This window comes from Xenopus laevis, chromosome 8S (genome assembly GCF_017654675.1).
Source record: "Xenopus laevis strain J_2021 chromosome 8S, Xenopus_laevis_v10.1, whole genome shotgun sequence".
NCBI classification, from domain to species: domain Eukaryota; kingdom Metazoa; phylum Chordata; class Amphibia; order Anura; family Pipidae; genus Xenopus; species Xenopus laevis.
Genome location: NC_054386.1, coordinates 86,360,693 through 86,478,913, shown reverse-complemented (window position 1 = coordinate 86,478,913; position 118,221 = coordinate 86,360,693). Strand labels below are relative to the sequence as shown.

The following is a 118,221-nucleotide window of genomic DNA, read 5'->3' as shown; positions in this document are numbered from 1 at the left end:
TCAAATTACTTTTGCAGCCTCGAAGAGACTGTGAACAGCTGGTGTAAGGAAACATACCTGTGTAGAGAGAGTTTGGAATGTTTGTACCCATTTTTGCACATTGCTCCTGCATTTGTAAATCAGCCTTCTGGTAGTAGATAATTAAAACTTTCAGCTAATGACAGAGGTAACCATGTCTGATGAACATGGCCAATGCTCTCTTAAAATTTTAAGAACATATACTTGAGGGCATCTTAATGTATAAAGTGAATTGCAGTAGATAATACAGTTCTGGAAAGCTTATCATCCAATTCCAATCTTGTAGCACTATCTGCCTTGGTCTATCCCCTTACTGTAATTGCCCTGCATTGGTTACTCTCCTTGGAAAAGACAGAAATGTATTGTAAGCACTGGGGTGTGCGCTGAATAAAGCTGTTAGACAAAGACTCTGTTGTTTCATATGACCTAGTTCTCCGTGTACAGAAATCTGCAGCACTGGAAAATGTTCTTCTTAGTAATTTTTATTAAAAAAAACTTGGGCATTTTACAAAAGTATATATATATATATTTTAAAAAACTATAAAATGGTTTCCAGTCTCTTGGGGGAGGGGGATAGAAAAGGGAATGGAGAAAGTGTTTTGGAGTGTTTTGGAGAAGATGAACAGTGAGGAGGGGGGCTCAACATGTTTATGTGAGAGTCACGCAGCAAGGAAAAGAGGGGATCAGAAACCTCAGCCGTCCGATTTCCATGGTAACCAGCCTGCGACAGCAATCAGACTACCGATGAGAGGGTCAGAAAACAGCCGTGCTCCATCTCACCCGATGAATCAGCAATTAACTGTCAGATAGCCGTCAGGATTTCCTGAGACCTGTCTACTTAGTTCTTCATCCTTTCAGAAACAAACACAAAGAAATATATTAGGGATCTACCTGTGAACGATTCATTCTGTCTTCATACAAGTGGTCGGAATTGTGGATAAAAGTATTCTGATAAATGCTGAATAGATCAGCTCTAATAAATAATGTAGCACAAACATTAATAATACAGCGCACCTTCTAATATCAAGGTACCACAGAACTAGGGGGCAGATTTACTAAAGGATGAATTGTCACCATCGAGCGCTTCGCACACTTTGCCAGGCGCAAATTCTCTAATTCACTAAAATGCAAAGTTGCATCCTGGGCGCCAAATGCTGCCGTTCATTTATGCCTAGCGAAAAGTCGCTAGTGATCTTACGCTTAGGTCAATTTGAATAGGGTGGGTACATTAAAGTTGTATGGACGTCTTTATTAAAGATGTTGGTGTGGCCACTTTTTATTACAAATGTCCAAGAAACATTAACAAAGACAAAAGAGATCAGATAATGCCCTCAATCGTCTGGGTAAATGTTAACCCAAAAAAAGTTTAAGCTAGGACTTTTGAGGGCAATTCCGCTTAAAAAAAGGAAAAGTCGCCAGTGTTTTTTCAACTTTAATACATTTTCGGCAGACAGGATATGATGTAAGTGACATAAGATTGAGGAAGATGTAACTTCATTTTAGCAGTTCGCCTGGTTTGAGGTGGAGAAGTCAACTCTGGAGAAAGAGGTAACGTTCAGTAAAATCCGCACTTTAGTGAATTTGTGGAGCAACGACCATTTGCCTGAGTGAAAAGTCGCCTGGTGATAAAGTGCGAACAAACGCTAGCGACAGTCTCTTTTGATATCAAATTATCGTCTGCACCTGCACCAGCGATGTCCCTACAGATGTGATTTCTACAGAGTTCAAAGCCAGCATATTGCTTCACTATTTATGCAGCCTCACGCATCAACTGCTCCACACAGATTCAATTCTACCCACTTAACTTTGTGTATCAAGGCAACAATATATTTTACTGTAGTATGGCTGAATTAACCTTTTAAAGGAACCCACCCCCTTTACACAATCGTGTAGATTTGGAGATAAACACTTAGAATAAACTGGAGGTCCATCTTGCAGATGGACACATTAAAGGAAAACTATACCCCCCAAACAATGTAGGTCTCTATTAAAAGATACTGAGTAAAACAGCTCATGTGTAAAACCCTGCTTCATGTAAATGAACCATTATCATAATAATATACTTTTTTAGTAGTATGTGCCATTGGGTAATCATAAATAGAAAATTGCCATTTTAAAAAATAAGGGCCGCCCCCCTGAGATCGTAAAATTCACTGTGCACACATACAAACCACATGTAAGGTCACATGAGCCAATTAACAGACAGAGTTCTGCCTTTTGCTTCCTCCCTTCTTCCTGTTACAGTTAGTGTTGTAGTATTTCTGGTCAGGTGATCTCTGAGGCAGCACAGATAGAGTCACAAAATGGTGGTTCAAGGCAAGAGATGTAAAAGGGCAATATTTATGTAAATATATATTCCAGTTTGGTAAGATTCTTTAATATGTCATTCAATTTGATATAATCTATCTGTTGCTTAAGTATTCATTTTGGGGGTATAGTTTTCCTTTAACAGCTTCAAAATCACTAGCATATTTTTCTAGTACACATAATTCCAGTTAATGATAATATTAAACAGTATAAGGACTTTAAGGCCACTTGGCTGGTTCTCTTTTTGAAGGCCAGGTGCTCTATCAACTAGCAGGTTACTGGGACAGGATGAAGCACTAACATTAGGGGTGTCCTCTCTGTTGCACATGATGTTTCTAGCCCTTATTTTCTGGATCTTTGACTGGAAAGTCCAACAGTGAGTACTGATCCCTTTCCTCCTCCTTGTTGAAGCCTCAGTTGGAGCTAAACTATCTTGTCTACCTCTATCCATTATTACCTACAATGTGTGCCACAGAGCTGGCCTACCACTATCTTATCTATCCATCCAGCAAACATTGGTACGTCATGGAGGTAGCTGACTATACTGCTCTTTAGCATCTTCCATTCTTAATTTCTCTACATCAGACAAACCTCCTCGAGTGAATTTCCTGCCTAAAAGCACCATCTAGTATTCAAGTAATAATCAGTAACAAATATTTTAAAAAAAATATCAAATTATATTTACTCATCAGATAAGTCCATAGATCAGATTTGTTTGGTAATTTCAGTATTTATGAATTTTCTCAGTTGCTAAAAAAAAAAGGCATCCAACCCCCTTTCAGAAATACATACCGTATATACTCGAGTATAAGCCGTCCCGAGTATAAGCCGAGGTACCTAATTTTACCTCCAAAAACTGGGAAAGCTTATTGACTCGAGTATAAGCCTAGGGTGAGAAATGCAGCAGCTTCTGGTAAGTTTCAATCAAAAAGTTGAGGGTTTCTGCTCCCATTGGAGGTGCTGGCGTCTCGTTTTTGGATGCCGGCGACCATTCTTGGACGCCGGCGAATATTCTTGGAGACTATTCTTGGACGCCGGCGACTATTCTTGGACGCCAGCGACTATTCTTAGGTGCCGGCGACAGTTTTTGCGCTTGACCCGAGTATAAACCGATGTAGAGTTTTTCAGCATATTTTGGGGGCTGAAAAACTCGGCTTATACTCGAGTATATACGGTAATGTATCTGCCAAGCCAACCTCTTCAGGGAGGGAATTCCAAAACTTATAGCTCTCTCAAGCACTATCAAAGACATTAAAATAAGCATTACATGGTTAGAGTTGGACAGCAGAAAAAAAACTGTATCTGTATTGCAGTATTGCAAGAATTAAATTTTTTTGTGTTACCTTTTAGCAGAGATGATACATTCTTATGCCTGATATAGAATTGCCTGGCTGCCCACATGGGAGTACATGAAACTATAGAGAATCAACCTTTTTCCTGTATCCTGGGAGAGATTTGGCTTCCATGAAAAATGATACACCTGAGGCAAAGGTTTGCACAGCCATATTGCAGAAATGTATGTGTTCTACATGCTCACAATTGCCTTCTGTCTCTTTCATGCATTACTTTCCAGTATTGGTCCTAGGCACAGCTGTTTGGGAATCTGTTTTTATTTTGTAGTAATGCTGTAGCTTTGGATTATTTACCTGGTTCAAGTTTTATTACGAATAATATTTAGCTGCTGAATTTAAGATTTCTGTTATATCTCCTGAATCCCTTCTCTTTTAATGGGGTATACACAAAAGCTAAATTCAGGTCATCTGACCAATCAATCCACAGACCAAGTGGTCAGATCTGGCAATACACATTGTCTACAACATACAACATACAAAATGGCATCAGCCTGTCAGGGCACACAGCAGCTATAAAAGCAGATTTAGATATAATGGGGACACCACACAGCTAGATAACTGTGATGGAAGAGAATATACTGTATAACCCATCAATCTTCAATTAATACTTGATTTATTTTAAAGAACAGGGTTGCACAACTACAGATCCCCATCTAGCCTGCAGACTCATTCTCTAGCATATCCAGTATAATTTCTAGTGGTACCAGATTAAATATGTGTTTTGGCTTGACATTCACATTTAGTACCCACACAAGGCCTATGCTGGGATGAGCAGCAGCAGCACATCTGCAGGATACTTGTAATCTAAGACTAGGTAGAAGGTGTGGTAGTTGTTGTCACATCCGTCACACAGTAACTAGCGGTCAAAAATTGATTGGTGCTGGTGTTCCTTCATAGCCTCACGGTCATCTTTGTTCATGGTTCTGGGCTGAGGGAGTGCTCTGGTTTCACATTCAAATGAACTTCCCTGTCACAATCTGTTTCTAAATTCATACATTTCAAGTTCATGCGCTCCTGCTACAATCAAGCTCTATCAATAGCTAAACAACCGTCCTTCTCTTCTTTTATCTCCTCTTTATCCTCTAAACCACAAGAACTGTTTGCCATACAGTTGCCCATCTATTTAACCTTTCACTTTAGACAAACAAGTACTAATCACTCCTATCCTTCTCTTGATCCCAGCTCTCCCACCAACTATCATCCAGTTTCCCTTCTTCGTTTGCATCTAAATTGCTGGAAAGGATTGTTTACAAATACCTGGCCCAGCATCTCACTCACAACTCCCTTCTTGGCCTCATGCAATTTGGTTTCCGGCCAACACATTCAACTGAAACTGCACTCACCAAAGTAACCAATGATCTTCTACTAGCAAAGTCTAAAGGTCCATATTTCATACTAATCCTTCTTGATCCCTCTGAAGCCTTTGATACACCCACTCCCCCTAGACAATATATGCTCAGTTGGCATCGACTACACAGGAACACTGCCAAGGAATTATCTTAGACTCTCATCTGTCTTTTTCACCATATATCCAAACACTTTCCAAATACAACTGCATCTCAGCTAAGATACAACCAAAACACTTATCCAGTCTCTTATTATCTCCTACCTTGACTACTGCAATTTGCTCCTCATATTCCAACAAGTCATCTTTCACGATTTCAATCAGTTCTAAATACTGCAGCTGCTAGACTCATTCATCTATCTCACCGCTCAACATCAACTGCTCCCATATGCATGTCCCTTCACTGGCTCCCAATCTCCTCTACAAACATATTCAAAATACTATCATTAATATTCAAGGCAATTAACAATGAAGCCCCTCCCTATATTTCAGCTCGTTTAGGGTAAGGTCACACTGGGCGTTTTGGGGAGATTTGGTTGCCCGGCGACCAATCTCCCCAAACGCCTTCCCGCTTGCTAAAATGAAAAATTGTCGGAGCTAATCCGAAGTCGCCCAAAGTCGCCTCACAAGGAAACTTCTGGTGACTTTGGAAAATGAATCACCGTGTGTGATTAGCGCCAGCGATTTTTCATTTTAGCCGGTGCAGGCATTTGGGGAGATTGGTCGCAGCTAAGACTAGGCGATTAGTCACCAGGCGACCAAATCTCCCCAAAACGCCCAGTGTGACCTTACCCTAACACAACTTTCGCTGTGCTTCTGACCTTCGCCTTGCTTCTCCTCTCATCACTTCAGCCCATTTCCTCTACAAGACTTCTCTCAGGCTTCTGCTTTTCTCTGAACTTCTCTGCCTCAAACTGTCAGATATTTTTCTTCCTTCTAAACTTTCAAATGTTCCTTAAAGACCCACCTGCTTATGGAAGATTATACAAGATATATTAATGAACCAGACATAAATCACAAATTTGTTTTTATAACCCTTATGTCTCAATTGTACCATAACCCTTTAGCTTGTAAACTTTTGCGAGTAGGGCCCTCTAATCCTATCGTAATCTGTTGTTATATGTTGTCTGTTCCCTGTTAGTTATAAGATAATGTAAAGCACTGTGTAATTTGTTGGCACTATATAAATAAATGATGATGATGATCAAAGCAGTTCCTCAAAATCTAGTCCTTTTCTTCCACAGTGAAAAATCTTGCACTGACAATGTAAAGGTGTTTTTTTCCAATTTCATAAAGCCTTAGATCCACAGAGAGAAAGCCTTTCACCTATATTCTGTCATGTGTATTCTCACACTGATGGGAACTTTGTAGCAGATCAACATCTCCTTGCCCTCTCTTTAACCATAATCTTATTTCCTACAGCCTCGCATTCCCCATCCCACACAGCTCATGTTGCAGAAGTATAGAGAAAATAGATGTGTGATTTCAATAGAATGCATTTGAATGACTCTCTTTATCTCCGCCTGGTTAGCCACTGTTCCCTGTTATATGACACATAGCTGAATGGAACAATGAGTATATATATATATATATAAAATGGATCTTGAGGTTAAACAATGCCCATATGAAAAATTAATTTGAAAACCAGATATCAAACAAGGTACAGACAAATTGAACATGAAGTGAAAATAGTGAACAATGCACTGATAAATAATACACAATACAAACTCAATATTAAGACCATATTATGTACAAAGCACATATAGATGAAATATAGATCATGAAAAATATACTGTATTGAATTCTGAATTCTATTGTATAACAGGGCTGCCTGATGATTGACATTAAAATAATTATAAGAAACCTCAATAATAAAAGAATAAACATTAACAAGAAAAGAAATAACATTAAAACATCATTTTTATGAAATTTGTATATTGAGAATACACAGGCAGCCACAACTTCCTTGCATTTTAGTGTTTAAGTCATAGTTACAGTGGGATGGAGATACCGTCTGTCCAATATCCCCTCTTGGTTTATCGGTGGCACATATTGAACTAAATGCAGTGGGGACAGAAGCTTTCATAATAGCACAAAAAACTCAACAACTCTCATATTTGCTTGATCTGTTCATTATCCATGATTCAATGATATTTAGAGCTTGTACATGAAATCATCTGCAAGTATGGACTTTAAGACAAATGCAGAGGCAGGGAATTGTGTTAGCTGTGGAAACTCAACTGGATGATTATTAAAGGATAAGTAAACCTTTAAAATAAGTGAGTGTACAATTGATGAGGGTGCTATTCTAAGCACTTTTGCAATGAACATTCATTATTTATTGTTTTCATTCAAAGATATTAAGGGATACATATACTGTTAATATGAATGAATTGTGTTACAACAGCGCCACCTGCTGGTCAGTTTCCGACCATTCTGACCACCAAGTAGTCAAGGAAGTTGTCAGGAGAAAGAAAGAGGCTGCTCTGATGTTCTTCTGCTTAAGAAAAAAATAGAAACCTTTCTCAAATCTTTCTTAAGCAGAATAACATCAGAGCAGCCTCTTTCTTTCTCCTCACAACTACTTGGTGGTCAGACTGGTGGGAAACTGACAAACAGGTGGTGCTGTTGTAACAAAATTCATTCATATTAACAGTACGGGGCCCATTTACTTAGCTCGAGTGAAGGAATAGAGGAAAAAAACTTCGAATTTCGAATGGTTTTTTTTGGCTACTTCGACCATCGAATGGGCTACTTCGACCTTCGGCTTCGAATCGAACGATTCGAACTAAAAATTGTTAGAATATTCGACCATTCGGTAGTCGAAGTACTGTCTCTTTAAGAAAAAACTTTGACCCCCTAGTTCGCCACCTAAAAGCTACCGAAGTCAATGTTTGCTAGCTTTTTCTGGTCGAACAAAAATTGTTCGATCGATGGATTAAAATCCTTCGAATCGAACGATTCGAAGGATTTAATCGTTCGATCAAACGGTTTTTCCTTCGATCATTCGAACTAACGAATAGCGCTAAATCCTTCGACTTTGATATTCGAAGTTGAAGGATTTAACTTCGACAGTCGAATATCGAGGGTTAATTAACCCTCGATATTCGACCCTATGTAAATCTGCCCCTAGATGTCACTGCTCTCCCCACAAATTCCCCGTCGAATTCGACAGTCGAATATTGACGGTTAATTGACCCTCGATATTCGACCTTAAGCAAATTTGCCCCTACATGTATTCCGTAATATCTTGGAATGAAAAAAGAATAAATAATGAATGTTTACTGCAAAAGTGCTAAAAAATAGCACCCTTATCGATTTTTCATTCGCTTATTTTAAAATCGTACTTATCCTTTAAAAGCTGTTTGAGGGGTTAAGTAATTAAAATCTTTAAAAGACATACAATATAACCACTGAATTTTGGGGGGAAAAAAACACTAATCCCTTCACATAAGTATTTTCTCCTATCGCAAAAATAGAATATCCACTTGTTTAGTCACCTCTACTTTAATGTAATGATCATAACAACGAATATTTTTGTTTGCTAGAAAGGCATCCAACTCTAATCCCAACAATCATTTCCTTGTCACCATCCGTCTAGAAAGTTAGTTCCATGTTTGAATTAAAGAACCCTCCCTATGCGGACTACTTCTTTGCTCTAAGGTCCTGTCCAATCAATAAAATACTCATGGTGGTCTCCAATGCTATCAAAGCTTGCCCATTAGAGTATGCTGAAAAGTGCAAAATAAACGGCAGTGGGCAAAAGCATTTACCTTTATATACTGCCTCGACAGTCACTACTTTGTCATAGGAATTCCAACTGTGTAAGTGGAAAAGATGTGGGAAGAACAATGCCACATTAAACACTAGAACTCCATCTAATAGCTATGGGTTTTTGTTTATATTGTTTATATATATCAATTACACAGAACATTTCTCCACTCTCTCTGCTTTTGCCAAGTGCCAACTTTCCATGCCAAAAACAGGCAGTTTAAGGCAATTTTTGTTTGATTAAAAGGTTTAAGAACAAAATAATTCCCCATAATCTTCCATCTTAACTTACTAGAAGGTTCATTTAGACCACTGAAGCTGACCTGCCTGGTTATTTGAGTTAGTGCCATTTAGAGTGACAGAATAACAGAGTGACATGCAGAATTATAGGGTTTTTTAATAGCAACAGCGGGGAGTTCTTGACATGGTGACACACATAAAAACTACCAGCTTTCACTCAAAGGGGAAAGTGACGAAAAGCTTTTGTGCTTTGTGAGTCACCTTTATCTGCCTTTCTCCATATAGTAGATTATTTAAGAACACTACTAATTATTTATATGTAGAGTTTAATTTAATAACCTTAGACAGCAAAATAAAGGCAACATTCACGTATCATGCATTTTACACATAATTGCATTTATACATAGGTTGACACTATACTGAATTGTAGTGCCACCAGTATTAGATTAGTATTAGTTAGTACAGTGCCATCAGTTAGTATTAGATGAGTATTAGTTATTACAGTGCCACCAATAAGTATTAGGTTATGTCCACACCCCTTAAAGGGTTGCATTAGAAAAAAAGGCTGATCTTGGCAAGGAAAATGTCACAGGTTTTTGCAGTGTTATAAATATGGTTTAAGAAAGATAGAGAAAAGTAAAACAAATTAGCACCATCTTGAACCATACTCTGTTAAAGAGTGATGGGCGAATTTGTCCCGTTGAAAAATTTGTGCGGTGAAAAATTTGCGCAAAGGCATTGGGAGTCAAAATAATTTTGACGCGCGTCAATTTCAACGCCCGCGACAATTTGTATATGCGCGCCTATTTTATCCAAATACATTAAAGTCAATGGGCGTATAATTTTACCAGTAGGTCTTTCCAGCTCACAAGAGGTCACCCATTCCATTTAGAAGAAAAGAGGTTCCGCCTAAATATTCGGAAGGGGTTTTTTTACAGTGAGAGCTGTGAAGTTGTGGAATTCTCTCCCTGAATCAGTGGTACAGGCTGATACATTAGATAGCTTTAAGAAGGGGTTGGATGGTGTTTAGCAAGTGAGGGAATACAGGGTTATGGGAAATAGCTCATAGTACAAGTTCATCCAGGGACTAGTCCGATTGCCATTTTGGAGTCAGTAAGAAGTTTTTTCCCCCTCTGAAGCTATGGATGGGGGTTTTTTTTGCCTTCCTCTGGATCAACTGGCAGTTAGGCAGGTTAAAAGAAGTTAAAAGGTTGAACTTGATGGATGTGTGTTTTTTCAACCTAACTTGCTATGTTACTATGAGAGAACAAGGGGACAGTTAGATATCTGGGTCTGATTCCTTTGTAAACTGGAGTGTAAACTGTATATGTATATCATCTGCATGCAAGTGATGTTTAAAGTGAACTAAATGGATGACGTTTCCCAGGGAAAAGAGTGTACAGGGAACAGAGGGACAAGTACAAAACACTGAGGCACCCTCACACATAGCTGAAATAGAGGATCTGTTACAGAAAGAGTTATTCAGCTAGAAAGGTAAAAGGAGAGCCAAGATGCAGCATGATTACTGATTATGAAGAGCATGATTAATTTGCATAAAAACAGAATGGAAACAGTATGAAAATAGTAAATAAATCCAGAAGCATAAGAATAAAGTAGTATCCAGATTGCACTAAATCCTGCAGATTGTGGGTAGTATTGTGAGAGGAGGAAAGACAGTCCAGGAATTTATGATAATCACTATTATTTCTTGCCAGCCTGGACAGTATTAGCCTGTTAGGCTAATACTAGGGCACTGATGCATAAGAATACACACAATCGGATAACTGAGCTGTCAGTAGTCTTCCTGCCGCTGCCAAACTTGCAGTTTTGGCAGAGGTCGGGTTAGGGGGAAGATGTGGAGCGCAGATCTGCAGAGTGAGTCGCCCTATCGCTGTTTTTCAGTAGATAGGAAGCAGTGTTTTCAAACAACATTGATAATAATACACTTTATGCAGGGAAGTTCTATTATTAGTGTGGGTAGAATTGATTTTTTAATAAAAAAATGTTTTAGTGTTACAGTTCCTTTAACCTATAACTGTATTATTTGGGGATATGGACATGATGCACAGCCTGGTATTTCTTTTTCCTACAAAGACAGCAACCATTTAGCAGAGCTGTACCTCCCAGCTGCACAGAGTTTTAAGGCCAAATCCAAAACTGCTGGGAAATAAAAAAAAAAAGAAAAAGATAGTGAAACAAATATGGCAAGCCTTTGGTTAAGAGAGTTGCTCCCGAAACGCATGGTGAGATCTGTGACCTGTTGTAATAAACCACCTTTTTCTTTTTAACTGGAGTTCCGCCTTTCCATTCTTTTGCATAGTTAAACAAATAGCCTATTTCTTCACTTATGAAAGGCCTTTGGGGCTTTTGGCACGCCTGTCCCTGACTGTTGCAAGACATGGGGGTATATTTATATTAAAAAGTGAAGTTAGAGATCGCCACAGTCCTGTAGAGTGAAATTCTCTCCACTCTCCATTCATTTATTTTTAAAGAATTTCTTTTTAAAAAATTCCACCACTCTCCATTAATTTCTTTTAAAAAATCCCATAGAAATGAATGGGGAGTGGCGGAATTTCACTCTAGTGGACTGTGGCGATCTCTAACTTCACTCTTTGATAAATATACCACTCTCCATTAATTTCTATGGGTTTTTTGAACGAAATGAATGAAGAGTGGTGGAATTTTACTCTAGAGGACTGTGGCGATCTCTAACTTCACTTTTTGATATATATATAGAGTGCATTTAAGAGCTGCAAACCTATGGGGTATATTTATCAAAAAGTGAAGTTAGAGATCGCCACAGTCCTCTAGATTAAAATTCCGCCACTCTCCATTCATTTCTATGGGATTTTAAAAATAGTTTTTATCAATGGGCGAAAGTGACCCCTTGATAAACACGCCTTAAAAATTTTATAAAAATGAATGGAGAGTGGTGGAATTTCACTCTAGAGGACTGTGGTGATCTCTAACTTCACTCTTTGATAAATATACCCCTATGTGACATAGAGATGTGAGATCAGAGATGTGAATCTGATTATCTGTCAGTTGTATTAGGCATAGTCCGCTGACTGGTAATTTTGGTTGATTCCATTAATTAGCAACAATATTTTTATTCTCATTTATTTCTATAGCACTGACTATTTAACCATTACTTCAGAGTGATCATCATTCAGTCCTTGCCCTAGTGGAGCTTACAATGTAAGAAAGCTGTAATGCTTGTGCACTAGATTCAGTTTCCTCAGAAGTCACATAACCTGTGAGTGTGGAAGAAAACCCGAGCACTAGGAAAACAAACAGAATGCTTGCAGATGTGCATCGTCAATATATATTCACAAACAAGATGCGTTTTGCGTGAGCATAGCCACCGTGCATGGTTGTTGTGCATGAATATAGTGCTGGCCGTAATTTTGCGACTATAAATTTGTGCAAACTGTTTTGCGCATATTTTTCTCAAAGTTGTGGCGTAACTCAGTTGCAGAGTGTGTGCATAAATAATCACAATTTGCAATTATGCTATATTTAAAAAGCTCTTAAGGACAATTGTCATGCAAATAAAAATTCACAATCTTGTTTGCTCATTAAATGCACCAAGCTTGTCCAGCTTCTATAGCCATCTGTGATGCTGATGATCTGTAACATATTCTGCCTTATAACAGCTGGATTGTATTTCTCTGTTGAAGGCTGCAATTATAGTACCAATTTCTATCACCTCCTGACAGTGTGATGACGTGTGATGATTTCTGTATGTGTGAGATGATACTTCATGCACTAAAACACTTTAATACCCACAGTATGCGTGAGACAAAAATAGATACAACTCATATATTAATACTGTTTCCTGAATCCATAGCATTCTGAGCTCTCTCTCTCTCTCTCTCTCTCTCTCTCTCTCTCTCTCTCTCTCCAAAGTATCCACACTCCAATGCAAAACATATAAATTGGGGTCACATCCAATATATAGAAAAATTATCTTAAGACCAGCACATCCTTTGAAAAAATGTTTTTAAAACTTTTATTGTCTATACATTGTACCAGAGTCCAATGTTTCGGTCCTCATTAGGACCTTTCTCAATAGGTCTTGATAAAGGTCTTAGAAGGAGACCGAAACTTTGGCCTGTTTTAAATGAGATAAATATGTATTGTTAACCTTTTTCAAAAAATAGCAGTGTGCAACAAATTGTATATATATATATATATATATATATATATATATATATATATATATATATATGTGTGTTTGTGTGTGTGTGTGTGTGTGTGTGTGTGTGTGTGTGTGTGTGTGTGTGTGTGTGTGTGTATATATATATCCTTGAGAAAGGATTGGATCAATAAACCTTTTTCTTCATTTTTGACTTTTTGGTGTCATTGTGCAAATCCTGTAAGTGCTATCATTTTGGACTGTTTATTCTTTATTTGTTGCATAAGCACCCAGGACTCTACTATTTTAAGGTGTGCAGTCTTTACATTATATATATATATACCCTCAAAGTGCTCTATCAATAGGAGCAGCATACTTGCACCTTAAATTAACCAATGTTATATTAATGCTTAGCACTGGAAATTACAAACTCCCTACTCTGACAATCTCTGGATGTATCCCATCTGGCAAATGTTTATCCATAATTGAGTCTGTTTGATGTGTTGGAGGCAATTGCAGTGAATGCAAAGCTGTGCTTGACTGCAGTGCTACTGAAATTAAGGATAAAAATCCTGCATTGTAGGTAAAAATTGCATCCGAAGTAGGGATGCACCAAATCCAGGATTCGGTTTGGGATTCGGCCTTTTTCAGCAGGATTCGGCCGAATCCTTCTGCCAGGCCGAACCGAATCTGAATCCTAATTTGCATATGCAAATTAGGGGAGGGAAATTGCGTCACTTTTTTGTCACAAAAGAAGGAAGTAAAAATGTTTTCCCCTTCCCACCCCTAATTTGCATATGCAAATATGCATATGCAAATTAGGATTCGGATTCGGTTCGCTATTCGGCCGATTCTTTCGCGAAGGATTCAGGGGTTCGGCCGAATCCAAAATAGTGGATTCGGTGCATCCTTAATCCGAAGTTGCATGTGGCACACTGCACTTGCAATCGTAAATGACCCTTTTTAGACACATACTATTCAGAATAAATAGAGACAGGTTTGCAAAGAATCCAAATTTTTTTTCTTTTATCAATTGGCAAATATTGTTACCTATAGGTGAACTAATATTGCATCTTTTCTGCCCTGAAAAAAAAACCACTGCAGTATGGACAAGAGTTATCCAAATCATTTATTCCCATTTTTTGCATCAGCCAGTTGAACACATTTTGAAAAACGGACTCATTGATATTAATTAATGAATGTGTCGATCTTTCGAACACTGTTCTAACTGTGAGGACATTTTTCAGGAAAGAGCTGTTAACTTATTATCACACTGATAGTGAAGTCATAATTCTACCCTTTTTTCCTCATGAGGCAACTTAGGGCTAGGGATGTAGCGAATGGCGGAAAAAATGTTCGCGAACATATTCGCGAACTTGCGTCAAAAATGCGAACGGTTCGCGAACGTCGCGAACCCCATAGACTTCAATGGGAAGGCGAATTTTAAAAGCTAGAAAAGACATTTCTGGCCAGAAAAATGATTTTAAAGTTGTTTAAAGGGTGCAACGACCTGGACAGTGGCATGCCAGAGGGGGATCAAGGGCAAAAATGTATCTGAAAAATACATTGTTGACACAGCGCTGCATTTTGTGCTGTAAAGGGCAGAAATCACACTACGTCACTCAGGTGATGTTTCTGGACACGGAATGTGAAAAAGCTCACACAGCTAGGTGGCACTTGGTTAAAGACTGGGCAAACAATGCCTGCAAGGGCAATGTATACAGTAGTGGATACGGAATATATTATTGCTGCTGTAAAAACATCACTCAGGTGATGTTTACGGACACGGAATTATTATTGTTATTTAGACAGAATGTGAAAAAGCTCACACAGCTAGGTGGCACTTGCATACCTCCCAACTGTCCCTCTTTTGACCACTCAACCCCCTGTCCCTCTTTTGTACTGGAAAGTCCCTCTTTTCTCTGCACTGAACAGCCAGAAAAAAAACAGTTTCTAACTTAATTAGCTTTTGGCAGAGAGCTCAGAACAGCTAACAGGTGCAAATAAGATACTTTGTAACAATTTTGACTCTGGTTGGTGCTGGTGGTGGTGAACTACTAGGAGGAGCAGCACACCAGTCCCTCTTTTCTCTGAACTGAACAGCCAGAAAAAAAACAGTTTCTAACTTAATTAGCTTTTGGCAGAGAGCTCAGAACAGCTAACAGGTGCAAATAAGATACTTTGTAACAATTTTGACTCTGGTTGGTGCTGGTGGTGGTGAACTACTAGGAGGAGCAGCACACCAGTCCCTCTTTTCTCTGAACTGAACAGCCAGAAAAAAAACAGTTTCTAACTTAATTAGCTTTTGGCAGAGAGCTCAGAACAGCTAACAGGTGCAAATAAGATACGTTGTAACAATTTTGACTCTGGTTGGTGCTGGTGGTGGTGAACTACTAGGAGGAGCAGCACACCAGTCCCTCTTTTCTCTGAACTGAACAGCCAGAAAAAAACAGTTTCTAACTTAATTAGCTTTTGGCAGAGAGCTCAGAACAGCTAACAGGTGCAAATAAGATACTTTGTAACAATTTTGACTCTGGTTGGTGCTGGTGGTGGTGAACTACTAGGAGGAGCAGCACACCAGTCCCTCTTTTCTCTGAACTGAACAGCCAGAAAAAAAAACAGTTTCTAACTTAATTAGCTTTTGACAGAGAGCTCAGAACAGCTAACAGGTGCAAATAAGATACGTTGTAACAATTTTGACTCTGGTTGGTGCTGGTGGTGGTGAACTACTAGGAGGAGCAGCACACAAGTCCCTCTTTTCTCTGAACTGAACAGCCAGAAAAAAAACAGTTTCTAACTTAATTAGCTTTTGGCAGAGAGCTCAGAACAGCTAACAGGTGCAAATAAGATACTTTGTAACAATTTTGACTCTGTTTGGTGCTGGTGGTGGTGAACTACTAGGAGGAGCAGCACACCAGTCCTTCTTTTCTCTGAACTGAACAGCCAGAAAAAAAACAGTTTCTAACTTAATTAGCTTTTGGCAGAGAGCTCAGAACAGCTAACAGGTGCAAATAAGATACTTTGTAACAATTTTGACTCTGGTTGGTGCTGGTGGTGGTGAACTACTAGGAGGAGCAGCACACCAGTCCCACTCCCCAACACAGCTAGACTAATAGCACTGGGCTCTTACAGTAGCAAAGTAAAAAAAACAAAAAAGAAAATAAAAGCAGTCCTTACAAGGACTATTGGGTTACAGGCAGCAGTCAGCAGATGAGAGATCAGCAGCAGGACAGCTGCCCACAGCAGCTACATACAGAGCACTGCAGTAGAAGGTAGATTACTAGCCAGCAAAGCTACCTAACCTAAAATGTCCCTCAAATCCTGCAGAGTTCTGTCCCTACAATACAGAGCAGTATCAAGTAGATTACTAGCCAGCAAAGTTACTATCAACTGTCCCTCAAATCACTCAACAGCTCTCTCCCTACACTAGCTCTTCCAAGCACACACAGGCAGAATGAAAAAACGCTGCAGGGCTTCAGTTTATATATGGAAGGGGAGTGGTCCAGGGGTGTGGGGTGGTCCAGGAGGGAGAGCTTCCTGATTGGCTGCCATGTATCTGCTGGTCTGGGGTGAGAGGTCAAAAATAAGCGCCAGCTAAGGCGAACCCAAATTGGCGAACGTCGCGCGACGTTCGCGAACATTCGGCGGACGCGAACAGCCGATGTTCGCGCGAATTAGTTCTCGGGCGAACAGTCCGCGACATCCCTACTTAGGGCAACTTCAGAAAACGAACCGCTGCGTGTGATTATCGCTGGCGTTTTTTCATTTTAGCCGGCACAGGAACAGGAAAGGCATTTGGGGAGATTGGTCGCTGCAAAAACAAGGCGATTAGTCGACAGGCAACCAAATCTCCCAAAAACGCCCTGTGTGGACTTGAATCCTACTTAACGTAAGGTCATTGACAAAGAACTCTTATTCACTGACATACCTTGAACAATGCTCATTGGGGACATCCGTTAGATGTTAATATCAGTCCACTCACTGGAATTTCTCTTCTCCTCGAATGATTTGCTTCCTGGTAAAGAATGAAGCAAATGAGTAGAAAGTACTAAAACCTCAAAATATTTCCTCTACTTTTTGCCTTTTCTCAACTCACCCTGCTCTGGAGCATTGCTGCTTGTTTCACACATATGTTTGGTTGTTTTGTTGGTTGGCACCTCTTCTGCTGTAGCAAACTCTATATTAAGGGGTAACTCCTCAGCACCTCCACTCAGCTTGGCACAAGAGTGGGCACACGCCATAGCTTGTTGTCCATTGGTCTGAGAATACACATTGCTGACTCTGGTTTTCCCCACCTCCTCTTGGCCATTATATACCTTGTACCTGATCATCAGGATGATGATAAACACTAGCACAGATGCCACAATAATTCCTCCAATAATGATAATCATTGTACCTCCCAGGAACTGGGAATGGGGCGGCTGGCACTGCCCACTCTCCTCCTTTGTGCTGAATTGGACACAGCCTACTAATCGTGTTGCAGTCAGTGAAGTCATTCCATCATCATACACAGCTAGGACACAGAGGTCATACTCACGTCCTGGAGCCAGGTCATTGACAAGGAAGCTCCTATTACTGGGGTTGATCATCCTGCAGAAGAGATGACATGGGTCAGTGAGAGTGAGCACAGGTAAAGTAATCAAAGTTAAATGTGAATCATTAAAAAAAAAACACATATAAATTATTATTTATTATGTGGAGGGCAGGATGCAAAGTGCTAATAATTGGTGTAATCCTCAATTTTTTGTACTTTGTGTACATAGAAGAATTAGCACAGATCTCAGCACTCCAATATAGAGCACAGAGACCTCAATCCCATCAGGATAAAAACAATGTAGGTCTATGGCGGGGGTAAGCACAAGGCTGCCTTGTACCCACCAAGGTTGCACTTTCACCTATCACTGAGTTTACAATTCAGTGCTAGATACAGAGCGGAGCTAGACCTCAAGCACTAAGGCTAACGCTGAAATCAACCTGCTGACTACTCAGGCCAAAAATAAGCCCTCACACATAAGACTCCTTTCCACCCAGAACCAGCTCGAGTGCAAGCACACGTGAATGATTTCAACAGAAGAATGTCCCTGTGTGGCATTAGCATAAAGGGAAATGCTTTGCACCTTTTAGTGCTGAACATGGCATATCTTCTCCCTATAGAAAAAAAAGGTCATACCCCCATCTCTTTTTAGACTGTAAGGGGCACATTTACCTAGGGTCGAAGTAAAATCCTTCGATTTCGAATATCGAAGTCGAAGGATTTTGCGCTATTCCTAAGATCGAACGATCGAAGGAATAATCGTTCAAATCGAACGATTTGAAGGATTTTAATCCATTGATCGAAGGATATTCCTTCGATCAGAAAATTGTTAGGAAGCCTATGGGGACCTTCCCCATAGGCTAACATTGGCCTTGGTAGGTTTTAGGTGGCGAACTAGGGGGTCGAAGAATTTTTTAAAGAGACAGTACTTCGACTATCGAATAGTCGAACGATTTTTAGTTTGAATCATTTGATTCGAAGTCGAAGGCCGTAGTCGAAGGTTGGAGTAGCCCATTCGATGGTCGAAGTAGCCAAAAAAAACATTCAAAATTCAAACTATTTTTCCTCTATTGCTTCACTCGAACTAAGTAAATGGGCCCCTTTAAGTCTTTTTTCACACTCATATTGGTTATCAGTTGCAATTTTGTATGTAGTCTGTATGTTTGATGTATGCACCCTCCTACTGTAGATGCAGAATACGTCGAAGCTTTATAAATAGGGATGTAGCGAACTGTTCTGCGGCGAACTTGTTCGCGCGAACATCGGCTGTTCGCGTCCGCCGCAAGTTCGCGAACGTCGCGCGACGTTCGCCAATAGGCGTTCGCGTCAAAATCGTTCGACCATTCGACCATTCGATCGCTAAAATCGAACGATTTTCGTTCGATTCGAACGAAAATCGTTCGATCGAACGATTAAAAATCCTACGATCGTTCGAATCGAACGATTTTCAGATGTTCGAAGTTCGCGAACAGTTCGCGAACTGTTCGCATTTTTTGCCGGTGTTCGCGAACGGCGTTCGCGAACACATACTCGGCGGTTCGCTACATCCCTATTTATAAATATGTATAATAATAATAAGAATAATTCTAACACTAATATCTTACTTTTCACATGCTCTCTCATAATGGATTGTCTCCCTTGTCAGTCATCCAGCTCTCCATGACAGAATGTGATGTATTATATGTGCTAATAGGAGTATACCTGTAATATTGTAGCTAAGTAACCTGTGACAGATACAGTGTACAGACCAGTATTAAATCAGACACTATAAGAGGCAGATTTATCAAGGTGTGAATTAGAGGGAATTTTCGAAGTAAAAAAATTCGAAGTAATTTTTTGGATACTTCAACCATCGAATAGGATACTACGACTTCGAATTTACGAATTCGATTCAAAGTAAAATAGTTTGAATATTCGAATATTCGATAATCAAAGTACTTTCTCTTTAAAAAAAACTTCGACTTCAATACTTCGCCAAATTAAACCTGCCGAAGTGCTATGTTAGCCTATGGGGACCTTCTACAGCATTTTTTAAAGTCTTCACACATCGAAGTAAAATTGTTCGATCGTACGCTAAAATCGTTTGAATCCTTTGTCTGTGTGGGCCCCTGTTTTAACCTGCCTTCCTTTGGATCCATTCAGTATTAATGCTGAGACAGAATAATTGTTTAATAACGTGCCTTAAAGTGGCATGGGAAAAACAGTAACAAGTATCTGACCTATATGTAAATGTTTGTATTTTTCCCATGGACAAGATGTCCATCCGACTGTTATCCCCAAACCTCTACATCGCTATGGCAAGACAAAGAATAGGGGCAGATTTATTCCTCACTATGGGATTTTTAGAGGTGTATTTATCAATGAAATGAATAGAGAGTAGCACAGAATTCTTCTGTGGAAAGCTCTAATCCGAACCATAGAATAATGAAGGAGACAAAGTGCAATATACAGTATATGAAGGACCAAAAAGTAATATAGTCAAGACTGAGAAATTATATACTCGAGTATAAGCCGAGTTTTTCAGCATCCAAAATGTGCTGAAAAAGTCTACTTCAGCTTATACTGGAGTCAGTGGGCAGTAGCTGAGATGTCAGTCACTTTTAATCATTCCTATACCAACAGTTCGCTTGGGGAGAGACTACAATATCACACAGCGCCCTCTGTTGGTTATATGAAAGAATAACAGTGCGCCCTCTGTTGGTTATATGAAAGAATAACAGTGACTGCAATATCACACAGCGCCCTCTGTTGGTTATACGAAAGATTAACAGTGATGTCAATATCACACAGCGCCATCTGCACATGGTAGTGGGACAGTGGGACAATGCACACAGTAATCCGTTTGGCAATTCTCTGTCACCATCAACTTTGCAAAGAAGTCCGGTTGATCGCTGGGGGGTCGCTTTGGCGGAATGTGCACTGCTGTGAGACAGGGCTGTAGTTGTGTCTAGGCTTATACTCGAGTCAATACGTTTTCCCAGTATTCATAGATAAAATTAGGTACCTCGGCTTATACTCGGGTCGGCTTATACTCGAGTATATACGGTAATCAATGCAAAAAATATAATATATATACCATTTCATAATCAAGCCATAAATCAACAGTGGCAGGGCCGGATTTCCCTTTTTGCAGCCCCTAGGCCGCCTGGGTTCTAGCGCCAGCCCACCCCCTTGCGAGCGCATATGCCGGCCACCCTAAATTTACACTGTCCACTTTATTCTGTGTCCTGCTGATCCTACCAAGTGCCCTGTGTTGCTGGTGAGTAGCTGACAAGCTGAATATATAATTTAACATTTAGTTTTCAAACCGTACTATAAGACAAATCCACAATGCACCAAAATTGTTAAAACAAAGGCCTTAAAGTCATCATAGACCAGTCTACAAATATTGCAGAATGAAGAAAGTCTAACAGAGCTCCCTGCTTATAATGCAAATAGAAAATACTAATCCTTTTGAAGATCCATAATTTAAAAAACATTCATGTGGATTGCAGTGCCTCTTATAGAGCGGTTCAAAAACTAAATATAAAATTCTATATTCAGCGCCAAACCAATTAAAGGAGTTGTTCACCTTCCAAGCAATTTTTTTAGTTCAGGTGTTTTCAGATTGTTTTCCATAAACAAAGAATTTTTCAATTGCTTTCCATCTTTAATTTTTTACCATTCTCCAAAAATTGAATGAAACTCAGGGATTCTGAGTTTCATTCAGGGACAAAGATAACAAATGTATCAACTAAATGTATCAATTTAGAACAGTGAAAGAGTCGGCGACCCCCACCCCAGAGCTGCTTTAGAAGGTGAAAAATGACACTTTATACTTCAATATTAGAAAAACGGTCACAAATAGAAAATGGAAAGTAATTGGAAAAAGTCTTTATTTTTGGTGAACTGTCTGAAACCAACTGACTGGTGGGAAGAGGAAAACTTTTTTTACTTCCTTGTTTTGGGACAAAAAGTCCCGCGATTTCCCTCCCCACCCCTAATTTGCATATGCAAATTAGGATTCCGATTCAGATCTGCCGAATCCTGCTGACAAAGACCAAATCCTGGACGAATCCCGAACCAAATCCTGGATTCGGTGCATCCTTAGAAACAATACATGGACTAAGCCACATACAGTATATCATTTACACATAAGGGAAGTCACACAGTTAATACTATAGGACTAGGAATGGGCGAATCTGAGCCGTTTCGTTTCACCAAAAATTCGCCCCCGGCGAATTGTCGATGACACCCATTAAAGTCTATGGGCGTCATTTCCACGGTGAAACAAGGCGAAAAAATTCACCCATCTCTATATAGGACTTATAATGTAAGATAATGACCAACAATTCAACTGCTCTACTAATTACTCCGTCTCTTTTTTCCTTCTCTTTTGTATTTCGTTGTACCATGTAACGTTATAGAGCAAGACTGTAAGCTCTCTTCCCTTTTGTCTTTTCCAGACTTAGCTCAAAATCTTTTATCTAGTTGTACGTTGTATTTATTATTGCAATGTCCCCTGTTTCTTTCATTAAGGACTTGTTCTATACTGTGTACATAAGTAGTGCGGTATAAAAACAAATAAACATACATGCATACAAAAAGAAAAACTTTTAAAAATATACAGGCACTCCAGAGTTTGTAACTCATAAGGCTAACTGATGTCTCTCACCCGCTGTCATTTGGCTCTCCCATCAAGCCACCTCTCTCACTGCCATTTGGCTCAAATGCTCAGACATATGGTTTCAGTCATTCCCATCTTCAAGATCCAGAATGTCACAATACTGTATGATCCAAGTGTATACACAGGCCAACCCACATAACACACACTACATTATTGGCTTTTTCCAGGGAGCAAGGCTGCAATGGCATAACCTCCCATAACAATATTTTTAATACCCTTCAAGTGTTGGTGAATTAATGCAACAGTAACAGAAAGAGAAACAACTTTTTTCTCCAAAAACCTCTGTTTCATTTGGAAAGCATATTTCAATATTCAGTCTCCATGAATCAACTCCTGATTCCTGAGGAACTGTCCCACAGATATACCTTAAAATACATGTTGCTGTTTCCTTGCGGAACAAAGTTCTTAATAAAACACCTATGGGGAATGGCTCATCAAATGGGTCACCCATCCTCAAAATGATTGGACTTCCACAGGACTGGAACAAGGGGCGGCAGAAGAGAATAACAGTTTTTTTGGGCAGGCCTTTCTCCAGCCAAGTCTTGATTTTCATTTATACAAAAAGCAAAACGATTGCTCAAGTGTTTAGCTGTAAAATTCAATTGATACTTGGCTTCTTTAAAGCAGACCTGTCACCCAGATACAGGCATAGAGGCGGGGCAGACAATTACTTCACTTTCCATTCAGCACTTACTAGGGGGCCCATTTACTTAGCTCGAGTGAAGGAATAGAGGAAAAAAAGTTTAATTTCGAAAAAATTTTTGGCTACTTCAACCATCGAATGGGCTACTTTGACCTTCGACTTCGAATTGAACGATTGAACTAAAAATCGTTCGACTATTCGACCATTCGATAGTCGAAGTACTGTCTCTTTAAGAAAAAACTTCGACCCCCTAGTTCGCCACCTAAAAGCTATCGAAGTCAATGTTAGCCGATGGGGAAGGTCCACATAGGCTTTCTTAGTATTTTTTGGTCGAAGAAAAATCGTTCGATCGATGGATTAAAATCCTTCGAATCGAACGATGGAACGAATAATGCTAAATCCTACGACTTCGATATTCGAAGTCGAAGGATTTAACTTTGACAGTCGAATGTCGAACCCTCGATATTCGACCCTATGTAAATCTGCCCCTAGATGTCACTGCTCTCCTCACAAATTCCCTGTTCTCTTCTCACTGTTTAATTGTGTAGCCAGGGCATGGGGATGGATATCAGTTCCCCTATTCTGGTGCACAAACAGGAGTAGTGATGGGTGAATTTGTCCCGTTTCGCCGAAAAATTCATGAACTTCCCGCGAAATTTGTGAAACAGCAAAAAATTCACGAATTGCATTGGTTAATGGGCGTCAAAAATTATTATTTTGGGCAAATGCATTATAGTTAATGGGCGTCCGAATAATTGTGACTCGCGACAATGTTTATGTGCGCGACAATGTTTATGCGTGCAACTATTCTGGTGCGTACCCAGATTTGTCCGACGCGCCAGATTTTTCACCAGCAAATTTTCACAGCAGTTTCACAAATGTATTAGCTGGTGGTGAAACACAGAAATTTGCGAGAATTCGCGCCTACCGAATTTATTCGCCCATCACTAATTCTGAGATGATGCAAGGCTTGCCAAATAATTTATACAGTATAATTCAAGCAATGTGATAAAATAGTATTCTGAATAATTTTATTTGGGTGACTGGTCCTCTTTAACACAGTTCTTCTCTGACCCTAACATATTTCTCTTCTAACAGAGGGTGTAAACCCCCACACTAGAAGGTTTTAAAACAATGCAATGTCCAGTTTCTTATTTAAACATGTGCAACTCTTTTGGTGACATTATGCTCAAGTGGTTTGTTCTAGATATAAGGCGTTATGGGCATTTCAACCTACTTCACAAAATATCACTGTCACTTCAGACAAGGAATACATATCTACTGTCAACTGACTAAAGAAAATCAAGGTGGTGCCTTCACACACTTCAGATTCCCTTTCGTAAGTCTAACATTCGCGCTTCAACAACCTCAAAATGAGACAATTGCACCTTCTGAAAAGCAACTCTGCCTGTAATTCCGTCAATAATGGCCCTTTCCAATGTGAGGATGGTAATTTCTTCTTCAGTATAATCATATCCTTATATTTGATGGATGCTGACTCACCATGTCATCTAAATGAAAAAGATGATCCATTCGATAATCATTATTATGCATAATGGATACTTAAAAGGATTACTGTTTTCTATTCCCATTATAAGGATGGAACCACTGTTGGCCATTCTGCAGTCTTTAAGTAGTATTTTATGACGACTTGTTTTAACAATTTTTTTATAATGTATTGTGTATTCAATGTAACATTAAATTTCTGTTGTTCTATGGCATGTGTAAGTAAGTCATTTTGGTCTATATCTTTTAGTGCAATTGTTTGTGTATTGGGGACAACTTGCACCTGTTCCCAATTTGAGTTTGCTCCCTGCTAACTGTTTTTTTCTTACTTGCACCCATCACTTATTTCTCAATATATATATTATATTTGGTTCTTATTTTGATGAAGTTTATTGAAACTAAAGAATCAGTAGATTTTCTTCTAGCAAGAAGAATAAGCTGCTATTATGTAGTAAAAAGACCTTGCGCTGATTGTGCTGTGACATCACAAAATTGTCACTCATTTCTCCATGATTCCTTGCTCCAAATTAGGTTTCACGTTGAATAGTCCAAGTAATTCGTTCTGCAAGTGATATAAAAATCAGGTCCTAATGATCAACTTAAGTTGGTATTCCAAAAAGTTTTTTTGCGCAATGGAAAAGAATGTCATTGTAAGCAACTTGGCTACTTTAGATGCTATGGAGTCTATTATTACAAAATAAGAGCGTATACACCAAATATATATATTACGGTGCATATAAAAATACAATCAATTACAGATACATGAAGCAAAGAAGACATTGCTCGACAGAGCTTAATTATCCCTATGTATATGTTATTAAAGGGATTTTGTCATGATTTTTATGATGTAGTTTTTATTTCTAAATTACACTGTTTATACCGCAAATAATTTACTTTACCATATAAAATGTAATTCCTGAATCAGCAAATGTATTTTTTTAGTTGTAATATTGGCGTGTAGGCGCCATCTCGGGTCATTTTGCCTGGTCATGTGCTTTCAGAAAGAGCCAGCACTTTAGAATGGAACTGCTTTCTGGCAGGCTGTTTCTCCTACTCAATGAAACTGAAGGTGTCGCAGTGGGACCTGGATTTTACTATTGAGTGCTGTTCTTAGATCTACCAGGGAACTGTTATCTTGTGTTAGGGAGCTGTTATCTGGTTACCTTCCCATTGTTCTGTTGTTAGGCTGCTGGGGGGGGGAAGGGGGGGATTTCACTCCAACTTGCAGTACAGCAGTAAAGAGTGACTGAAGTTTATTACAGCACAAGTCACATGACTGGGGGCAGCTGGGAAACTGAATGTCTAGCCCCATGTCAGATTTCAAAATTAAATATTAAAAAAATCTGTTTGCTCTTTTGAGTAACTGATTTCAGTGTAGAATTCTGCTGGAGCAGCGCTATTAACTGATGCGTTTGCAAAAAACATTTTTTCCCATGACAGTATCCCTTTAAGCTGACCAACAGAGCCGGACCAAGAGGTACTGGCTCCCCCTTAAGCCTAGTACCTGTGGTCTCCACACTTGTCCTTTACAGCTGTGTTGTGCCCTGCCACCACCAGCACTCCCTTCCACTCACAATCCCAACCCTCACCCACTCACCTTTTCAAGAAGCCAGGGCAGGAGAGCGTATTTAGTAGTAATTTTTTACTACATAACAGGGTCGGACTGGAGTAATGGGGGCCAACCGATACTGCCCCATGAAGGCCCCTCCAGGCGGTCACCGGGGGCCCCCTCCTGGCTTACCTCTGCAAGCCTCCCTCTCGGGCCTCTCAGTCTCCCTCTGTGCCCCCCTGTGCGAATGCTAGTGCGGCGTGCACCTGCACGAATGCCTGCGCAGTGTGCGCCTGCGCGAACACCATCACACTAGTGCCTGCACTGCGCCGAAGAGACTTTTTTTAAGGGCCCGATTGGGGAAACATGGTTGGGCTGGTTGGGGCCCATCAGGGTTTTTCCCGGTGTCCCGCCGGCCCAGTCCGACACTGCTACACAATACTAGTTACGCCCTAGGCAGCTGCCTCGTCTGTCTAACTCTAGATTCAGCAATACATGCAAAAGAGCAGATTTTTACCTGACTGGCCACCAACATATCAGGCTAGATCAGGCTGACCCGAATATATGACATAATGCAATTTAGTAGATCACCATTAAGACTGATGAAATGCCAATGCAAGACGACCACATACACAGACCAATACAGCTGGTTGAATTTGCATTCTTACTGCTAAACAACAAATGAACATATAATGATGGGGCAGGCAATTGTTTTGATCCCATGTGGCCAGTGGCTTTGCATCTTAGTTAAGAATGACTACATTAGGTATATATTTAAACCATGGAGCATGTTGTGGCGTCTACTGTGTGATGTTCATATTTCTCAGCATCGACAAAGTGGTGACTCTTGTTGCCCACTACGCTCCACCTCTGGCTTTACCTTATATTGTTATAGATCCAGGAAAGTGAATGATGCAATATGATGGATTTATCTGGAGCAAAACAAGACTTGTCTCCGCCCAGTGCTTTATTCTCTCTCATCAGGGGTGCCGGGGCTGGACATCACGCAAACTCGATACTGTTCGTTGAAAGCTAATTGCAGTTGTGTTGATTTTTGGTTTGAGTTTCGGAAGAGAATTGAACAAAGAGCAGGCAGATGGGAATGGATCTTTGGCATGATATGTTCTTAATGGCATTCAGATTAAATTAAAGCAGAATGGTGTAATCCCCAGGGCAAGGAATACAGAACCTATTATGTATAGTAATAACTTTATTCTATGGAACGCTTCAAAGCATCATTTCCCATCTTTGACTGCTTAGACCAGTGATCCCCAACCAGTAGCTCGTGAGCAACATGTTGCTCTCCAACCCCTTGGATGTTGCTCCCAGTGGCCTCAAAGTAGGTGCTTATTTAGAATTCCAGGCTTGGAGGCAAGTTTTGGCTGCATAAAAACCAGGTGTACTGCCAAACAGAGCCTCAATCTAGGTTGAAAATCCACATTGGGGCTGCTAAATTGCCAATCACAGCACTTTTTTGGCAGCCTAAGAACATTTTTCATGCATGTGTTGCTCCCCAGCTCCTTTTACTTCTGAATGTTGCCCACGGGTTCAAAAGGTTGGGGATCCCTGGCTTAGACTATAACACGCACAGTTATGTCTCATTCTACCTATATAGCCGTCTCTTATTCTGCCCTTCTCCCTGTAATAAACTCCTCTCTCTATAACATAAACATTTTTATCTTATTCTGTGCTTCTCTCTCTGTAACATACAGTTTACAATTATCTTTCACTCTGACCTCTCTCTATATAATATATACAGCTTGTTCTTATTCTGTCCTTCCCTCTATTACATATAAAGCATACGCCTCTTCCTCTCCTACAAGGGTCCCCAACCTTTTTACCCGTGAGCTACATTTAAATGTAAAAAGAGTTTGGGGGGAATACAAGGATGAAATTTGTTTCTGGGTGGTGCACAGTAGGTGCTATGATTGGCTATTTGGTAGCCCCTGTGTGGATTGGAAGCCTACTGTTTGGCAGTACAGTTTTTATAAAACCAAAACTTGCCTCCAAACCTGAAATGAACAATAAGCACCTGCTCTGAGACCATCGGGAGCAACATCCAAGGGGTTGGTGAGCAACATGTTCCCTCTGCTCTACAACATTCCCAGCTCTCACTCGCTCATGCTAATTGACCAACAATTAGTCTCTCTATCACACAGTAAAGTCTTAAAGTAGTTGCCCCAATTCATCACAGTGCGCCACTAAAAAAAGTTCCAATATTCATGTAGCACCAACAGTTGTGAAAATAACAGTTTGAGTTCTCAGCTGTCACACAATTAGTTTATTGACACATACCACGTTGTGTTGCAAATGTGAACTTTGGTGGTGTGTGCTATTTCCACCACTATCGTTGCTACATCCCTCATGTTCTTAATGATATACAGTGATGGGCGAATTTGTCCCATTTCGTCTTGCCGAAAAATTTGCGAATTTCCCCCGAAATTCCCGAAACGGCGAAAAATTAGCAAAACGCGAATTTTGACGCCGGTGTTAAAGTCAATGGGCATCTCAATAATGTTGATGTTAATGTTTTTTAGTGGAAATTCGCGATCATTAATGATATATTAGTGTGGTTTACAGATAATCAGTATTACCCTCCACATTGTGGCCATTTAGCCCCCCATGCTGGCAATGCTGGATTCATAACAATATTATTCAATAATCAACAATACTCACGTTTTACAAAGCACTTATAGTGTAATAGTAATTGATATTTATAAGATATATTTTAACTATTATGAGTGGGACTCCCTAAGTTACAGTATGTCAGGTTTACATAGGTGCACCATAACTGAGCATAGTAATCAATATATGTTCCTGTAGTACCTGTCTGTCCTAATCATGAACTTACCTGTATATGAGGCTTTCATCAGAAGAACTGTTGTATTGAATCTGGTACATACGTATCCCTGGTATATTTCGATCCAAAAACCACTGAATTAAAGCTGATTTGTGACTGTGATGCACCATTACCACCTTCCTATCTGAATGGCCATTGGATTCATTTTGTGCAGCTCCAGGTTTTGCTGGGGTGAGAATATCAGAAGGTCCTTTGTCTAGTCTCTGGTGCCTTTGACTAGCATTGGCTGGCTGAGGAAGGGGACTGACAACCAACTCAACGGATGCTGTGGCATCGCCTGCTGTATTAGAGGCAATGCAAGTAAAGGATCCAGTGTCTCTTACAGTCGTGATGGTGATTTCCAGTGTTCCATTTTCATATGAGACAGCCCTAGTTGAGTTTGACACCACTTTACCCTCAGGTGACACCCAATGAATTGAGGGCTCTGGATCTCCTACAGCCTTACATTTAAGCACAACTGCTTCTCCTTCCATAACTGAAGTACGCATTGAATGATGAGTTACTACTGGTGGGTCACACATGAACTCTTCCTCAGAAATACTCCAAAAATATTTTCCCAGAAGGTTAGATGGGGATGCACATGTCTCCAGATCATCCTCTCTGGTAAAGCGTCGAAGCCACAGCAGCTCACAATTGCAGTGCAATGGGTTTCCACCAAAGCCAAGTACAAGTGATGACAAAGGTGATCCTTTTGACTTAGCATAAACTGGAATTCGTAGGAACAAAGGGTCAGGGGGAATGGTCTTCAACTTATTGGAGGTCATATCTAGTCGAGCTAGTTTATGCAAGTTGGTGAAGACTCCCCCTGGAACATATTCAATTAGGTTGTGATCAAGGCTCAGAGAGTTAACATTCATCAACTTAGAGATGATCTCCCAAGGGACCTTCATTAGATTGTTGTATGAAAGGTCTAGATCTTCCAGCGTGCCAACAAAATCCTGGAAAGAGCCTGGAGAAATAACACTGAGCTGGTTGTTGCTAAGAATGAGATGTCTCAAATTCAGAAGACCTTTGAGCTGTTCATCTCCCATGGAGAGGATACGGTTATTGTCCAGATGTAGAGCTCTTAACCCCCGGAGATCAGCGAATGTGTATGGGGTGATATGACTGATAGTATTCCTGGAGAGAGTGAGGTGAAGCAGCCTAGTCATGTTTATGAAGTCTCTCCTTCGGATAACGGTAATGAAATTGTCAGTAAGTCTGAGTTCCACTGTCCGAGGGTCTATGACTGATGGCACAAAGAGCAGCCCAGTCTTGGCACACAGGATAGCTAGGGATGGAGCCAGATTTTGGCACAGGCATCTTTTTGGACAAATTTGTGCAACAGTAACTACCGCAGTAAGGGTGATCATCAAAAGGACAAAAGCCCCCATGGTGCACGGGCTGTAGAGAAAAGGGCACAACAAACATGCACATTAGTTTGGAACAACATGGAAATTTCAATACCTGAAATTACATGGAAATAAAGAGCAGTCCTTAAAAATCTGTACACTTGTCAATGGGTCTGTCATGATTTCAAAATCTGATTATGCACAAAAAAGAAAAATATATGCCAGTTTTCCACATTATAAAATAATTATATACCACAAATTACAGTCAAGTTGCGATTCAATTATCCCTCCTATTGAATGTAACCCAGTAGCGTTAATAAAGAAATGTCAAATATCACTTTCCATATAAAATGCCCATAGAGCAATGCAGCCATTACATACTGTATATATGCATTGTGCAGCATTAGTAGCCTTAATAATCAAGCCATTGCTTGAATTTAGCAAATATTTTAAATGCAAAGTTCAAGTCCCAAATGCTGACACTCAGCTAAAACCTGTAATAAGAGGCTAACAAGCAAATTATCTGTGAGCTCAATGAAGAGTTTATTGTAATGGCTGCAATTTTTTCTGAAGCTGGTTAATGGGAGTAGAAAGGAGGAGAAGAGAAAAGGTGGATGTACTCAGAGAGAGATGTGAACAGACAAAAAGAGCATCTGGGGTAATGTTGTTCTAGTTTGCAGAATACCATGACGTGGAACAAAGAGAGATAAAAGGAAACTGCAAGTCTGAGAAACACAAGGGAAGAGGCACACTGTCATTGAACGTGTGTGTGGGGTGGAGGAAGGATTAAAGACTGGAGAGAAGAGAGTAAAAGATGAAGAAGAGATTAAAAGATGAGGAAGAGAATAAAAGATGCAATAGATAATATCAATTGGTTGTACATGTAGTATCAAGTAGGGAATTTACACTCTTGAATTAAGTCTGGCACAGAACTACCGTATATACTCGAGTATAAGCCGACCCAAGTATAAGCCGAGGTACCTAATTTTACCTACGAAAACTGGGAAAACTTATTGACTCGAGTATAAGCCTTGACACAACTACAGCCCTGTCTCCCAGCAGCGCACATTCCGCCAAAGCGACCCCCCCAGCGATCAACCGGACTTCTTTGCAAAGTTGATGGTGACAGAGAATTGCCAAACGGATTACTGTGTGCATTGTCCCACTGTCCCACTACCATGTGCAGAGGGTGCTGTGTGATATTGCCATCACTGTTAATCTTTCATATAACCAACAGCTACTCCCCGCTGACTCGAGTATAAGCCGAGGTAGACCTTTTTCAGCACATTTTGGATGCTGAAAACTCAGCTTATACTCGAGTATATACAGTACTATACTATATAAATAATTACATGTGTGTGTGTGTATGTAGGAAGGTACAAACTAAAAAGACAAAAAAAAAGATATCACTAAAGAAATATGTACAAACTGAAACAATTTCCTCCAGTGCTGATTTTATAGAGTGAGAGAAAAAAAACTCTACACCCATAGACTGTAATAGGCAACAAGGGGGTTTTAAAGAAACACAGTGGGTTGAAGTATAGGTAGGGTTGCCACCTTTTCATAAAATTTCCACCGACTGGTGGTGGGGGCGGGAACAGAAGGGGGGCCGTGATGTAAAAGGGGTGGACCATGACATAAAAGTGGGTGGAGCCATGGTGCGCAATGCCAGAAGGTGGAGAAAAGGTACGTTTTGAGCGGATTGGAGACGGGCCAAGGGCTTTTGTTAGTGGTACCAGCAGCTATATTGCCAGTAAAATTGTATTACCGGCCCCGGCCTTGACAGGTGTTTTACCGGCTAGGCCGGTAAAATACTGGCCAGGTGGCAACCCTAAGTGTAGGCTGATATAGGCAAGGTAGGAGTTTTTAAGGACTTTGTGTCTCAGATCTTTTGAATGCAGGGTTATTATATAAAAGAAAAATTACAAATTGGGTTTCTTGGTTTTTCTGCACCTTCTAACCACCCATCTGATTCAAATCAATGGAGCAGGGGCACTGAGCTGATCTGCTTCTCTCAGTCTGCAAAAATACTCAGTCAAGCTGGCCATAGACGCAAAGATCCGATCGTACGAATCAACGTACGATCGGATTTTCCCATCTCCCGACCCTCCACTAACCATTCAGATCAAAGTCTTTACCATTCCGATCAAATAAGAACAGATCACCCAATGTCCTGCCCCTGACAGCAATCGTACGATACTTATGTCTGACAACACTAGTGACAGTCTCCCTCTGAAAATCGTACGATCAGCAATACACGCAGAGATATTATCGGCAGGCGACAGAAATTTTCTAACCTGTCCGATCGACCAAACATGTCGGGACTCTCCACACATGGTCCGAAAATCATACGAATCCACGATTCGTACGATCGGATCTTTGCGTCTATGGCCATCTTAAAAACAGTGGGGCCAATGGCCCTACAGGTTTTCCTAATTGTTACTGAAAGCAGTGTGTATCTGATTTGTTATATTCTTTCAACTCCTGGTTCTGACTCCTGAAACAACTAATTAACATAACCAGACGATAACTGACTGGCTACATTGGGGATAAAGGGATAAACAAACACTCCTTTCACATTTATTTCACTTGATTAAATATAAATGTAAAATTATTGATATATATATATATATATGTGTGTATAATTGCATTTCTGATTTCTATTGAATTTAGCATGGATTATATACATGATATACAGTAGATGATAGTAAAACGGAGTTTTCTAAAAATGCAGAAAATGGTAAGAAATTGCCATCTAAAAAAGCTCTGATACAATGGTTTCCATCCAGCCTTGTGTATTTAGTTGTCTTACTAATAGTATCAGCTCTGCAGTGTGTGGAATCTATAAAAGCTCTAACTGGGGTTACAGAGATCTTATATCAAGCGTCAATGGGTTATTTTCTGGATCAGTGATTATTAGTGGCCTTGAGCTCTGCAGCTTCTGCAAAGTGGCACAGATACACGGCATGCTGAGTAGTAACAAATGCATACTGTATCTGTGGGTAGAAAACATATGAATTGTGTGCCAAATAAAACTCACAGTGTCATCCTGGTTACAAGTAGAATATGCTTGATGAATAACAGACACTGGCAAATTGACTATGTCAAACTTGCCGATAAAAGCTGCCGGCAGCTGTCAGCAGCTTATTGGCCCGTGTGTGTGGGGGGGCCTCCAATGGGCTTCCCCGATTGATATCTGGCCAAAAGTCAGCCAGATGTCGATCGGGGCAGCGTAAAAAATACCGTCGGATCATGGCAGCATCTTTTCGTTGATGCGGTCCCACGATCGGACCGCCCGCATGTCCTTCATTCTGATCCAATTGGGCCCTAGGGCTTACGATCGGATCGCCCACCTCAATGTGGGTGGCCACCTTAAGAGTCTGCAGCATTAAGACTTGACCTAATTCAGGTAGGTATCGACATGCTTCAGTTTTACATATGCCACAAATAAATAGATAGTTGTAGCTGGTATTTTTCCACCCACAAACCTGCAACTAAGTGCATGGTCATTAATCAGTGTGCATTGGGTTGGCCAACAGGCCTTTATTAAAGGTCATCGTTGAGTGCAGAAAAAAGAGGGCCGACTATCTGATCAAGAGCAGATATAGAATTCAAAGCCCATTTCCCACTCACAAGCTCAAGCTATAAGTACAGTCATAGCTGTATGGAGTTCACCTGGGGTTTTCCCTATGTGCACTGGTTCCTATAGACACTATAACACCATAAACTCTGGTTCTGACTTTTGAAACAATGTAGTAGTAAACGACTTGTACCCCCTTATGTGTATCTAGCTATTACTGGCAATGGATAAGCTAATGATTCTCTCATTTTACTAAAGAACAAAACATACATTGAAATTGTGTTGTTTGGGACATTTTTACTTCAAACAGTAGAACCTGTGGCATTCTATGTTGGATAGGAATCTTATGGATAAGTAAACCTTTAAAATAAGTCAGTGTAAAATTGATGAGGGGGCTATTCTAAGCACTTTGCAATGTATATTCATATGTTTTTTTTCATTCCAAGATATTAAGGAAATCTGTACTGTTAATGTGAATGATTTTTTTTTCCAACAGCGCCACCTACTGGTCAGTTTCCCACCATTCTGACCACCAAGTAGTCAAGGAGATTATCAGGAATAAGAACGAGGCTGCTCTGATGTTCTTCTACTTAAGAAAGATTTGAGAAAGGTTTCTATTTTTTTCCTAAGTAGAAGAACATCAGAGCAGCCTCTTTCTTTCTCCTGACAACTTCCTTGACTACTTGGTGGTCAGACTGGTGGGAAACTGACCAGTAGGTGGCGCTGTTGGAAAAAAATTCATTCACATTAACAGTACAGATTTCCTTAATATCTTGGAATGAAAAAAAAAAAAAAGTTCATTGCAAAAGTGCTAAGAATAGGTTGAACCTACAATGAAGTATGTTAGCCGTGGCATCATGACGTGGGCTTCTTTTGTTTAGCAGGAGCTGGGCATCTTTTTAAAATGGAAAAAAAACAATGAATGATGTCAAATACAAGGAAATACTGAAAGAGAAGCACTAAACTAAAAACCATCCAAGTTCGCGCTAAATACCATCATGGAGTAGGATAATGATTCCAAACACAAGGCGAAATAATCAAAGGAGATGTTCTAGAACAAAAAGATCAGTGTGCTACAATTGTCCAGTTGAGAATATTCTTCATATTTGGAGAGTTGAGGTTCAAATAACCTGAGCAGCAATAACTGGACTAATAAATCATTACCCAACGGTCTGCAAAGCTGCTACGTATTTACCCTTAAATTGTTATAGCTGCAAAATTATTTCAAGTTTTAGTGCTTTGAAATAAAAATATCACAGAAAACAAAATATCAGTGTAGGGTTTTTTTATTCAGTGAAGTGAAAGCATTGGTAAGCTGTCTGAATCATTTTGCAAGGTGCTTTATATAGCTTAAAGCAAAGCACTTGCTTAGTGGCTTTTTTTTTTTTAAAAAACTTTTTAACTTCCAGCCTTTGTGAATGATTTGAAAGAACAGGTGTACTAGTCATCCAGTTACAAGAATATCTATACTGCAAATTATTACAAGTGATGCTGCCCATAGTCACCAATCAGCAATTAGATTTGAACCGACACCTATAAGTTAGAAAACAAAAGCAAAGATCTGATTGGTTGCTATTAGCGATGGGCGAATTTGTCCTGTTTCACAGGAAAATTCTCGAATTTGCCACAAAATTTGCAAACAGCGAAAAATTTGCGAAATGCATTGAGGTCAATGGGCATCAATCTATGTGCATCTATGTGTAGTGCTGGCAAATGCTAGGGAATTCAGTGATTCTGGGAGATTAGTCGCCCGGCGACAAGTTGCCGGGCGACGGGCGACTAATCTCCCCAAACTGCCTCCCCACCGGCTAGAATCTAAATCGATGGAGGGATGGTACTTGGATCGCTTTGTTTGCTGAAGTCGCCCAAGTTTCTTTGTGATGCAATTTCAGGTGACTTCGGAAAACGAAGTGCTCTGAGTCCCATACCACCGGTGATTTACATTCTAGCCGGCAGGGAGGCAGTCCAGGGAGATAAGTCGCCAAAGAAGAGGCAATTTGTAGCCGGGTGACTATATCCCCCTGAATCTTCTTGTCTGTCTCTGCCCTAAGACATCCTCCTTACTCCATAGCAGTGTTTCATGACTCTTTCATCCCCTTCTATTTGTGTTACACTTTTTTGTTCTCTTTATGATAAGCAATGATAGACAATTTTAGGTAAAATGCATCATGTGACCACAGTTTATTTTTCTATTGATACAACTCGGATTCAGTAGATTAAAGGGATACTGTCATCAGTTAATAGTGCTGCTCCAGCAGAATTCTGCACTGAAATCCATTTCTCAAAAGAGCAAACAGATTTTTTATATATCCAATTTTGAAATCTGACATGGGGCTAGACATTTTGTCAGTTTCCCAGCTGCCCCAGTCATGTGACTTGTGCCTGCACTTTAGGATGGAACTACTTTCTGGCAGGCTGTTTTCTCTCCTACTTAAAGGGATACTGTCATGGGAAAAAAAATTTTTTTCAAAATGAATCAGTTAATAGTGCTGCTCCAGCAGAATTCTGCACTGAAATCCATTTCTCAAAAGAGCAAACAGATTTTTTTATATTCAATTTTGAAATCTGACATGGGGCTAGACATTTTGTCAATTTCCCAGCTGCCCCAAGTCATGTGACTTGTGCTCTGATAAACTTCAATCACTCTTTACTGCTGTACTGCAAGTCGGAGTGATATCACCCCCTCCCTTTTCCCCCCCAGCAGCCAAACAAAAGAACAATGGGAAGGTAACCAGATAGCAGCTCCCTAACACAAGATAACAGCTGCCTGGTAGATCTAAGAACAACACTCAATAGTAAAATCCCATGTCCCACTGGGACACATTCAGTTACATTGAGAAGGAAAAACAGCAGCCTGCCAGAAAGCATTTCTCTCCTGAAGTGCAGGCACAAGTCACATGACATGGGGCAGCTGGGAAATTGACAACATGTCTAGCCCCATGTCAGATTTCAAAATTGAATATAAAAAAATCTGTTTGCTCTTTTGAGAAATGGATTTCAGTGCAGAATTCTGCTGGAGCAGCACTTTTAACTGATTCATTTTGAAAAAATTTTTTTTTCCCATGACAGTATCCCTTTAATGTAACTGAATCAGTCTTAGTGGGACTTGGCTTTTACTATTAAGTGCTGTTCTTAGATCTACCAGGGAGCTGCTATCTGGTTATCTTCCCATTGTTCTGTTGTTAGGCTGCTTGGGGGAGGGGGAAGGGAGGGGTGATATCACTCCAATTTGCAGTACAACGGTAAAGAGTGATTGAAGTTTATCAGAGCACAAGTCACATGACTGGGGACAGCTGGGAAATTGACAATATGTCTAGCCCAATGTCAGATTTCAAAATTGAATATAACAATCTGTTTGCTCTTTTAGAAATGGATTTCAGTGCAGAATTCTGCTGGAGCAGCACTATTAACTGATGCATTTTGAAAAAAACATGTTTTCCCATGACAGTATGCCTTTAATATATTTCAATAAAGGTAAAAAAAAAAAAAGGAGAATGCCAATTCTGTTTAAACAGTTTTAGTCAAAGGGGTCCTCCATCCATAAGGAAAGACAATTTAATTATAAGCAATGTACACATTGTCAGTAGTAATGCATTTATTTGTTCATGTAATTGCAATGGAAAGCAGAATGCATTTATCCCTTTCTTTTCTTAAGCTCTGGCTCTTGAAACAATGCAAAGTAGCAAAAGTCAGCTCTTTACCAGGTGTGTTAATTAGCTGGCTACCGCTAAATAGTTTCAGGTGTCACCAGCTGCTCAGGGCTGGACGAGCGTTTTTCATCGGATCAGCGCCCAGCGGCAAGTCAGACGGAGTTGCAGGCATCAAGATTTAATTGGACTGAATGAAAAGTCGCAGGTAAAAACTACATTACATCAGATGTTAAAGCAGCGTCTTCATCCAACAGTCCGACCATGTTGTTTTTACCTGCGACTTTTTCGTGGAGTCCAGCCCCGAGCTCAAACCTGAACTTCCCTGTGTTGTTGCTCGTCTGTACGAGCTCTAATAGTAAATATGTTTACAAATAACCACAGAACGTGTTTTATTAATCTATATTTGGAAGTTTTTTAGAATGACATTTTAGTCAGCAATTTAGTAGCAATTATGTTTTAAAGTTATGCTGATATTTTACTAGGCTTTGATGCAGCCTGACTTTAAATCTAAATTTGATTTTCGGTAAAAAAAAAAAAGTTCTTGTTTGATCTAGCTCCTATATTTCTGCTTCCGTAATCTGCCTTTTGTTTGTACAATATCTTACTCAGTACTGATCTCTTTGCAAACAAGTAACGTTGTGTTCTGATTTTATCACCCTGCATATCTTCACATTATCAGCAGACACAGAGTTATATATAGCAGCCGAAAGCAGCTTCAGCACAATGAATTCAGAATGAACTGAAACATATAAACCCAGAGAAATACTACATTTAACTCTTGTCTATTATGAATATGTTATGTTTCTGCCATCCATTAACTGATAATTCTGTTTTCCCATTATATAGAGATGGAGTATTGGAGATCAGAAGACAATTTTCTGCCAGTCACTCAAACTGGGTAATATTGAAGCCCTAGTAAATATGGTGATATAGATAGATAGAGAGAGAGAGAGAGAGAGAGAGAGAGAGAGAGAGAGCGAGAGAGAGAGAGAGAGATGGATAGATAGATAGATGATAGCCGATAGAGACAGTGTTGGACTGGCCCACGGGATACCAGGAAAACTCCCGGTGGGCCCAGGTGTCAGTGGACCCTCTTGTCTCTAAACATTTGGCCTATTTCACGGTCTTTCCCTATTTCTTTATGGGGAAAAATGCTTAATAATGGGAGAATATTGTAAGTATATACAGGGCCGCCATCAGGGGGGGAAGGGGGGACAAGTGTCCCGGGCCTGAAGGGAGGCCCGGCAGTGCTGCATTTTTGAAAGAGCCGGGCCCCCCTTACGAGCGCCCGAGCCGTGAGGCCATTTCGCAGGCTGCTGAATGCAGAAGTGCCGTAAAGCCGAACAGCCGAAGTCCCGAAGCAGAGAAAAGACCCGAAGTCACGAAAACAGCCGAAGTCCCGAAGCGGCGAAAAGACCCGAAGTCACGAAAACAGCCTAAATTGAAGTCCTGAAGCAGAACAGCCGAAGTCCCGAAGCAGAGAAAAGACCCGAAGTCACGAAAACAGCCGAAGTCCCGAAGCGGCGAAAAGACCCGAAGTCACAAAAACAGCCTAAATTGAAGTCCTGAAGCAGAACAGCTGAAGTCCCGAAGCGGCGAAAAGACCCGAAGTCACGAAAACAGCCTAAATTGAAGTCCTGAAGCAGCAAAAAGACCCAAAGTCACAAAGGAGGTGAAGTTGAAGTACTGAAACCTTGAGTTCAATTCTACAGATAGAAAGATAGATAGACAGACAGACAGACAGACGATAGATAGATAGATAGATAGATAGATAGATAGATAGATAGATAGATAGATAGATAGATAGATAGATAGATAGATAATGTGTATATAAAATGTTCTGCATCAAAGGAAACAATTGAAAAAAGTTATTGTTTTGTGGTTTGCCATTTGGAAATCACATGTTTTGTGAAGCTGAACTACCCCTTTCAAATAAAGGTGTCTGTGGTTTTTAGTTGAATAATACATTTTAAACCTTTAAATGTGAATATTTATAATGGAAATACATGCTTGTAAAAATAAATATCAGCCGTTGGAAACTGTATTTTTAGCCGGCAGGGCTATTGTGCATAATATAGGGAAAGCTGTTTATAATTAGTGATAAGCAGAAACTTTCTTGTCAATATGTAGAGTTGCTTTGTTAAATGGGCGATTCAACCTAATGTTAAAACATTATGTTCAGGGATGCTTTGCCAATGAGGCGAGTTGAGGCTGTCGCCTGAGGCGGCAGCGCCCCACTAGGTACCAGGGGCAGCAAAAATGCTGCTCCTGGTACTTTAAGAGCGAATTTCCGGGGGAGGGGGGGGCAGCAGCAACTGCTGCTGCCTCAGGCGGCGGAGGGGCCAGGATCGCCCCTGATTATGTTATAGAATGTCCTGTTCAATTTTTCTTTCTAATTGTTTGCCTTACCCTTCTGCATCTATTAACCCTGCAAAGTCAAATGCAAAGGCTTTTGGGGATCACTGACCCCAACAGGCAAAACAAAATGATTATTCTGTATGAAACAGTGTTCCTGTTATTTTATTCCAGCCCTCTACTATTCATCTCCAAGTCTGCCTAACAACATAGCTGCTGAGATTTCAAACTAAAGAGCTGCTTAACACAAAGGTAACTAAAAAGAAAAAACACATAAATTGAAGACCATTTGCAAATTGTCTCAAGATATCACTGTCTACATCCAGGGCCAGAACTAGGGGTAGGCAGAAGATGCACGTGCCTAGGGCACAATGCTGTAAGGACGTAGGGCATATACCTCCTCAATCTGCCTACCACTAGTCCTTGTCCCTCCACTCCAAGGAGTCACTGGCACTCACATCCAATCCCCTTCCCCCATGGTGTTGTCCACACACACATGGGGTTGAGGGGTGAGGGGGGCTTGACCCAGCTCTGTCTACATCATAGTAAAAGATAATACAAATACACAAAAGCCATGAATATCTTGTCAATTATATTCTTATAAATGGAGTATTGATGTCATCAGTTATAAACGGTGAGTATTGATGTCATCAGTTATAAACGGTGAGTAGTGATGTCATTAATGCCACATGACTCACTAAAACTTGTGTATTATAATAAATAAAGTACCCCTTGTTGGAAAGTATGAGGATATTTGAAGTAACTTTGGAGTTCCATGACCTATATGTTCATGGAACTCCTTAATGACTTATAATATCCTTATATTTTACAATAGGGGGTACTTTATTCACTATATAATATCAATGAATAGTTTGGGGGGGTTATAAAACATTCATTAAAGGTACCTACAGCCAAACACACTCTTTGCACTTCTGTGTCCATCCATCCCAACTACTGTTCCGATTCACAGACGCTGTGTTTAAATTGTTGTAGTGCAACACTGGAGCCAATGCCACCTCGAATATGATGGTAGCTCCAAGTTTCCCACATTGAACCGCAGCTATACACGCAATGCACGTGTGCCTAGAGCAGTGATCCCCAACCAGTAGCTCGTGAGCAACGTGTTGCTCTCCAACCTCTTGGATGTTGCTCCCAGTGGCATCAAAGAAGGTGCTTATTCGTGAATTTTTTGCTTGGAGGCAAGTTTTGGTTGTATAAAAACCAGGTGTACTGCCAAACAGTCTCCTGTATGCTGCCAGTACACATAGGGGCTACCAAATGGCCAATTACAGACCTTATTTAGCACCACCAGGACCATTATTCATTCATGTGTTGCTCCCGAACTCCTTTTACATCTGCATGTTGCTCATGGGTTAAAAAAGGTTGGGGATCCCTGGCCTAGAGAATCATGCACAGACATCATTTTGACAACAACTGTCCATTTTCTTTTTTCCAAAATTGTTTCAGATTCTTCAAGGTGCAAACATGCAATTGAGCACATTTTACAGCATGGGCATCAATTGCATCATCACACCCAGCTCTCCCTTGTGGCTGCAAGTACACTGGAATTATGGGAGAAACACTGCATTCTGGGTAAAATAAAACATGGCAAATTGAATCTGAAACTGTATCTTTGCACACTACATTTGTGTAAGTAAATGACCCTTAAGGTGGCCATACATGGGCTGATAAAAGCTGCCGACAGACAGAGTCGGCAACTTATTCGCCCGTGAGGGTTCCTCCGACGGGCTTCCTTGATTGACATCTGGCCGAAAGTAAACGAGATGTTGATAAGGCAGGATTAAAAAATCCCGTCCGATCGCATCTGTTCGTTGATCCGAATGCCCGTATTGCCTTCATTATGATCTGATCATTGGGCCCTTGGACCAACAATCGGATCAGCCCAATTTCTCCCACCTAGGGTTGCCACCTGGCCGGTATGTTTTGTTTTACCCAGAATGCAGCGTTTCCCCCATAATTCCAGTGTACTTGCAGTCACAAGGGAGAGCTGGGTATGATGATGCAATTGATGCAAATGCTGGAAAATTTGATCGATTGCACCCTAGGGCCAACAATCGGATCAGCCCAATATCACCCACCTAGGGTTGCCACCTGGCCTGTATTTTAACAGCCTGGCCGGTAGAAATGATGCTTGATGCCAATGTTAAAAAATGGCAAGACTATAGGAAGGCCGGTATTTTTTTCCAGAAAAGGTGGCAACCCTACTCCCACCTCAAGGTGGGCATATCTGGGAAAGATCCAATCATGTGCGAAATTGCCAAACCAGTGGATGTCTGCGAGTATGGGCAGCTTTAGGATATATCTCATTCAGGTTCAGCTCCCCATAGACTCAACGATTCTTCTTGCCGAACGACCGATTTTAGTGAAGTCCGACCAATCCTTCGAAATTATCGTGTGGTTAGTGGGATTCGAACAATCGTACATCTTATGATTTTTCGTCCGACATCTGTCAGGAAAGGCCAGGTCAAAAAATCTTTGTTGGTCCCAGTGCAATCTATCTATGTTTGCAGGGCCAAGCAGGCAGCTCCCCTTTGTTTTCCTGGCAAATTGGTCTTTTTAGTTGATGGTCAATTAGTACGATCGTTCCAAGAAATTCGTGGTCTCACGTCTATAGCCAGCATTAGGTGTAAGGCCCTTCAGATGCTTCAGTATGAACTAGGCAGTTACAACATCTAATCCATCCTGATGTGAATGCACCATGTTTTAGTTTCCCAAACAATGTCACCGTTCCACTGCTTTGGTTACAAGTCAGTAATAGTATTGTGTTTAGAAGGCAATAATAAATAATGATTATTAAACATAAAAAGGGCCCACTAATTGCTCTGGATATTTACATACAAGCCCTTGAATCTGTGTATTGAAATAAAAGTAGGTGCATTGTTGTTGGGAGAATGTAAAGCACACTTATCAACAGCCCTTTATCTCCCTGATACTCATCTAATTAACTGTGTGTTATTCCTGTTTTTCACTTTGTACAACTGTTTCTATTCCATTCTTTCAGAGAACATAGCAAATCTCAGCTGAGAAGAGATTCAGTTAAATTCATTAAAGCAGATAATCTTTCTACCCAGTGGGTGGGATCCAGGGCTTACAGATACTGTATAAAGAAAGGAATTCATTTAGCCCTCCACTCTCTATGGGAATGGGAATGATCCCTGTCTTGGGATTGTGGGGGCAGCTAAAACCTCCTGCATGCAAAAAGTGGACACCAGCTTCATTAAAAGAAACCCTACTGCTTTATATGGTTCCTGGGCTTGTTCCACTGAACCTTTGCCTTTTCTGTGATGATTTGGACAAAATTATGCATAATACCTGGTATCTCACTGTTAATTCTCAAAGCAGATTGACAACAAAAAAATAGTAGAAGTGGCAGCCTGCTAATTACCTGTACATCATAAAATAATCCAACAGAGCAGAATTTTTAAAGCATGTGCAAAACAATGGGGGTCTTATAGAGGGTTTGCATGCAGAAGGTTACAAACTGAGCATATAATCATTACCTGCTGCGGGGGATCCTCAAATTTCTGATGTTTGTCTCTCACATTGTTTGCATGGGTATTTGCCCACATGGGATTGTATGTGAGTCACTGCTCCATTGCTGCACAGGACTCGGCTGCAGTCCTGTCCTGAATGTCAGCTCATGTTTTTAGGGACATAACATGCACCATATGCAAGAGGCACTTGGGCTGAAGTAGATGAATCGCTTATAAACTGGCTATTGAGCTGATTGTGTCGTTCAGAGTCAATTTCTCCATCAAAGCTCCAGAGACTGGATGAGATGCTTCAGGCTATCAGTGCCAATCTGGTCTAAATCCATCATGTGGCCAAGTCTTGAATCTCAGCGTTGCCAGGCGATTCCTGCACTTAAGAGTACAGATAGGTCTCCAGAACTGCACCACGAGCCAGTCTGGCTCCTGCTTGGAATTCACACACAGACGTGTGCACAACACAGGGTGGCGTAAGGGAGGGTGATTGGTACCAGACAAGGTAACTGCAAACTGTAACAGAGAAGGTGAACTGAGGCTCTTCAGGCAGACTATCAAGTCTCTTCATCTGTGGATTACACCCTAATGCCTACTTTTTGAAATAGATCTGAGAATCTTGATCTTCTTTTTCTTTATCATTCATTTTGATGGTTCCAGGCAAGCTGGATGTATGCCCCTGGCACAGGTAGGGTGGCTACAGAAAAATGTACCCTGTCCCCTTGCAGTGTCTCAGAATCTCAGACACATCCTTGGTGTCTTCTTCTGCCTCCTGGAGAAATTCTCAAGTGTGTTGTGCAGATGCCTTAAGTCCCTGAAATCTCAGCTGTGGTTATCATCCTTGCTGTACATCCAGATTCCGGAGCACAGATTTCTAGTTCTGCGGTGCCTCCTCTGCGGCTGCTGAACAGTCCTCCTCTGAGCCTGTGTCTGGCAAACTGGATGTGGGGGAGTATTTTCAGCTTCATACATATGTAATTCAGCCAGCACACTCCCACTTGCTTAAAGCTGCAAGTGACTGAAAAATCTCAGCTCTGTAAAAAGAGGATTCCTATGGATCAGGAACATCAATTATTTAGCTCTTGGAATGAACTGAATAATTCAGCACATTGCTTCTGTAAACGGCAGAAACTTGCCTCTGTAACAACAGGGCCAGGAAGGTGGTGGTACTGTAGGCTCCAGGTCATGTGGGGTTGAGCAACTTTGGTTTAAGACTTGTTTAAGTTTGGCTAGTGATGGGCAAATTTGTCCCGTTTCGCAAAAAAATGCGCAAAACGCATTGAAGTCAATGGGTGTCCTGAATAATTTTTTTTTGGAACGTGGAATTTTCGCCGGTGAATTTTCTCAACAGTTTCACTAATTTATTTGGTGGCAAAACGCTGAAATTTGCTGCGACTTTGCACCTGGCAAATTTATTCGCCCATCACTAAGTCTGGCTTCTAGATTGTCTCCTGAAATCACACAGTGCGCGATACTATCCTTATTTCTGGATTAATTATGACTGAATTATGACTTTTCCTTTTTGCGTCTTATAGTACACAGTCTTCTTCATTAGTGTTACTGTCAAAGTGTAGTTGTTCTGCACCTTAACCCCCCATCAATATTTCCCTTACACTTAATAACAATACCTAGCATGTTTTACTAACTTAAAGGGTTACTGTCATGGGGAAAAAATTTTGGTTTTTTTTCATACCGCATCAGTTAATAGTGCTGCTCCAGCAGACTTCTGCACTGTAATCCATTTCTCAAAAGAGCAAACAGATTTAATTTTGAAATCTGACATGGGGCTAAACATATTATCAGATTCCCAGCTGCCCCCAGTCATGTGACTTGTGCTCTGATAAACTTCAGTCACTCTTTACTGCTGTACTGCACATTGGAGTGATATCACCTCCCTTCCTCCCCCAGCAGCCTAACAACAGAACAATGGGAAGGTAACCAGATAGCAGCTCACTAACAAGATAACAGCTGCCTGGTAGATCTAAGAACAACACTCAATAGTAAAATCCAGGTCCCACTGAGACACATTCAGTTACATTGAGTAGGAGAAACAACAGCCTGCCAGAAAGCAGTTCCATCCTAAAGTGCTGGCTCTTTCTGAAAGCACATGACCAGGCAAAATGACCTGAGATGCACCTACACACCAATATTACAACTAAAAAAAATACACTTGCTGGTTAAGGACTGAAATTTTATATTGTAGAGTGAATTATTTGCAGTGTAAACAGTGTCATTTAAAAATAAAAAAAATAAATTTTAAAAATTATGACAGAATCCCTTTAAGTGCAAATGAGCATCAATCCTTAAATCCATAGTAACAGACATTTACTTTATTACCCTTACTACCCTACACATTTACACACACATATGAGAGATTGTCAATTTAATTTACGAACAGCTTGTTTTCTGTCTCAGCCTTATTTCAATCTTTCTACCATTCCGTGACAATTGTAGTAATCGTAAAATATTTATAAAACTAAAATAATGTTTGAACAAGCAACAGCTCTTCAAATAATCCCTATTTATAAGGTATAACCAACATTCTAATCTTAAAGTACACCAATCACACGTTACCAAAATAAAACAGGAATTATCATTAATATATTAAACCCCTCTTTTTGTATGGGGATCTCTGTGATTTGTGGAACAATCAGTTGACAATACCTTAAAGGGATCCTGTCATCGGAAAACATGTTTTTTTTCAAAACACATCAGTTAATAGCGCTACTCCAGCAGAATTCTGCACTGAAATCCATTTTTCAAAAGAGCAAACAGATTTTTTTTATATTCAGTTTTGAAATCTGACATGGGGCTAGACATTTTGTCAATTTCCCAGCTGCCCCCAGTCTTGTGACTTGTGCCTGCACTTTTGGAGAGAAATGCTTTCTGGCAGGCTGCTGTTTTTCCTTCTCAATGTAACTGAATGTGTCTCAGTGGGACATGGGTTCTTACTATTGAGTGTTGTTCTTAGATGTACCAGGGAGCTGCTATCTGGTTACCTTCCCATTGTTCTTTTGTTTGGCTGCTGGGGGGAAAAGGGAGGGGGGTGATATCACTCCAACTTGCAGTACAGCAGTAAAGAGTGATTGAAGTTTATTCAGAGCACATGTCACATGACTTGGGGCAGCTGGGAAATTGACAATATGTCTAGCCCCATGTCAGATTTCAAAATTGAATATAAAAAAATCTGTTTGCTCTTTTGAGAAATGGATGTCAGTGCAGAATTCTGCTGGAGCCCCACTATTAACTGATTCATTTTGAAAAAAAAAAATGTTTTTTCTCATGACAGTATCCCTTTAAGACTTCTTTGGCTGACCTGTGTATATCCATACAAAAGTCATTACACATTCCTCCCACTCATGCAGCACACACGCAGCTCCTTTGGGGAATGCTGGCCCAGATAAGGACAGTTCTATCAGTTTTAGTGACAAATACGTTTAACTCTTCATTGCTGAGAGAAGCTGTGCAACGCAACATAAACACATGCAATCACTGCCTAAATCACTGCATGTTCCATTAAAGAAAAGTGCTTGTTATATTTAGTAAAAGGGAATGAGATTTCAGCACTAGAGACAGTGCAGTGCTTTGATGTCTGGGTATCTGTATGCTGTATGGCAAAAAAAATGTCATGCTCCTCTTGCATCAAGAATGTGATCCTGTACCTTGCTTACACACGAGCGCACCCCTTAGTGATCATTTCCTAATCTTATTGGGCCCTGGCCTAGCTCTGTGGGGTTGTACTCATGCAATCCTATCCTTTCTGTTGGTCACCAGATCCTGAAGAAGGGATTTTTGCCCTAATATCTGAATTGGACATTTTAATGGGCAGATTCACTAAACGGCGAAGTGGCTAACGATAGCGACTTTTCGTCAGAAATCCAATCTGCAGGAACAATTCACTAACAGGTGCAGACGACAATTCGCTAGCGAACAGGACCGTCGCTAGCGTTCATTCGCACATTTTCGCTCAGGCAAATGGTGGTTGATCCACAAATTCAGTGGAGATTTTACTGAACGTTACCTCTTTCGCCAGAGTCGGCTTTGCCACCTCAGACCAGATGAACTGCTAAAATGAAACTACATCTTCCTCAATCTGATGTGACATCATATCCTGTCTGCCGAAAATGCATTAAAGTTTAAAAACCGCTGACAACTTTTCCTTTTTTAAGTGAGATTGCCTGCAAAAGTCCTAACTTAAACTTTTTTTAGCTTAGCATTTTTCCCCAGACATTTGAGAACATTAATTTTACAGTGGGCTCATGTGTAAGGCATCATTTTAACTCTTTTGTCTTTGTTAAGGTTCCGTGGACATTTGGACTAAAAAGTGGTACATTTTTCTGATAATAAGACGTCCATACAACTTTAATGCACCCGCCCTATTCAAATTGACCTAAGTGTAAGATCACTAGCAAATTTTCGCTAGGCACAAACGAACACTAGCGCATCTTCACTTTAAAAAATGCTAGCGAAAAGTCGTCATAGTTCGGCGCTCAGGACGCAACTTCGCATATTATTGAATTAGCATAGTGGCAGCGAATTTGCGCCTGGCGAAGTGTTGCGAGGTATGCAAAGAGGTCACTGTCTGAAATTCGCCCGTTAGTGAATGTGCCCCTATATGGGTTTCTGCATACGGGAATTTTTACCTGTCGGGAAAGTTCTTCTTGCTTAAAACATTGAAAAAGCCTCAGAAAGCTGTTTTCAACATCATTCAGTTCTAACATACTTACTTGAGTATGTATGTAATTAGTAGGGATGCACCGAATTTGGATTCGGCCAAACCCCCAAATCCTTCATGAAAGATTCGGCTGAATACCGAACCGAATCCAAATCCTAATTTGCATATGGAAATTAGGGGTGGGAAGGGGAAAACATTTTTTACTTCCTTGTCATGCGATTTCTCTCTCCACCCCTAATTTGCATATGCAAATTAGGATTCGGGTTCGGCTGGGCAGAAGGATTCGGCCGGATCCGAATCCAGCTGAAAAAGGCGAATCCTGTCCGAATCCCGAACCAAATCCTGGATTCAGTGCATCCCTAGTAATTAACCTTGAGCCCAAGTCCTGCATTATGCCTTTGTGCTTAATTATTATTATTATTATTATTAGGTTCCCTGGATACATTCATATGGAGCTGAACTCCAAGCAAAGAGTTGTCTGGATACAAATACATAAATCACGTGAGCTGATAAAATAATTAGGGATGCACCGAATCCAGGATTCGGTTCGGGATTCGGCCAGAATTCGGCCTTTTTCAGCAGGATTCGGATTCGGCCGAATCCTTCTGCCCGGCCGAACCGAATCCTAACCCTAATTTGCATATGCAAATTAGGGGCAGGAAGGAAATTATGTGACTTTTTGTCAGAAAACAAGGAAGTAAAAAATGTTTTCCCCTTCCCACCCCTAATTTGCATATATGTTCGGATTTGGTTCGGTATTCGGCCGAATCTTTCACAAAGATGCATCCCTAAAAATAATGAAGTGCTTATCGGTTTATTTTTCCAGTTTGCTGTCAATAGTGCTCTTTCAGTGTCGCAAGCAGAGACATAAGCTCCATTGCTTCAAGTAGTTTTATTCAGATATAAAAGCTACAAACGATGTCAGTCAAGTGGAGAGGGAGAAATATAGTCTGTGGCATCTATGTGAGCAAACTTGCAGTCAAAGAGGTGAACAGGCATCATATCCTTGGTGTCCTTTCCATAAAAAGGATCTGTCGTTTGTGTCAGTGCAGAACAAGTTTGCTCCGATTGATTTGACTGGCTGTATTTCACTTTTTACTTGGGAGAGCAGTAAATTTCCCTTTCAGTGTAGCCGCGGGAAGCATTGAAGCACACACCAGCGTGTATAAGTGACTACTGATATTCAGTCGATGAGCCTCCCTCTCTTGCCTGCAACTTGTTTACTGGGCAGGATCAACATGACTAATGTCTGTCTAATGTCTCCACAAGCTCCTGAAACCATCAAATCTGGCTTATAAATTATTTTTATTGCTGCCGATTCCAAGGCCTGTGGATATTCATATTTATTAAAGCATTAACCCTGATGATGTGGCTTCAATGGTACACTGCATAATGGACTAAACAAAATAAAAGGGAAAGCAAATGCCAATTCTCATAGTTACTAGAGAAACAATATTTTAACCTAAAGATTTTTCACAACATATGACACAACAAGAAAATTCATATTTCTGGTTGGAATATTTTTTTTTTTTATAACAGCCATAAATATTTAAGAATGTTCATTCTTTTGCAGACAGTAAAACGTGTGGAAACCATTGTGCTAAATGTAATGGGCTCTCTGGGGCAGTGGTAATTCTGTGCTCGCTCAGGTAGTGCTCCATTCTACATTAATCTTACATTAGGAAGCCAGGGGCCAAAATACAGTCTGTGGCCCATTAATCTAAGACTATTGTTTAATTCTGCCATGACGGAAAAAACTGTATACATGTTTATAGAGTGAGAGAATAAGAGAAGGGAAAGATGAAATACATAAATGGATGGGGTTAATAATCGGCATCTTATAGGTACCATGCTCTGGTAGACTTATAATAATAATAATTAGAGATAGGTGCATGACAATTATCACATAGCTAGGTGGAGATATGATGTAATAATTATGATCTAATTAGTAATTTATATAGCCTTAGAAAGTAACATAGTACTTTACAGTAATACTATACCAAATAGTAGCAGAACAGCATATTAACATTTACAGTAATATTATACCTAACAGCAGTCATACAGCTGTAACACTATTCAGACCAAAAGGGGTTAATGTCCAGCTAGTGATTAGAGCATGGGTTACGCGGGACTCTAACACTTAAAGGGGTTGTTCACCTTTGAGGTAACTTTAAGGGGCACATTCACTAAGCTCGGGTGAATGAATAGAGGAGTTTTTTGTGCTCCTCGACTATCGAATTGGCGTAAATTCGCCTGAGTAGAATGATTAGAATCGAGCGAAAAAACACTGCGACTATTCGCCCATTCGATAGTCGAAGTACTGTCTCTTTTAAAAATCATTCGACTGCCTACTTCGCCAGATTAAACCTACCGAATTGCTTTAAAAGCCTATGGGAAAGTCCCATAGGCTTTTTTTCTAAGTTTTCGATCGAATAAAAAGGCATTCGAGCCTTCGCCGGGCAAATATTCGCCCATTCGACTATTCGCCAGCGCGTAAATTCGCCCGAATTCCCTATTCGATTCTATTCTCCAGTCGAATTTCGAGGAATTTAACCCCTTGAAATTCGACCCTTGATACATCTGCCCCCAAGTATGCAACAGAATGTCCAATTACTAGCAACTTTGCAATTGGTCTTCATTATTTAAATGTTATACTTTTTGAGTAATTTACCTTCTTCTTCTGACCCTTTCGAGCTTTCAAGTATTCTAAAATACAAATGCTCTGTAAGCCTACACATTTATTGTTATTGCTATTTTTATTCCCCATCTTTCTATTCAGGCTTCTCTTATCTTGACTACGACTTCGAATCGAAGGATTCGAACTATAAACCGTTCGACTATTCGATCATTCGATAGTCGAAGTACTGTCTCTTTAAGAAAAAACTTCGACCCCCTAGTTCGCCATCTAAAAGCTACCGAACTCAATGTTAGCCTATGGGGAAGGTCCCCATAGGTTTTTCTAAGCTTTTTTGATCGAAGGATATTCCTTCGATCGTTGGATTAAAATCCTTCGAATCGTTTGATTCGAAGGATTTAATTGTTCGATCGAAGGAATAATCCTTAGATCGTTTGATCGAACTATTTGCGCTAAATTCCTTCAACTTCGATATTCGAAGTCGAAGGATTTTAATTCCCAGTCGAATATCGAGGGTTAATTAACCCTCGATATTCGACCCTTGGTGAATCGGCCCCTAAAAGTTAATTCAAAGGTGAACAGCCCCTTTAAGGCAGGGCCTTTGCTAAGTGGAAGAATAAAGCTGTGTTGTAGTGCAACTACAACTCCCACCGGCTACTGTGCTTTATTAATGTAAAAGAATGGACGCTGGAAGGTTCTTGCAGCAAAACAAAGGGTTAACAGTTTGATCCACAGGGTTACTTACAAGCAATGAGGCATATGCAGAATAACATCAGCAGGCTAAGACAGTTGGAGGAGACAGCTGAGAATGTGACTCCCCTGCGAATGTAGTCAAGGTAGTAAGACAAAACTCCAGACAGATATACCTCAAAAGTGGTGTGGATCCGACCCAATGGAGTAGTCAGGGAGAAGGAGTCTAAGCCCCATGCCCTATCCACTGTGGTCCCTTCACTAAAGGCAATCTAGGAGCCTAGGGAATCTACGCCCTGATTTCCTCACTGTCTCACTCTCCTAGAGAGTACTATTACAGATCTACTACTGTCTCTAGCTGGTCACAATCATGGGGTCCCTGCTCCCCGACTTGTCTTTCTTGAGGTTCATGTCCCTCTAGGGTAAAAGGTCTTTATTGGGCCTTGGTGTACCCAGGCTCAATGGGCTCATCCATCTGATCAGGACACCAGGAGCCAAAGAGGAAGATCCACCCTTTCCATGCACTATATTAAAGTGTGTCAGGAAGTGGTCATAACACCTCTTGGCCAATAACTGGGATCGGTAAATGATGAACTAAATACATGGGCTTTTGCCCAGCAACTATGGAAATAAGGAAGGGTAGGGATTTAAAGCCATAGGGGCATATTAACCCTATGGGTCCCTACACAGCATATTAACAATTGCAGTAATATTATACCTAACAATAGTCAAAGAGCAAATTAACAAACAAGGGTTGCAGAATAAAACAGGGGAATTTCACCAATTTTCGTGCTTGTTTCAGCCCAGGTTATACTGCATAGGTTACATTTCTAGACTCCATACACCCAGTACAGACCCTTGCTTACACTTGCATGTGGTCTGCTGAATGTGGCATGGTGCATGACATTTAACTCTTTCTACTAATTCTCCTCGGTGGAGCTGCCAACAGCCCATAGACCATCAACCTCTCCATCATGTTTTATTAAAATACCTATTACACATCCTCTAGCCATTACACTGGATAGTCAATATAATTACAAATAAGTGTTATGCTACGGAACTTGTTCTAGTAGGAGGGTGTTTAAAAAAAAATAGCTTGTTAATAATGAGTTAAAATATTGCAAATGAATGCATCATATAAGAAAATGGATTCTAAAAGTTCTATGGGGCGTTATAGCACTGTGACTTGAGCAATAAATATTACTCAGTGTCTGTGGTTAGACCATGACAAATTTAATTTGCTCCATTCTTCAGTTAATATGCTTGAAATCAAACCTTTTGTGAGCTGTGAATGCTAGCATAAAGGTCACTTTAACAATACCAAATCAGCACCGCTTGTATATGGCATACATAATTAAGGTAGGGAACCTGTGGTACCCTTGAGTGTGGGAATGATGGATGAAAGAAGCAACCAGGTGCATACAGAATAGTATTCTGCTTTTATCACCCTAGTTCTGATATGAGTCCTCCACATTGGTTAAGTGGATCATATAGATCTATCCATGGGATCTAGTTTTTTGGGAAAATCAGAGGTGAAGCATGATAATCCTGTGGCCCAGCTAATACTTTAATTTTAAAGTTCATTTAAAGGAAAACTATACCCCCCCAAACAATGTAGGTCTCTACAAAAAGATATGGCATAAAACAGCTCATATGTAAAACCCTGCTTCATGTAAATAAACCATTTTCATAATAATATACTTTTCTAGTAGTATGTGCCATTGGGCAATCCTAAATTAAAAATTGTCAATTAGCCAATTAACAGACAGAGTTGTGTCTTTTGCTTCCACACTACTTCCTGTTACAGTTAGAGCTGCAGTAGTTCTGGTCAGCTGATCTCTGAGGCAGCACACAGACCATCATTGCCTTGGTGGTTCAAGGCAAGAGATGTAAAAGGGCAATATTTACTTAAAAATATAAACCAGTTTGGTGAGATTCTTTAATATGACGCTTAATATGATGTAAACTATCTGTTGCTTAAGTGTTCATTTTGGAGGTATAGTTTTCCTTTAAAGGTAAATTGCGTCTAAAGCCATGAAAACTTACTCTCTATGTTAAAACCTTTTTATATCTGTACCTTTGTGCCTCCAGGTCCTGCTCTTCAGAACTATATGGGGTAGATTTACTAAAGAGCAAAGTGACTAACGTTAGAGAAAATTCGCCAGCGTGACTTCATTTAGTTACTTTGACAATTTACTAACAGGTGCAGGCGTAACTTCGCTAGCGAAGGAGATTGACTCTAGAGGTAATTCGCTCCCTTACGCCTGGCGAAATTGCGCTCTGGCAAAGGGACGTAACTACACAAATTCACTAAGATGCTGATTTTACTGAACGTTACCTCTTGCGCCAGACTTGCCTTCGCCACCTCAGACCAGGCGAAGTGCAATAGAGTAGATAGGACTTTCTTAAAAAAATAGTTGAAAATGTTTCTAAGTCCCAAAAAACACTGGCGACTTTTCATTTTTCAGGGTGATAGGCTGCAAAAGATCGTAAAAATGTTTCTGGGGTACCCTCTTTTCCCCCTACATTTCCTAACGTATGGCACATAAACTATACACTGGGCTCATGTGTAGGGCAATATAACAACTTTATTTTATTTTATTAAGGTTTTCCAGGCTTGTGTAGTGTAATGTATTTGCTGCAACATATACGTCCATTCAACTTTAAAGGGATACTTTCATGGGAAAAATTATTTTTTTTTCAAAATGAATCAGTTAATAGTGCTGCTCCAGCAGAATTCTGCACTGAAATCCATTTCTCAAAAGAGCAAACAGATTTTTTTGTATTCAATTTTGAAATTTGACATGGGGCTAGACATTTTGTCAATTTCCCAGCTGCCACTGGTCATGTGACTTGTACCTGCACTTTAGGAGAGAAATGCTTTCTGGCAGGCTGCTGTTTTTCCTTCTCAATGTAACTGAATGTGTCTCAGTGGGACATGGGTTTTTACTATTGAGTGTTGTTCTTAGATCTACCAGGCAGCTGTTATCTTGTGTTAGGGATCTGCTATCTGGTTACCTTCCCATTGTTCTTTTGTTTGGCTGCTGGGGGGGAAAGGGAGGGGGGTGATATCACTCAGACTTGCAGTACAGCAGTAAAGAGTGACTGAAGTTTATCAGAGCACAAGTCACATGACCAGGGGCAGCTGGGAAATTGACAATATGTCTAGCCCCATGTCAGATTTCAAAATTGAATATAAAAAAATCTGTTTGCTCTTTTGAGAAATGGATTTCAGTGCAGAATTCTGCTGGAGCAGCACTATTAACTGATTCATTTTGAGAAAAAAAATCTTTTCCCATGACAGTATCCCTTTAACTTCCCGCTGTATGCAAATTAGGCAACGCAACTTCGCTTCGCTTGCCGCAGAACTGCTAGCGCTACTTCGCCAGCATTCGGCGCACCTGGATGCAGCTTCAGATTTTAGTGAATTAGCGTTGTCCTGGCGAATCTACGCCTGGCGAAGTGTTGCTATGAGAGCAAAGCAGACGCTATCGCAAATTCGGTGCTTAGTGAATCTGCCCCATGTGGTTGGGTTGCTTTGATATTGAGTACTGATGAATAAACTAGGAACATTTTGCTTCACCTAAATGTTTGATGAAATGCACTGGGTTAGGCATTTCGAGCTCTCTAATAGCATCTACATTGCCTTACCTTGTTAGAGAAAGTCTGCTCCAATGTGCTGCAACTGTTCTTCATTTAAAAAAATCATCTAGATATTATTTCTCCCAGTTGATCAGGGCAGAGAATCTGTAAATCAGGCTGACCAAAACTCCCTTTTAATTTTCCATGAATTATGTACTGTAGTGAATGCAGCTCTCTCTCCAGGGTGCAGTAGAGGCAGATCAAGGATGTCTGCTGGGAGAGCTTTTTTATTTTCAGCGAAGCAGACTGAATGGAGAAATTCTAGTGTGGATTTGTGCAAACATTTGCCTCTGGCAAAAAAAGTTAGCTCACCCCTATGAAAGAGACAAACCAGGGCATAATTACAAAACACAAAGATGGTAGGGGTGGCAGCCAACCTCAGCAGCCCTAAAGAGCACAAGCCAAACAAATTCCACTGGCCACGGAGGCTCCCAACACAACCCCCATCCACCATACTGCATACCTCCTCCTCTTCTTACCACTTCCCCGCACAGCCAACTTCTGACCAGGGCAAAATCCAGACGAGCATCGAGCTTGATGTGGCGGAGCCCTCTCCGTGTTCCTCAAGACCAGTCTTAACTTGGAAATTTTCTATGGGCAAAAATGGTGGTTATAAGAAAAGTAGGAGTGCCATACCCATCGTTTGTACTTGGTCCCTGGGTTTCATTATTGGGTGTTAACAATTCCATGTAAGTGCTGCTCGATAGGCAATTTAAAGGAGAACTAAAGTTTAACTAAAGAAGTAGCTAGAAATGTTGTACATTATGTTTTATGCTTCTGTACCAGCCCAAGGCAACCACAGCCCTTTAGCAGGAAAGATCTGTGTCTCTAAAGATGCCACAGTAGCTCCCCATCTTCTTTTCTGCTGATTCACTGCACATGCTCTGTGCTGCTGTCACTTACTGAGCTTAGGGACCCACTCACAATATACAGTGCACTTGGAGGCAGATTTATCAGTCAAGGTGAATTTTTGAATGAAAAAAATTTGAATTTTGAGCTATTTTTTGTGTACTTCGACTAGGGAATATTCCAAATTCGATTTGAATTTGAAAAAAATGTGAAAATTCGAATATCAAAATGTATTATTGAACTTCGACCATTCGCCATCTAAAACCTGCCGAATTGCTGTTTTAGCCCACGGGGACCTCCTAGAACCTATTTGGAGTCAATTGGTGGACTTTTTTTTGGGGAAAAACTTCGAATCAAATTCGATTGAATGTGCTTTTCCTTCGATTCGTACGAATACGGATGAAGACGGACCTATTCGACCATAAACAAACTTCGACTTCATTTCAGTCGGTCTTTTTGAATTCGAATTTTGAAGTTTTTTCAATTCGAAATTCGACCCTTGATAAATATGCCCCGTAGAATAGAAATGTCGCAATATAAAGGCTGATTGGTAATTAATACAGATAATTATTACATGGCAGCACAGAAACCAGTGCAATTAGCATCAGAATTTAATAATCAGCCCTGTAGCATCATCTTATATTACAGACCAACCTCATTTTCTGCTGGATAATTAGTGACGAGCCCTAAGCTTAGCTTCTCAACAGCTGCTCAGAGCCCACTGAGCATGTGAGTGTCACAGACACTTTCCAAGATGGTGACCCCCTGTGACAAGTTTGAAGTCCTGGATCATTGCTGCTATTGACAAGCTGAAACTTTAGGCTGGTTCAATAAAATATGATATTTTTAGCCATAGACATTTTTAGGGTTTAGTTCTCGCCCAGCGACAAATCTCTTCTTTGGGGCGACTAATTTCCCCAAACTGCCTCCTACTGGCTAGAATGTAAATCGCCGCCCAATAGCAATCGGTGCACTTCGTTTTCAGAAGTCATCTAAAGTTGCCTTACAAGGAAACTTCGGGCGACTTCGGAAAATGATTTACATTCTAGCCGGTGGGAGGCAGTTCGGGGAGATTAGTTGCCCCGAAGATGAGCTGATTTGCTGCTGGGTGACTAATCTCCCTGAATCTGAGCGTGTGTCTCTGCCCTAAAACGGTGGTTTTTTTTTTAAATCTTAATTATCTTTGTTTTGTTTCTTTTCAATTTCTCTTTATTGAATTTTATAATAATCCAGCAACAGACATTTCATTTGATAAATTGACATGACTTTTAAAATGAATAATGAAATATAGAATAACCATGACTAGTAAAAACTAGTAATAACTAGTAATAATTACAAATTAAAAATAAAAAAAATAACAAAGAACTACCATGTGGCCAAAATAAAAAAAAAAATAGCATCATCTCAATGCCTAACATACACTTTGGGGCAGATTTACATAGGGTCGAATATCGAGGGTTAATTAAAGAGACAGTACTTCAACTATCGAATGGTCGAACGATTTTTAGTTTGAATCGTTCGATTTGAAGTCGAAGGTCGAAGTAGCCCATTCGATGGTCGAAGTAGCCAAAAAAAAAACATTCGAAATTCTTAGTTTTTTTCCTCTATTCCTTTACTCGAGCTAAGTAAATGGGCCCCTTTAAGTAAGAAAGAAGTGAATGGATGTGAATGGAACAACTTCATATTTCATATATATTTTAACAGATTACAATCCCTTATTGAATCTAAAATTCTTTACCCATATAGTTAAGAATAAATTGCTTTTTTTGTTACCTCTAATGTTTCTAAATAAATAGACCACCTTGTTTTTAAATGTTTCCTGAACTAATGGTCTCCTACTCTATATCCAATTATCTTCGTTTTGGATTGGCCTATGATAGAAACAATTGAGCTTCTGGTTCAGACCATCTAAAAGTGGTAATTTTTACCCCTGAAGGACACAAAGATGGAGATTTTTCTAGTTTCTAAAAAGACCCAGGCCACAACCCTTAACCATAGCTACGTATTAAAAAATTGGATCATCCTGTATTAACTGAAGGACACGGAGCATTCATCTGCATGCGCTCATCATAGGGATCATAAATGCCACCAGCAGAGATATGGATGGTTAAAAAGTAGAAATTTTGTAATTCAAGTAGTTAATGATACCTGGGTTATTGTGGGATTTAAAGCTAAGCTTGCCCAGTCAAATAGATCCTCGGGAGGTTCACAACTTCATGTTTAACAATATTAGGCTGAAGATAGTACAGCAGAACTAGATACTTCATTTTAGCTGACTGAATTAGTTTTGCCTCCAAGGAGAGTGGGTGGTTGACAGGTTTTACTGAAGAGAAGAAACATGTATTAGAGAAACAAAAACAACAGCAGGAGACGGAGGCTCAAGCCTTAACTGATTGTTTTGATTTTTTTTTTTTACTGACAATTCTGTTTGCCATGTATTGTACAGGTATGGGACCTGTTATCCAGAATGCTCGGGACTTGGGGTTTTTAGGATAATGGATAGTGATGGGCGAATTTATTTGCCAGGTGCACATTTGTGGCGAATTCCTGTGATTCGCCACCGGTGAATAAATTCGCAAAACCGCCGCGAAAATTCGCCAGCGTCAAATTTTTTTTTTATTTTTTACGCCGGCGAAACGGCAAAAAATTCACAAATGCTTCGGCGAAGTGAAGCGGCTCAAATTCGCCTATCACTAATAACGGATCTTTCTGTAATTTGGATCTTCATGCCTTAAGTCTACTAGAAAATCATGTAAACATTAAATAAACCCAATAGGCTGGTTTTGCTTCCAATAAGGATAAATTATATCTTAGTTGGGATCAAGCACAAGATACTGTTTTAGTATTACAGACAAAAATGAAATCATTTTTTAAAATTTGGATTATTTCATTATAATGGAGTCTATTCGGAGCATTCTGGGATTCCAGATAACGGATCCCATACCTGTACTTGGTGTTCACCAATGTTTTTGTTGTTTTTTTTTGGAATGGGCACATTTGGGTTTAAGGTTTTATTATCATCAACGAGATTTTGTGTATTTAGAGTTTGCTTCCCGCTGCTATTTTAAATTTGTATGTAATTTTTTTTATCAACACACTTTCCCAAAAATGTTGTTTGCGGAAAATAAATCTGAATTTTACGAATTGTTTTGAATTTCCACCCAAAAACTTTTTTTGGATTTTTGCCCGAAAACCCAGAAAACTTCAGATTATTGCACGGAACCCAGCGCAGATCAAAAATCTTCGGGACTTCTCCCATTGACTTATATGCAACCTGGGCAGGTCTGAGATGCCGGATTTTCGGATTCTGACTTTTTCCCATCCTCAGGGTATCATAAATTCTGGAAAATTGGTGTTTTTTTAAAATTCTGATTTTATACTTAAAAAAACACAAATTTTGTGGAATTTCTGCATTCGGAATTTAGTGAATAACCCCCTAAATCTCTGCTTTATATGACTTTACATTTCAATAATAATGATTGCGCTGCACTTTAGATTAAGGAATTTTCAGCTAATTGATGCATTTTGAAAGAATTAATAGATGCACTTTATGTTATTCTCTAATTATTCTCTAATAAGCACTTTGAGAAATGGATTGATCCCTTTTAATTAGAATGACTAATTACATATTTACATTAATTCATTGGAATTATTGCAGTGCACTTTAGATATTTACTTTTTAGAATCATACCATTTAGGTTGAATATAAATGGTATTGTATAGCTAAATAATTTACCAATCTCTAAACCTCTAAAGTTTGTTATATTAAGAGGTGAGGAATTGGCGTTTGAGCGATCCATTAAATTTATTGACTTTTTAAAGTGGGGTACGCCTCTTTTCTTCTGTATAGAAGAAATTACTTTACATTTATTATTTGTAATTGAAGCTCCTCCATGGTTGGTCCTTGTGAGGCAGATTTCAAGTGCATTCCCATTCAATTTCCCTATTTGCTCTGTTCAGCTCAAGAAATAGCATAACAGTAGAATAGACAGAAAGTATATTCAGCATATATTCGGGGGGGGGGGTTAGTCGCCCAGCGACAAATCTCCTCTTCTTCAGGCAACTAATCTCCTTGAACTGTCTCCCCTGCCTTCCCGCCAGCTAGCATGTAAATTGCTGGCGGGATGGCACTTGGAACGCTTCGTTTTCCGAAGTCGCCCAAAGTTGCCTCACAAGGAAACTTCGGGCGACTTCTGAAAGCAAAGTGATCCGAGTGCCATTCTGCCGCTGATTTACATTCTAGCTGCCGGGAAGGCAGTTCGAGAAGATAAGTCGCCCGGGCGGCTAATCTACCCGAATATTAGCATGTGTCATTACCCTAAGTGGTATTCTGCCTCTGTAATGCAGGATTTTGCTTAGTTAACAAAGGGTCAAGGACAAAAGCTCTAGGTAAGAAGTAATTGATATTGTGCCCCATTCTAGCAAGCAGATTTGAGGTGCCAGCAGGTTTCTGATCCCATCTCCCTTTTTAGGCAAACTGCAGCCCTCTGCAAATACCTCCATTTCTATTACAAATAAGACAGTGTTGCAGTGAGGCTGGTTCATCAAATGCAATCCATCTGCTAACACGTTATATGTAGCTCACGCTCCACGCCAATATTAATTGTTCTGCTGTCCATGTGAAATGTATCCCAGCGGCCTTTCTTCTGTTCAGAGGCTGCTCTTATACTCCAGCAAAAGATCATGTACAGAGCATTCCCTGCTGCTGATTCAGCAATGTATCACTGAACACAATCTAGTATTAATGAGCAATAAAAAAGATTTCCTTATTGCAAAGGCAATGCCCGGGGGAGTTCTTCTCAGCAGCGTGCTGTAAAATGCTTTTTCCTTTATTCCTCTACTTGTGTTTATCCCTCTCTTTATGGGCACTTTATTTCCTCAAGCATATCATTTTGTGTGAATTGAGTTTAGGCACACAAAAAAAAAAGAAAAATATGTTCAGTGTGCATGATCAAATAGGAATGTTTTTTTTTTTTAAAAGGTAGAATGAAAGCACCTGATCCAAGGGTCTCATATGTTGGAGAGTAGAATGTACTTGTAGGTTATTATTCACATGGCTCATTTATTAGAATAGTTGCTGAACTGTGCTTGCTAATAGCAACCAATCAGCATTTAGCTCTGAACACTCTAGTACAAATTGGATAATGAAAGCAAAAATCTGATGGGTTACTTCAGTGATCCCCAACCAGTAGCTCGTGGGCAACATGTTGCTCTCCAACCCCTTGGATGTTGCTCCCAGTGGCCTCAAAGTAGGTGCTTATTTTTCAATTCCAGGGTTGGAGGCAAGATTTGGTTGTATAAAAACCAGTTGCACTGCCAAAAAGAGCTTCAATGTGGCTTGACAATCCACATACAGGCTACCAAATGGGCAATCACAGCACTTATATGGCACCCCAAGAACATTTTTCATGCTTGTGTTGCTCCCCAACTCCTTTTACTTCTAAATGTTGCTCAAGGGTTCAAAAGGTTGGGGATCCCTGGGTTACTTTATGGATATCTGAACTGGGGCAATTTGCAAAATTCCTTCCATTGCCAAGCCTAATTCTACAATACAGGTTTCTCTTCATCAGCTTGTACACCAATGTGATAGAGAAACACAGTGACTTGTAACGCTCTCTACAATGGATCCTGTATTGACATATAACTCTCTATTCACATACTACCGCTTGACGGTGCAACACTTCCGGTGTCACCACTGGTACCACTGCCAGGATCTCACCTAGTGAGTTTCTTCATTAGTGATCCTATACTCAAACCAGTCACTGCCATTCAGCAAGTGTCCAGTCTCCACTCACTCTTCCACAGTAGAATGTTATACTACTCAGTGTCTCCAAAAATGCCCCAGTAGCTCCCCATCTATTTTTCTGCTGATTCACTGCACATGCTCTGTGCTGCTGTCACTTACTGAGCTTAGGGACCCACTCACAATATACAGTACACATAGATTAGAAATGTCACAATATAAGGCTGATTAGTAATTAATACACATAATTACTACATGGCAGCTCATAAACCAGTGCAATTAGCATCAGAATTTAATAATCAGCCCTGTAGCATCATCTTATATTACAGACCAACCTCATTTTCTGCTGGATAATTTGTGACGAGCCCTAAGCTTAGCTTCTCAACAGCTGCTCAGAGCCCACTGAGCATGTGAGTGTCACAGACACTTTCCAAGATGGTGACCCCCTGTGACAAGTTTGAAGTCCTGGATCATTGCTGCTATTGACAAGCTGATACTTTAGTCTAGTGCAATAGGTTCAGTATATAAAATATGGCATTTTTAGCCACATTCAATTTTAGGGTTTAGTTTCTTTAAGCCAACCACTAACAGCAACAACCATACAGGACTAAAATGCCCCCTTTCTCCTGCAACAGAAAAGAAAGTAAAAAGAAAGTAAAAGAAGAGTGATTTAAAGGAGAAGGAAAGGCTAAAATTAAGTAAGCTTTATCAGAAAGGTCTATATAAATACAACAGTAAACCCTCTGAGTCCTCTTTCAAAATAAACACAGCATTTCTTTCCTTCTATTGTGTACACATGGGCTTCTGTATCAGACTTTCTGTTTTCAGCTTAAACCTCTAGGGCAGGGCTTGAGCATGCTCAGTTTGCTCCTCTCTCTCTCCCTCCTCCCCTCCCTGCTGTAATCTGAGCTCAGAGCTTTAAGTGAGCAGGGAGAGAGAAGTGATGTCACACCAAGTTTATATGGCAGCTTCTATCCTAAACAAACAGAGACAGTGTCTAGAGCTGTTTACTCAGGTATGGTAAAGCATTCTGCAGAATAAATATAGCGTTCTAGCTTGCACTATTGTGGCTCATCTATTGGAAATAAACTGTTGTGGAGCTTTCCTTTTCCTTTAAGCATAATTTTTGCCTGCACGTCACACTTCTTATAAATACGATCACTAATTGAATGACAAAATCTCACTATAAGAACATAGGCATATGTTGTGTTTTATTTGCCTTTTATATTTCTATATGTCGCCTTCCAGTATTAATCAGACATCTCATTTGTAACTTGTTATACAGGAAGGGTGATAATAATGTTAAGCAAATACAACATCTGATTTCTGGCAACACAGTATGTTTGGAAAACTGTTCAGTGATCTCTCACTGTAAAACCACTAAAAAAACTGACAAATATTTCTAGAGGCAGAAAAGTTGCTCCGCTATCCAGCAGTGGTATCAGAGTCACACAGTTGATTCCTTATAAATAGTGCTCCAATTACCATCAATCAGGGGAATTTTGCCCACAAGTAAAATGGCTTCCGTTGCCTCAATTTGGCAAATGTGCATGTGCCAGGGGAGTGTGCCCTTCTTATTATCTATTTTTAACATATGGGTATGACCCATAAGCCAAGAATCCATGGCATAACTGAAGTTCTCTATTATAAAACAGTAGGAGAGTCGAAGGACATACAGTATACAGATGTACTACAAACAATCTTTATTGCACAACATTAGCATCCCAAAACATATTGTTTAATAAAGCTTATGCTCAGTAGCTCTGTATGTGTCCTGCATCTCTCTCTATGCTGTTTTACTATTTACAGCACTGAGCGGTGGGTGTGGGGAGGGTTAGCACTCAGCACTGTCGGAATACTCAATTCTCTGAGCCCTCTGGCTCACTTTCCGCTATGTACTACCTCAGCCCTTGGGCGTTTGATATTTCTACACTTGCTGCATGCTCTAGGCTACCACATTTGCATTAATGCTCTGTGAGAACAAAAGTGAATTTATTCTACACTAAGAAATAAAACAGAAAAAAAGTCACATTGTGTACACTTTAGGGGAATAACTCACAAATCATTCTGGCACCAAGACGAGAAAACTCCAGGCATATAAAGTCATTCTGCAACTGTCAGGATGCTTAAAGGAGAAGTAAAGGTTAAAAGTAAGTAAGCTTTATCAGAAAGGTCTATATAAATACACCAGTAAACCCTCAAAGTAATGCTGCTCTGAGTCCTCTGTCAAAAGAAACACCACATTTCTTTCCTTTTATTGTGTACACATGGGCTTCTGTATCAGACTTCCTGTTTTCAGCATAAACCTCCAGGGCAGGGCTTGAGCATGCTCAGTTTGCTCCTCTCCCCCTCCCTCCTCCCCTGCTGTAATCTGAGCTCAGAGCTGTATGCGAGCAGGGAGAGACTCAGGCAGGAAGTGATGTCACACCAAGCTTAAATGGCAGCTTCTATCCTAAACAAACAAAGACAGTGTCTAGAGCTGTTTACTCAGGTATGGTAAAGCATTCTGCAGAATAAATATAGCGTTCTAGCTTGCACTATTGTGGCTAACCTGTTGGCAATAAACTGTTTTGGAGCTTTCCTTCTCCTTTAAAATAGAGTTTACACTTGGAAACTATCATAAGGAGGGGGGCGTGGTCTGGATGGCAACCTAGCAAGACGTGCGCGCTAGGTGCTCTGTACTTTCTACATCCTGAACTTTACTTTAAGCTACTCTGAAAAGCTGCAAAAGGCTCATTTTCTCTCCCCAACACGATTTGGTCTGCCCAGACGAGGATATGGGGAAAAATACCCAGAAGGTGCGCTCAGAGGCCGCTTCCAAGTTGGAACAGTTCGCGCGGCAGCAGGCCCAAGATGGCGGTGGGCCCTCGCGAAGTCCCGCGCAACAACCCTCACCAGATCAGCCATCTGACGCAGAAGCAATAGAGGTAGACCCGCAGCCAGCACCTACACCGTCTGATCTAATGACGGCTATTCTGCAATGTCAAACCACCCTGACTACCACCTTTACCTGCAAGATAGAAGAGCTGCGGGTGGATCTCTCCCTGATTAAACAGGACTTACAAAATGTCCGCGAGCGCACCGGCAGGGCCGAAAACAGAATCGGTGATTTAGAAGACCGCACTGCCTCTCTGCCAGAGGATCTGAGGCTTCTGCGCCGCCAGGTACAGGCCAACACAGACCGCCTTGATGACATGGAGAACAGGCTGCGCAGGTCTAATGTTAGAGTGGTGGGCCTGCCGGAGCGGAGCGAAGGGTCCAACCCTGAACAATTTGCGGAGGCCTGGCTCAGGGATCTCCTAGGCCCGGCTACCTTCTCGGCACACTTTGTGGTGGAAAGGGCGCACCGTGTCCCTACTAGGCCTGGCCCACCAGGAGCGCCACCACGCCCTTTCCTGATTAAGCTACTGAATTACAGGGACCGGGACGCGGCCCTTAGGGAGGCTCGCAACAGGGAATCCCTCTATTACTCGGGGGCCCGTATATCGCTGTACCCTGACTTCTCCGCCGCAGTGCAGAAAAAAAGAGGCTCCTTTATTGAAGTCAAAAGGAAGCTGAGGGATCTGGGCCTCAAATACGCAATGCTGTTCCCGGCCAAGCTGAAAGTGCTGGAGGGTGACAGATCCCTTTTCTTTGACCACCCAGCGGGTGCCCAGGAGTGGCTGGAAGCCAGGCCCGGTGGGAACCGCCCGCCTAGAGATCCGTGAGTACCTGTTTCATTATGACATGGCTGCGTTGGCCTCACTGCTGTCCTTGGTTTTCTACCCCTACTTTTCATCCGGATGTGCATAGAGTTTCCCTCTCTCACGGGGGTATCCTGCGGGGCCCATTTCCACCGCACGGGGCTGCGACACTGTCGCTGGCAGCGGATCCTGGTGCGGCTAGCCCCTTCTGCACTGTTTGCAGTGATTGGAACCTGGATCTCTGCCCTCTTGCTGCATCCACGCCGCAGGCTCTACCTAAGCTGACCCCGGGACCCAGGGATCCGTCATTCTCCTGCTTTCCGGATGGGATACTGTCCCAGTTGAACGGCCTGCTGTACGTTCCGAAGGCCTCCTAGTTTATTGCCTCCCCTTTCTGGCACACGATACAGCCGTTGCGGCCTTTTACTCTGCTTTACCCCGGCTTTTATGGAGCCTGTTATAATGAGAGCACCTAGAGGCCTTTTCTCTAGTTGTAACGCCCTTGTTCGACGAAGGACTAGAGACTGGAACTGCTTTGACCACGTTCTGAGTTGGAATTTTCTTCTGTTATGGGATACAGGTATCCCCAAGTTGGGGGGGGATGCGGGGTGGGGGGTTAATGTGGGTGATATGTATGTACTTTTTTTTGCTTTCTCCTTTCTCTCTTCTTTCTCTTTTCTGGGAGCAGGTAATGATAGTCGTGCTTAGGTCTTCTATAGGTGAATGCTATGATGTGCACGCACCGTGGGGGCGACCTGCCCTGGGCCTGAAACCTATGGCTGTTTGCCACACTTTACATGAAGCTACGGGCCTTTGGGTAGCGGCTCCCGGATGGGGACCCCCCACCGGTGCTGGGTTACTTTATACAGTAAATTATGTCTGTGAAATTCACGGTGTTGTCCTGGAATACCCGGGGGCTAAATAATAAGATAAAGCGCTCTGTAGTGATGGGCCAGCTTCGGAAATCTGGAGCAGACATAGTACTGCTTCAAGAAACGCATCTTATAGGTCAGCGAGTGCTAGCTTTGAAACGTAACTGGGTAGCAGCTGTATATCACTCGGAATACTCTACCTACTCAAGAGGTGTGGCGGTCTTAATTAGGAAATCCCTTAATTTTGTGCTAGAACGGGTGATCACTGATCGGATGGGTAGATATGTTATTGTTAAATGCAGGCTGAATTGCCTGCTGTACATTTTAGTGACTGTTTATATCCCCCCCCCTGCAGACACTACTCTACTCAATGAAATTCTCCAAAAAGTGGCCACCCTTGGACCCTATCCTACTATTTGGGGAGGGGACTTTAATATGGTACCCGACCCTGGCCTGGATAGGCTAAAGCCAAGTGTCAATGACTCCCAGGTGTTTGGAAACTGGCTAGATTCCGCGCACTATGTAGACGTGTGGAGGTGGAAATATCCACACCTCCGACAATATACCTGCTACTCAGTTGCTACTTCTGCCCTATCTAGAATTGATCTCATTCTGACCACGTCAGACCTTCTGGCAATGGTATCGAATATTCACTTTGGCACCCGGGTATGCTCTGACCACTCCCCTGTACTGCTGACTATTGAGACTGGTGAGACCGCCCATGCCCGCACCTGGCGCCTTCCCACAAAGTGGGTCTCCAACCCTAGGGTAAAAGATAGATATGTCGCCCAGCTACAAAGTTATTGGGAGATTAATGCGCACACAGCCCCTGACCAATCAGTTTGGGACGCCTGCAAGGCACATACTCAAGGCCAGTACACCTCACTGATCTCTGCAGCCAGGAGGGAGGTTGAGGCGGACTTGTCAGTGGCTAAAGTTAAGTTAGGTGAGGCGGAGCGGGCTCTAGCCGCTAGCCCCAGTGATGAAGCTAAACAGGGTATGGTAGCTGCACAACGGGATGTAGACCTGATACACATAGACAAATATTCCCAAAAAGAATTATACCGGTCAGCGGCATGGTTCAGCCAGGGAGACAAAAATGGGAAACTTCTCGCCATTCTGGCCAAAGATGACACCCCCCACTTAGCGATAGCAGGAGTTAGAGATCAATCTGGGGTTCTTCTCACTGATAAGGCCCAAGTCACTAAGAGATTTGGGGAGTACTTTCAGGGAACGTATGCTGCAGTTCCTCCTCTGCCTGACCAGTTGCTTTCGGAGTATCTGGGGAAAATAGACTTTCCATCCATCCCCATGGACATGCGGCTCTTTCTAGATTCTGATATCACGGAGGATGAGATAGGGGCAGCTGTAGCGGCCATGCCGTCCGGCCGGTGCCCAGGGCCGGATGGCCTACCAGCTGAGTGGTACAAGGCGCACGTCCAAATCCTTACCCCCCAGCTTCAGCCCATCCTGAACAACGCCTCTGAGACATGCCCACTCCCCGATACGTGCTATATGGCGCATGTCACCCTCATTCATAAGGAAGGCAAGTCCCCGGACCTTTGTGACTCTTACCGCCCCATCTCGCTCCTCAACTGTGATGTTAAGATCTTTGCTAAGGTGCTGGCCAATAGGCTTAAGAGAGTGGTGCGGGGGATAGTCCACCCAGACCAGACAGGTTTTATGCCAAACAATGCCACGGATATAAATATCAGGCGCCTTTTTAATAACCTTGATGCCCCCCATGACAACGCAGGGAGTAGGCTAGTCGTGTCCCTTGATACTGCGAAAGCATTTGACACGGTCTCTTGGGCCTATCTTTGGGAAGTCCTCCGACACTTCGGTATCGGTCCTCGTTACATCTCCTGGGTAAAGGCTTTGTACCTAAAGCCTCAGGCTAGAGTAATGGTTAATGGCAACCTCTCTGATGCCATACAGCTGGAACGGGGAACTAGGCAGGGCTGCCCCCTCTCACCCCTGCTCTTTGCACTTGCAATTGAGCCACTTGCAATACAGATTAGGGACTCCCCGACTGTAACTGGGTTGCAAATAGGCAGACTTGAGGAAAAGGTCTCCCTTTACGCAGACGACATGTTATTGTATTTGGCTAATCCTAGAGGAGCCTTCCATGCTGCCTTAGACCTCATTGATGACTTTGGGAGGTTTTCTGGCTTAAAGGTCAACCGAGAGAAGTCTGTGATTTTTCCTATAGATCCCCTCCCTGCTGAATTTGCTGCTAGCATTGGCCGCCTTAGGGTGGTACAGTCCTTTAAATATTTAGGGATCACCATAACGAAGGATTGCAGGGGTTTTGAGGAGGCCAACTTGTCCCCATTAACCAAGGCGCTGGCCGACAAAATTGATGTATGGACGCAACTACCCCTTACCCTCCCTGGCAGAGTGAACCTTTTTAAAATGGTTTTCCTCCCCAAATTCTTGTACGCCCTCCACAACTCCCCCATTACACCCAGATCCCAGTGGTTTAAATATGCGGATAGGCTTATTAGGAGACTTGTCTGGGCTGGGGATCGTCCCCGTTTAAGTTTTAAAACCCTACAAGCCCCAGTCGCTAGAGGAGGACTAGCCCTTCCCAACCTTAAGCTATATTTTCTTGCGAGCCAGTTGACATACTCGCACTGGTGGCTGGTTCCCTGTCGGGACAACACCGCTACAATCCTAGAAGCCAACATTGTGGGGTCATTGGAAGCCCTAGCACACCTCCTTTATAGGGGACCTTCTATTAGACACGCTACCACGACCCCCATGCGAACAGTACTGGCGGCCTACCAAAAAGCACTCAAACTGGCACATGGGTCTCGACCAACATGGTCCAAGTGGACACCTCTCTGGGGTAACAGCTGTCTTCCTCAGTTTCTCACTATTCCGGATGTCTCTCATTGGGCTGCATGTGGTGTCAAACATTTACAGGATGTAATTAGGGAAGGGGACTTAAAGTCATTCCAAGCCCTGAAGGAAGAATTTCATCTGCCCCAGGGTATGTATTTCAGGTACCTCCAGCTTTCCCATGCCTTTCGCTCCCAATTCCCTGAGAGGCCATTGCACATATCAGACACTGCTATAGAAAAATATTTACGTAAAGAGGGCCTAACCAAGCCTCTCTCCCATTCGTACACACTGCTAGGGTTGGCCTCCCCTGATCCACTAATTTCCGTCCTGGGTAAATGGAAAAGGGATATTCCTGAACTGTCCGATGACATGTGGGAGGACAGCCTCAGGCAGATCCCTGAGATTACTATACCTGTGAGGGATCGGTACATTCAGTTGAAGTTCCTAAACCGGGTCTATCTGACTCCCTATAGGCTGAGTAAAATGTTCCCTAATGTGTCTGATGTTTGCTTTAGATGTGGGGGTGATGTTGGATCATATATGCATGTATTTTGGTATTGTCCCACCATTCAGAAATTTTGGAAGGACATTGTGTTTTATTGCTCTGAAGCAGTAGCCATGCCCCGTGTTGTGTCCCCACTGGTTTGTCTACTTGGCATATTTGAGGACCTGGATCTGGACCGCTGCTCCAAAAGCTGCTATCTCCAACTTTTCTACTTCGCTAAGAAGGCCATTCTACTGAATTGGAAAGCTACTGCCCCTCCGTCTCTACTGTTCTGGCTGAATCTAGTTAATAGCTCCCTGTCTAACCAGAAACTGACATACCTCTCCCGAGGCTGTCCGGACAAATTTACCAATATATGGGGCTTGTGGCTGGCCTACAGAGAAAACCCGGTTAATCTGCTGAGAAATGTGAATTGTTGAACTGTGCTGTTCCTGATTGCTAGACATGTTAGCTTGACCTGCTCCCATTGCCTTCGCTCTCCTCTCTTCTCCCTTCTCTCTCTATCTTTCTCTTCTCTTTTTCTCTTCTGCTGAAAACCTGAAAATAAAAACTTTTAAAAAAAAAAAAAACTATCATAAGGAACCAGTGACCAAATAAAATTAGTATATTATTATATAAATTGGTATAAAAGGACCAATGTATTGGTCTATAAGGACCAATTTAATCCAAGTTTCTTCTAGAAAGCATGCTATTTTTATTGAAACATGCTTGTAGTTTACTTTGCAAATCTTTCCCACTCAAGTCAAAGTTTTGCTGAACACTAAATTTTGACTTGACTAATCGGGACTCTGTAGGTTAACAGTGTTTAGCCAGTAGATAAAATATGTCTGTGAGCAAACACACTTCCAGATTAGTGATGGGTGAATGTGTCCTGTTTTTATGAAACGGTGAAATATCTGCAAAAAGCATTGAAGTTAATGGGCATCAAAATTATTTTGATGCGGGACGACAATTTTTATACGTTTGACTCTTTTGTCCAAATGCAATAAAATCAAAATAATTTTGACGCGCAGACAATTTTGACGAGCGACAAATTTTTGTTGCATCGAATTTTTCTACTGAGAATTGTGCGGAAATTTACCTGGAATCCATTCCTGGCGAATAAATTCGCCCATTACTATTCCTAGTATTAGTATGTATAGAGTAGAAATAATTGATATGTCAGTACAATTGTTATAAAATTAGTTTTATATAACAATTCACAATGAGCATCAGTTGAGCCTGCATGCAGCCTCCACACCCTTTTTCACTCAGATTTGCGTGTTAACTCCATGGGATTTTATTTTCCACCAAGATATCCCTGTTTGAAACTGCATATTTTTTTCTCTTTCTTTCTTCTACTCTTTTTTTTTATTATAAAATATTACCATTATATGGTGGATAACTATGTAATAATAAGTAGAATCTATCATGTAAGATGCAACCAATGCTCATAGCCCTTTACATTTTTAGAATGATTTGCTATTAACAATTAAAATCCCTCTGGCTAAAGATGGCATGAGCAATCACTGTCTTTTATTCATTCTGCCTGGTACTACATTGCCGTGTATGGAAGCAAGGAGTGTATATTGGCGTATAATTCCACTTCTGCTTATTAAGTTTTGAATATTGTGATCCTGTTCCCAGAATCACTTGCCTAGCAGCTCTCCTACATGCATCTCCATGTTTCTCTCTCTCGCTGTCTCTCTTTCTCTCGCTGTCTCTCTCTCTCGCTGTCTCTCTCTCTCGCTCTCTCTCTCTCGCTGTCTCTCTCTCTCTCTCTTGCAGTCTTTCTCTCTCTCTCTCTCTCTCTCTCTCTCTCTCTCCCTCTCTCTCTCTCTCTCGCTGTCTCTCTCCAAGCAGCAGGCATTTGGCACTGTTTACTTAAAGGGGTTGTTCACCTTAAAGTTAACTGTTAGTAAGGTTTAGAGATGGATATTCTGAGGCAATGTGGTCTTAATTTTTTATCATTTGTGGTTTTTAAGTTATTTAGCTTTTTATTCAGCAGCTCTCCAATTTATGCCATCTGATTGCTAGGGTCTAAATAACCCTAGCAACATGCATTGATTTAAATAAGAGACTGGAATATGAGAGGCCTGAATAGAAAGATGAGTAGTAAAAAGTCGCAAGAACAATATATTTGTAGAATAGAGAGCATTTGTTTTTAGATGGGGTCAGTGACCCCACATTTGAAAGCTGGAAAAAAGAAAAAGGCAAATGACCAAAAACTATAAAAAAAAAAAGGTGAACCACCCCTTTAAAAATGATAAAACAAACAATAGTAACCACAATAAAAGACACAAGTAAATGTGGTTTCTATGCAGAAAGTGTGCAGAAAATACAGCATTTCTTAACATTGGGTTAGCTGTTATGAATTTGTACTAAGTACAGCTTGTCTGATTGATGGTTCTAGGGCTGCTTAAGGAGACAACGTCAATGAAGGAATCATTAAACTAACAAGATGCATCGGTAAAGACGGATATCCAGTCTGGAATAGACAATCTAGAAAGGGCCACCCACTGAACAAAATAACATAGACACAATTGTACCCGCAACTTTTCTCATCTGCGGTTATTTCACTATAAAAAGGCTCAGAAATAAGTATTTCTGTATTGGAGCATCTATAGCAAGCACTTGGTAATTTAATAGACATACTAACAGCAGTCGGTGTACTACTCTATTGCACCCACATGATTATTCCTTTCTGTGTGTTTGTTCCAAATGCTACTTAATTATTTAGCACAAAGGACAATTTTCACCCTCTCCCTCCAGCCAGTAACAATACCATTTACATGAAGATTATAGGCTTTTTTTCCCCCTCCTGGCCTGCTCTTCAACGCCTCTAGCAATATCATGCAGATAAACTCAAAGAACGACAAAGCACCTGAATTGCTGGCTCAGGCTGAGGCACTCAGCAGTGTTCACTTGATTTGAGTATGACTATTTTTTATGATCACTTTAATATACTATAAAATAAATAGCTGCTCACTATTGAATGTGTGTCCCTGGGGGAAACAATGGCATTTGCACTTGGGCTCCATTTTGTATATTGATTCTTCTCTTGCATCTCACTACTGGGAAGAGTGCAGTGGAGCTGTCTATGGTGCTGAAATCGCATTCCTTATATACTCAATATATACTCAGTCACCTCCAGCATCTGGACAGCGCAGCCCATGAGGCATTAGTGGTCTCTAGTGCTGAAATTGCATTTCTTTGGATTTCTGCCAACACCCAACATCTGCTGCTTTCTCTAAAAGGAGTTTTTTTGGGGGGGGGGGAAGCCAACAAGAGACTAAAGTAACATTTAAATCACGTCAATCAATGGGCAAATAGATATTGCCCATATTACAAAAAGCATAGCAGTCAGCAATCTTTTAACACGGGGTTCTCCTAGCAGACCAGAAAGTCCAAATAATCAGAGTTGTTTTGGTTCCTATGCATCGATTAATGGATATTTATTTGCATCTCACATAATGCAAAAAAAAAAATGTAAAGTTTAGACTAGTGACCGATAGCAACAAATCAATAGGGGAGATTTACTGCCTAAGAAGGCAAATATAGCTGATTGGTTGCTATGGGTTACTAAGCCTGAGCACAATTTACACTTTTATTAAATCCCCCCTTTAGATTTCCCTGTTTTAAACAATTCTATGATAGAAACAAAACTGGAACAAATGTATTCCGTGTACCAGCCCATCGTCTTCAGCAAACTCATAGGGTTTCATGATAGCACCAGGTTACAGTGCAGTGATGTGAAAAGGCAGTCATTGCACCTGTTCCGAGTGTTTTCAGTGTTTGCCAAACAGCTTAAAGGGATACTGTACTTTTCAAAACGCATCAGTTAATATTATTGCTCCAGCAGAATTCTGCACTGAAATCCGTTTCTCAAAAGACCAAACAGATTTTCGTATATTTAATTTTGAAATCTGACATGGGACTAGACATATTGTCAGTTTCCCAGCTGTCCCCCAGTCATGTGACTTGTGCTCTGATAAACTTCAGTCACTCTTTACTGCTGTACTGCAAGTAGGAGTGATATCACCCTCCCTCCCCCCCTGCAGCCTAAAGCTTGCCATAGACACAAAGATCCGATTGTACGATTTTTGGACCGTGTGTGGAGATTCCCGAAATTTTTCGTCCAACGGAGATCGGTCGTTTGGTCAGGTTTAAAGATTTCTGTCGGCTGCCGATATCTCTGCATATATTGCTGATCGTACCATTTTCAGTGGGAGACTGTCACCAGCTTTGTCGGACATAACTTTCGTACGATTCCTGTCAGGGGCAGAACATCGGCTGATCTGTTCTTTTACTACTTTATTTGATTCGAATGGAACAAGGAGATGGGGAAGTCCGATCGTTCGAGGATTCGAACAACAGAACAATGGGAAGGTAACCAGATAACAGCTCCCTAACACAAGATAACAGCTGCCTGGTAGATCTAAGAACAGCACTCAATAGTAAAATCCAGGCCCACTGTGACACATTCAGTTACATTGAGAAGGAAAAACAACAGCCTGTCAGAAAGCAGTTCCATGACCAGACAAAATGACCTGAGATGGCGCCTACACACCAATATTACAACTAAAAAATACACTTGCTGATTCAGGAATGACATTTTATATTGTAGAGTGAATTATTTGCAGTGTAAAGAAGTGTCATTTAGAAATAAAAACAACATCGTAAAAAGAATGACCGAATCCCTTTAACATAAACTGCCTGTCACTATGACCACTTTCCAACCAACGATCTGAACTAATTCCTTTTTCTGTATTTTGCCTTTGGATATAATTTTTTAAATGTCCTCATCTGTAACATTCTGTACAATTCTGTCTTTAACCTGTTTTTTTTTCAGTGATGGGCAAATAAATTTATTTTGACACCCAATGTCTTCAATGCATTTCGCTCATTTTTCGATCAGGCACTGATTCGCTCATCACTACACATCACTTTTCCTGTTCTGGCAAGTTGTTGCACGTTACAAAATTCTGCTGTTTTGGAACAGACATGTTACTATCATCCTAAATATTGCATTTTATATGCGTCCCTAACCTGACATTTCTCATCTCTCAGACTTTACTTCATGTAGTCATATCATGACAGTTACACTAACATTAGCCAGAAGTGTTTCGCATTTATATATTCCTCATTAGACGTAATAGGATATTGCTAGGAAACATGGCAGTGTGTGCGTATCATGCGTGTCTGGAGTTATAGCATGGATGAAATGCTTTGATGTAAGACAAAGAAAAGCAAAACCGATTCAGGATTCACATTAGCCATTAAAGCAAAACGGCTTCAGAGATATTGGAAGCGATGATTTATACGCAGAAGCAACTTTCTAGCAGAAAATGCCACAATATATTTGAAAGAGCTTTTTCTGTTGGTGACAATATCAATGTGGCAGACTATCAGATGGCAACAGAAGCCATCACACTGTATATACTCTATTCCCAGTCCACTACTGTTAATCCAAAGGCAGCAAAAAGAAAAAAAAAACAAGCTTAAAACATCTTCAGTGTTACATCAGGGGAAAAATATTTCTTCATGACTCTAATCATGCTAGTGAGCTATTACTTCCATCAATATATCTCAGCTTTGTTATTTTCATTGTATATAATGACAAGCATCTACTATATAATTATTTATAACTTAAAAATTCCAGAGACTCAAAGCGATTGGTCTTTAAAGGAGAACTAACCCCTAGAAATGAATATGGTTAAAAATGGCATAATTTATATACTGCACTTATTGGACCAGCCTAAAGTTTCAGCTTGTCAATAGCAGCAATGATCCAGGACTTCAAACTTGTCACAGGGGGTCACCATCTTGGAAAGTGTCTGTGACACTCATATGCTCAGTGGGCTCTGAGCAGCTGTTGAGAAGCTAAGCTTAGGGCTCGTCACTAATTATCCAGCGGAAAATGAGGTTGGTCTGTAATATAAGCTGATGCTACAGGGCTGATTATTGAATTCTGAGGCTAATTGCACTGGTTTCTGTGCTGCAATGTAGTAATTATCTGTATTAATTACTAATCAGCCTTATATTGTGAAATTTCTATTCTATGTGTACTGTATATTGTGAGTGGGACCCTAAGCTCAGTAAGTGACAGCAGCACAGAGCATGTGCAGTGAATCAGCAGAAAAGAAGATGGGGAGCTACTGGGGCATCTTTGGAGACACAGATCTTTACTGCTAAAGGGCTCTGGTTGCCTTGGTCTGGTACAGAAGCCTAAAACATAATGTACAACATTTCTAGCTACTTCTTTAGTTACGCTTTAGTTCTCCTTTAAGTGGGTTGTCACTGGCATGCTCCATAAATGTCAGTTGTGTGTTGTCATAAAGCTCTTGTGCTTAACGTCTGCTACAGTGAGCTGTTCATTACAGTTACAGGACCTCAGGAGAATTAAAATATGAGGTCCCTGTGCTAGATTTTTGTTCATCCCCTTTCTCTTTGCTAAAAAAAAAAAGATACAAGTTCATTTGTGTTAATGGTATGGCTACTCCTACATACGGTGCATATGTACACAAACACTTGCACGATAACATTACATGAAAGTATGAGAGGAGACAGGAGAGTAAATCCTTTGCACTTAGTAAAAAAAAAGCTATATCCCTAAAGATATATTGTAACAACTGGGCTATAGATTACATTCTGCATATATCTCAGCCCTATACCTGTACAGTACATTTTAACTGGACTGGACTGTCTTGCCTGCAGGGATAGAATTGCTATGAATAGTCGATATTCTGTTATTAAAGAAAGAAACATATCTGCAGTGCCAGTGCCTTGTACAACAATAAGTTTCTATGCACAGCTCTGCCAGGATGAGAACAGCATTTCACAGCTCAGCAGCTTGAACCTGACACATTTATTAATAGAACAGAGGAAAGATTCGGCATGCTGGGAGTTTGGAAAGGTTACTAGCTCTTTGGAGAACTCACCAGCAGGGGGCATGAGAGGCTTTCCAGGGGAAGGGGTGTCACTAGGAACATTTCTATAATGGCATGGAGAGAGGAGAACTAAAGGCATTTCCCCTTTAAGTTTGGTCATGGTCTGCCAGTAGCAAGTCTACATACAGTATCTTTATTCATGACCTTGAAGGCGACATTGAAAGCGGTGCCTCGCTGTCAGCTGAAGACAACAAATATGCAAAGCTCTAACATAGATGAAGAAACAGGAATGAACAGCTGCATCGCACATAGGGTTAAATACTAAAAAAACTATAGGAAGGATTATGAATGGTTCATCAATAGCCATGAAAAGAATCACAAAACAAAGATAAAAAACTGTAACAGCTGATTGATTGAAAGCATTGGGTTCCTTGCAATTAACAATTCAGCACAATGTTATTTTAAAGGGATCCTGTCATTGGAAAACATGTTTTTTTCAAAACGCATCAGTTAATAGTGCTACTCCAGCAGAATTCTGCACTGAAATCCATTTCTCAAAAGAACAAACAGATTTTTTTATATTAAATTTTGAAATCTGACATGGGGCTAGACATTTTGTCAATTTCCCAGCTGCCCCCAGTCATGTGACTTGTGCCTGCACTTGTCACATGTGACTTGTATCTGGTTACCTTCCCATTGTTCTGTTGTTTGGCTGCTGGGGGGGGGAAAAGGGAGGGGGGTGATATCACTCCAACTTGCAGTACAGCAGTAAAGAGTGATTGAAGTTTATCAGAGCACAAGTAACATGACTTGGGGCAGCTGGGAAATTGACAATATGTCTAGCCCCATGTCAGATTTCAAAATTGAATATAAAAAAATCTGTTTGCTCTTTTGAGAAATGGATTTCAGTGCAGAATTCTGCTGGAGCAGCACTATTAACTGATTAATTTTGAAAAAAAATGTTTTTCCCATGACAGTATCCCTTTAAGTTTAATACGCAGAAAAATATATTATATTATATATACAGGGATTTGTGTCCATAGATACAGTATTGAAAAAAATACCAGTGGGTGGTCACTGTTAAACAGAAGAGAAAGGTTAACAAATTCCCATTGCGAAAGAAACATTCATCCTAGAGATAAAATAATTCCCCCCAGAAGTGGAACTGACAATATTTTCAGTCGGACCCTGGGACCTTAGGTGACCCCATGGGAATTAACAGTCTCTGACACTACAAAACAAGATACAGAGCCATTTCCCATTCCACCAGAGGTCTTTGGAAATAGGTGGATAAAAAAGGTTGTTTTCGTAAACCTGACTCATTGGGGATCTAGGGGCAGTTTACTTGCATTGTTTTCTGATCTCTTTCCTACTTGAAGAGGTTTAGAGACCTATTAAAGAGATCGGCGAATACATTTGCCAGACGCGAATTTGCTGTGAATTTCCACGTTTCTCAAGAAGATTTTGGATGCACGTTGGAAAAGTCGCTTGCATCAAAACTGGCGCATGTCAACACTATTTGGACGCTTACTGCGGGCATCAATTTTTGAGTTTCATAAATTCTTTGCTGTTTTGCCAATTTTGTGGAAAATGTTCAAATTATTTGTCGAAACGGGAGAAATCTGCCGATCACGACTGAGTAGCAATGGGCGAATTTATTCACCAGTCGTGAATTCGCTCGGCAATGAAAAATAATTTGTCACCAGAGTCAAAATCTATGTTTTTCGCCAGTTTCGCAAATTTCATGGCGAATCGAAACGGGACAAATTCGCCCATCGCTACTGTTGAGCAGTTCTCTTCTGAACTTGTGAAGTTCTGCACAGAAGCCATGGCTATACGTTTGATGGATATACTTGATAATTACTACAATAAAGCAGCAGACTTTGCACTGCAAAATTTTAAATATTATTTTAAACTCCCATATACTCCCATAATCTCAAAATTCAACCAACTGTAATATATAAAAAAGAAATTGGATTTTTTGTACTCCGAAAAAAAACTAGATTTTCAGGAAGGCAGCAAACAACTCCAGATTGATCCCAGGACATCCCCTATAGGCTAAAACAGCAATTTGGCAGGTTTAAGGTGGCGGATAGTCGAATTTGAGTTTTTAAAGGGACAGTGAATGATACATTTCGAGAATCGAATTTGAATTTTAGAAAAAACTCAAATCGAATTTTAACAATTCCCTAGTCGAATTTGACAGTGTTGGCCATAAAAAAAAAACTCGAAAAGTTGAATACAGAATTCGAAATTCGAATTTTCATTTCAATCATTGATAAATCTGCCCCTTAGTGTTGTTTTATATAAAATAATACAGCTGAGAGAAAATCCAGAATCCATCAGTGTTCAGTTTGGTTTGATGATCAGTCAGCAGAAAACGTGCTATACAACGGTATTGTATTTCAGATCTTTAAAAGCAAGCCTGGCAAACAGGAAGGGAGCTGCAAATCAATGTATCTACATACAAGCAGACTCTTCAGATATATTCTTCTTTACTCACAGACAGGGTGCCCTAAATGTATCTCGCACAGACAGAAGCAAGGTCACCAAGTACACACATAAATAACATCACTCTTACTCACTCACAAACACAACCACACTCGTTCTCATACACACCCAGAGACATACGCAGGCAAAGACACATGGTTACTGACACACATACACAAGCAGATTTACTTAGTCCTTTAAATACACAGCCAGACCCGCACAAGGTGTGTCTCAAATACACATAATTACACACATACAAACACATGCAAACTTCATCTCCCTCACACACATCATTGTATCATTAGCAAAGCTTGGTTCTTGCCTATTATTAGTAAAAATAACATGGGAGTCCACTAGTGATGTGGGGCCGGCCCGATACCCGCGGGACCCCCTTTCCGAGTTGCAGGCAGGCGGGTTGCAACTTTGTGTGTCTCCTCCTGGTGAAGCAGCTTCTTTCCCAGGGCAGATGAGTGTGAATCAGGTGTGTTAAGCTTCCAGTGTGAATGCCAGTGTGTGTGTCTGTGTCTATGTGTCCATCTATGTCTGTGTGTAAAATGAACTGTTAGTGTTAATGTGTGTAAGGGCAACTGTGTGTTAGAAGGTCTGACAAACCGTGTGTGTGTGTGAGTTATAGAGACTATAATGAACCTGTGTATAGCTGTGTAACTACATTCATTATTCAATCCTATAGGTACAAGTAGGGTTGCCACCTTTTCTTGAAAAAAATACCGGCCTTCCTATATATTTATGTATTTTCCCTATTAATAAAATTGGGATCGGCCATCATTTTTACCGGCCAGGTGGCAACCCTAGGTACAAGTTGGCTGTGGGTTTTGCCTATAACTATTCTCTCAGTGTATTTGCCACAAAGAACATTAACCCCTACAGTTCCTTGTCCTGCTGCTCCATTGTATCCCCCACCTCTCCCTGTCCTCACTCTATTCACTCTCCTCTTTTACCCTTTCCCTTCTCATTCTGCTGAGTTACCCCCACAATCACCTCTTTGTCTCTAATAATTCTCTACCTCACTCTATATATCTGGATCCATAGAAATATCTGTAATATTATTAGGGATGCACCGAATCCAGGATTCGGTTCAGGATTCTGCCTTTTTCAGCAGGATTCGGATTCGGCCCAAAATCCTTGTGCCTGGCCGAACCGAATCCTAATCCTAATTTGCATATGTACATTAGGGGCAGGTAGGGAAATCACATGACTTTTCGTCACAAAAGAAGATTTTTTTCCACTTTTTCCTTTCCTACCCCTAATTTACATATGCAACTTAGGGTTCGGATTTGGTTCGGTATTCAGTCGAATCTTTCACGAAGGATTCGGGGATTCGGCCAAATCCCAAATAGTGGATTCGGTGCATCCCTAAATATTATAATATATTTTTGCCCCTCACCCCCTCTCCTGCTCCTGTCCTGTATCCCCCTCATGGTTGCTTTTTGGATGACTCTTATCTTTTAACCCATCTGCCACTGGGAACAAAGCAGCTTTCCCCTAGATTGAAATATAATGTATAAACATAGTGACATTTTACACAACCTATTAGTGCTGTTGTTACTCTACTTTATGTACAGTAGAACCCCCGTTTTACATTTTTCAGGGGACCAGAAAAAAATGGTGTAAAGTCAGGGAAATGTATTTTGCATTATATATTGGTGGGACCACAAACAAATGGAAAAACTTAAAATGAGGGTCTGTAAAATGGAGGTGTCACTGTATGTATCCAGCTGTAACTAGAACTCTAGAGGGAATAACATTGTACAAACCGTTGGCTAGTAATTGTGCCAAGAAATAGAAAATACCAAGTGCTGTCCTGGCAAACAAGAAGTTTGTGTCACTAATAGAATGGCCCATGAAGACCGGCTATTTATGAGATTATTGTGCCGTTCATCTGACCTTACAGTATTAATCCAAACCACAATTATCTCAATGCTTCCTTCTCAATTATCTCAATGCTTTTCGAATTTGAATTTTCACTTCGACCCTTGCACTCTAAATTCTACCCTTGATAAATCTGCCCCATACTGTGGGTTGCAGCACGTTTACAAGCTGGTAAACCACTTTTCATCAGATAAATAGATCCTCAGAGCCTTATTCCTTTTACAAGTTTTTGTATACAGTTAGCATATGAGTATTCTTGTGATCCATTTACTGCTTAGGGGCACATTTACTAAGCTCGAGTGAAGGATTCGAATTAAAAAAACTTCGAATTTCGAAGTATTTTTTGGGTACTTCGACCATCGAATAGGCTACTACGACCTTCGACTTCGATTCGAACTAAAAATTGTTCGACTATTCGACTAATCGAGCATTCGATAGTCGAAGTACTGTCTCTTTAAAAAATACTTCGACTACCTACTTCGGTAGTTTAAACCTACCGAGGTGCAATGTTAGCCTATGGGGACCTTCCCCAGCACTTTTCTAAGGTTTTTTTGATCGAAGAAAAATCATTCGATCGATCGCTTAAAATCATTCGAATCGTTCGATTCAAAGGATTTTATCGTTCTGTCGAACGATTTTTATTTCGATCGAAGGATTTGCACTAAATCCTTCGAATTCGATATTCGAAGTCGAAGGATTTTACTTCGAGGGTCGAATTCGAGGCCTTATTAACACTCGAAATTCGACCCTTTATAAATCGGCCCACCAGTGTCATTCTACTTTAATGACCTGGAGGTGGGCATTGAAAGTACTGTTTCTATTTTTGCAGATGATACTAAATTGTGCAGAACTATAGGTTCCATGCAGGATGCTGCCACTTTGCAGAGTGATTTGTCTAAATTGGAAAACTGGGCAGCAAACTGGACAATGAGGTTCAATGTTGATAAATGCAGGTTATGCACTTTGGCAAAAATAATATATAAGCAAGTTATACACTAAATGGCAGTGTGTTGGGAGTTTCCTTAAATGAGAAGGATCTAGGGGTCTTTGTAGATAACAAGTTGCCTAATTCTGGGCAGTGTCATTCTGTGGCTACTAAAGCAAATAAAGTTCTGTCTTGCATAAAAAAGGGCATTAACTCAAGGGATGAAAACATAATTATGCCTCTTTATAGGTCCCTGGTGAGGCCTCATCTGGAGTATGGGGGCAGTTTTGGACTCCAGTCCTTAAGAGGGATATAAATGAGCTGGAGAGAGTGCAGAGACTAAGTGCAACTAAACTGGTTAGAGGGACGGAAGACTTAAATTATGAGGGGAGACTGTCAAGGTTGGGGTTGTTTTCTCTGGAAAAGAGGAGCTTGCGAGGGGACATGATTACACTTTACAAGTACATTAGAGGACATTATAGACAAATAACAGGGGACCTTTTTACCCATAAAGAGGATCACCGTACCAGAGGCCTCCCCTTTAGACTAGAAGAAAAGAACTTTCATTTGAAGCAACGTAGGGGGTTCATCACAGTGAGGACAGTGAGGTTGTGGAATGCACTGCCGGGTGATGTTGTGATGCTGATTCAGTTAATGACTATAAGAATGACTTGGATGATTTTTTGGACAGACATAATATCAAAGGCTATTGTGATACTAAACTCTATAGTTAGTATAGGTATGGGTATATAGAATTTAATTAAAAGTAGGGAGGGGTGTGTGTATGGATGCTGGGTTTTCATTAGGAGGGGTTGAACTTGATGGACTTTGTCTTTTTTCAACCCAATTTAACTATGTAACTATATGCCACATTTTTTGGTAAATGTATTTAGTACAGTTGGGTGATAAGTTGGAAAGTGGGATATCTGAGCGAATGATGTAAATACTGTTGGAAATCTTTAAATGGATCTGATATTTAAAAGTAGTAAAGGTGGACATGTCCTGCTTTGCAGTGTATGTCCTCCCAACATGCAGCATGGAATAACTTCTGCACACTTTCCATCTGTGGTTGAACAGAAGTCACATCAAATGACGCATTAATAATGTCAGGAAAAGTAAATGTGCATGAAACAAGATGTGGACAAATCAGATAAAAGTGACATATGGAACATAGCCAGAGCTATAATACCTATAAGAATATAGGTATTTTTATGATCGAGTTTCCTGGGATCCAAGTTTTTGCATTTACAATATATATTTATGTACTGACTGACTTTCATTAAAGGGGTGGTTCACCTTTGAGATAACTTTAAGGGGCCCATTCACCAAGCCCGAGTGAAGGATTCGAAGTAAAAAAAACTTCGAATTTCAAAGTGTTTTTTTGGCTACTTCGACCTTCGACTACGACTTCAACTTCAAATCAAAGGATTCGAACTAGAAATCGTTCGACTATTCGATATTCGAAGTACTGTCTCTTTAAGAAAAAAATACGACCCCCTAGTTCGCCATCTAAAACCTACCGAACTCAATGTTAGCCTATGGGGAAGGTCGCCATAGGCTTTCCTAAGTTTTTTTGGTTGAAGGATAATCCTTCGATCATTGGATTAAAATCCTTCGAATCGTTCGATTCGAAGGATTTAATCGTTCAATCGAAGGATTATTCCTTCGATCGTTCGATCGAACTATTTGTGCTAAAATCCTTCGACTTCGATGTTCGAAGTTGAAGGATTTTAATTACCAGTCGAATATCGAGGGTTAATTAACCCTCAATATTCGACCCTTGGTGAATTTGCCCCTTAGTGTGATATTCTGAGATCATTTGCAATTGGTTTTCATTTTTTATTATTTAAGGTTGAGTTATTTAGCTGTTTATTTGGCAGCTCTTCAATTTGCAAATTCCCCTGGCAACCATGCATTGATTTGAATAAGAGACTGGAATATGTATAGGAGAGGGGTTAAATAGGAAAACAAGGAATACCAAGTAGCAATACATTTGTAGCCTTACAGAGCATTTGCTTTTTAAAAGCGGTCAGTGATGCCCATTTGAAAGCTGCAAAGGGTCAGAAGAAAAAGGAAAATAACTATAAAACTATAAAAAAATAATTAATGAAAAACAATTGAAAAGTTGCTTAGAATTGGCCATTCTTAAAGTTATTGGACATTAGAATTAGTTATTAGAATTGGACATACTTAAAGTTATCTTAAAGATGAACCACCCCTTAAAAGGCAGCTGTTAGAATTGATACAATAGTTGCTAATATTCCACAGATACTGCTGAGAAATGTATCAACTAATTGTATCAACTAAATGGAGCATATTGTAACAGTTCAGATGCTCCTGGATCCCTGAGCTGCCAGACTGAAACACTAGAGACAGGAACGTTATTAAAGGGCATGTAAAGTCTAGAATAGAATAAGGCTAGAAATGCTGTATTTTGTATACTAAATATAAACATGAACTTACTGCACCACAAGCTTAATCAAACAAATAATTTATGCTTTCAAATTTGGCCACAGGGAGTCACCATCTTGTAACTTTGTTATACATCTTTGCAAGACTAAGACTGTGCACATGCTCAGTGTGGTCTGGGCTGCTTAGGGATCGTCATAAACAAAGCTGCTTGAGTTCTGCATGGCTGGGAAGTAAGGCGGGGGCTCCCCCTGCTGTTCATAAGTATGATTGTTTCCCTGCTCAGCAGTTAGGGACCGTCTGACAATTCCTATCCACAGCAGTAAATGAATGAAGAATTTCACTGCATACAGTCAGGTTTCTTATAAAAACAGTACACATTTTTTAATTAAAATATATTGGAGATAGGTTTCTTTTTCATTAAAGAAAGTAAAAATGGGATTTTATTTTTTTTTGCCTTTACATGCCCTTTAAACTTAAATTTTGGGAAAATGGTAAAAAATCTGAAAACAACTGAACTGAAAAAAAGTGTTTGGAAGGTGGACAACCCCTTTAAAGGGCAAAGTACAGTTTCGCCCTTCATTTATGGTTTTGCAGAAGAAAAAGAAGAAAGAGAGGCTGAATAAAGTAAGCCGCGGCATACATGATCATGTTTCCATATTATTTCTAGTTCACAGAAGCCAACAGGCCAGGAGAAAGAAAAACACAATTTTTTGTGATTTATTAAACTTTGATGCTGCTAAAAGTCCAAATAAAAAAGTATTCCATCTCAAACCTGCCAAGGTCATGTAGAAGTCAATGGCAGATGTCCCATCTACAGGGGGAATATATCATGATCTGCTCTGAGTTTTATACTGTGATGTGAATAATTTGCTGTTTTCAGGTGATAATACGAGTTTTTGGGCAGCAAATCCGAAAAATTGGAAAATTCTGATTGTATTTTCTATCAACAGATTTATTTTGCTCCTTTTCTTAGCTTCATGATTGTATTTCTCTTTAATTGGATTCTACGCCACTCTGTTTTTTTCTATTTTTAACAAATTTTAACAGTTTGTGTTTGTTTTTGTCACCCTTACTGTCTTCCTCTCCGCTAATGTAGCTAATATCTTACAGCTGGAACAGGGCCTCTGACATCCTTACTCCGTATTACATTTATACAGATATCTAATTGATGCCTTATTAAGCACCCATTAAAAGTCCCAGAAGCATTCCAGGCAGAGAATAAATTAATCTTCATGACTATTAGCAGAACTGCTAATGAAACATCTCCTCCCCTCTTCCATCAGGGTCAGCACAAGGTCTGGGAAGAGGCAAGAGAGTATTTGCATAAAAGAGTATTTTTTGTCTTCCGTTATTTGAGGCTGGGAATACCCATTGTAAGGATAAAATCTACTCAATGCAGTGAAAAGTCATTGAACCTGTTTGCTGAATGAGGGGGTTCATAAACAGATTAGGAGATTGCTTATTTTGCTTTCAGAACTACTGCAATAAAATATATTTAAAGCCAAGTTGAATCAATAGAGCAAGGGAAAGATAATGTTACATCCTTGCTGTTGTTTAAATAAAACAAACCAATAAATGATCATTTTAATAAACTTGTTCACGGTGCATTAACCACATAAAAAGTTTGACTAACAAAACACAAAGATTGTGGGGCTCATAAATTAGTGAGGAAGGAAGATCATTTATTATAGCAGAGTAACGTGACTATTTCTGTCTATCTCTGTTAGCTGTCACCTCCATGTCAGTAACTGCAAGTACAAACTGTCACACGTTGCTGTGTATACAGTACGATGCTGCTGAATACTGCGGTTTATAAGTACCTTTACCAACTTTGAAGCAGGAAGGTTAAGACCCTTCTACAGCAGCTCCGTATTTCAGCTTGCCATGGATTAGTAATAGCAAAATAAAAAGGAAACGTATCATATACAATAAGTTCACTGCATTGAGCGTATGTATTTGGTTTGGTTCACTTTCATACATACTCTGCTATGCTGTGATATCTCTCAATTGCTCAGCATTGGTATAGTTTGGCTGTCTGCAACTGTATCTCTGAAATGTTTCTTTGCAGCATTTTAATTTCTAAAACTGTACAGTTCTGTTATGCCCAAGGAGCTAGCAGTCGTTTCAGGAGATGAACAACTGTTTTGCCAGTCCCTGGGGATGGAAATGCATGTCATCTGCAGCTGTTGGGATATTGTTGTACATCTGGGTTTGGGGACTAGAATTGCTTTGTTATTTAAATTGACAAGATATTGCTTCCAGTCCTAGTCCTGGTTCTTAGCTCCATTTGGGAGAATTAGCTTGGAGCTCTGGATCATTGAAACATTACTTATACTACAATTTCAAAAATTTGCTTACTTAATTCACTAATTTCTAACATTTGCTTGGAGTGGGTGATTACTTACTGTGGTTATTGTTTCCCTGATGGACACATTGCAGTCTACATGACTGTCTCCAGGGCCACCTTCAGCGGGCGGGGCACAGCGGGGGCAGTCAGTGTCGGACTGGCCCTCCGGACTACCAGGAAAACTCCCGGTGGGCCCAGGTGTCAGTGGGCCTCTTGCTTCTAACCATTTAGCCTATTTCATGGTCATTCCCTATTTCTTTATGGGGAAAAAATGCTTAATAATGGAAGAATATAGTGTAGAAGTAAGTAGTACAAGACTAAGAGAATAAAGAGTTTGAGAGAGGAGAGGAGGAATAATAGTTTGAAAAGTGGTCCCACAGTCTATGGTTTTCCAGTGGGACCAATGTCTAAGGTTTTCTGGTGGGCCCCTGGCATCCCAGTCCGACACTGGGGGCAGTTGTCCCGGGCCTGGCAAAGTCTGGGGTGAAATGGGCCCCTTAAAGGAGATCTAAAGCCTATCTAAAGAAGTAGCTAGAAATGTTGTACATCATGTTTTAGGCTTCTGTACCGGCCCAAGGCAACCACAGCCCTTTAGCAGTAAAGATCTGTTTTTCCAAAGATGCCCCAGTAGCTCCCCATCTTCTTTTCTGCTGATTCACTGCACATGTTCTGTGCTGCTGTCACTTACTGAGCTTAGGGACCCACTCCCAATATACAGTACACATAGAATAGAAATGTCACAATATAAGGCTGATTAGTAATTAATACTAGTGATGGGCGAATTTATTCGCCAGGCGCGAATTCGCGGCGAATTTGCGCGTTTCGCCACCAGCGAATAAATTCGCGAAACGCCCGCGAAAATTCGCGGCAAAAATTCGCCGGCGTCAAAAAAAATTTTCCGAAAAAAAACGGACGCCGGCATCAAAAACGGGCGCCGGCGTCAAAAACGAGACGCCGGCGCCGTTTCGCTAATTTTTCGCAAATTCGCCCATCACTAATTAATACAAATAATTACTACATGGCAGCACAGAAACCAGTGCAATTAGCATCAGAATTTAATAATCAGCCCTGTAGCATCAGCTTATATTACAGACCAACCTCATTTTCTGCTGGATAATTAGTGACGAGCCCTAAGCTTAGCTTCTCAACAGCTGCTCAGAGCCCACTGAGCCTGTGAGTGTCGCAGACACTTTCCAAGATGGTGACCCCCTGTGACAAGTCCTGGATCATTGATGCTATTGAGAAACTGAAACTTCAGGCTGGTGATATAAGTTCATTATATAAAAAATGGCATTTTTAACCATATTCATTTTTAGGGTTTAGTTCTCCTTAAATAATCGAAGCAACGAAGGAAGATACAGCGGAAAGACCTGGAGCAGCGGCGGTGGAAAGACCCGAATCGGCGGAAAGACCCGAAGCCGAAAGGAGCCGAAATGCTGTAGAACAGAGCCAAAGAATCTGCCATCGCCCGAGGACAAGGAAGAAGAACCTAAGGTAAATTCCACTGAACCCCAATGGGTTTTTTTTCATTAAACCCCTGGCACCAATGTTTTTTTTATTTTCTATGGGGGCTCCTGACCACCAATGGCATTTTTAACTTGTAAGGGGGAACCCCGGCCACCAATGTTTTTTTTTTTAAATTTTCTATTGGGCCCTGAACACAAATATTTTTAAAAAACTTTTATGGGAGACACTGGCCATTTTTTTCCAACTTGTAGGGGGCCCTGACCACCAATTGTTTTTTCTAAACTTTTATGGGTGGCCCTGACGCCAATGTTTTTTTTTTCTATCTTGTAGGGGGGCCCTGACCACCAAAATTTTTTTTAAACTTTCATGGGGGGCCCTGACCACCAATGTTTTTTTTTTAACTTTTTAAACTGTTAGACTGTTATTTATGAGAAACATTTCTCATGTTTGCCCACATAATTATTTCCTATGTGACTAAACTGGCAGCTTTCTCAAACAACCTTTTTCCCAGAAATGTAAAAATATGATTTTAATGCCTTGAATACTGGGATCTACTCAAGAAGTTATGAGCATATAAAAATTCACCAAATTTCTTTTTTGGGTAAAAAAAATATGCAAAATGCAGCACAACCAAGAAAAGGCAATAAGTGGCAAAGTAGAAATGTTTAGCTATATTAGCATCAGATACAACCATTCATAGCTGTTTAATGCTGAGAGGAACAGGGATTGGCATAATACAGGCCATATTGTAACATTAAATTCATTTTACAATTACAACATTTAAATGCTGTATTTTTTATCATAAAATAAAAACATAAAGAAATATTTGTATGAATTAGCAATACAAATGTAGTGCAGAATAATCTTTTGTGTTACCAGAAGGTTTCAAGCAAAACATGCACATCAATTGAATGCATTTTATATTGTGCTGGTAAACACCTTTAAAATATTTAAATCAGTGCCATGATCATATAATGAAATTTTTTCAACACAGAATTCAATCTCTGGACAAAAAGAATATTCTGCAGTCACACAAACTATGTTTTCCATGTTACTAAATGCTCTGTGAGCAAAGGACATAGGGTACTAGAGTCATGCATAGAATGAACACTGCCTGGCCAATATCCAACTGAAAATTGCCCAGATTTTACCAGATTATAAAATAAGTATCAAATAACCTGGACAGGTATCCTCATATAAATTATTATTAGTGATGGGCGAATTTGACCTGTTTCGCTACGCCAAAATTATTTTGATGAGTATCAATTTCGACCGCCGCGGCAATTTTTATACAAACGCCTATTTGGTCCAAATGCATTAAAGTCAATGGGCGTCCAAATAATAACGCGTGCCCAAACTTTTTTTTAGCAAATTTATTCGCCCATCATTAATTATCATCTAGATGGTACAGAACCAGGGCCGAAACTAGGGGTAGGCAGAAGAGGCACCTGCCTAGGGAGCAAAGATGTAAGGTGCTGGGCAGGTACCTATTCAAAAGTTTTTTGCCTACCCCTAGTCCAGGTGACTTGTTATACCGCAGCATTCGCTCCTTCCCTCTAGCACACCCCCCTCCGTCACTCACTCCCCTCCCTCCGTCACTCCCTCCTCTGGCCTTCCCCTTGGCTACTGTGCCTTGTGTTCTTTTGTGCGCACACACGGGGAGGGGTATCTGACCGGGTGCCTAGGGCGCCCTGTCGTCATGGCCCTGTACAGAACACCAATAATTCTTAAAAAGATGGGCTTGCTAGATAAGGATGTATGCTGGAGATGTGAAATAGAATCAGGGACTCTAGAGTATTTGTGGCTAACTTGCCCCACACTTCAACCATATTGGGCAGAAGTCATGGAAGTCTGTTCAACAATAATGGGAGAACAAATACAGGCGAACTCCCTAGCAGTTTTACTTTTCCATAAATACAAACTAATTGACTGTGTAAAAAAAAAGAACTACTGTTACAGCTACTAATAGCAGCTAAAGCTCAAATGCCACTATTATGGAGAAGCAAAAATACTCCAAGTAAAAAAAAATGGTTCCAAATTATATTAATGGAAGAACTAACGGCCTTCATAAATAACAAATAACACTTACGCTGCTACGTGGCTGCCTCCCTGACTATCTCACTAAAGCTCAAAGGTGCCACCAATAGTGATGGGCAAATTTATTCGCCAAGCGCAAATTCGCAGCGAATTTGCGAACTCCCGCGAAAATTCGCGGAAAAAATTCGCTGGCGTCAAAAAATTTTTTTCCGAAAAACGGACGCCGGCGTCCAAAACGGGCGCCGTTTTGCGAATTTTTCGCCGTTTTGCGAATTTCGCGCAAAATTTGGAGTGTAGGCGCCATCTCAGGTCATTTTGTCTGGTCATGTGCTTTCAGAAAGAGCCAGCACTTTAGGATGGAACTGCTTTCTGTCAGGCTGTTGTTTCTTCTACTCAATGTAAGTGAATGTGTCGCAGTGGGACCTGGATTTTACTATTGAGTGATGTTCTTAGATCTACCAGGCAGCTGTTATCCTGTGTTAGGGAGCTGCTATCTGGTTACCTTCCCATTGTTCTGTTATTAGGCTGCTGGGGGGAAAGGAAGGGGGTAATATCACTCCAACTTGCAGAACAGCAGAAAAGAGTGACTGAAGTTTATCAGAGCACAAGTCACATGACTGGGGGCAGCTGGGAAACTGACAATATGTCTAACCCCATGTCAGATTTCAAAATGAAAGATAAAAAAATCTGTTTGCTCTTTTGAGAAATGGATTTCAGTGCAGAATTCTGCTGGAGCAGCACTATTAATTGATACGTTTTAAAAAAAACTTTTTTTTCCCATGATAGTATCCCTTTAAACATCTGATATAGATATAAATGCAAAGCAAAATATTCTGAAGGAAAAATTGTTCTACACGTTGCACACAAGCTATTGGCTGTTTATAATTATTACCAGTACAGTAAATGCCAAATTCAAAGTCATTCGCTAGTTAAAGCCTACATTCCTAGAGAAGAATGGCAGCACCATGAATAGTAAGCAAAAGAAAAACAATTTCCAAATTGTCAGCTCATCAATGACCTGTTGGGGAAGAACTTCAAGTGTCCTACAGATAAAGTATATTATGGAAGCTGGCACCTAGACTGGAAAATGTGTTATTCATCCATAGTAGGACAAGAGATTAAATAACCAGTATAAGCAGTGTCGTTCCATCTTGCCAGAGAATGCAATAACCTGGGTGAAAATGTACTTATTTTACTGAATGAATCAATGGACATTCATTTGCAAAATCTCTATTGGTATCATTGGATTTCTGTGGTCCAATACATTTTCCAAAGAAGCCAACATAAAGAGCAACTGGTCTGGTTGAGTCTAAACTCACGATTAACTTCAAACGCCCACAACATGCATAGGCGCCCATTATGATCAAATCATTGGGCTGGGGGCCAAATGATAAGATCAGACCACTTTGGCCCACCGCGTGGTGGACAAATCAGGCAAAGATCTGCTTGTTCAGCAACGTAGCCAAATGACCAGAGTAGCTTAAAGGATAAGTAAACCTTTAAAATAAGTAAATGTAAAATTGATGAGGCTGCTATTCTAAGTGCTTTTGTGATTTACATTCATTTTTTATTTTGTTTTTATTCCAAGATATTAAGGGATACATGTACTGCTTATATGAATGAATTTTGTAACAACAGCACCACCTGTTGGTCAGTTTCCCACCAGTCTGACCACCAAGTAGTCAAAGAAGTTGTCAGGAGAAAGAAAGAGGCTGCTCTGATGTTCTTCTGATTATGAAAGATGTTAGAAAGGTTTCTAATTTTTCTCCTAATTAGAAGAAAATCAGAGCAGCCTCTTTCTTTCTCCTGACAACTTCCTTGACTACTTGGTGGTCAGACGGGTGGAAACTGACCAGCAGGTGGCGCTGTTGTAGCAAAATTAATTCATATTAACAGTACATGTATCCCTTAATATCTTGGAATAAAAAAGGAACAAATAATGAATGTACATTGCAAATGTGCTTAGAATAGCCCCCGCATCAATTTTACATACACTTATTTTAAAGGTTTACTTATCCTTTAAGGCTAATAGCACAAGTGGCACATCAGCCAGCTGCCACCTACAATGCCTACTTTCTTAAGGTGGCCATAGTCGCAGAGATCTGCTCGTTTGGCGATGTCGCCAAATGAGCGGATCTCTCCCCGATATGTCCACATTGAAGTGGGTGATATCGGGCTGATCCGATTGTGGGCCCTAGTGCCCAACGATCAGATCAGAACGGAGGCCAAGCGGGCAGTCGGATTGCGGGACCACATCAACGAAAAGATTCGGCCGCAATCCGAAGGGATTTTCTAACCTGCCCGATCGGCATCTGGCCAACTTTTTTTTTTCTCGATATTGATCGAGAAAGCCCGTCGGGGGGATCTACACACAGGCCGATAAGCTGCCAGCTTGGTCTGTCAGCAGCTTTTATCGGCCTGTGTATGGGGGCCTTTAGTATAAAGCATTTAAAGATTGAAAACAGACATTTTTTTTCTATTTACAGGTATTTCTCCTGCTGTTGTTACAAAATTCCTTCATATTAACTGTTGAGGAGCCTCAGATTCAGTTTCATGCATTTTTAATTGTCAGCCTATTAGTGTTACAGAAACAACAAACAAATCCATCGTATTCCTATCCAAGTGGATAGAGAGGCTACAGATGTGAAATATAAATAAGCCTATAGCTTGTTCATCCCTTGCAGCAGGAGCCCTTGGAGTGCTGGGAATACCTTCCTTTGTTTTAGGGGTTAGAGCTGCAAAGTCAATTAACAGGGAATTGCAATGCCAACATTTACTTGTTCATGAAAGCAGGTGTTCACTGCTTGTATTGGATTTATTATATCTGATATCAGCCTTTCGTGGGAATGCAACAGATGCTGGCGTTTGCTGATATACAGTTCTTTGCTTTACTAGAGAGCTGCATATAAATTTACTGCAACAAAAATGTTTTTCTGTCTACTATTTGTATCCTCCCATCCTTTGTACATCATGCCTGAATATGTTGGCAAGCAGAACCCTCTTTACAGCCTTACAGACTTCTGTTTTGCCCAGTTTCACTCACTTTTGCCATATGTACTGAATCTACAATCTACCTTGAGTAAACCTGAACACGCATTAATTTACAGCCCAGACTTGGTGATATCCTAATTTTCCCAGTGGGAGGAAGAAAGATATTTGTTTGTGTGATATTTTGCCGCCCAGGGATGGTTTTACCAGTCATTGAAATGACATTGACGTAGTGATATTTTTCTACTTCAGTTACTTTACTACTGTTTTGACTAGTGATGGCCACATTTCTCCCGTTTCACTTCACCAACAAATTTGTGAAACCGCGAAAAATCCACGAAATGCGAATTTTGATGCCCGCATCAATTCTCGACAGTTTTGACGCTCTCGTCGATTTTGACGCTGGCATTAAAGTCAATGGGCGTCCGAATAATGTTGACACATGACGGTTTTGAAGCGAGCGACTTTTCTGACGCACGTTCAAAAATTTTTTGCAGCAGTTTTGCAAAGTTATTTGTCGGCTGTGAAGCGCAGAAATCCGTTGCAAATTCGCACCTGCCGAATTTATTCGCCCGTCGCTAGTTTTGACAAGTGCTTCACTTACACCCAACTTTGCAGGAAACTATCTTATAAATAGGTTATACTGTAACAAAATAGTAGAACGTGGTGATTTGCAACAAAGTAGAACATTTACTACCTTTCAGCCTAAGAAAGAATATCAATACACATTTAGCATATGAATTAATTCGTTTCCAGGTTTCAGGTGTTACTGACCCTGGAAACCACTTTAGATTGTAAGTTCTACAGGGCAAAGATCTGCTTCCTCCTAACCTCTTTGAACATTTCTTTTTTTATTCTTTATTATTTGTGGTTTTTATGTTTTTTTGGCATTATATTTGGCAGTTCTCGAGTTTTCGATTTTGGCAGTCTGGTTGGTGGGTCAAAATTCCCCTAGCATCCATGCACAGATTGGAATAAGAGACTGGAATATCAATAGGAGAGGCTTGAATAGAAATTTGAATAATACAAATTAGCAATAACATTAAAGTTGAAGGCTTACAGAGCATTTCTTTTTAGATGGGGTCAGTGACCCCCATTTGAAAGCTGGAAAGAGGCAGAAAAAGAAGACAAATAAATAAATAATTTAAAAACTATAAGAAATAAATAATGACAATACATTGAAAAGTTGCTTAGACTTGGTCATTCTATAAAAGTTTACTGAAAGGGCAACTTAAAGGGCAAATATCGTAGCATTATTATTCAAAGATAAACTGCCTCCTTCATAAAGCCCCGTAAAAACAGTCACTCCTTCATCCATTACAAGTGTGGATACAAACAGTCAAGGACACAAGCTTCCTATAGATCATATCCTACACAAATAAATGGCAGGGATCAGCTCTGAGAATGTCAAGGGAAATGAAACTTCTTGAAATGAAAGTGATGGTTGATGATCAGAATTACTGGGGTTATTTACTAAACTCCGAATGCCGAAAACCCGAAAAATTTGTGGGGGTTTTTTAGTATAAAATCCGGATTTTTTGTGAAAAATTATTTTTTCGGAATTTATTGTACCCCGAGGATGGAAAAAGTCTGAATCCAAAAATCCAGCATCTCAGACCCGCCAAGGTTGCATATAAGTCAATGGGAGAAGTCCCAAAGATTTTTTGATCTGCGCTGGATTTCGTGCAATAATCCGAATTTTTCCGGGTTTTCGGGAAAAATCTGAAAAAATCAGGTGGGTGGAAATTTCAAAAAATTCAGATTCTCTGGAAAGTTTATTGATAAATAAGCTGAAAAAAACTTGAATTTGGTCTGAGTTTTTTTTTCAGAAAATATTGAGATAAACAACCCCCTAAGTACCCCGAGACACTGCAGTAAACTAAGTACCCAGTGGATTTAGAGATGGTCTGTCAATAGCAGAGTGGGGGTACGGGGGTGGGAATCTGTAAGTATAGCACAGACAAACAGGAGAGCTACCAGTAAATGTCATCAATAGTTATGTGAAGCAAAATGTAAGAAAAGTTTCAACCATTAAAGGAGAAGGAAAGGCTAAAATGAAGTAAGCTTTATCAGAAAGGTCTATATAAATAACCAGTAAACCCTCAAAGTAATGCTGCTCTGAGTCCACTGTCTAAAGAAACACCACATTTGTTTCCTTCTATTGTGTACTCATGGGCTTCTGTATCAGACTTCCTGTTTTCCGCTTAAACCTCGAGGGCTAGGGCTTGAGCATGCTCAGTTGCTGTAAACTGAGCCCGGAGCTATGCGTGAGCAGGGAGAGATTTAGGCAGGAAGTGATGTCACAGCAAGCTAATATGGCAGCTAAACAAACAGGGACAGTGTCTAGAGCTGTTTACTCAGGTATGGAAAAGTGTTCTAAAAATGGCATTCTAGCTTGCGCTGTTGTAGCTAATCGATTGGCAATAAACTGCCTTGGTAGCCTTCCTTCTCCTTTAATTAGAAAGTTGTTTGTTATTTGGGTACTGTGTGACCCTGATGTCTGGGATGTCGCGGTTGCTCGTTGCAAAGGATTTAGAGAGAAGAAGTGCTGAAAATCTGCCTGTTCTATATCTGCAGCTCAAGATGGAGGTGGAAAAATTATTTTACTGTTGTCAAGACAGGGTTAAGAGTTATCAATTTTCTGCTATAAAAATTATTGCTTTTTTTAAAGTCAGTGGGGCTCTGTCTGCCAAGGTGTATACGACCTTCAGGCTGCCGAGTTGGAGCTGAGCCCCCAGGAGAAGAGGAGAAAGGAGACAGAGAGAACGTGAGGAGAAGGATGAGGCAGAGAATTTGCTGCAGCCTATTTGTTCTAGGAAAGGAGGGAGGATCCTGATCCTTTTGCCTATTACCTGCCAACCTGGAAACCAATTTCTTTTCACATTTAAGAGGAATAGTTTCAGCTATCCTGTCACTCAGTTTAAACAGGCGGCATCACTTCTTAGCAAACATATATGTATTTTATTCTCTATAAGGATATGTTGTACAGCTGATTACTCTGTCACTTCTGGAAGCCGGAACCTGAATTCAAAAGTTACAATAGATTTATAGACAAGTCACTTTTCTTGCTCGTTTTCATTAAATGACAGTTTTTCTTGATCCAAAACGAAAATACAATGAATCCTTATTGGAAGCAAAAACAGCTTTTAGGGTTTATTTAGGGGCCGATTCACTAAGGGTCGAATATCGAGGGTTAATTAACCCTCGATATTCGACTAGGAATTAAAATCCTTCGACTTCGAATATCGAAGTCGAAGGATTTAGCGCAGATAGTTCGATCGAACGATCGAAGGATTATTCCTTCAATCGAACGATAAAATCCTTCGAATCGAACGATTCGAAGGATTTTAATCTAACGATCGAAGGAATATCCTTCGATCAAAAAAAGTTAGCCAAGCCTATGGGGACCTTCCCCATAGGCTAACATTGACTTCGGTAGCTTTTAGATGGCGAACTAGGGGGTCGAAGTTTTTTTTAAAGAGTTTATAGAGACGGTACTTCGACTATCGAATGGTGGAACGATTTTTACTTCGAATCCTTCGATTTGAAGTCGTAGTCGTAGTCGAAGGTCGAAGTAGCCCATTCGATGGTCGAAGTAGCCCAAAAAAAACTTCGAAATTCAAAGTTTTTTACCTTCGAATCCTTCACTCGAAGTTAGTAAATCGGCCCCTTAATACCTACATGATTTTCGAGTAGACTTAAGGTATGAAGATCCAGATTACGGAAAGATCCGTTAGCTGGAAAAACCCCAGGTCCCAGTAGGTCCCATACCTGTTCTATTAAAAACCAGTAAAAATCATTTAAAAAACATGTACATCAGTACAGCAGCCAGATGCAGACACAGTTATGCCCCTTAATCTCTGGAAAGATCTGAGCCACTTTGATGTTTGGAATGATTTTATTATTTATCATTTATTATTATATAACTGAGCACCTTAATGTTGCAGAGAAACTGATCTTAGTTTGAACATTGGTTTACTGTGATTGTGGCCTTTAATGTAAATGATTCTCCCGGTTGCCTTGTTTCATTGTCACGGCCGGCACCCGATACCAGAACAAATGCCAAGTACCCTGGTCTCGGCTCGGCTTCACCAGTAGTGTAACCACCGTTGGGCTTCGGGAGGAGCCCTCAGCTTACTTGGGTGCCACCTGGACTTAATGAGGGGTGCAAGGCGAGATGTTCTGGCTGGCAAAGGGGAACGGCTGTTAGCAGAGTCTTTTTGGGCTGAAGGTCACGGTACAAAGGATTAGGCAGAATCGTAGTCAGGCAAGCTGGGTCAAGGCAGGCAGATAGCAAGGATCGTCAAACAGGCAAAAGGGTCAAAACCGAGTGATCAATCGAGGGGTTAAACTGAAGAGTAGTCGTAAGCTGGCAAGGTCAGGATCCAGAAATCAGAATAGTCAAAATAGCCAGGCAGGGGTCAAAAGAGGAATCAGACAGGTTCAGAAGGAAGCAAACAAATAGCACAAGGCTCAGGAGCACCAGGAATACAATCCTATCACGGGCAATCTACAATTACAAACTGTCCCTTTAAATATATTCAAAACTCGCACCATTGCGTGTGACGTCAGCGCGCCTGCGCCTTTAAGACGCGGACGGAAGTGGCGCAGAAGATCCCTGCGGGCGTCCCCGCTGAACTCCACAACCCCTACCGGGGTAAGTTATTACATTTATTATGGTGACATCCTATGATTATAGTGACATCCAGTTCCTCCAAATATACAGTAACTGCCCCCATTGCCCTTTTTTTTTTATCAGTTTTTTTTTTTTGCAATTACGCCAGGTTTCTATACTTATATAGTGACCTATGTGAGTGACCTTCTAAACCTCTCCTTGCAGCAGTCAGAATGTTAGCAATCCATATACAGCCCACAGCCTTATTTCTTTTCCCTGTGATGGAAAGGCAGCAATAATATTACTTTTTTTTTTCTTTTTTAATATCTTTTTTTAATGCATTCTGCAAGAGGCATCCTGCAATTTTATTGTTTTATTTATATCTGCTGTCAATGCCTTACATTAAGTTATCTGATGAATATTGTACTTGTGTTTGGACTAAGCCATAGGTAGAGCATTCACAGAAAGTCTTCCACCAGATCAGAGAGAGGACACGTTTCCACACTTCCATGCTCTGTGGTGATTAATGGGGTTTCCTTTTCCATTTCTGTAAAATAATTACTTTTGCCGATGCTGTAAGCTCTCACAAGTAGCAGACTCACTGTAGTTTGTTCCGTTTACTGTTTGCATTACACAATTTCTGTAGGTTATGGTTTGGTCTTGCCTGCTCAAGATATTATATATTATATATGATCTTTGCAAGGAGGCAAAGCTTTCGGCAATGTACAAGGTGTTATCTCGCATGATGATGGATTACACCATGGATTGTTTATACTATTTTTTTTAAATGTTTCTAGACAATTGTTTTTTCCTCCACACAATGAAATACTTTTGTTTTCCGAGCATGCAGGCAGGAAAGCTTCATTGGGCAAATATTTAGGCTTAGTTATTGTTGGTTGCTGTAAAAACAAGAGAGCTAGATTTGACTAAAAGACTATTAGAAAGCTTTTGAAATATTTGATCTTAACCTTGATTTGATTTACTGGTGAGATTATTATTATTATTGCAAAAAAACTGGACCAAAAGAATTCAGATCTAAAAATAAACCTGGGTATTATCTGGTGCACCACGTTCACTTTATAAACTTTTAAGGGATCCTGTCATCGGAAAACATGTTTTTTTTTCAGTTAAAAGTGCTACTCCAGCTGAATTCTGCACTGAAATCCATTTCTCAAAAGAGCAAACAGATTTTTTTTTATATTCAATTTTGAAATCTGACATGGGGCTAGACATTTTGTCAATTTCCCAGCTGCCCCATGTCATGTGACTTGTGCCTGCACTTTAGGAGGGAAATGCTTTCTGGCAGGCTGCTGTTTTTCCTTCTCAATGTAACTGAATGTGTCTCAGTGAGACATGGGTTTTTACTACTGAGTGTTGTTCTTAGATCTACAAGGGAGCTGTTATCTTGTGTTAGGGAGCTGCTATCTGGTTACCTTCCCCTTGTTCTTTTGTTTGGCTGCTGGGGGGGGAAGGGAGGGGGTGATATCACTCCAACTTGCAGTACAGCAGTAAAGAGTGATTGAAGTTTATCAGAGCACAAGTTACATGACTTGGGGCAGCTGGGAAATTGACAATATGTCTAGCCCCATGTCAGATTTCAAAATTGAATATAAAAAAATCTGTTTGCTCTTTTGAGAAATGGATTTCAGTGTAGAATTATGCTGGAGCAGCACTATTAACTGATTCATTTTGAAAAAATTTCCCACGACAGTATCCCTTTAAGACCTATAATTTCATATGTTAGAATACCTTTTTTTATACATATGCTATACTACAAGTCTATCTATTTCTCTCCTTTGTTCCCATACAGAAACAGGTAATCATACCTCCCACACCCCATAATTACCATGTCCATTTTACAAAATATATATACTATATTTAAATGTCAATATCTCACTTCGTAAAGAAAAAAAAGAGAATTAGTGTGAATATTTAACAATGAGCAGAGACCAGGAGTAAGAGAATTCACAATGTCATATGGTATTATCTGGACACTATTTATTGTGCCCAGCACTCTACATTTTTCAGGGGACTAGGAAAAAACAGTGTAAAATCCAAGGGCTTTGTGAAATCAGGGAATGTGTTAAAGCAACTGTGCCAAATCAGCCCTATTCTTCAGAGTTCCCAGGCTCACTTCATAGTTGCACTGTTGGTTCAGCTCAGTCTAGTCAGTGGCTGACTCGGGATATAGTTCATAAAACTTTAATAAAAATTAATGTGAACAAGGCGCTATGGCCAGATGGCATACACCCCTAGATTCTAAGAAAGCTTAATTTAGTTTTAGATCAGCCTCTATTTCTGATTTTCTCAGATTTGCTTTCATCTGGTATGGTACCTATGGAGGAAAGCTGATCATCAGTGGCTGACTCAGGATATAGTTCACAAAACTTTAATAAAAATGTATGTAAAGAAGGTGCCATAGCCAGATGGCATACATATCTGGATTCTAAGAAAGCTTAGTTCAGTTTTAGACCAGCCTCTATTTTCACAGATTTGATTTCATCTGGTATGGTACCTGTGGAGGAAAGCTGATGTCATTCCTATATTACAATCTCAGCCTGACAAATAGAAGCCAGTAAGTTTGACACTGACTACAGGATCAGGTACAGAGGGAGGTTGTTAATGGTACATTCTCTACTTGGAGTAAGGTTCTTAGTGGAATTATTCAGGGCTCGGTATTGGGTCCACTTTTATTTAACTTGTTCATTAATGACTTAGGGGAGGGTGTTGTAAATAACGTATCAGTGTTTGCAGATGACACAAAATTATCCAGCCCAATTAATTCCATCCAGGATGTGGCATCCTTGCAACATGATCTTGACAAACTGGCAATCTGGGCAGCTAAGTGGCAAATGAGATTCAATGTTGATAAATGTAAAGTCATGCACCTGGGATGTAAAAATATCCAAGCCACTTATACCCTTAATGGGATTGCTCTAGGCAAATCCATTATGGAAAAGGACCTTGGAGTCCTTGTAGATGATAAACTTGGCTGTAGCAAGCAATGCCAGTCGGCAGCATCAAGGGCAAATAAGGTCTTGAGCTGTATTAAAAGGGGCATAGAGTGACGGGAGGAGGGGGTCATTCTTCCACTGTATAGAGCACTTGTAAGGCCCCATCTAGAATATGCCGTACAGTTTTGGAATACAGAGTTATGGAAGATAGATCATAGTAAAAGTTGATCCAGGGACTGATCTGATTGCCATCTTTGAGTCAGGAAGAAATTTTTCCCCCTCTGAAGTAAATTGGAGAGGCTTTAGATGTTTTTTTTTTTTTTGTCTTCCTTTGGATCAACTAGCAGTTAGGCAGGTTATATATATATTTAAAAGGTTGAACTTGATGGATGTGTGTCAAACTAACTCACTATGTTAATTTTTTTTCTTATATATCATAAATAACAGTGGTATTTTAAGGAGGCGTGACCAAATGTTAGACAACAAAGGAGCCCTGAACCATGGTTAGAATCACTTGAGAGGTTCCGGCAAATTTCCCTGTGGCTCGGTGGACTCTTCCTCCACACAACATTAACACTTTTTGTTGCAGGTTACTAATTCCCAGCGATAGTAGTTTTTTTCAAAAAAATGTGAAATTCACAAGGAGTGCTAGAACCTCTGTGGATTTAATACTCTGTTTCCTCAAAAAGAACTGTTTGATTCAAGGTGCCTGAGGTAAGCCAAGCCATAAAAGAAAACCATGCGAGAAAGATCGAAAGCTAGCTCAGGGAAACGACAAGAGGCTTAATTTATTGCCACATAAAAGCAGGAGGGACTGTTAATCTTAGGGTGAGATTTATATGGAAGAATTTGTACAGAGTAAATGGCAGAGCATGATCCAATGAATTAGACAGGAACTGGCCATACACCTTATGATCTGCTCGTTTTGCAAAGCCACCAAACATACAGATCTCATCATTAGGCCCGGACTGGCAATCTGTGGGTTCTGGCAAATGCCAGAGGGGCTACTGTAAGTTCCCATAGACAGTCACTCTGCGTACTTGGAATGTCAGGGCCTATTTTGATCCCTACTCTGGACCTGCTCATCATGTAAGGGCCACACACACATACCCAAGGGCCAAATCAGGCTGATCCAATCGTTAAGCAGGGAGTGAGCAATCAGATTTTACTCCAGGGCTACAGAGATCTGTTGAATGAGAACAGCATTAAAGCACCTACGCAGCTTTTGCCCAATGGACTTTTTCAACCTGCCAATAGATATGTATACCCATTTTTATATCAGGACCCACATACAATGGTCAATAAGATGCTAATTCTGTCTGATATGGGCAGGTTGGCAGTTTATATTGGCCCAAGTATGGCCAAACAGCCATATAGTCTGGCCAGTAAGCAACACAGGTGTAGAGAGTTCTGGACTGTTTACCAAGGTACCATTAATAGTGATGGGTGAATTTATTCGCCAGGCACTTATTCGTGGTGAATTTGCTCATTTCGCCACCAGTGAATAAATTCGCAAATTTGCCACAGAAATTCCCCAGCGAAAATTTGCCGGTGTCAAAGGTTTTTTTTGACGCTGATGCCGGAATCAACGCCGGAGGAAATTTAGATGCCAGCGACGGTCATTGAATTCAATGGGTACCAGCAGCAACTTTGACTTTTTTTTTGAATTGTCGTCTGCGTCAAAATAGGCATTTCGCAAATTTTTCACCCGTTTCACGAATTTCACATGACATTTGCGAAATTCGTGGCGAAGCGAAACTGGACCAATGCGCCCATCACTAACGATTAATCCTGAGATAACTCTTTCCATAAACTAAAAGCCTCTAGCCTGAAAAACTGTTCAGAAACCAGTGATTACTTGCTTATATTAAGTTGTAAAGTTTGAACAATGAATTTCTCAAATATGAAAATACCGGTGTTATTTCGTGGATGTGGGACCCTGATATCAGGTTCTCTGGGGAGTCCTTGATGCCCTAGTCTAACACTCACCTGAGTTTAATATTTTTATAGTGTTTATTATAGAAGAGAAATGCAGATTTGTTTCCCAAACAGATGTGTTGTGAGTCTAATTCTTGTGGATCTATCTGGTGGTAATGGCAGCCCCCTCATAGAAGAACATGGCGGATCAGATAAGGTAATATGAAAACATTGGGCAAATATGTTTATGGCAAAATAAATAGCATGCAAATTAAATGTTATTATAGATTTAAAAAAAAGTTTAATGGCTGGTGTCAGTATCTCAATAAGTTAATTCATAGGTTGTTATAAATTTAGTAAATGTTTAAATCCTTATTTATCCCCCTGGCACCTACAGGGTTATTTAATTGTTCTGTCTGGGCTGACTCATACGGCTTGTCTGGTTTCAACTACTGAGGCTCCTCTTGTAAATAACCGAAAAGGGAAATACCTGATATGGAGGAGCCCATGTAATGTACATGCAGAAATAAATACAACCGTGTTAAATTGAGGACTGAATCAAAATACCTTTGGTTAGATATAAACACTTATATGTTAGCACAATATATCTTACGGAGTTCTGTTATTTCCTGACATCATTCCTGTTTTAACAAATCTTGTACGTAAATGATACAATTGACCATTGCCATTGCAGCTCAGTGCAGTAATTCTCACCTGTTGCCATGTCTAGAGGTAAATCTTTTCCATACCTCCCAACATTTAGGAAATAAAAAGAGGCACGTATATTTTTATGACCACACCCCCAATTACCATGTTCATTTTACAAAATTTGGCAGGTTATGAAAGTTTGAACATATTTCTGTGTTTTTTTTCTTCCAGTTATTAAGGTTTTGCTAATGAAGATTGAGTTGCCATTTAAAGGGATACTGTCATGGGAAAAAAAACATTTTTCAAAATGAATCAGTTAATAGTGCTGCTCCAGCAGAATTCTGCATTGAAATCCATTTCTCAAAAGAGCAAACTGATTTTTTTATATTCAATTTTGAAATCTGACATGGGGCTAGACATTTTGTCAATTTCCCAGCTGACCCGAGTCATGTGACTTGTGCTCTGATAAACTTCAATCACTCTTTACTGCTGTACTGCAAGTTGGACTGATATCACCCCGTCCCTTTCCCCCCCCCCAGCAGCCAAACAAAAGAACAATGGGAAGGTAACCAGATAACAGCTCCCTAACACAAGATAACAGCTGCCTGGTAGATCTAAGAACAACACTCAATAGTAAAAACCCATGTCCCACTGAGACACATTGGGGCAAATTCACTAAGATGCGAAGTTGCGCCAGGCGCAACTTCGCCGCACTTCACCACACTTCGCCAGGCGTAGTTTCGCCAGGTTTCCGCAAATTCACTAAAATCCAAAGTTGCGCACAGGGGTAGCGTAAGGTTGCGAAGTTGCACTAGCGTTGATTCGCTATATAAAGCGAAGTTGCGCTAGCGAAGGCTAATTTGCATACGGCGCGAAATTCAAATTTCAATGGAGGAACACGTATCTGCACTACAAATGCCTAGAAAACCTTCAAATCTGCAAATAAAAATTTTATTTTGCCCTACACATGTGCCCACTGTCTAGGTAAGTTGCCATGAGTCAGGAAATGTAGGGGGGAGGAAGGGGAGCCCCAAAAACTATCTTTTTCAGCCTATCAGCCATCATGTAGAAAACACGCCAGCATTTTTTGGGACTTAGAAAAAATGTTGACTTTTTTTTAAACAATCCCTATCTACTCTATTGCGCTTCGCCAGGTCTGAGGTGGCGAATGAAGTCTAGCGTAAAAGGTAGCGTTCAGTACACTGCGCAAGTTAGTGAATTTGCGTAGTTTCGTCGCTAGCGAAGATTTGCCTGGCGTAAGGTTGCGAAGTAACACTAGCGAAACTGCGCCAGCGTTCGTTAGTGAATTTGCACAGTAGCGAAAATGCCAAACACTAGCGAATTAACGCTAGCATTCGGCACTTCGCGCCTTAGTGAATTTGCCCCATTCAGTTACATTGAGAAAGAAAAACAGCAGCCTGCCAGAAAGCATTTCTCTCCTAAAGTGCAGGCACAAGTCACATGACTGGGGGCAGCTGGGAAATTGACAAAATTTCTAGCCCCATGTGAGGTTTCAAAATTGAATATAAAAAAAATCTGTTTGCTCTTTTGAGAAATGGATTTCAGTGCAGAATTCTGCTGGAGTAGCACTATTAACTGATGCATTTTGAAAAAAACATTTTCCGATGACAGGATCCCTTTAAGCTGTGAATCTAACTTCTCCCAAGGGACCTGTTATCTTATATTGTTACAATTACTTGTTTGCTTAGCTCAAAATTGTTACAAACGTATCTTATCTGCAGCTATGGCTATTCTGGGCTCTCTGCCAAAAGCCAATTAAGTTAGAAACTTTGTTTTTCTGGCTGTTCAGTGCAGAGAAAAGCTGGACTTTCCAGTACAAATGCGGGACTGCGGGTTGAGCTGTCAAAAGCGGGACTGTCCCACTGACAGCGGGACAGTTGGGAGGCATGCTTTTCCATGGGATTCAGAGCACACTGGCATATCTAGGATTTGTGTGACAAATAAAACAGCAAATATTGGGATCGGAAATATTGTTAAATGAAGGATATACGGAAAGTTTAATCAGTTAGCTCCACAACATAACTTCTTTTTCCATCTGAACCTCCTAAACATGAGATTTTGGGAAAAAGAACAGGTGTTCGGTGACTAAGACAGCACAGTTATGACACACAATGTTCAAAACATTGCTATGCATTGTCTGCTTAATGAGAACTCATTCCCTGCTAATCATCCTATTTATTGCAGAACAGCAGCAAACCGTACATCTGCCTGTGCAGAGACCTGCAAACTATATTACATGTCTGAGCAGAGCCTTATTGGCTGTCTGCAGAGTGTTCTACATTACATTGAGCTGAAAATAGCTGCTTACCTGCAGAGCAACCTACATTAATCTGAAATGCAAAATGCAATACTTTACAATGAGTTCTGAAATGTACTTCACCTCTCTAGTAATTACTTTCCTCTGCTCTATTCTAGAGTCTGATGCATACCAGGACCATCTGTTGTTTAGCTACTTTGTAAACTCTCTGAGATCCCTGTTTGCCAGATTATCAGGGTCACAAGCAGTGTCAGATCCCCCGATTCTCACACTTATCAGTTGGCTGACTCCCCACAATTCACCTTGACCACAGCTGTAAGAATTCTGGAGCAAGAGGCTTCTCCCCATGCCAAAACACTTGTGTTCTCTTCAAGTATAAAACATTTCCAAGATCCCGGTCAGAACGCAGTCATGATACTTCAGAGCCTGTGCATCTTGTGTCTCTTGCTCTGCCCTTCCTTAGGGCTTTGTCCTTTACCTGCTGACGTAAAGGACGTTGAGGGCAACAAGCTCTGTGCCCGTCTATATGAAAACAGCAGCCCCTACTATGACAAGTGTTGTGAGGGAGATTATATAGATGTCAAGCCTGGGGATGACGTTCCCTACATTCCCCTAAAATGGAACAACCGCATTTCATCCCTTGTAGTGGGCACCCGATGTGAGCTGACAGTTTGGTCAAAGAAACCAAAGGATGGGTACACCAAAAAGTTCACGGCTGGTGCACAACCTCGTCTTAAGGAGGTTAAGAAGGGCCTACTTGGAGACTGGGAAGATTCAATCTCATCCTATTACTGCAAATGTAACTAATGCAAGACGTAGGACCTTTCTAGCAGACTCGACCATGGAACTTGCGATTTTAAACAACGATCGTTTACTCTCCAGACAGTGAGCTGAAATAAAATTATTGTTCAAACTGCATTAGCGTCCAGAATTCAATGGCTGGGAAGCGACTGGTTGAAAATATTGGTGGATGAGTGAATGTGAAAAGGTTCAAATGACACTATTTACACTGCAAATAATTCACTCTACAATATAAAACGTCATTCCTTAAACCAGCAAGTGTATTTTTTTTAGTTATAATATTGGTGTGTAGGTGCATCTCAGGTCATTTTGTCTGGTCATGTGCTTTCAGAAAGAGCCAGCACTTTAGGATGGAACTGCTTTCTGGCAGGCTGTTGTTTCTCCTACTCAATGTAACTGAATGTGTCGCTGTGGGACCTGGATTTTACTATTGAGTGTTGTTCTTAGATCTACCAGGCAGCTGTTATCTTGTGTTAGGGAGCTGCTATCTGGTTACCTTCCCATTGTTCTGTTAGGCTGCTGGGGGGAAAAGGGAGGTGGGTGATATCACTGCAACTTGCAGTACAGCAGTAAAGAGTGACTGAAGTTTATCAGAGCACAAGTCACATGACTGGGGGCAGCTTGGAAACTGACAATATGTCTAGCCCCATGTCAGATTTCAAAATTAAATATAAAAAAAACCTGTTTGCTCTTTTGAGAAATGGATTTCAGTGCAGAATTCTGCGGGAGCAGCACTATTAACTGATGCGCTTTGAAAAAAACGATTTCCCCATGACAGCATCCCTTTAAATATGTGCGAGTCCTGCAAGAATAGAAAAAAAATCGCATTGCAACAAGGTTTGGATATCAGCAGTCAGAGGTTGATAAAGGAGAAATGACATACCCTTGGTGACAAAAAAATATTTCATTACTATATGTGGGATGAGTGTGGTACAAATACCATGAAATACATTTTCTACGTAGGAAGTATAAAAATAAAATCACATAAGTGTAGGGGAACTACATATGGCACATTTATGAAGTGATGATGTCCCCACTCAAATGTTAGCTGCAACTTGTGTGCGATTTATAAAACAAAATGAATGCTGAATAGCATGTGTATTGGTGCATTGTAGCAGCTGTGCTTTAGGAGCAGGGTCAGACTGGGGGGGCCCGGGGCCCACCAGGACTGTTGTCCAGGGCCCCACTCTGGACCCCCTAGGCATCCCCTAGTGCGAAGCTGCACACGGCCCACTGGGTTACAAACCCCTGGGCGCGAACGGAGCCGCACACTGGGCACGAATGGAGCCGCATGACCCGCAAATTGTTTTTTTTATATGGCCAGCAGATTGGGAGAGGGGGTCTGGGCCGAAGGGGGCCCATGGGGTTTTTACCCGGTGTCCCGTTGGCGCAGTCCAACCCAGAAAACGAGAAGAGGTTAATTAATCATTTTTTTCCCCCATACAGGAATCTGAGGTCCGTCCCTTGGATGCTGCCCTAGGCACACACCCTCGAGTGTCTATATGGTTAAATACGGCCCTGCCTGAATTCCTCTTCACACTAAATGATAACATGAAATAAGGTCTTAAAAAGGTCTGAAGTGGATCATTATTTCCCTCATGACATGGGGTTGGTTGACAGATCTCAGTTCTGTCTGTTGCCCTTAGGTAGACTGAGTGCACCATGACAAATCTGGTCCGCCGCTGCATACATTTTCTACACCAGAGGTCCCAACGTTTTTTTTACCCATGAGCTACACTGTTAAAAAAGTGTATAAAAGCATGTAAAAAGTTCCTGGAGTTGCCAAAAAAAAGCTGTGCTTGCCTATTTGGCAGTCCCTATGTGGAAAGGCCCCTTTGGAAGGACACCTGTTTTTTTATGCATCTAAAACTTCAAGGCAGGAATTCAAATACAGGCACCTTACTGTAGGACACTAGGAGCAACACCCAAGGGGTAAGAGAGCAACATGTTGCACACGGGCCACTGGTTGGGAATCACTGTTCTAGACACTTCAGCAACTTCCTATATTAACCCTTTGCCCCACATTGTGATTGCATCCAAGAATATTCCACAGTCTATACAGAGTCTCATAGCGCAAGCCATGTGTAGTTAGTGTGTTTAGCAGGAAAATCTCCTTTTATTTATTTCATCACTCAAGTAGTTAAGTAGCATGTGTTTGTGGTGCTGCCTAACTGCCAGTTGATCCAAAGGAAGGCAAAAAAAAAACATCTGAAGCCTCTCCAGTTTGCCTCAGAAGGGGGAAAATAATCAGGATTAGTCCCTGGATCAACTTGTACTATGAGCCCTGTATTCCCTCCCTTGCTAAAAAGCCTTGGCGGGTTTGGATTTTCCCGCCTGCAACCCACCCTCCCTCCACCCTGCCCGAGCCCGACTTCTGTAAGCCGTAAAAAGGGGTGCGAGGTCCCTCGGGTATTGGGCAGGCCCGCACATCACTACATCCAACTCTCTTTTAAAGCTATCTAATGTATCAGCCTTTACCACTGATTCAGGGAGAGAATTCCACATCTTCACAGCTTTCACTGTAACAAACCCCTTCCCAATATTTAGGCGGAACCTCCTTTCATCTAATCGGAATGTGTGAACTTGTGTCAGCTGGAAAGACCTACTGGTAAATAAAGCATTAGAGAGATTATTATATGATCCCCTTATATATTTATACATAGTTATCATATCACCCCTTAAGCGCCTCTTCTCCAGCGTGAACATCCCCAATTTGGTCTTTCTTCATAGCTAAGATTTTCCATACCTTTTATCAGCTTAGTTGCCCTTCTCTGTACCCTCTCTAATACAACAAATGATATTCTCATTATATTTTTATACCCCCACAACTTGCAGGTGAGGTGCGGCTTCCTTAGGTAGGAAAGGCTGCAAGATTTCCCCTTAATACATGAGAAGTGAGGGACGAATATGGGCTGTGTAGCTTCGCCTAATAATTTGCCAAAAAGGGAAAAGATTTGTGAAACAGCCAAAAAATTAGAGAGATGGCGAAAAAATTTGCGAAACTGTGAAAATTCAAAAAACGCATTGAAGTCAATGGGCGTCAAAATTATTTTGACGCGCAATCATTTTTATACGCACGATTTTGTCCAAATGCATTAAAAGCAATAGGCGTCTGAATAATTATTTTTATGCGCGATAATTTTTTTGTCATGGCTGATTTTTCACCAGCGAATTTTTGAAGTAGTTTCTTGAAAACATTAGTGGGCGGCGAAACATGAAAAATTCGCCGTGAATCCATGCCTGGTAAATTTATTTGCCCATCACTATACACGAGTACTAATCACTGGCTAAAGCCTCTGCAAGATATAGATGATGTAGCTATATCCCCATTTGGCTGAAAAGAGTTTGTTTGGCCTTATTATGAAGTTCTAAACCTTTTCAGCATTTTGAATGTCTTCATGAATGTTTTCAAGACATTTCAGTAATGTTTCCCTATTACTGTATGCCATCTTTATACAAGGGCAACTTGCCATGCAAGATGCTGATTCACAAGCCTCCGGTGGCATCACTGTGAAAAGGATTTTTCTATTGGATGAAGGAACCGTAAATCCTTCTTGCATTGAACTGAATCCCTGAACAGCAGAAGCATTGATTGGTGTTTCAATGGGGTTAACATGAGCTTTACTTGGCAGTGCAATTCAGTGCAATATGACCTTGTGTTTGTTAAGCTAGGGCCTTAATGACAACAGAGCAGCAATTTATGCTTTTGTTTCCTATCCTGGGAAAAATTTATTGAGACAGCCCCATCCAAGTCAAACTAATTAAAGCCCTGTTAGAGACAGACATAGAAGTAGAGACACAGAGAGTAGAAGTAGAGACGCAGAGAGTAGAAGTAGAGACGCAGAGAGTAGAAGTAGAGACGCAGAGAGTATAAGTAGAGAAGCAGAGAGTAGAGGTAGAGACACAGAGAGTAGAAGTAGAGACACAGAGAGTAGAAGTAGAGACACAGAGAGTAGAAGTAGAGACACAGAGAGTAGAAGTAGAGACACAGAGAGTAGAAGTAGAGACACAGAGAGTAGAAGTAGAGACACAGAGAGTAGAAGTAGAGACTCAGAGAGTAGAAGTAGAGACACAGAGAGTAGAAGTAGAGACGCAGAGAGTAGAAGCAGAGACGCAGAGAGTAGAAGCAGAGACGCAGAGAGTAGAAGCAGAGACGCAGAGAGTAAAGGTAGAGACGCAGAGGGTAGAAGCAGAGATGCAGAGGGTAGAAGTAGAGACGCAGAGAGTAGAAGTAGAGACGCAGAGAGTAGAAGTAGAGACGCAGAGAGTAGAAGCAGAGACGCAGAGAGTAAAGGTAGAGACGCAGAGGGTAGAAGCAGAGACACAGAGAGTAGAAGTAGAGACACAGAGAGTAGAAGTAGAGACGCAGAGAGTAGAAGTAGAGGGGCAGAGATTAGAAGTAGAGGGGCAGAGATTAGAAGTAGAGGGGCAGAGGAACATGCTATAAACACATTCTAATTAAGGCAACAGTTATGGGGTAATATAATAAAAATGGCAATATTTGCCTGCTCTAGTTACCCATAGCAACCAATTAGCATTTACAATTTTCTAATCTGTTGTTGAATCATGAAAGCAAACAGGCAAGGTTTCTCAACAGCAAACACTACACAGGGTAAGGTCATACCTGTGGGTGGTCTCACTGCTTCTGTTGTGCTTAAACAGAAACACAGCAGTGACTCTGAGTGCCTCCTGAATATATTGGCAGTGTTTTTTCTCTGCTGAATATCTCTCTCCAAAGGGAGATTACGGGCACAATGAGGTGGAGGAATATAAGATACATTTACTGTAGCTTCTTATATAAAATATCAGTCTCACACAGACAAACGGCTGTGCACCTTTGTTTTCCTAGATAAAAATCAATATGACGGTTGCAAATACAATCACCCTCACAATGAAAAAGGAACATATTAAATTTGAACTTATGGCAAATATATCTGTAGATGTATGGACCCCATACTGCACAAGCACCTTGCAGAGCACTAATGGGAGCCCATATGTAAAACCAACAACATAAGGAAGACTGCTGTAAGGAACGCTGATAGAAAGAGAAATGTGTTTTTTGAAACTGTCAGAAATAGCAAGAGCAAGATATAAATAAAGTGTGTTTCACAGAGCATGTAAACCCTATTCCTCACTGGCACTTACTGTGTTCCATCCTTTGGGATCTCCACGCATGTCATTTTCTGGGGTCGGGTTGGGTTGAGCTATGACAGTTTTGTTATCTTCAGCCGGCAGTTTTACATGGAGCTCATATACATTTTTGCGCAGTTTGCCGTCCTCATACCTAGGGAACTGTGAGATGAGTGTGTTCAAAACATGTTCCTCTTTCCTCGCAAAATATTTTTTGAAGTCATTGAGCCAAAATAAACATCCGGTTTCAAATTCATTGTAATAGCAGTTTAAAAAAAAACTCAGGATTTAGGAACTATCGCAAAAATTTGAATTTAATATAAACTTCATCAGAAACTTTGTAAATACAATCAATTCAATTTTCTGTACTGTTTCTGAAATAATTCACTATCCCTCTCTCAGCATCTGTTTCTCTTCATTCTGTCCTATGTCCGTGAAGTGTTTTGTCTGGGCATATAGAGCAAAGAGCCTAAAAAGAGAGCAAAACTGCAGCGAAAATTCGCTGGCGACAAAAATCTGCCTCTTCAAAAAATCTGCCAAATCGAAAAAATGTAGCCCCGCGTCGGAAGAGTTGCGTGTCAAAATTATTTGGACACCCATTAACTTTAACGCATTTGGCCAAAATAGGGGCGCGTATAACAATTGTCGAAATTAACGCGCTTTAAAATAATTTTGATGCCCACAGGGGCAAATTTAGTTACCTGCGAAAATTCGCCAGCGCTGGCTTTGTGCACATCCAACACTTCGCCAGGCATAAAATCGCCTGGACAACGCTAATTTACAAAGATCCGAAGTTGCGCACAGAGTATCGAACACTTGCGAACTTGCGCTAGCGAAAATACGATCAGCAGTACAAAGTTACGATAGCGTTTGCTAATTTGCATACGGCGTGCAGTTAAAGTACAATGGACGTATATGCTGCAGCAAATACCTTACACTATACAAGGCCAGGGAACCTTAATAAAATTATATAGAGGTGTTATATTGCCCTACACATGTGTCCACAGTTTAGTTTAGGTGCCATATGTTATCAAATGTAGGGGGAAAGCCGGTTACCCCCAAAAAATGTTTTGCTTTTTTTCAGCCTATCACACTTTAAAAAGGAAAACACGACAGCGTTTTTTTGGGACTTCAACTTTTTTTCTGAGAAACTCTACTCTATTGCACTAATTGCAGGCAAGTCTGGCGATAGAGGTAACGGTCAGTAAAATCAAAAACGTAGTAACGCTCTTTCGCCAGAGCGAAAATTCGCCTGGCGTTAGAGTGCGAAGTTGCACCACAGTCTATCTCCTTCGCTAGCATAATTACGCCAGTGCCCATTAGTAAATCGGTGAAATGCCAAAATGACATCACGCTGGCAAATTTTCGCCAGCGTTAGCCACCTCGCCCTTTAGTAAATTTGCCCCATAGACTTCAATTCATTTGACTCATTTTTCATAAATCTCAGGAAATTCGTACATTTTTCGGCGAAACGGGACGAAATTCGCCCATCACTACTCAGCAGCCTAAACAGATAATGTTTTATAAAAAAAAAAAACAATATTTAATTATAATGAGTTATTTAGTTACTACACCTGGGGGTTTTACTCAAGCCTAATGTGAAGGCTGTGTCTGCCCCTGCCATACGATGTTACATTATGTCCTAATGAACGACTGGTAACTGCTAGTGTAAAATATCCTAATCATTCTTTACTATAAGTATAGGCACTACCTTTATATGCTAGAAATTAGGGTTCGTTAAAATGCCAACCTCTAGGAGCGCAAAGGGTTATTGTGTATGTGAAACCCATGTGACAAAAGGGATACCAAGGTTTAAATACACAGAACGTAAAGCAGCCTCCCTGGAGCTCCAGTAGAGAGGAATCTAAAGAACCTATTCACGGTATTTCCAGGAAATGCAGCTAAATCGTGCTTTATTTTTATTCATAGCGCTATACACATAAAGGACAGTCATGATAATTCCTTTACAAGCATTCTTTTTTTATGGAGCTGAGCATCATTTGGATAATGTGTGGCAACAGAAAAAAAGCTTCCAGTTCTGGCTTTGATTTAACAAAAAAAAACAACAAATGATATCTATGTTCGATGCTTGTTATGCCCTTAGCATTATGCCTCATTATTCATCCACCAAACTGCTCTCAGGTAGTAACAGTATATTTCAGTGACCCCAAGTGGACAAGGAGGGTATTCCATGTAGAAGGGACTGAGCCATCTTGTGTCCAGGGTTTACATCTATTTTATATCTACTTATACTTGTATTATTTTCTCCTCCAGATAAAATGGGAAGTATATTTTAGATGAACCTATTCCAAGCAAGTTTTCAGTTGTTCTTATTTATTAGAATGATTCTTTATTCTTATGCTTCTTCATTATGTACGTTTTTTTGAATCAGACTTCCGATTCCCAGCCGTAAAGTGAAAATGCATCTGATTGTCAATAGACTGACCATTACAGTTCAATATTATCCCTATTCTTAATTAGTATTTTTGTTTTGAGGTCCTCTAATATGCATCTTCCATCTGCCGTTACGTGTTTTAGTTATATTAGATCTATTTGCCCTTTTTTCAGAAGTATAGGCCCATATATTTATTAGGACAATACAGGTGAAGGCCTAACACATTTCGTGCCTATTGGGGCACTTACTCATATGCCCCAATAGGCACGAAACGCATTAGGCCTTCACCTGTATTGTCTTAATAAATATATTTGAACTTTTAAACCACTTTTTGGTTTCCTTTTTAAAAAAAAAAAAAAAAAAAATCTTTTTGCTATTGGTATGTAGATATGCAGCCATAGACTGGGGTGAACTGCGAGCAGGCTTGCCAGGTTGGCGGGTTTCCAGCCAAATTGGGCTACTAATTTAAAGCCCAGGCGGGTTTTGAAAGTACAAACTAGCCAAGGTACGAATTTGGGCTACTTTTTGGGCCTTTGGCTGGTTTGTGGTTTATGTGCCAAGCCTACGTCTCAGAATGCATGTTGAGTAATGCAGTTTTTGTTTAACAATTGACTGACTGCCAAGTTTAATGTAAGACTACAATACCCAGCATGCAATGGGACACACTTGTGTAGAACTCGTGATTTAACAGATTTTGGTCTCTGTACCCCAGTCTTTCTCACATTTTCCGGTGACTTTTCTCAATTTCAGACATTTTTGGGGCAAAAATCTAGAGGTTGAGCTGTTTTACCAATATTTATTGAAATTGTATATGAATTAGGGCCTTATGGGGCAGCTATAGGTCCTGGGCCCCACTCTGTACTTACGCTCCAAGTGACATGGGGAATCTGTCCCATTATACGTCAAGGAAAATTTTGCAATTTAGTGAAAATTTGAAAAAGGCGTATTTTCACATTTATTCATTTATTTTTTTAAAATTATTTTTCACTGCAAATATTGTGCTATTTTTGAAGTGCCTCTTGGCTAGTTTTGTAGCTGACTTTGGTTGGTTTTGAAAATTAGACCCGTCAACCCTGACAGAGTATTTTTCATTTCTTTATTATACTTATTTATGCTTTACTAAAGCTCTTATACATATTATACTGATGCAGTGCTAGACACTGGCTTTTCGCACCTTTTTTGTCATTTATAGGCCCATATAGACGTAGTTTCAGCAGACCGCCAAAGGATTCTGCGAGACTGCAGTAACATAGAAGTGTATACAAAAAGGGTTAATACCACTGGAAGGCTTGTTTGATTTGTTGTGTGAAATTAAAGCAGAGGGTTGACTTGGTCAGTATAAATTAGATATTCAAAAGAAGAATAACGATACCCTGCCATTCCACAACCTTACAACAAATATCAGATGATTTCTTTGAGATAAATATGTATTGACAAATTAATTTATTGACCACCAATCAACTCTATCAATTACTTATCCTCTCCACGTTGTATAGTGCTGAGTTCCTTCATAGTGCTGAGTTTGCAGGTCGATCCGATTCACCCAGGAAAAAAAACTTATTTTTTAAAAAACTCGAATGTCGAGTTCATGGGAGTTTTAAAAAAACTCCCATGGACTAGAAATTCAACCCTTGATAAATCTGCCCCTAGTAGTAGACAAAATACGGGAAAACACAAGAGTCTAAGTTTGCCCAGGAGCAGTAACCCATAACAACCAATAAAATCCATGCATTTAAACAGGTAACTAGTAAATGCTACCTGCAGATTGGTTGCTATGGGTTACTGCCTTTTATTAAATAACCCCAATAGTGTAGTATCCCATTTTCTAATTGTTTCTCTTATATCTTGAAATGTAAGCCAATGCATCATTTCAGCTCTACTTGCATTATTTATCTATTGTTAATAATTTATCAATGAATCCTTGGCGTTGACATGAAAGCAGCATTGTGTCTACTACATTGCCTTTTGATCTATAGCATACTGTATGTTTTCTGGCAAAACAACCCAACATTTAAAGGTTTCAAATTAAAGAAAAATATTTACCATCGTCACATCTTAACTCCTCCATTTCTGTTTCTTTGTTGCCTCCTTTTTCCATATTATCTCACTAACCTTTATATTCGTAAACAGAGGCTGCTCATACACTTCGCTTATCAACAGCATATACTTTTATCTAGTATTTATCTAGTAACCTATTTTGACTATTTATTTTAAAGGCTATAATCCTAAACATTAAGTGGCATTTTCTTGAGTATTGTGCCATTTTTACCCAGGATTCATGGGGAATGTCCTGTTTACCATAGTTATGCTGTTCTTGTACCATAAGTGTTTTCCCTTTACATACAGTACATTTAAAGGAAAACCAAACCCTTATTAAAAAAAACCCTACCTCCCTACCATATATAGACCCACCTCTGCTCCCCCCCAGCCTAGGTGTAATTGCCCCTAAGTCGTTACTTACCTCTCTTTATAGATTCAGCGCAGCGAAGCTTACTGGAGTCTCTGTGGTCTTCTTCATGAAGCATGCGCAGTTGGAGCAGTGTTCCTGTTTTTGACAACTGCGCATGCGCCGAAAGTGATGGAATTTGCCAAAGCCCCGGAAGACTCAAAGATTACCAAAGAGGCAGAAGATGGCGCCCGTGAGCTCAGCTTCGCTGAATCTGCAGAGAGGTAAGTTACATGTAGTCTATGAAGGGTAGGGGTTTTTATTAATAAGGGTTTGGTTCTCCTTTAAAGGATCAGTAACAATTTTTTTTTTTTTAAAAATCGTTAGCATAGAACGGAAAAAAAAATACTAAGACAAATTAAACTTTTAAATCGCTAAGTCTTTATTAAGAAATAATTTACCAAAACTCCGCTTGTACTCCTCTTCAGAAAAGGCGATCCATCGTGCGGCTCTGGATTTCTCCTCCCTGGCTATGTCCTATAAGGAAAGAAGGGAGGAGAAATCGAGCACCGCACGATGGATCGCCTTTTCTGAAAAGGAGCGCAAGTATAGTTTCGGTAAGTTATTTATGAATAAAGACTTAACGATTTAAAAGTTTAATTTGTCCTCATAGTTTTTTTTTCTTCTATACTAACGAATTTTTAAAAGAAAAAAATTGATGTTACTGGTCCTTAAAGTACAAAGAAGCAAATTAAAGGGGAAGGAAACCTCGTCGGCGCTAACCCCCCTCCCCCCTCCCGTGTATTGCCCCCCCTCCCTCCTCCCACCTGACCTACCCGTCCCGCTGGGCAAATGCCCCTAACTTGTTACTTACCCTTCTGCGCAGGTCCAGTCCAGGGAGTTCACAGGCGACATCTTCTTCCACGCGATCTTCTTCCTCCTTTGACCGGCGTTTTGGCGCATGCGCAGTAGGAGCATTTCGCCGGTACGGATCTACTGCGCATGCGCCAAAAGTCACGCGCATGCGCAGTAGATCGTACCGGCGAAACTATCCTACTGCGCATGCGCCGGTCAAAGCAGGAAGAAGATCGCGTGGAAGAAGATGTCGGCTGTGAACTCCCTGGACTGGACCTGCGCAGAAGGGTAAGTAACAAGTTAGGGGCATTTGCCCAGCGGGAGGGGTAGGCCAGGGGGGAGAAGGGAGGGGGGGCAATACACGGGAGGGGGGTGGGGGGTTAGCGCCGAGGAGGTTTCCTTCCCCTTTAAGCCCTGGAATTTCCATTTGCACTGAAGAAGCAGATCTCCTTAGATCAGGGTGTGGGAAAGATACTAAGTTATGACTATGGTGACTTTTATTAGCCTAAGGGCATAGGGGTGACATGTCAGTATTTTGTGTTACCTTTTGAAACCTACCTCTTAACTTCCAGTGCAACCCTTGCTATAACCTTCCACATGCATCCATGATCCAGCTATCACTTCCAGTTGGCCTAGAAACACAAAGCTACGAGGAACTTGCCAGGGTATTTCACACATATTATATTAACACCACTGTCAAAACCTGTCACTTCTTCTTACGCAATATTGCCAAAATCCGTCCCTTCCTTTCACCTGATACATCCAAGACGCTCATGCATGCTCTCATCCTATCCAGACTAGATTACTGTAACCTTCTACTAACTGGCCTCCCTAACTCTCATCTCTCCCCTCTACAGTCTGTATTAAACACTGCCGCCAGAATTCTCCTCCTCTCATCCAAAAGGGTACAGGCCCCTCTACTGCTAAAGTCCTTATCATGGCTTCCTATAAAACATAGAATAACTTATAAACTCCTCCTCATAACCTTCAAAGCCCTTCATTCCTCTGCACCTAACTACATCTCATCTCTTGTCTCTCTATATGTTCCTGCCCAAAACCTCCGCTCCTCTCAGAGCAACCGCTTGGTTGTACCCCCTCTACTACTGCGGTTTCCCGTATCAAACCCTTCTCTCTTGCAACTCCTTATATTTGGAATGCCATTCCTGAATCTCTCAGGAGAGAATCCTCCTTCAATGTTTTTAAAACTAAACTCAAAGACTACCTCTGGGAGCACCTGGATAACACCTGAACTGGCACTTATATAACAGTGTAACAAACTGTAACCTACAGCACCTTAATACCCCTCTGAATTGTGTCTGTATGTTACC

General features: G+C 40.6%; 2 protein-coding genes across 2 annotated transcripts; one reads left to right on the top strand and one right to left on the bottom strand.

Annotated features, from left to right (window-relative positions):
- Positions 1-528: 528 nt before the first annotated feature.
- On the bottom strand, positions 529-44,560 carry lrfn1.2.S (leucine rich repeat and fibronectin type III domain containing 1, gene 2 S homeolog). Its single transcript, XM_018233366.2, has 5 exons — positions 43,367-44,560; positions 28,921-30,312; positions 17,268-17,761; positions 17,100-17,186; positions 529-869 (listed from the first exon to the last, which is right to left on the bottom strand). Exons 2-4 carry the CDS (start codon positions 30,300-30,302, stop codon positions 17,128-17,130), a joined length of 1,935 nt encoding a protein of 644 aa, XP_018088855.1. The 5' UTR covers positions 30,303-30,312; positions 43,367-44,560; the 3' UTR covers positions 529-869; positions 17,100-17,127.
- A 61,177-nt stretch (positions 44,561-105,737) lies between these two features.
- Positions 105,738-106,133, top strand: LOC108700678 (syncollin). Its single transcript, XM_018233850.2, has one exon. It carries the CDS (start codon positions 105,738-105,740, stop codon positions 106,131-106,133), a length of 396 nt encoding a protein of 131 aa, XP_018089339.1.
- The last annotated feature ends 12,088 nt before the right edge of the window (positions 106,134-118,221 follow it).

What these genes read in the sequence shown, in the direction of transcription:
- lrfn1.2.S (XM_018233366.2), bottom strand. Translation starts at nt 30,302, where the DNA reads ATGGGGGCTTTTGTCCTTTTGATGATCACCCTTACTGCGGTAGTTACT. An exon ending in GATGAAAGCCTCATATACAG is followed by an intron (nt 17,762 to 28,920) that starts GTAAGTTCATGA and finishes TCTCTTCTGCAG; the next exon opens with GATGATCAACCCCAGTAATA. An exon ending in CAGCAATGCTCCAGAGCAGG is followed by an intron (nt 17,187 to 17,267) that starts GTGAGTTGAGAA and finishes ATTCTTTACCAG; the next exon opens with GAAGCAAATCATTCGAGGAG.
- LOC108700678 (XM_018233850.2), top strand. Translation starts at nt 105,738, where the DNA reads ATGATACTTCAGAGCCTGTGCATCTTGTGTCTCTTGCTCTGCCCTTCC.